This window comes from Zosterops lateralis (assembly GCF_965231275.1).
Source record: "Zosterops lateralis genome assembly, chromosome: 19".
Taxonomy (NCBI): Eukaryota; Metazoa; Chordata; class Aves; order Passeriformes; family Zosteropidae; genus Zosterops; species Zosterops lateralis.
The window spans coordinates 7,615,689-7,726,061 of NC_139779.1; the positions used below are offsets into that span (position 1 = coordinate 7,615,689).

Here is a 110,373-nt window from a genome sequence, read left to right on the forward strand (position 1 = left end):
TTATTGCAGGGAGGTGAGGGGTTCCATGCCAGCAATGCCTCTGCCCTGCTGAGTGCCCTGATCCCCAGTGGTGCCTGGCTCGTAGAGAGAGGCAGGGCCTGGGGCAGGGAGAGGAACCTGTCTCGCGAGGACAGGCTGTGTCCAGGGTGAGCCAGGCACCCCATGCCCTCCCTGCCAGCCTAAAGGTGGAAGATGGCACAGACCTGCAGGAATTTTCCCTTCCTGAAGAATTTCACAGGAATAGCTGCGCAAAAGGCCAGTGGCTTCAGTTTCAAAAGGATGCCAGTGCCAGGCCAGATGGGGTGGTGAGCAGGTGGAGGGACCCATCCTGGGAGCGACCCGTGGGGCTGTAGGCTGGCACCCACCCGGCCAGAGAGGCAGATTTTCCCCTGCCCCAGCCACCATCTCCTTGGGGACACCAGGAACATCACCAGGAGTGATCCTCAAGTCCAAGCTCCTCCTACCCCGGGCACAATCCTATGTGATGTCAATACACTTGTATGTGCAACAGACTATGCCCACCATAGGACAACTGATCTCTGTGCCCCGTGGCAGGTTCTGTGCCATGGGCAGGTGCAGTAGCCGGGGAAGATTGGGATTTTGGGGTCTGGTCCCCAAACAAGCAGGTGGAGCACAAGCAGTGTCCCCAGGCAGTGTCTCCGGGCAGTGTCCCAGTCACCTCCTGGCCTCTGGCTCTCTGCAGGTGTTTATGGTTACAAGCCAGCCCATGATGCAATGACACTGTGGCCAGGACTCAGGGATGCAGGCTGACATGTGTGACAATACCAGGGACCCTCACTGCAGCCTTGTCAACCCATCACCCTGCAGCTGGAGACTTGTGTGTCCTGCTGCCAGCCAGCCCCCCCTCCCCAGCCCTGGCCACAGGATCTCTGGGCCGTGACATCCCCATTCACACAGTAGTGACACAAAACAGGGAGGAGACACACGGCTCAGGGCATGACCTTAACCCCAGGATCCCTGGGAGCCTGAGGGACCAGCACAGGAATGGGGACCACATGCAGCTGTGGGACTCAGGGGATGGGGAAGGAGGACAGTGGTGTGTCCCAGCAGAATGGGTTAGAAGATGGGGGATGAGGAAGGACAATGTCCCCACCCACAGTATTTCATCTGGTGAGTGTGGTGGCAGCACCAGGAGCACCAGGGGCTGCTTTCAGCTCCTAACAGCACTGAGACATTTGTCCCCACCAGTGGAGACCTCTCACATCAAAGGGGAACCCGGATTAAGCTATGTCTCACCCTCAGCAGCCTTGTCCACCCCTGCAGACCCTTTCTAGGAGAATTAGGAGCCAGGTGAGCCCTGGCAGCAGCCTTTCACTCTGAACCCTACTGATGGCAGCAGCTGCAGATTCGAGCAGCTGCCTGAGAAAGGCAGCTGAAGGGTTGGAGCTCCCTCCCAGCTGGCTCAGCCACAGGAAGAACTGCTCATACACCCCCATCCTGGGCCATGGGGCCACCACGTGCCCCCCGAGGTGATCTTCAGTGCCCACCTCTGTTTCCTGGCAGCCCAACGATGGGCCAAGGAGGTTCCTTGTGCTGGGAGTAGGCTCTGAGGTGCTCCCAGACAACATCCTAAGCCAGCACAGGAGCCCTTTTACCCCCAGCCCTGCTTGCCCCCTGAAGTGAAGTTTCTTCCTCAGGATCCCCCATCCTGGGGCGAGTGCCGGCACCAGGTCCCTGCGCTCACAAACACACTCAGCCCTTTCTTCAGCCTCAGCCACAGGCTCGGTGCTGGCAGGAGGCTCCATGCTGCACAATGCACCTCCTTGTTCGCCTGGCCCAGGGCTGGCTTGTGGGGAATGGCAGGGAATCGCCTCTGTTTCCTGCTGGAGTTTTATTACATTCACCGTATAAATAAATAAATATGATCCAGAGGAGAAGGGGAGAAGCACAGGGCAGGCTGCAGCCAGGCAGAACACGGGCTGGGACTCAGCCCCACAGCACCAGGGCTGAGGGTACCCTGGGATGGAGTAGGAGATGCCCCATAGCAGCTGTCTCCTGGGTTGTTCATGCTCCCTGGTCCCTCATGCCTTTCCAAAGAGCAGCAAAATCCAGGAGGCAACTGCTTGGTCAGGTACTGTGGTCACCAGCCACAGTCCTCTTGACTGGAGGAGAAACCTTCTCCCAAGCAATTTGGGAAGAATAGGAGGCCCCTCAAGCCCTACCACTTCCTGATGAATTGCTGTGTCACAGTGAATGATGCCATGGGCCAAGAACCTCTGCACAGGTTCAGGCTTTTACAGAATCACAGTCTGGACACAGTCAAAGAATCCCCTGGGAAGAAGGAATATCCTTACAGAGCTGAGCCCCAGCCCACTGTATGCTGCAGGAGCATGAAGGGCTCTTGGAATCTGCTAGAAAATGTTTTATCACACCACTGACTTGGCCAACCTGCCCACTTGGTTGCGAAGACCAACCACATCTCCAGTACAACCTCAAGGCTCTGTCATCTGCCTCTTCCCCTGGGGGCCCCACAACCATGGAGGGTTTTCTCCAGGTCCTCACCTGCTGGCAGTGCCATTGGTGCTGTGGTTCTCCAGTTCCCTGGACCAGGAGGAAGAATCCTGGATTTTCCAGGGCTCTTGGGTTGGGTTGATGTCAGCTCCCCCAGCACAGCTGGGCCCAAGTGCAGGGAGAAGGCAGGAGCAGCCCCAACTGATGCTCTCCTGTCTGATACCTCTGAGTGAGCATTTCTTCTCCCAATTACTGGACAGAGTTATCAGTGCTGGGAAGACCCATATTGCATTTCTCCCTTTCTTCCCAGGCCTCAAACACCCAAATACCTTCTAGTAGGTCCCAGTCTATGGCAGGAAGTTGGAACAAGAGGATCTTTAAGGTCCCTTCCAATCCAAACTACTCTCTGATTCCATTGAAGCAGCCCATGTTCAGGCATCATTCTGATGCTTCCTACCCAAGGTTGGGTCACTCCTTGCTCTGGACAAACCATCTGGCACCAGTATCCTCCTCCCTGAGCTGGTTCCTCCTTGAGTACTACCTCTTCTTCTTGTCTCTATGTGGAGAACACTAGGAGATCCTCACCTCTCACCTGGCCAGAGGAGAAAGGAGAAAGTTCCTCAGACATGTATAGCCCGTTCACCAGAGAGCTGCTACAGTGCAACAATTCCATCCTCACCTTCCCTGGGCCCTCTGAAGAGGAGCTGCTGTGGATGAGCTGCAGGTCAAGGTCCTGAGTTCCCCAAAGCCTTATTTCTTAAAGAGCCTGATGTCCTGGCAGGGGCAGCTCAAAGAACACGGAACTTTGACAAGTTTAGGGCAAAGAATTTTCTGCTCTGCTGGACATGGGCCTCTCTGCCTCCCATCAACCACAGGGTTTGAGCTCATGTCCAAATGGGAGGTTACTGATAGGTCACTCTGCTCTTCATTGTCACCAGGTGGTCAGGTGAGCTCTGACACCCTTCAGGGATCAGGAAACCCCTTACCTGGCTGGCCCACACCCCCCCTGCCCCGCCCTCCCCAAACACTCCACTGGGAAGTTCAGACCTGATCCTTCGGGGAGATGGGATTTAGGCACAGGGAATCCAAACTAGCAAAGAACTACACCCCAGATGATCCAAGTGTGTTCCAGAAAAGCAAGGTGACCTCTTGCCATTCCCTGCAGCCCCACTCAGATTAGTCAGGGGCATGTCAACCCTCCCAGCTCCCTGAGGCACCCATCCCTTGAGGCAGCACTGGTGCAGGCAGGGAGCTGTATGGGTGCATTCCACCAGGGAAGGACTTTGTACTGAAGCAGCACCAGCGTGACCTACTTCTATCTCAAAAACACCCTAATATGCCAATATCTCTGAAAATATTAAAAAAAAAAAAAAGAAAATTTAACAAAGAAAGCAAGCAGCACCAGGGTGGGTAAGCCAGCTGCTCCTTTTCCAAAAAATATCTTCACAAGATGGGGCAGTGCCTTGTCAGGTCTATCATCATCATCACAGCACCAGGAGCTGAAAACAGCAGCTTGGAGTGGAAACCCTCAGGTATGTCAAAGAAAAACATGCTTCCCTGTTCGCTGGTTAATCCTGTTCTCCTTGAAGGGAAAAAAAATACAAAGCTCCTAGATTTATTCAGCCAAACTCAGCACTTTAGGGTTTTGCTGATGGTGTCTAAATATAGTTTGTGAGAAACAAATAATCTTTCAGGGATTTCTGCTACCTCCATCTCTCCAACCACCTTGTTTAAAGGTCAGTGGCTGTGGTGAGGGCTCACTGGCATCATTGGGCAGGAGCCTGGAGGTGAGGAAATGAGCTTTTTGGTGTTTCACCAAGGCTGTGAGCTGGGTCACCCATCCCTGGCTTCTTCCAGCAGTGCTGGGGCAGGCTCTGGGATGGCTCTATTCTGTCCCCATCCCCAACTCCAGCCTGTCCCTCTCCTGGCTCTGCTAATAGCACAAATCTCCCTGTCATGTGCTGGTAACTGGAGGAGATGGGGAGACTAAAAGCTGTTGATGGGGAAAGCAAAAACTGTTACTGGGGAGGCCAACAGCTAGAAGTGACATCCCTGGAAGTGTTCAAGGTCAGGTTGGATGGGGTTTGGAGCAACCTGGTTTAGTGGAAGGTGTCCCTGCCCATTGCAGGAAGTTGGAACTGGATCATCTTTAAAGTCCCATCCAACTCAAACCATTCTGTGATTCCATGATCTCATCCCAGGGCAGCACCAGACAACAGATCCCAGCTCTCTGAGTGCCCTGCTGAGCCTCTTCCCATGATGTTCAGCCTGCATGTTCCTGCTTTTGCCCTGGCCCAGGGTACCCTGAGTTACCTTTCCTCTCTCTCCATCCCTAATCCTGCCCTGTTCCATCTGAAAAGAGCCACAGGCAAGGGAATTGGTGCTGGCTAGCAGAGCTGAAGGTCCCACCAGCTCTACATACTCCCAAAATCCAGGGCTGGAATTTGCAGCAGAGCCTAGCCTGAGGGAACTGGCCCAAGAAAATGTCACATCCTATCACCTAGCTGTGGCTGCCTGAGGGTTGTGTTGGCAGCACTGAGGGCAGAACCCAGCTGCCCTCTTAGGTGAGTCTAACTGTCTCTGCATCCATCTCATGGCTCCCAGTAATACAGGTTTGCTGCAAACACCTCAAAAGTAGCAGTGAGGTGTCTGAGCGGGATTTGAGATACCTGCGTGTCACGAGGGATGGCTGTGGTGGTGGGAGGGAGCTGCAGCACTGCAGCAAGCCTGTGTCCAGCCCTGTGCTCCATGTTCTGGTGGGTCTCCTGATACCTCTGTAGCATTCCTATTTCATGTCAGCCCCAGGGGTGCCAGACCATCCCATGGGAGCTGAAGGCCAGGCAGCCTGTGGAGCTGCCCTGCTTCCCACCAAACTTGCGTCCCCAACCACCCTGAGCGGGGACACTTCCCAGATCCACTGGGCTTTGGTGTGTGCCATGTCCCTGCCATGAGCTCTGCCCTGGCAGGCATGTCACATCCCAAAGCGCCCAGCGGCCCCAGTCCCCTCCCATCCCACCACATTTTCCACCTTCACTGCAAATCTCCAGTGAAAGAAAATGTGAAGCCATGGAAAACCAAGCCCATCCCTGTCAGCCAGGCCACATTCCTCCTTCTCAGCCCCTTGACTCTCAGACCACAGGTTGTCCAGCTGCAGGATCTCCAGTGTCCCACCCTAGCTGGTTACCCACTCCCCATGTGCAGGACCTGGAGCACCTTGAGCTGAGTGGAGTCCGTTTTGGAGTGCACTGAAGGTGGAGCAGCCAGAGCTTCAAGGGTGAGAGTGCTGCTGGTGAAGTCCCAGTGGTTCCCCCATTCACCTTTCCCTGTGTTGCTCCAAGCCCAGGTCCTGCATCACCTCCAACCTTCCTAGCCCCACAGTTGGGACTGGTCCCTCCAGCATCTGACATATGAAGCCAGGGAGACACAACTGTCGTTCTCCTCTGGCTTCACCAAGGGAAGTAGAGCTGGGAATCACCATGTTCCTGACATTTCTACACTGAAACAACCACAGCCTTTCCCCCAGCATTTCTCATTCCTGACCCAGATTAGTATTCTACCCTCAGCTTTCAAACCTATGTGCAAGATCTGAAGTCTTCCTTTGCCTACATAACTCCAGAACCTTCTCTACTACCTTCTCCAGAATCAGCCCCCAGAACCTGTCAGGCACAGTTCCTGTCTGGCTTTACACAAGAGGATGCTCTGCACTGTGGGAGAGACAGGGGAGGCACCAGGATATACTGAACACAAAATGGGTATGGGGAGGGGTGGAGTAACTAGCAAAACCCTAGAGAAAACAGCTCAAATCTGATTTATTTTTTCCCAAAACCTGAAAAAGAAGTGCAGGATTATCAGGGAGCTCCCACTTTCCTGCCAATGTCAGGACAAGATGAGGGGGTGAGGATGCATAAGCTGGACTCCTCCCAAGAGTATCCTTATGTGGGAGCTCTGTCATCCTAGGGAGCTCCCTCAGGCCTTGCTCGGATGTGAATGCTTCTGTCAGCTCTGGAGCTACCGCTGTATCCTGAAACAAATGCTAATTGTTCCCAGTTAAGGACAGACCTTGGATACTTATCAGCACATGGTATCAGCCCTAACGATTTTCCCAGGATGGCTGGGAATACAGGCAGTGGAGTTAGGGAAGGCTCCTGCTGCTGGTGTCTGCCCCGAGAGGGAAGATTTGTGTCTATGCTGCTTTCAGGGAAAGGGAAAATGTGCTTTGGGCTCTCCTGGGCTTTCATAGCAGCTCCTTGAGGGATGCAGCAGAGGTGTGGGGGTCCCCAGGGACCCCACTGCCCCATAGCAGTAGTGCAAGAGCCAGCCCAGGAGACCCTTTTGCCCCACCCAATGTGCCCCCTACCTCCCTGCACTGTGATTGGCTGTCTTAGGGCATGCCAAAAGTATCTGGGGCCAGGGCTGGGATGACACAACCCCACAGGCAGCCCCAGCCTGGGATGTTCCCAGCTGGGCTGGACTGAGGACATCGAGTGAGGGCACCAGAGGCTGCATGGCCTTTCAAAACCACCCAAATATGGCAAACAACTGAACCCAGAGCTTGGCCGGGTTGTGGGTGCCCTTCAAGCAACTCAGAAAAGAGGGAAGTAGAGCTGTTTCTCCTGGATCCCAAAGGCTGAGCCAGGCTGGATGCTCTGCATGTGTTACCACCCTCACTGCTTCTGCAGCTCACAGATTTTCTCAAAGCTGGAGGAAAAAACCTTCTGGAAGCTGCAAAGTCATGAAGAGCAGCAACATAAGATGGCAATACCAGGGCTCAGTTGCATCCAATGCCCTCAAACCTACCCAAGAGAGAACAAGCTTCCAAAACCTGGCAGATGCTGGAAACACTTTCAGCACAGAATGGGGACACATGGGAATCCCTGTGGCTAGGTCCCAACTCTGCTAGAGGGGTTTGCACCTGGAAACACCAGCCAAGGGTGCTGGGAGCCCTTGGAAGCATCTGCTCTGCTTGGGGGGGATCCCCTTGGTGACCACAGTGGGGGGGAGGTGAGGTACCCCCAATCACCCTGTAAGACACAGCCACTTCCTCCATTACCCAGGCAGCACTGCCAGCACACTGGGGAAGAAAGGAATTTCTGTGTAAATCCCATTTACTGTCGGGTTTCTCACTTCCCACCCAGTAGACAATCCCAGCCCTCAGTGCAGTGCTGCATGAAGGGGTGGTTTAATGTATTTTTGGAAGGAGAGGAAAAAAAAAAAATCCCTCTCTGAAAAGAGCCTCTTTCAGCTAATAATGAAGTGAATATTATATTAAGAGTGAAAACATATTCAGGGGAATTTACAGAGGGAGACAGAAAACCTTTTCATAACACCCTGGCCACAAACACAACTGCCAATTAAACTGGCTTCACTCTCCAGTTGATGCCAACACAAACGAGGGGCCAGGAATGGAGCATGGAGCTGGCACGTTCCGTGCCCAGACAGGCTCGGCTGCATCTGGCAGCAGAGAGGGGTTTCTGCTTCCATGACTTTCAGAGCCAGCCACTGGAATAAAAAAAGTCTGAATCCCTTGTCATGACCTGGGGGAATGGGTGCCCAGTGAGGCGAGGGACTCCAGTGCCATTGGGGATCCTTGGTCCTTATCCCATCCAAGGACATCAGTGCCATGGGAGTTCCTGGTTACTGTCCCAACCCAGAAGAACAGGGTGCCCAGTGATTCAAGGGGCTCCATTACCCCAGGGAGTCCTCTGCCCCTATATGAATTCAGGGGATCTGGTACCATGGAGGCCCTTGGTCCCTGCCCACAGCCTACCCTCTGCCCTTGTCAGCAGCACAGGGATGGTGGCAGGAGCCTGAGCTCCCAAGTCCCTGGGATCAGCAGGACTGCTCCCAGACCAGGGGAGAGTACTGAGCACCCACCCAAGGCTGAGCTGATAGAACCAGCATCCCCATGCATGCCAGGAAGGTTTGGAGAGGTGCTGCATCTCCCACTGCAGCACCTCGTGCCTTGGAGGAAACTTGTGACCAGCCTGCATTGTAATAGGAGGTGCCACAACATGGAGCACCTTCCAGCATCTCTATTGCACATCTCCTGGATGTCTCAGCACAGGTTTAGCACAACAATCCCATATATTTTGGTTGCTTGCCAGCAGTCTCAGCTCACCCTTGTCCCTGGCAGAGTACAGCCCACACTGTGGGGGGTACAAAGACACCCACACTCTCCAGGGTTTCTGCACCAGCTGCCAGTGGAGGGAACAGGCATGGAGTGGGATCTCACTATTCTTATGTGCTCTTGGGGGTCAGTGGTGTACAGTGGAGAACATGATGGGAGATGCTCAGGTGACACATAGGGGTTGTGATTCATACTTCAAAGATGCTTTACTTTGCAGCCCAAAGAGCTGCTGGATTGATGGGTTGAGGGCGCATGACATTTCAGGCTTGGATAAACAGCCATGCCAGGAAAACTTCACCTGAGATCAGTTAATCCTGGAATCGAGCAAACCCAGCACAGCTGCAGAGCTGCAGGTTGACATTTGATAAACCCAAACTGGAAATACAAGACCACTGCTGAGCTGGGACCAAGCTTTGGAACAGCTTCTCCAGGGAACACACAGATGTTTGTCAAAATCTATTTCATGCAGAGGGGAAAGGGAGGCATTTTGGCCAAAATTAAAAATTGCAGTAGGAAACTTTTCTCCAATTTGACGTTTTTTGACTATCACCCCAAAAGTGTCATTCTGTGTAGAGGTTTTTGTCTCTTTTGCTCAAGGACTAGTATTTCTGCTTTAATGCCAAGTCAGGATCCAAACACACCTCTGATTTTGCCCAGAGGCTAAAAGATCGTATTATTTCCTTTAATAACAAAAAGAAGAGGAAAGAAGAGGAAAGAAAAAAGTAAAAAAGGAAAAAAAAAAAAGAAAAAAAGGGGGAAAAGAAGAAAGTAATTTTTGGCCATAATTTGGTAAAGAAACCATGGGAAGTCTGTCAATGTGCCTGTCAATGGACTCTGGATAAAATACAATTAACCGGTGTGGCTTGGGTGACAGGAAAGGGTAGCTGCTGTTCCTGAAGTGTGTGCCACTGGCAGCAGGACAGGAGTGGACCTTCCAGAGGCTTGGAAAGCTCTTCACTGTGCCACAGCAGCCACATCACTCCTACACTTCAGATTTAGCAGATGAAAGTCTTCCTCAATGGGCTTTGTCCCCACAGTTTGGGGTCCAGAAGATCCTGCCTTTCCAAGGTCATAGGTGGACAGGGACATGCCAACTTTCCACTCATGAATCCAGCTGCTATGGCCAGACCCAAGGGCTGGCAGGGAAGTGCAGCACGGCCCATGTCAGGGAACTCCAGGGAGGCACAGCTATCCCCTTCTGGAAAACTTGCCTTGTTTATATCTCCAGAACTATCTTATCCCTTAAAGCACAAAGTTCTCTGCTTCTTGTAGGGAAGAGGCCTCAACTCCCCATCAGTTACCATGAAACTTATGCACAGAAAGACAGATATCCAGATTTAAAGGCCATCAGAAAGGAGTCCTGAACACCGTTGGGAAGGAGGCATTGCCATCTAGTGTCGGGCTAGGAAAGGGCTCAGGAACACACGGGCCTTCCAGCAGGAGCTGAACTGGATAATCACAGTGGGTCCCTTCAGCTCAGGATATTCCATGCTTCTACAATTCTCCTCTTAGTGCCAGCCCAACCACTACTGACAGGGGGGACAGTTTTAGACCTCTCTGTGAAAGAGCAAGGCCAAGAAGATGGACAGACAAGGCCACCTGTGATGCATGGATGGCTGGGAAGCCCTGGCTGGTATGGCTGTGGAAGTCAGAATCATGGAGAGTCATGGTTTGGGCTGGGAGGGATCTTAAAGCTCATCTCGTTCCACATACTGCCATGGACAGGGACAACTTCCACTAGACCAGGGTGCTCTTAGCCCCACCCAACCTGGCCTTGGACCCTTCCAGGGATGGGGCAGCCACAGCTCCTCTGGGCAACCTGTGCCAGGGCCTCACCACGCTCACAGGGAAGAATTCCTTCCCAATATCCCATCTAACCCTGCCCTCTTGCAGTGGGAAGCCATGCCCCCTTGTCTTGTTGTCCCAGCCCCTCATCCAAAGTCCAGCTCCAGCTCTCCTGGAGTCTCTTTGCGCAGAGGCGCTCCTAGAGCCTTCTCCAGCCTGGCTCCAAAGCAGAGGGGCTCCAGCTTTTAGAACATCCTTGACTCTGCATTTATTCAATCCCAGACACAGCCCCATGTTCTGAGCACACAGAGTTCTGGAGTTTGCTCTAAAGCTGGTATTATTCAGCAAATTTAAATCTAGCATCAACATTCACAGGAATGTTCAGCCAAAACAAAGAGTATGACAACCTGTTGCCCACAAAAGGAGCCAGCTCTACGGACCCCATTCCAAATTCCAGCTCCTTTCATTAATCACTCTTGCATAATAAATTAGCACAAGTCCTGCCAGCTTTAATGCTCAAGTTTGTTTATTTCCTCAGAACAAAAGTATCAAGCATAATTTTTTAAGAACAACCTGTGTAAATAGAAAGCTTCATGGCATTCTCCTCCCACTTACAAATTCCCTGAAAGCAGCCTAGAATCTATCTGCAAGAGGCAGGATATCAGGAAAGTTTTCTTCAAACCTTGTGCATGGGAGAAGAGAAGGAATTTAGGCAGACCCCTTCCTCTCTCCAACAGCAGGACTTAATTGTTCTGGAAACTGCCTCAAAACATGGCAAGCAAACCAAACTTCATGTCTATAAACACGAAAGGAAAATCATGTGTATAAACACAGAACCTTCACTTCAGTCTCTCCAAGTAAGACAGTGCTCCTTTTCCCCAAAACTTGTATGTGATGCTGAGATCTCCATGTGCCTAGAGCTGGACAGCTGGAACAGTCCTAGGATGACAAAGTATCACAGTCAGTGTTTCCTCAGCATCACCTGTACAGTTTATTTAATTTCAGCTCTCAATCATCCATGCTTACCAGCATACACCTCCAGTGGCCCTGTAAGAAACACCTAGAATTCTATGGATTAGTACAAGTGTAACAAACACAGTGAAATCCCCTTAAAATCCATTCAACTTCCTCATGAAAGACTTGAAGAAAACAGAGTATTAAGTGACAAGAGCTAAAAACAAGCCAGCCCCCCTCCTGGAGCACTCCTTGGGCCACCTCCTTTCCTACACAGGGTCATCCATGCTTCCCATCACTTATGCTTTTCCACCCTGGTTCTGGGAAACTGAAGCCTGGATACTTACTCTGCCTTTGGGAGAAAGGTGAATCTTGTACGAGACCAAGGAAATCTCCTTAACCCAGATTACTATTGTTTCTCCCCATAGTTCCCTGCTCCCACTTCCTTCCTGTTGCAGGACAGGAGCACTGGAAGGTCTGGCCATCTGGTTGCTTCCCAGCAACGGATCACAGAGCATACCCGCCACTTTGGGTAGTCATTACCTCACCCATCACTCCCATTTGCAGTTGAGTCCCTGACAGTCTTGGAGCCCTGGCAAGGGGAATGACAATTTCCACATCCAGAAAACCTCTTTCTTTCATCTCAGCCTCCACCCATACCACCCCTTCTTTAGGGTAACCAGAAGGAAATCAGTGTCTTGGTGCAGCATCAGCTTGGTCTGGATAACAACCAGGACTGTTTTTAAGTGGTGATTCCTCCCTCTCCAGCTCTAAATTTCAAAGAGGAACCTCTCTGGTCACTGATCAAGACTTGGCTCACCTACCTCACCTTCTAATGGCTTCATTGAACTTGTTGCCAAAAGCTCACCTGCTCCTCCAGTGCCTCTCCCAGGTGGGCTTCCCCTCTGCTCCTGCAGAAGGAGCACCTTCCCCTCCCTAGTCTTCAGACAGATCCAGCACCTTCCCCTGTGTCTGGTGCAACAGGTCACACCCTGCTGTTCCTGATGTAGCTGCAAGTGGCTCCTCTCAAATACCACCACAGAAAAACTCATACTGGAAGCATTTCCCCAATTTGTGAGCACAAAAGGCACCAAAATACTGTTGGAACATAAGCCTTGTCCCTCTCTCATCCACAGGATTACCAGCAGAAGGAAAAATAAGATAAATGACAAACCAAGAAAATCCTTGGAAACCTTTCCCCAAAACAAGCCAGTATCTGTCTCCTACAGGAGCTCTGAGGATTAAAGGATCCCATCCAAAAGGTGCATGACCTGCCCACAGCTCAGGAATACCAGGAGCCCAAATGCATTTTTATACTCTTCCAGCATCCACATCCCACCACAGCTGGCCCAGCCAGCTCAGCTGCAGTGGCCATTTCAGCACAAATGTAAATCAAATTATTGGCAGCAAAATAGTGAAGTCTGTTCCTTAGAGGATATAGAGTTACAGGTTGCTAACCAGGAGGCAAAAAAAAAAAAAAAACAGGAACTGTGAGAGAAACAGCCTCTTTACAGAGTAAAAGAGAAGATGAAGCATCACATGATGCTCAAAATCCACACCTCATTCATTATACATCCTTGAAAGGCACAACACGATCACAAGATAACTGGGGCTTTGAGGAACATCAGGACTCATCTCCCTCTGCTGACCCTGGAGCAGTGGGATTGTCAGTCTGTGGGGTCAGAGCCACACAGAACCTATGACCACGGGCCATCCAGCCAGAAAACTGGGTTTGATTCAGCACAATGTGCCTCTTACAAAGGCTGCCCCAAATTTAAAGTTTGGGATAATAAAAGCACAAAAGAGTTGAGGAACACTCAAGACTGCCAGAAACACAGGAGTGAGACTTTCAGCCTACCACAACCCGGAATTTAGCGCAGTCACTGTTCATCCACACTCACCAAATCCCATGTTACAGCGCCATTTAATAGGCTCCCTTGTACTGCCAAACCTTCCAGAACTGAGGGTACAAGAGGTTCCTGATACACAAGATACCCACTGTCAGTCCAGGCTGGCAGCATTTTCCAGGAGAAGGGGGAAAGGAAGTCCATAAAGAAGGAAATGATTGAGGGACATTTCAGCTGATCTCCTATTTGAAAATGAATCAGAGACAGAAAGGCTTAAATCATTTCTCCAATTCACAGCAGAAAGTTCTATCAACCAGGAGAATGAAAGAAAGGCTTCAAATGGAAAAAAGAAATCCTTATCCTGGATGTGCTACAGAGTTCTGTGCATTGTTAAACTAAGGCATCCTTGCTCCTCCTAAAATACAACTGACTTCCACTCTGCTCCTTGTCAGTCTAATCCATCCCCACGCAGCAGTTCCTTGACATGTTCCCAACAGGAATACTTCAAAGCTGATCACTGGGTGTTCCCACCAGCTGTCAGCTGTGGTTTGGGGTGTCTAATTTGAAACAAGCCTACAGCTACTGAGGCTTCTTGGAAAGGAAAATAAAGGATCAGACCAAGAGGTTTCTGGTTTCGTGGCTGCTATTTAAAGTAATAAAGTCTTTATGTGCAGCTAATTAAAAAAAATATTCAAACTGAAATCCTAAAGCCATTTCAGGGAGTGTTTGATCAGTTTATCTCTTTCATTTACACCTAATGGCTCCACAATCAGAAGAGAAGGGGAGGGGAACCACATGGCCCTGCAGACACAGGAGCTGGATGGGGTTCAACACCAGTGCTGCTCCTGAATGGAGGAGAATGGCACACTCCAACCAAAACTCTTCTCCAAGATTTGTTTCCTTCACTAAAGCAGGTTGGCAGAAACTGAGCCACGAAACCTCGCAAGGCACATTCAGATTTCGAAGGTCACACCCAAGCCTGTTAGTCTCAGCTATTTTAACTCATCCTTTGAAACTACAAGGCTGATCATCAATTCACAGGGAGTAACACACCAGGTCATTTATAATCACTGTCACCTTTACTCTGCATTAAAGCCACAATTAACAGTTAATGCTTAACTAAGGCTTTATAACTTGTTTAAGCTGCTTTTTTGCATAAAAAGCTGCAGGTGCATCTTCCCCCTTTCCTGCCTCCATCTCGAGAAGGACTGTAGTGAAGCACCAAACACAGCAGATAAAGTTCCTGTCAAAACATGAGGAAATTGAAAAACTCAGAATCGTGCACTTAAACATTGTTCCTGCCAGTTCAGCCCTCACTGCCCCCATGCCCTGAGGCAGCAGCTCCCAGAGTGCTGCACTGGGATAACCCTCAGGGAAAAGAGTGCTTCTCAAGGCAAGTATCCAAGAAATCAGGTTGGTGGTGGCAGTCTGGAAAGTTTTCACATCTCAGAAAAGTGATCTCAAAGGATACTCAGAGAAATGCCATCTTCCTCCCTTATGGGAAACAGAACACCTCCACTTCCATGCTCAGATCTAAATGGGATTCACAACTGAGCATGGAGAAGAAAGGAAGGGAAGTTGTGACTCAGTAGCCAGAAGGATAAAGCACATCCTGCACCATGGTTCCACATCAGCCTGGGTGGGAAAGCAGATCTTACATGCACACATCAGCAAAGAGCCAAAACTGTAAACAGCAACTACCTTCGAAGTGCTCTTCTTCAGAGCCTGACCAGCCCCACAGGCACTGCCACTCCAGAGAAAAACCACTGCGACCAAGAGGGAACAATCTTGTGGACTTCACAAGAGGTTCCTGACAGGCTGCAGGACTCTGGATTGCTGAGATTAAATTCCAGCAGCACCAGGGTGCTCTCAGCAGCTGACAACATTATATTATTATGTGCTGGGCAATCCACTCTGACACCAGGAGAGGAAAAGCTATTTACAATGCCAGCCTGTCCTGATTCATCTGGGCATGAGGCACTGCCATCTCAGGGAGCTTTCTCTGAGCATGTGACATGCCTTAGGGAATAAATTCCCTAATTAGGGAATATGCTCTCTGTGGAAGTGGCTCTGCAGTCAGCCATGCCCTCCTCTTTTCTCTGTAAGTGCTCTTTAGGGATGTCCAGCTGTGAGGGCTTCAAGTGGCCACTTCAATGGTTGAGGTGGCTGTGGATGTATTCTCAGAGCATGGCAGCACACAAGCAGACACTGACCCTTCCCACATCCAAAGTTAGAGCCCCTTCACAGATGCCCAAATCCACAGAGGAAAATGGAAGGAACAGATATGTTGCTCCTCTTTTCTAGAGCCAAGCTACATGAACTTCAACTGCCATCTGAAGATTCGTGCTTACATACATTTTTTTCCTCGGGACTTTTTTTGTTGATCCAAATCAATTTGCCAAGATCTTCAGCTCTGCAAAAGATCCACAGTGAGTTCCAAGAGCTGCCTGTATGCCAGATAGAGAACTCTGTGGCAGGAGGAATTCTCCAGAGATTGGCCTGAATGCTGATGACATGCACTGCCCACCCCAAACCTAAAGTGATGGAAGTCAAGTCTGCTTAGATCTGGGATAAGACAAAAATACATAAAGCAAAAAGGAAGAACATAGCAGAGCTCTTTCCCAAGCACACCTTAAAAAAAAAAGAAAAAACAAACCCAAAAAAAACCCTTAAAACTGCACCCAGCCGAAGCAGCAAAACATCCTGTTCAGAGAGCAAGAGGTCTCCTAAGAGGAACAATTATGGGAAGGTTAAAGAAGTGATGAGCTCTTCAACACACACTTGTGACTCAGAAAGAACTTCACCCAGCAAGCTGGGGCTGAAACTGATCCTTGGAGTAGCTCCCAGTCCTTCAAGTGCTCAGATAGCCTCTATGACAATAATATTCAGCATTCTATGCAATCAACAGACCCTGATAAAGCAGGGCTTGTGCAAGAGGCATATTTAAGGCCATGTCTATCCTTACTGGAAGTAACTCTTGAGCTCTCCAAACCAACTCTCAGCAGTACCAAGACACTCCCTGCATTTGAAGCAAAAAGCCTTTCCAAAATCCCATTCCCTAAACATGGAGCACTTGTGGGGATTTCCTGGCGCTGACAGCCAAAACCCATCTGTTTGTGAAGTGCTCCTGCCACTGTGTCAGACACAGCCACTAGCGCCCAGGTGCTGTTCTGGTAGGGAGGCAGCCCCCTACTCCATCAGGTGCTCTGTGCTGCTGATGATGGAAAAGACACTCCAATATGGAACAGCTGAGGGAGCTGGGAAAGGGGCTCAGCCTGGAGAAAAGGAGGCTCAGGGGGGACTTTGTGGCTCTGCACAACTCCCGGGACAGGAGAGGACAGCTGGGTGGAGGTCAGGCTCTACTCCTAGGGAACAAGGGACAGGACAAGAGGGAAGTGCCTCAAGCTGTGCTAGGGAAGGTTTAATTTGGATATTCTGGAATTTTTTTTCACAGGATAGTTAGTTAGGCACTGACAGAGACTCTCCAGGGCAGCTGTAGAGTCTCCATCCCTGGGTGAGTTTAAGAGATGTGTGGATGTGACACTTGGGGACATGGGTTAGTGGTGGCCTTGGCAGTGCTGTGGGAACAGGTGGACTCTGTGATCTTGGAGGGCTTTTCCAACCTTAATGATTCTGTGATTCAGTGATTCCATGCACAAGTGAACAACGGTGAACAAGGCTTGGGAGCTCACAAGCAGATGAGTGTTTCTCAAAACCTTTCGATTGCACATAATCTTGTGGCTTCTAAGTCCTGGCCAGACCTCCCAGTCTGGGTAAAGCCAACCCTAGTGCATCCAGACCCATGTCCAGTGCGTCCACTGGGAAAGCATATCAGGGGTCCCTAAAATCAGGTGCTGCAGTAATTTTTTCAGTTTTCAGAAGAGATCAGAGACCAGGATCCTTCCAGAGAGGTATTACAGGTACTACTGCAAGTAGGGACTGCAGAAATCCTCAGAAAAAAAGCGCAACATGCCAGAAGAGGAGAGTGCTGGAGGGAAAAACAACCCCCCAAACGCAATAAGCTCATTAAGGCTTTTCTCTTTCCTCTGCTCAACAAAGAGAATGCTTAATTAAGTCCTCCTTCAAGCCTACCCCCTCATCCAGCAAGGATCAGCAGAAAGCAGAGATTTAACAATTTCCTCTGCAGCACGGGACACCTCAGTGGGACAGGAATTTGCATATTCTAAAGAAGGAGTGAATTGCTGGTTTCTGTTGTTGAGTCGCAGTAGGGAGGGACAAAATCAGCAGGAGGTACATTTCAGATCTGCTCAGGAATAAGGGAAAGCAGGAGGGGAAGGAGCAAGTTGCTGTTTATTCCAAGTCTTTCCCAAGGCATGATTGTGTTATGCACAGACTTCTCAGTTTATTTGCCAGTCTCTTGCAGCCTACTAGGTCAGTTCAACTGGCAACTGCTGCTGACTTTAAGCACAATTACAGTCACTTCTACCTGGTGACACAGCCACAGTTCTGCAGCCAATTCTCACCCATTAATGCTAACAGAAGTGGCAGAACTTGCTACTCATGGCAATCACCCCTGACCTCAAAGATACTGTTTCCTGTCATAAATTCAGCCTTATTTGTTTTCACTGGAACATCTCCCTGTATGTTCCCCACTCCTGGGACCACTTCTCCTGCGTACTGGAGAAGTGGTATCTCCTGAGCTGAGATACATATTAGAAACAAGCTTTCAACTCTGGCTCACTTACAATCAAAAATAAGAGCTCAGAGACCCATCCCCCTGGTCTATCATCAAGGGCCCTCTGCTAGAACCCAGACATTCCTAGGGAAGTTGTCCCCACTCCTCTTGATTTAGTTCTCTTATGAAGGACCACAGCAACACAACAATAGGATTTTTTTTTCTGATGGGTCTTTCAATCAAAACAGAACAAAAAGCTCCAAAAAGCCAGAGGACTCAGCCCACCCATCTACAGTTTAGGGGATACCAAGGAGGACTTCCAGCTCTGCACATCCCAAGAAACTAGGCTCTACATACCTGTACCACACCAAGTGAACAGGCAAATGAACCAAACCCTGAGCGGGGCCAGCTCAACACCCAAGGGATTTACAACGAACTGCAGCAGGATGGATTTAAAAAGGAGCTTGTGCTTCTAGGTCTCCCTCTGAGTGCTTCTGAACTCCCCCCAAGAAACACCACAAGCAGCCTTGCATTTCACCAAAGGGTAGATCTATTCTGACCTGAAATTCCACTGAAAAGGTAGGCAATATGTTGTGAGCAAGATGTTTGTGGCAATTAAAAGAACTGGGCTCTACAGTTGGCAGGGGATACAGAAATCACAGAATGGTTTGGATTGAAAACTACCTTAAAACCCATCAGTTTCACTCCCTGTCATGGACAGGAGCACTTTCCACTAGACCAGGATGCTCAGAGCCACATCCAGCCTGGCCTTGAACACTTCCAGAGATGGGGCAGCCCCTATTTTTCTGGGCAACGTGTGCCAGGTCCTCACCATGGCCACAGGAAAGAATTTCTTCCCTATATCTAATCAGAATCTTCCCTCTTTCTGCTTAGAGCCATTTCCCCTTGTCCTATCATTGCAAAATCCCTTGCAAAGATACTAGGCAGAAGGAAGATGCTCAGGTCTACCCAGGTTTGAGTGTAATCATACAAAACAGCCCTGGATTATTCAGTGCAGAGAAATGAACTTTGTTCCAGGAACACAGCAAGGTTCACCAAAGTCCCACCTGGGAAAGAGCTCTAAAGCAAGGGATGGATGCAGCAATGTTCAGGAGGGAAGAGATGCCACAACTACAGCTCTGAGCCCTTCATGAGCTGGATCACAGCTCAGCTCAGTGCTCCAAGTGCACTTGTCAGCTGGTATACAGGGAGGTTTTCTACAACTTTCGTGATTCCACTGGTCCATTAACCATGGACTGCAGACAGTATTCCCAGCCCATATCCTCACTCAGTGTCTAACAGAGAATAGATGAAGCTGGCCTGCCAAACTGCCCCAGTACAGCCTGTGCTCTCAACTTAACTGGTACAAAGCTGTTGGAAAACACTAAAGAATGTTCTGTCTCAATTCTGACCAATTCCCAGTGTCTTTGACAGAGAGCAGGAGCTCCTACTGGAACTGCTTTGCTCCTATCTGAATGCATAATGAAGTTTTAAAGCAGCAGACAAACCTTTAGCTCGCACAGGGCCCTGCAGGAACCTCCTCCAGCAAAGGTCTTCTTTTGCTATGAATGGACAGTAGATTTTTGTTCGAGTCACAGTGATTTATGTTCATCTGGGAGACCTAGCTTCCTTTTAATACGGCAACAAAAAATCAACTTCAAGGAAGCTTGGAAATATTTTTGACTGACAGCTATCTATCATCTGTATAAGTTGGGAGAACTCCACACACAGGAGTCAGCGGCTAAATTGATTGATAAGCAATTCAGCCCAGCCCTTAAGTTTGCCTACAGGAGAGATTTCTCCCTTTCCCTTTGTACTTCTCAGTCTCCTCTAACCAAAATCACTGGGTTACTTACACCAGATGTGTTGAAATCAGTATCTTCACAAGATGCTTTTTGGGAAACAAGAAGGCACACAACGTTCCCAGGACAGGACCTGTCTGATGTCCCAGCAGATCACCATAATCACCCTGACTCCCACCACAAACCAGGCCTAGCTCATCCCAGAGCACCACAAGAGCTTCCCACATCAGACACCACCAGGGATGAGACCCAAGGTCCTACAGGCATCCAAACTGCAAACTTCCTGAAATGCAGCAAGTGGAAAACCAGAGCCTCTTCCCAAGTTTAGAGCCACAGACTTTCTGCACAAGACTTCATCAGTCTTACATCCCCTTTCAGAGCTCCTTTCCTGAGGGCAGGCACCTGCTAACACACCTAGTAAGTCCCATCCCAAACCCAGGGCAAGATGACTTGTGCTCTGAGGCCACATTAGACCAGAGCACAGGGGCAGCAGGAAGGGTAAAGGAGAAGGCTGAAGTCCAGCCAGGAGAAGGCTGTATTCCTTTAGGAAGCAGTGTTCAACCCAACCTCTTCCTCAAATGCTGCCTCAGCTTCCTCGCAAGCACAAAGAGACAACTTTAAACACCAGAGCTGATGGAAAGGCTGCCAATATTCATTTTCTGCTAGCACAGAGGTACTTCCTGTATTGCAGGAGAGACAACAGCAGCAAATTGATGGCCCTGAGCTGGGGATGGTTCATGACAGAAGGATGTTGTCATTTTCCAGAACTCTTTCCCTAGGGTTTCCCCCAAAGCAAGAGACCAGCAAAGATTTTCACTCCTGATTGTACTCCCTGAAGACTTTGAGGAAAAAAAAGAATGATCAAAGAGCATTTGTGCATTTAGAAAATGCCAATTTTGCTAGTAGTTTGAAGGCTTTAAGGAGTCCAAAACATCTACTTGAAATTTTCTACCCAAACAGACTTCTTTTAATACTTAAAAAAACCCAGAAATAAAATATTTAGATTTTTGTGAAGTGAGGCATTCCAACAGCTCCAGAGAGAAACACCAGAGGGGGGAACGAAATCCAATTCTTAAGCTTAAGAGGAACTTTTTTCCTTTTCTTTTAATTGGCAGAGAAACAAGACTACAGAGCTATTTCAGCCCCTGGCTCTGACCAGGAATAGGTAGGATGAGCAGCACAGGTAACAACAAACCAAACCTACTCAAATGCTGGCAGTTTCAGGTCCCTGTCCCACACATGCTTTGCCGCACAGGAAAGATTCTCCAGGGTGATGAGGTAGCAGTATTCCCCCCCACCATCCCACCCTTCCTCTCCACACACTCCCAACACTTTCTACTTTGCCTCCAAAAGCCTCCTTCCTCCGCAGAAGAGAAGTATGTTCCCCACCTGAGACCACTACAGGCATGACAGGTTTTGGGAGAACTCAGCCTTTTTCAGAAGCTGGTTACCTTGATTTCTTCTCAGCCATAAGAATTGAGAGGGTCAAACATCTGGCAGCACATTTCTTTTTCCATTTCCATGTACTCCTTGTAGTATCTGCAAAGTAGAGCACAGGATGGCATCAGGGGCTGGAGACTGTTTATGCCACCCTCAGTGTCACAACCTGAAAATAATGTTATTTTTTTGGATATAAATAAATTAACATAATGGAAGAGCGTGTTGGCAGCAGACACACAACTCCTCCAAGCCCTTCCTTCTGCAATGTCAGGGAAAGAGAGCTGGAAATGTCATGCCTCATCCCCAGACCTGGAGTGTCTGCTCAGCCTGAGACTAATCAGACCATTTGCCTTCTATGAGACAGGTACTCTCTACACTAGTTTTGGAAGCACGGGACAGTGCAGAGGAACCCCACCTGTGTGCTGTGGGATACTTTTGTGCGTTCTTATGCAAATTCTTTTAGCACCCAGGAACACTGTCCGACTGCCGTACAGCAGGGTATCTACCATGGATATAGGATCTGGGCAGAGGATGGGCAGGAGACAGCAGGGATTTGTGTCTGGACTAAGTGGATGACAAGGCAGATGTTTCCTCCTCTGTTCTCTCTTCCTTAGCAGCATCACAGGATGGCAAAAGCTGTGCCGTCTGCTCCATTTGAACTTCACCAAGCACAGCATCCTCTGCTCTCTGTGCTCTCACCTCACTGGTAAGGAATCCGTGAGCTGCAGGGTGACTCAGTTTGGGAACACTATCCCAGGGGTAAGTGGCTGCCCATGAGTTTGGCTTTCCTGCATCTGTGCCATATAAAGCCAAAAGCAAAGGGTTTTGTGCAACACACTAGAAACCAGCCCCAGTGAGAGGCTGGCTCAGGCTTTCTCAACCGCAGCCCTCAGCACCTCTGGGGCCCAGAACCTCAGAGGGCATTAAATCCCAGTACAGCAAATCTCTCCTGGTAAGTGTCACCCAAAAGTTGCTGATAAAGGATGCCCACCTGTAGGTGGCATATTCCCACATCTATGACAGCAGGAAATTCAAGAGCCCCTTGACTGGAGGAACAGATTAATGCCACATAATGGAAGAATCCAAATTCATTCTGGTTTTGATGCAATGCAAGCCTTCCAATAAAATTCTCAGATCCAGCAGCAGAATTTGCACCAAATCCACCACAGCTGGTACCAGACACATTCTACATACCTCTCACCCTGGATTCTCCAGAGGATTTTGTTCTCCAGAGGATTTTGCCAAGAACCTGTTTCAGCCAGTAAACAGATGCATTCACAAAGCTTTGTTTTGGGACAGCAAAACAGCAAAAGGGATCTTGCTGATTACCACACAACATTGCATTTAACAAAATATAAATGTACTCAGTAAGGAAGTGAAAAGCCACTATGAACAAGATTTTGATTCATATTCCATTTCTGAAGCATTTTTCGGATCACACTATAAGTTCTCAGGCAAGGGCAGGCTGGCAACATTGCATATCTAACCAGAGCTAAGGCCTCATTAACAACACCCAGTAACACTTGCTTCATCTGTTTCACACTAAAAAAATTCCACTCTTTGTCACAGGCAGAAGACCACTCCAGCAGCACTGCCTCCGGCTCTGCGATCCAACATCAGAAAGACATAGAGCGGCTGGAGCGAGTCCAGAGGAGGCCATGGAGATACTCCAATGGCTGGAGCCCCTCTGCTCTGAAGACAGGCTGGGAGAGCAGGGGTGTTCGCTTGGAGAGGACTCCAGGAAGACCTCAGAACCCTTTCCTCTGACTAAAGGGGCTCCACGAGAGCTGTAGATGGACTTTGGACAAGAGGCAATAGCTTCCCACTGCCATAGGGCAGGGTTAGATGGGACATTGGGAAGAAATTGTTCCCTGTATGAGTGGTGAGGCCCTGGCACAGATTGCCCAGAGAAGCTCTGGCTGCCCCATCCCTGCAGTGTTAAAGGCCAGGTTAGACAGGGCATAGAGCACCCTGATGTGGTGAAAAGAGTCTTTGCCCACGACAGTGGAATGACCTTTAAGGTCCTTTCCAACCCAAACCATTCCGCCGTTAAAAACAAAAAATACAGCAGTTTTAACAGGCAGTGAAGCAGGAACTTCAGGACAACAGTGGTGCTCAATTCTGACACACACACACTCACTGAATGTGCTGCTCTCTACAGAGCTGGAATTGACAAAGGCAGAAATGCCTTGTTGCTTCCCGGCCACATGACCTCAACATCATTAGCAAGATTTCTCTTTTATCTACCAACATATTTCAAACAAATCTAAGTGAATACATGAGACTCCTAGAATCAGGCCTTCTAGCACTGTACTAGCTCTCAAGAGCAGCCAGACAGATCTAGTTTAGAACTCCCCGCCATTAGTAGAAATTTGGTAGCTCCATATCCCGTGAGAGATCAGGATGAATACCAGAGATTAATTTAAAATTTCCAGACCAGCAGCTAATATTGCCTTCAAGCTCTTCGTACTTCAGAAGTAACAGAATAAATTTGAAGACTTGGTGTTTTGACAGACTGTTAAAGACGACATGGATACACAGGACAGAACAGCCCTCCACCAACACATGCCCTAGCAGAAGGCACTCAGGCCACCAGATTGGCTTTTCCAGCAGCACCAACCACTCTTTTTAGATGTCACTGCTGCCTTTCTGCAAGTGCCTGGTAGTGACATACAGAAAAGAGTTGGTTTTCAAGGGCTGCTTTGTGAGCTCGGGAGCTGAGAACAACATCGCTCCTGCCTCAGTAAGCAGTGCCATGAGGACAGCACACACTTTTAGGAAAAAGCTAATACTTTTGGCAGTTTCAAAGGAAGAGCATCATGAGGGCACAGACAAGAATTAGTCATGTTTGGGTGGGGCTGGGGCATGACTAAAGCTGGCAGGATAGTCTTGTACTCAGCCTATGGGCAAAGGAAGAGTGCATCTTCAGGGCTGTTCATTTATTTTCTCCAAGATGGCAAGAAATTCACTTTTAATGAATATTAGTATTGTGTATTGAAGCACTTGCGGCGCAGAAAAGCTGATGAAATTAACCAATGTTAATTGCTAAAGGGAACAGGTTAAAGGGAATGAAAATCATACTTCTTGAGAGCATTAACAGCTGGAGCATCAGCCAACTGTATTTCACTGGATTTGAGGCATTTTAGTAGCCCCTACATCCCTGTCCTCACCTTGATCTGCTCACAAGTCAGGTAACACACATCCCACCAAAAAATATATGGAAAAGGTGGGTGTTCCCAACTCTTCACTTGCAGCTTCTGGGCCTGAAAACATTTCAAGCTGTTTTCTCCACATGCGTTTTCTCAAGTCACTTATTAACCCAACAGTTAGGGGGTTTGGGGTTTTTTGAACATTTTAAATATTTTGGAACGGGTATTACAGCCTGTCCAAATACTCTCTCTTCCCCAGGTATGGAAAAGAGGGCTCTCACCTTGCCAACTTCTTCAGCTCATTGTTGATATCACGGTTGAAGGGCTGGATGCACTGAGCTCTGGTCAGGAAATCCCGGGATTTGCTGTACTCCCTCATGAAAAGACAAGCCTGTCATGAAAAGAAGATAGATGCATCACAAGATAAATACAGACCCACTGCCCTTCTTCAGTCCTCCTGCAAAACCAAACATTCCTAAGACAGAGGAAAATAACTGTTTTCCTGGGAACAACCCAGGAAAAGCTCTGTGTGATACATTTCCAGAGAGCCAGACTTTCCAAAAGGGCAGATGCAGACAAACCACTTTGACTGCTGCAGCAGCCTAGAATCCAGAGATTCTCCTCGGTTTATTCTGGGCTCCCTCCACAGCCAAGCTGGGATGTCCCATGATGATTTATTTGCCCACCTGGCCACACCTGAACAGCGCTTTGGCATTTCCTTGGTCCATCTCCAAGGCTAACTCCCCGTATTTCAAAGCTCGATCGCCACATTCCAGTTTCAGGTAAGTGAGTGAAAGATTCAGGAACAGCAGCAGTTTGGAAGCACTGATCTGGCTCTGCTCTGCCTTACTGGAAGATCTGCGATCCAGAATGGAGAGCGCCTGAGAAGAGAGAGAAAACCAACCAGTGCACAACAAATCCATCATGGAAAGCAAGAAACCCATCTCATCCAACAGCTACACCCATGTTTCTGTTCACCTAGGAAACTTTAAAGTAGTAGCAATCAAAACTCTAAATACAAGGCATGGCATTCTCAGCATGACTAGTCATGCTGACCATATAACCACTGGTTTAGGAACTTACCATGGAAAGCAGCAGAATTTAAAAAAAAAAAAAAAGGACCCAGGACTCAGATTTTAAGGATAAATATGGAAATCTTACAGGGAAGAAGGCAAGTCAAATTACTTTTGTTTCAAAAATAGGAAGCAAAAGCAACTTTGAATCATCTCTACCTCTGAAAAAGAAGCAGATGCCAGTTTGAGAATAACTGAGCATTTACCCTGCCTAGAAGAGGAACTGAAGAGGCTCATCCTGGGAAAAGGGATCAGGGGGTACCTTCTCACTCTCTACAATTGCCAGATGGGAAGGTGCAGTCAGACAGGGTCAGGCTCTGCTCCCAAGAAGCTGGACAAGACAAAACAGCCTCAAGCTGCAGCACGGGAAATCCAAGTTGGATAGCGGTGAAAATTACTCACTGAAAGTGTTGTCCAGCTCTGGCACAGGCTGTCCAGGACAGTGGTGGAGTTCCCATCCCTGGAGGGATTTAACAGCCCTGTGGATGTGGCACTTGTGGACATGGGTTAGTGGTGGCCGTGGCAGTGCTGGGGAACAGTTGGACTTGGTGGCCTCAGAGGGCTTTTCCAACCAAAATGATTCTGTGACCATTTCTTCATTTACTACTGCTACTCACACAAAACCACATGTGCAAATTCTGTTCTGAAGTAACAAACTACACCGGGAAAATACCACAAAGTTATCTAATCTCTAACGTGTACCTGTTGTGGTAAGCTAAAATAATTCCTTCTTTCACAGCTTTCCAAAATCACAGCCCACATTTTCCTGGTGCCATACCCTCTTGTATCTGTCCTTGGCAATCTTGAAGCATTGCTTATAGAAGAAGTAGTTGCCAAACTCTCTCTCTGTGGCTGCCACTTTCAACAGCTTTTCTACAGGAAGTCTATCCCGCTGTTCCTGTGTGAAGAAATATCTGAATTTCAGCTCAAACTAAAGAAAACAGAGAGAGAACTCAGACAGGACAGTCCTGCACAGCTCCCTCCTATTCACAGAGCAGAAGCTAGGTCCTTAGCAAGGCCAAGCCACCATCAGGTGGTATCTCCCCAGCCAGGATGAAATGTGGCAGTGTTCTTGGGCTGATTATTCCTAGTGAAGAGGTCAGGAAGCTCCCCAGGCCCAAAAAGGGACTGAAAAAACGCAGGAATGTATCCTTAAAACCTGCCCAACTCTTTCAGCACACAGCTGAGTTAACACAAATGCAGCCGCTGGCACGAAGCTGCTTGAAAGGTTATGTTGCTCTAATTGCTCTCAGGCCAGTTCTGGGACAGCCTGACACTCCCAAAGACACTAACGAGCAAAACAAAACCCCCAACAACAATTTAAAAAATGTAAAAATGGAGGGACAGGTTTTTTTCTCGGTATGCAAGTTGGAACCAGCTTTTAGAGAGAGGTCAGTCAGCCAAAATGAGGGGGCAAGGGGCATGCAGGGAGTTCAGCAAGGGTGGTTTGCTCACAGGACTCTGGGGGAAAAAATTCCCTGTGCAGAAGCTGGAAGGAGACTGGAGGGCCTCCCCCATTGGCTTCTGCCTCCACTCACTCATCCACAACCACAGCCCAAAGCCTTTGACACGAAAATGTGAATTAACAATAGCACCATAACTCACCAGGGAGGAAAAAACAGGGAAGGAGCACTTGGGAGTGGAGCCAAGAGTTAGAGACAAAGGGTGGGGGCTGGCAGGGCACTGGGACACTGCAGACTGAAGAGGATTGTTACAGACAGCTCCTTACTGTTCCTTAAAGAAATTCCTGCAAGTTGGTGCCCTCTAGTGCAACCATGAGGTTTCTGGTAAAACTAAACAGAAATGGGAGCCACTCCACTGACTCCGTCCAGCACAGAGGAACAAAGAAAGGCAGATACCACCTTTTCCCTCTGCATGGGAGGGCAAACAGTGAGACATGGAGGGACACAAAGGGCAGGCATGTAGATCAGAGTAGAGCTGGAAGCCCAGGGATCGGATACTTGCACCCATTCAACCGAACACATGTAACACACAAACCACAGCAACTGAGACAGGACAATGATGGTTCACCCTCCAGATTTTAGTCTCAAGCCTTATTAAGGGAACTCACATGAGTCAACTCAAAGAACGCGTCGCACTCCTCTGAGTCTATGAAGTCCAGCAGCTCCACCTTGAAGAGGACCGTGGTGTTTGGGGGGATGGAGGGAGGACAGCCCCGCTGGCCGTAGGCATATTCTGGAGCGAGCAGGAACAGCGCAGCCTCTCCTTTGGTCATGGACAGCAGCCCGATCTCCAGCCCCCACAGTGTGATGTCTGTCATCAGGGGTAGGACAGGTGAGCTTCACCAACACCAACACCCTCACACACCAAACAATGGCTCCTTAAGCCTGAACGAAAAAATCCCTGGGAACTCGGTAACTGGAACAACCAGTTGCTCCAGAAGGGATTATCAGGGCAGCCTGCTGTGGGACTGAGCATGTGGTATTGCAAACCCAGAGTGGGATGATTAGGAACGGGCTTTAGAGATCATCCACTCCAAGCCCTTCCACTAGACCAGCATGCTCCAAGACCTGTCTAGCCTGGAAAAACATCATCTCCTCTCAAGAGATTTAAAACTACCTGAGGGCAAGTGGGAAACAACTCCCTACCACTCCCAGGCAGAGGTTAAGCAGTCCAGATTCCATCTCCCATGTGAACCAAGAAGATTTAGGACTCCATGAACATTAGAAGTTCCAAACAACCTAAAGACACCAAGCAGCACTTAAGCTGAAGTGCCTTAATACAACCCCAGTCCCAAAATGCCTTAATACAATCCCAAGCCCCAGGACAAAGTTCGTGGCTCAAACCTACCTTTTCCAAGTTTCATCAGCCTTGGATACTTGCTGTTCCCGTTTGAACAGAAGCGCTTATTCCAATTTCCCAGGTATCCAGAGTACTTCACTGTACAGCCCAAAGTGAGGAGCAGGAAGAAACAAAAAGCAAGAATTTGATTTCATAACCCATAACGGCAACATCAAGAGCATACCAGGAGTTGTAACCACCCAGTTATCCTGCTTTTCTTTTTCCATTCCACTACAGAACAGCAGAGGCAGTACAAATCCTTCTGTTTTACACCAAAAACCTGGTCACATCTAAGCAGCCAAGTGCTGTGTGTTTTAACATCATTCCCAGACAAAGCAGCTGCTTCACAGTCCTGAGTTATTTCAGAGATGTGATTTTGTGCTTTTAAGAATGGGAAACTTAAGCAAATTAAAATGCCCCAGTTATATGCAGAAATACTTAAAAAGAATTCGCTAGCCAAAAATTCTCCAGCCAAAGCTGGAGCTCTGGAAAGAGGAACAAGGGAGAATATGTACCACTACCCCAAGCTCTGCACCTGTAACTCCAGTTCTGCCTAAAAAAATATACTGTAACGGGCCTCTCTTGACAGAGCACCAGGGCCCTGCACTGCAGGAACTTCCAGCTTCAAACTTCTCTATGAGCACAGCTGGGCCCTACAAATCCTTGTTTCCTCAAGGTCAAGATGCCTTTTCATTTAATGTGTCAGCCACAAGAAGGCAACAATAATAAACAGGGTATACCCAGGGTATCCAAGGGTAAAATGATAAAGAGGGTATCTCAAATGTTAAAATACTCATAAGAAGAAGAGCCAGTCTCTGAAGCAGAGACACACCATGGTATAATATCAGCACTTTTGAGTCCTTGTTGTGGTCTTTGCCAGCCACCAGCACCTCAACATTACAGTCTTCAGGGATCTTTCCCAACAGACTGCCCTCTCTGTTTTTGTCGGCACCTGCCTCTGGTCCAGCCACACAGACCAAACCTCACACCAGGACAGAGGTGACAGAGGTGAGCACCAGATCCTCACTCCAGCCCACACTTCCAAGGATTTTTGCTTTCTTAGTCCTGCTGAACATAGACTAAACTAAACAATTCCTATTTAAAAGCTGTTCAGGAGATGGTTACTGGTGCCTGAACTATTTGTGAATTCAGGCACAACAGAGAGCCCTCAACCTGCCCCAGGCGGCAGGCCGACCTCAGGCAGCCTCACTGCAGGAGACACCAGCCCTGGCAAGTCTGCAAGGGAATGCAAGAATCGTGGAATGGTTTGGGTTGGAAGGGACCTTGAACATCATCCAGTTCAACCCCCTGCCCACGGGCAGGGATACCCTTCACTAGAGCAGGTTGCTCCAGCCTGGCCTTGAACATTTCCAGGAAGGGGGCAACCACAGCTTCCTTGGGCAACCTGTGCCAGAGAACTGGGACATCCCCAACAGGGGTGCCCGGCCCTGGCCACGGGACCTCGCACGGCCCGCAGGAGGCTCCGGAGGCCCCGGACCAGCTCTACCTGCCACGGAGGCGGATGGGGGCACGGCCTGACCGGTGCCAGGGCGCAGCTGCTCCTTGCGCACCCCTCCATCGCCGGTCAGGTCCTGCAGGGGTCGGAGAGACTCCGAGGCCAGAGACAAAGAGGGTGTCGAGGCCGGGGTCGGGGTCAGTGCCAGAGCCCCCGTGAGAGCCGAAGCGAGGTCCGGGTCCCGCCACCCGGCCCCGAGCTCCTCGTGGCCGGCCTCGCCCGCCATCATGGCCGCGCCTCACCCACCCCGCCGCGCCCGCCAACCAATCACGCCCCGAGCAGCGACCCCGTCCCAAGGAGCGGCTTTAGAGCCACGCGAGAATGGACACGCCCCTGCGCGGCTCTGGACCAATGGACGGCGAAACGTCACGGAGCGCCGCGGTGCATGCTGGGGGATGTAGTCCGTGGCGTGCACGGCCTCCGCGCTTTGTTAGAACAAAAATCCCGAATTGAACCGAACCAACCCAAAAACTCAAAAACCAAAACCAAACCCCACAAAAACATTAAAAAAAAAAAAACAAACCACAACAAAAATCACACGACTACAAAAACAAACAAACAAAAAACCAACCAACCAACCAAAAAAAAAACAACAAAAAACAACCACCCAAACCAAAACCCAATCAAACAAAAATCCAAACCAAAGGAAAAACAAAACCACACCCACCTCCAACCAACCAAAAAACCAAACAAAACTAAAAGCAAACCTGTCCCAAAAAACCACAAAATAAAACAAAAAACCAAAACCAACAACCACACAAACAAACAAACAAAACCCCATAAAAACTCAAACCAACCCACCAATCACAAACCACCACAGGCAAAAGTCAAACTGGTTTGGAACAAGTTTATAAGTTTGGCCTTCTTCAGGCACCTGAAATGCTATAAATGCAAAATGAATGAGAATATAAAATAAAAGCAGAAAGAACCTCCACATTCTTGGCCATTTTTGAGATCACCACAAAAGAACATAAACCCAAGTATTTTTATTCACAGAAGGTTATAGAAAAAAGGCAGGAAGGCAGGGGAAAAGGCAGGAAGGGATGTTCCCACAGCCTGTCCCCAGCCCTCCTTTGGAGAGAATGTGAAAAAAGAGGTTCACTTTTTGGTAAATTTTAAGAAATATGTTTAATAAAATAATTAAGACAATTAGGAGATAAAAAAAGCCAAGTACGGTCAGCCGGGTGACTCTGCACTCAGCCAAGTCCACCCCTTGCTATCTCAGAGACATCCTTTAAATACCCTTCTTATCACAATAGTTTATGAATATTAATATAATTCCATAAACTAGTTTCCATATTCCGGAACTGTTTTGCATGGTCCCTCTTTGGGTCCACCTTTTTAGAGCATTTGTGTTTTGTGGCTGTGTCTTTATTATCACCTCCAGCTTGGGCCTTGGTCCGTGCTTTCTGCAGGTGGTAGATGCTGATAGTTGGTGTATCAATAGCAGAGTCTTCTTTACATGTTCACTGGATGTTATTCTGACCAAACAGACAGTTTAAGCACACATTTACATCAACTACTACTACTATGCCTAATCTTCTTTTACTAATAGCAGAAATAAACTTATATCCTATATCCTTACTATGTTATTAATCATATAGCACACATCTTGCGAAAAGCCAATTTTATAATACACATTTATAACAAGAAGATGCTGCATTGTCTGCTTTGCCGTGTCTCGAAGACCTTCGTGTGAGGCTGGGTGAGAGCCCCAGGCTGATCCTTCTCTCACTGCGTTCCCAAAGTTGGACACTCCCCAGGGAAAAGCCAGGACTATCCCCAGCTCCCTGGGAGATGCTGAGAGGGAAGCCAGGGGATGGGATCATGATAGAATTCATATGAGGGATGCCCATAAGCCAAACACATCCATGAACCAGGAGTTATTATATGAGAAACTATATTTTTTCACAATCAGACAAAATAATTCCTTGTGCTTTGCCCCACACAGTAAGAGCAGTGTTTGGCTTCCTGGTTTTTTTTCCAAAAGCATAATAGGTTTTCACCAGACAACAAAAAACCCACTGGTTTAGCAAAACAACAACAACAACAAACAAAAACAAAAACAGAAAAAAAAAAGTAGTTAATAGCAAAGTTAACCTAGTTGATAACAATATCTTAAAGTCAAGTTGTCTTAAACTTATCTGATAGCAAAGTGGTTTGGTGAGAACATTCTCTCTGTTGCAGTGGGGATAAGGGAAGTCCCAGGGGGGATTTGAAGACCCTGGCTGCTGTGGGAGGCAAATACAGCCAGCTCTTCTCTTGCTCCTGCCCAGTGATGTGCTGTGCTGTGTGTGCCCACACGTGGCTCCAGGCAGCCCTTCCCAGGATGTGCAGGGACAGGACAGGGGGATAAGTGCCTGCCTGACTCTCCTTGGGAGCAGAAACATCCCAGAGGAACCGAGGCTGCAGGAGGGGAGTCACTGCAGCCCCCATCCTGAGGACGAGCCACCTTGTCTGACTGGTCCCATCAGCTTGACCGGGAGAAGCCGAGGAAAGTCCACTGGGTCCGTGCATTGGGAGAAGCGGAGCCAGAGAAATCCATGCAGGCCACCTCAGTGGCTGGGTATTATTTGGGTCTCTGGGAGGTGTTTTTCTGGGAGCACAGGGAGCACCTGAGGCTGGTGCACCTTCTGGTTGTGCTCCTGGGATATTTGGTGGACACTTGAGCTTCCCTTGGTTCACCTCACAGTAAAGTGTGACACCAGCCCAGCTCAGGTCACAGCCTTCCCTTTCCCTGAGGAAGTAACCGAGTCCCTGACTTCAGGTTTGTTTTCTTCAAGGCCACGTGTTTGACTTGCCCAGGAGTCTGGCAGTTCCGTCCCAACTGCGAACAACAGAGAAGACAGTGCTGCCTGAGCCGTAGGGCTTGGAAACACATTGCCCTGTGCTCCCTGGGGCTGATGGGAGAGGCTGGGATGTCAGCTCACAACTTTTGGGGCAGAGCATGGAACATGGAAACAAGTTTCAAGGGGGTGAGCTGTGCCTCAGCTTCCCAAATCCAGCCCCTGGTCTCCAAGATAAACATTTTTAATGTTTTCCTTCTGCTTCTTGCTTAGATATATCACTTGAGTGATGCCAGTCTTTCTGAGGATGCCCATGGGCTGAGATAAACCCAAAGAGATCTGTGGGAATTCATACAAAGACAAGACTAGGATTTTTCAGTGGAAAATGCCTCCTGGCTGTGTCTGAGCCCTGACACACAGGCAGGACTCCACTGCAGTCTGACATCCCTGACTGGGCCCAGGTGGGAACAGCTTGGGGGTGACTGTTGACACCTTGGGCAGACCCAGGACACATGGCCAGGTGTGGGACAGGTATAGCCACAAACCCATTATGGGTTAAAATCATCATCTCAGACTTTGTTTGGAGTTTTAAGGATAGGTTTGCAACTGTCTGTGCTGCTGATCTTGTCCTTGGAACAGGACTGATCTCCCACCCGTATTTCCCAGCCCAGATCTGTGTGGGAAGGTGGCAGGATGGCTCAGAAGATAAGCATCGACATGCTGGAAGAGCAGCTGCTCTGTCCCATCTGCCTGGAGGTGTTCAAGGAGCCACTGATGCTGGAGTGTGGTCACTTGTCCTGCCAGCCCTGTATCCTGTCCCTCCCCAGAGTGCTGCAGGGGAAGCTCCTGTGCCCCATGTGCTGCCAAGGAGTGGCCTGCAGTCCCCTGGCACCCAGCATTGTGCTGGCCCGTGTCATCAAGGTGCTGTGGAGCCAGAGCCAGGACAAAGCCCACCTCAGTCTTGGCCAATGCATCCCACAGATGCAGACATAGAATCATGGAATGCTTTGGCTTGGAAGGGACCTTAAAGACAATCTCATTCCACCCCCCTGTCATGGGTAGGGACACCTTACAGTAGACCAGATTGCTTCAAGCTCCAGCCAACCTGGCCTTGGACACTTCCAGGGATGGGGCAGCCACAGCTTCTCTGGGCAACCTGTACTAAGGCCTTTTCACCCTCAGAGGGAAAAATCTCTTCCATATATCTAACTTAAACTTCCCCTTTTCCAGTTTGAACACATTTCCCCTTGATCTATCTAATTCCTGATGAAAAGTCCTTCTCCAGCTTCCTTGTAGCCCCCTTCAGATACTGGAACATTCTCTTCTCCAGACTGAACAGCCTCAGCTCTCTTAGCTTGTCTCAGTTAAGGCTGTGGCAGAGTTGTCCTCCTGTAGAAACCGTGGTGCTGCACAACAAGCTCCATCAGTACAGAAGAGTCCTTTCCCTCTCCTCTGTTGGAGTCCAGGGCATCCCTCTGGGCACCCTGGAAAGTCACAGACCTCGGTAGAGAGGCCTGGGACCCAAGAAAGAGGGTCTGGGGTCTGTGCAGGGGGGTTTGCCTGGCACAGAGCCCAGGAAGACACAGTCTTTGATTTTGGTCCATGAGAAAAACATCTAACAGAGAGAAGAATTGCAAGTCACAAAGGTGTTACTGAGAGTAGTGTAGTTATCACTGTGCAGAAGATTTTGTCGTTTTGGATTTTTAGAATGTAGATGCAAAGGGACAAGATGGTGGTTTTAGGGCGGTGCCCTGGGTTCTTCTTCTTCTCCCTTGGCATCCATCTTCTGCAGTGACGTGGGCACAAAGTAGTTTCAGTGGACTGGATTAAAGTAGACATGACCCTGTTAGTGCAGGTGATAGACATTGGCACAGAATTGTAAATAATGGGTACGTAGTTATCTGTATAAGAGGTAGCGACCTCCCATCACAGGAGGAGTCACCTCGTGTCCAAGCTGCTGTGAACATCTTGACTGGACACTGAGAATTGTAAGATAAGAACTAATAAACAACGCGAGAAACCAAGAAAACCAAGACCTTGACACTCCTCATCATCCTCACACTGAACACCGAGCTCAGCACAGAACACAGAGACACAGAATCAGAGAGCAGACCCTAAATCCTTCAGAGGTCAAGAGGGAAAATCACTCCCTTCGTGCCCACACGAACCACCAGCCTTTGGAATCTCGGGCAAAGAAAAACAATTAAAACCCGAGACTCCTCTAAGGGCATAAAACGTCAGCCTTGACCTCAGCATCACCATCCCCAGTCTACCACACTGAAACACAGCTTACCTGCCAGGATGATCCTGTGGAAAGGTCTGTATGCCTGAAGAGAGTGAGCTATGAGTGTTCAGGGTCTCTGTGGCACATCCCTCCAGACAGATTATGAGGTGGATGGGCTGGTTGCTGGCTGACATAGGGATCTTCTCTCAGAGAACGCACAAAGCTGGAGCCAAGCGGGCAGCCATGGTGAGAGGCTGCTGAAGAGGGAAATGGGAGCACAAAAAGCAACTGAAGAGCTGTGTGCAGGCAGCAGGTCAGTCCTGGTCTTTCCAACTGCTCAGGGCTGTGAGCTGGCATGGGGGACTATGTGCTCAGTCTGCCAGGGAGGGACACTGCTCAGGGCCATGGGCACCTGAGGGGCTCAGCCACCCTGCACACAGCCCAGCAGTGGCTCCTGCAAACTGCAAAGGGTCACCAGGGACACAGTCCTTCGGCCTGTCACCAAAATGCACAACTAGACTGTGCCAGCAAGAGGCCGGGGAATAAAATACACCACCACCAAGGTAAATTATTGTTCCTGAATCTCCGCCAAACTGAGGCTCCTGAATGTGCCTTTCCACAGGTTCAATTACTGTAGAATCACGGAATATCCTGAGTTGGAACGGACCTACAAGGATCATCAAGTCCAACTCCTGGCCCTGCACAGACACCCCAATAGCCCCACCTTGTGCCTGAGAGCACTGTACAAATGCTGGAGCTCTGGCAGTCTGGGGCTGTGAGCATTCCCTGGGGAGCCTGTTCAGTGCCCCAGCACCTTCTGGGGGAAGAACCTTTTCCTGATACCAAACTAAACCTTTCCTGACAGTGACAGAGCTCCAGCCATTCCCTCAGATCCTGTCACTAGGATGAGATTCTTATATCCTTTGATTGTTCAGGCACAAGGTGACTGATCCCCAGCACCCATTGTTAACCCTTTTGACCCTGCAAAGCAGCTCTCGCCTGTCCCTGGATCCAGGTGTCCCCGGAGCTGATTGTGCTGGAGTGACTGATCCATCATACCAGACAGTTCTGGGACAGCTTCAAAGCCATATCCAGGTTGCTGGGATACTGCCTTATGATGGCTGTCCCGGGGTATCCTTTACCCTCCATATACAGCTCTGAGCTTCCTGGAGCAGATCCCTCTTTCCCAGAGCAGACTCCTGGGCTGGGCATCCTTTGCTCTGAGTGCAGCACGAACACTACCAAAGTCTGCAGCAAATCTCCACCAACCCATCACCCACAGGGTGTCACAGGGTCTAAAAAACGGTAGTAATGTCAGTGTGCTTCCACATGCAGGGACCGTATGGGGTGTCTGGGGCTGGTGACCAGGGTCACTGGGGTGACAGAAGTGGCTGGGATGGCCGGGCTAACCAGAATGGTCAGGGTGATGGGGTGGTCAGGGTGGCTGGGATCATCGGGATGAACAGGGTGACAGGGGTGACTGGTGTCACTGGGCTGGCCAAGGTCACTGGTGATGGGGTGGCCAGGATGATGGGGGTTGTTATAAATGTGTATTATAAAATTGGCTTTTCGCAAGATGTGTGCTATATGATTAATAACATAGTAAGGATATAGGATATAAGTTTATTTCTGCTATTAGTAAAAGAAAATTAGGCATAGTGGTAGTAGTTGATGTAAGGATGCTTAAACTGTTTGGTCAGGATAACATCCAGTGAACATGTAAAGAAGACTCTGCTATTGATACACCAACTATTAACATCTACCACCTAAAGAAAGCACAGACCCAGGTCCGAGCTGGAAGCGATAATAAAGACACAGCCACGAAACACACATGCTCTAACAAGGCGGACCCAAGGAGGGACCATGCAAAACTGTTCCTGGAATATGGAAACTAGTTTATGGAATTTTATGAATATTCATATATTGATATAACGGGAAGGGTATTTAATGAATGTCTCTGAGATAGCAAGGGGTGGACTGGGCTGAATGTCGAGTCACCCGGCTGGTCGTACTTGGCTTTTTTTATCTCCTAATTGTCTTAATTATTTTATTAAACATATTTCTTAAAATTTACCAAAAAGTGAACTTCGTTTTTCACAAGGGTGATGGGGGTGGCCGGGCCGGCCGGGGACACGCGGTTCCTCCCGCCGGCGCCGCCGCCCGGCCCAGCCCGGCCCGCCCGGTGCCCCGGGCCCGTCCCCGCCCCGCCCCGTCCCCGCCCAGCGCGGCCCGCCCCCCGTGGCCCGAGGCCCGGCAGGGTTTGTCTCCGGGCGCACATGGCGCTGTACAGCGCGGCGGCCGCGGTGCTGGCGGGGCTGGAGCGCGGCCAGGGCGGCCTCAAGAGCCTGGTGTACAACAGCGGGTTCCCGGTGCGGGCCGGGGGGCCGGGGCTGCGGGCGGGGGAGTCACCCGGGAGGGCGGGAGGAGCCCGGGGCCTGGCCGGGCCCGGCGGTGCTCACCGCTCTGCCCGTCCCGCAGCGTGTCCGGCAGCTCTACGCGCTGGTCTCCGAGACCCTCCGCTACGCCCCGGTGCTGGAGAAGCTGCTGGATGGGGCCGCGCTGCTGCAGGCCGAGAAGAAGCTGGAGCCGCAGCTGGCCAAGGTACGGCCGTCCGCGGGATTCCGGGGCGGCGGGGGCCTGGGGCCGGCGGGGCCTGGGCCGGTGTCCCGGGGCCGCGGGCCGGGCTCAGCTCGTCCCCTCCCGCAGGTCCTGGTGTATGACCTGCTCTTCGGGAAGGGGCTGAAGTGCGGGGGCCGGTGGAAGGCGCTGGCCCGGCGGCACCGGGCTCGGCTGGAGGCAGAGCTGGCCCGCATGAAGGTGCGGCACAGGGTGAGCTGCAACGAGGAGCTGCTGGCCCCGGAGAGGGCAGTAAGCGCCGCAGGTGAGCGGGCTCGGGCTGGGGGGCACCCTGTGCTGGGGGCAGTGCCGGGCTGTGTCTGACCTGTCCAGCCCCCGCAGCCTCTCAGGTCCCTCGCTATGTCCGGGTCAACACCCTGAAGACTTGTGTGGGCGACGTGATCGACTTCTTCAAGCGCCAGGGATATACCTACCTGGGCAAGGCAGCCAGGTATTTCTTTCTGCCATCTCACCTTTCCCAGAATGACAGCAAGTGGTGTGTGATGAGGTCTGGTGGGTCGAAGGGTTGCTGAACTTGGTGCTCAGAGTGGTTGGGATCCCCATTGCTCCCCACTCTTAGCTGCTGGTAGCACCCGTCTGGGTGCTGCCTAGAGCTGGTGAGGAGGTGTGGGATGAAGGGCTTTCTCAGCCTGGGCTCTCCTGAGAGCACCAGGATTAGGACTTTGTAGTCATGCTCCCTGTGTCTCATGGACAGTGTGGAGGAGCTCAAGACCCTCTCCGGGAAAAAATTCATGTCGGATCTGCATCTCCCGGAGCTGTTGGTTTTCCCTTCGCAGACAGACCTCCATGACAACCTGCTGTACACTTCAGGACACATAATTCTGCAGGACAAGGTGAGGGAACTGGGGAGCAGGAAGTTGCAGGGGCAGGAAAACTACTGACGGGGTGAACGGTGAGCTCCTTCCACAATCACTCAGCTTGCTGCAGCATTTTAAGTCTAAGCAAAAACTATGGGACTCTCCTAGTGCTTTGCTTCCATTGTTTGAAAGTTCAGGATGAAATCCTGGAGTATAAAACCCCTGTGGGAGCTGAGGACCAGCAGCTGTGAGGAGCAGGGGGCTGTGGGTTGGGCAAGGCTGTTGGAGTGTGGTGGTGGCCTTGGCCCTGTGTTAGGGTGGTCAATGTCATGATGCTGTGACCCAACAGCATCAGCCATGCCTGAAGAGGGGCCAGGTGTTTCTGCCCACTCCTCTGACAGCCTTTGGCCTCTTGCAGGCCAGCTGCCTCCCTGCCTTCCTCCTTGACCCTGTTGCTGGCTCCCATGTCATCGATGCCTGTGCTGCCCCTGGAAACAAGACAAGCCACCTGGCTGCCATCCTGAAGAACAAGGGGTGAGGGCAGGGGTGTGCAGGGGTGGAGGGAAGGGGGGAAGTGGCCCTGGACCCCTGTGCCCACAGAGAGCCTAAGGAGGTGGCAGGAGGAGCTGCAACCTGTCAGCTCAGGTGAGCTGGTGGCTCTGACAGTTCTGGGCCACTGGAGGGACCTGAGGGGACATGAAGTCACCTAGGGGTTCACTCCCAGCCCCTGGTCCTGCTCCATAACCCTGCCACAGGGGAGGCAGCTCTCAAGGTCTGCCTGCCCAGTATTTGAGTGTTTCTGGGGGCCAGGGGGTCTATTCACGGCTTCTCTTGGGTGCTGGGCTCTGCCTTCAGACAGATCTTTGCCTTTGATGCGGACCCCAAGCGCGTGGCCACCATGAGCACACTGCTGACACGGGCAGGGGTCACTGGCTGCCAGCTGGCCCAGCAGGACTTCCTGACTGTGGATCCCAGAGACCCCAGATACAGCAGGGTGACCCACATCCTTCTTGACCCATCCTGCAGTGGCTCAGGTAACGTGTGAGGCTCCAGCTGCTCACCTAGTGCCAGGCTGTGGGTGTGCAAACCCCAGGTGACAGCTTCTGTCCTGCAGGGATGGTGACTCGGGGGCCAGGGGAGGAGACGGCCCCGAGTGCTGAACGCTTGCAGGCACTGGCTGGCTTCCAGCGCCGGGTCCTCAGCCATGCCCTGAGCTTTCCAGCTCTCCAGCGCCTGGTCTATTCCACCTGCTCCCTACACCAGGAGGAGAACGAGGATGTGGTGCAGGCTGTGCTGCAGGAGTGGGGCTCGGCCTTCAGGTGGGTCTGGCTCAGTGAACCTGGAGGGCTGTAGGGCAGAGTTTGGTGCTGACCCCTTTTCCATGCCACAGGCTGGTGACTGCCTTCCCATCCTGGCCCTGCCGAGGACTCGCTGCCTTCTCTGGAGCAGAGAGCTGCCTCCGTGCTTCCCCTGCAGAGACCCTCACCCATGGCTTCTTTGTGGCTGTGCTGGAGCGGTGCAAGGAAGGGGCTGCTGTCCCCAGGTGAGAGGGGGCTGTGGGGGACTCCAGCTGCTTCTGGGGGGCACCATGGCCAAGGTCAATGCTCTGGGTACCCTGAGGAGGATGTGAGGGGATGCTGCTGTGGGAACAGGGGGAAGGAACTGTGGCACTGGCAAGTGTGGGTCAGGCTGTTTGGTCTTGCCCACAGCTCCCCGCCTGCAGCAGACAAGGAGAACCCACAGCCAGGAGAGAGAACAGAGCCAGGAGCGCCTCCCAAGAAGAGGAAAAAGAAAAAGCAGCAGATGAAAGAGTGAAACATTTTCTGGACAAACTCCTGCACAGCTGGGGGCTCCCCAGTATGTGGGGAACACATACTGGCCTGAACATAAGTCAAGCTGTGTGCCAGCTGCAGTCATTGTGAGAAAGAATTCTGTAACATGGGGAGCTGAGTGCCAACACTGGGACGCTGGTGCCAGGAAGGGGCAACTGCTCACCCAGGGTTGCCCCTTGCAGCCAGTCCTTGCTCCTGGTTTGCCCCCAAGGTAGTCCCCACTCTGCACCCTGCAGGGCTGGGGTCCTCCAGCTAGATTAAGGGTGGTTTATCATGTTCCCCTCCCCAAAATTCTAACCTCTAGCCTGATGTGGAGAAAAAGTGTTTCATTATAGGGATGAAGCAGATTAAAAGTTTCTCTCTTCACTGTCTTTTCCAGTGTATTTGTGCAGTCCTGCCCTGAAATTGCCACTGTTTACAGGAGAGGTAAAGTGTGGGGAAAAAGGTGAAATAATAATAATCCTATCCCTGCACCTCTCTTTGAATTGGGGGAGCAAAGGACATATGAACCAGAGGCTCACACACTTGAACCCCACCAGCACTACCCTGCTCTGGGAATCCCAGGATCAGGAATCACACACAGGCACAGACATGAACACAGTAATTTTATTTTAAACCAGGGACATAAGAAGCAAGGAAACAAAAATTGCACATTCACACTAAAATCCTTATCAGCCACACCAGGAATGATCCAACTCTTCTGTGAGTTAAAACCCAGTCTCCCCTCAGGTACAAGGGGCTCTCCCAAGCAGTGCCTGTGTGGCAGGGAAGGGATAGTCTTGCTCCTCACAGTGTGTGAGACTACGTGGGGCAGCCACCTGGGGGGCAGGACCAAGCTGGGGTGCCCTCAAGTTTGTCCTAGCTCATCCCCATTTTGTCAGAGCTGACCTGGTCAAACCCTGGCACCTTGACAATAGGGAACATGTGCTCTCCGGGCCCAGGACTCGAACTGGGGCACCCAGGGTCAGTCCTGGCACGCACTTGCTCTTTCCCATCTGCTTCTTCCAACCCCAAGAACACATTTTCCCAGCCTGGCTGATGTTGGCCCACTGCACCCTCAGCCATGCTGGTGGGTGATGGCCAGAACATTCCCACCAACACCTACAGGTCCTCTATATCCCCTTACTATGGGGCTGTGTCCCCTCTGTGCCACACAGAGTCCATCACCTGCCCTTTCTGCTGGGAGAGACGCCTTGACCCTGGCACTCAGCAACATAATGTGAGAGCTCCTACTCCTCACCCACAGAGAAATAATTAAAAAACTTTAAAAAACAAAAAAAGGTTTAGTCACATTCACATACATCACATTTAAAAGGAAGTGGGGGAAGCGTGGCAGAGCCTGCAGTATGCAGCTGCCTTTCCCAGCACAGTGCATTCCTGCAGGCGTAGCCAGGGTAGGAACAGCCAAACACTAACAGACAGATGCGGGGCAGGCAACTTCACTGAACCAAGCTTGAAGGAATTTGAAGGCAATTTAGCTTAAATATAAAAATAAATTTTTATTTTGTTAAAAAATGCTTAAATATTTGTGAGTTTTTTCCTTTTTTTTTTCTTTTTTTTTTTCTTTTTTTTTTTTTTAATTTAGACCTCAGCAAACACACACACTCACACGGCTCGGAGAGTAAAAACCTGGCAGCAAAGCATTCCTAGGAATGGAGTGCCCATCTCTCACCAGGGACAGGGCAGGGGGTGGCTCTGGCAGTCTCTTCTCACAAAAGGCAGGGAAGGGTGGGATCCCCACTCCTGGCTGGATGGGGACGGGGTAGCATCACAGTTCCTAGGAGCTAGTAAAACCCACTGCGGTGGAGATGAGCTGAAAATGAAAAACAACTTGGATTTGGGATGCAGGGAGAATGCATCTGCTCTGGACTCCTTCTGTTAGGAATTCCAGAGCCCCCTGAAGTGCAGAAGAGGTACTAGAAGAGAGGGAAAGGAAGGGGAGAGACTGCCACAGCTGGAACCCCCTGTCCTAGCTGCCTTTCAGTCACGACATGGAAGGAAACAACTCCCCAGTACGAGCAGCCACGCAGTGATGCTACTGTCAACACCCAATTAGCTGGGGCAAGTCTCCCCCCAAGGACTGGTGCCCCCCAAAAAAGAAACTCCAAACAGCAAATCCGGCATAACCAACATGCCGCCACGCACACAGTTCAGCTCTTCCTCCAAACTCGATTCAGTGAGCACAGGAACAGGAGCACAGATAAAGCAGAATGGGGGAGCAGGGTGGGGGCAGCCCACAACCCCACAGAGCAACGGAGATGGGAGAGGGGTGGGGGGACCCCAATCCTCACCCCGTGCCTCCAGCCCAGGTCCCAGGCTATGGCACATCCTCAGCTGGAGGTAGGAGGATATTAGGTCCCAGCGAGGGGTGTCACCCAACTGCACCTGTGGCAGTCACCTGTGGCACTGGAACAGCTAGGCTGGAACCCACTCTGGCTGCAGGCATGGGACCATGTTCACTAGGCCATGGGTGAACAATGGGAAAGATCTTGGGACCTGGTGAAGATGGTGTCTGACAGCAACTCGGAACCACAGCATGTTGCCAGCCAGGTTCTGAGTGGGACACGGCCTTTGGGCAGGCTAAGGGCTGGGGTGGGGCATGGGAACAGCTAGAAGAAGCATATGGGGAGAAATGAACACATTATTAACCAAGACAAAATAAATTGAGGGAAAGAACATTGCGGATATGTACAGAGATTTGTCCAGCTTTGGCTCTGGAACTGTTCAAGTAACAAGAGTTTGGTTTATCCTGTCCCAGCATGGTCTCCGGTGGGTGTTAGGGATGTGGCCTGGTCCCACCACAGGGACAGCTCCAGCCCAGAGCTCCGCACGTGTGGGCCAGCGGAGCCCAGCAGTTCTGGGGTTACTTTTTGCGCGTGTGCTGCCTCCGTGCCTGCAGCCGTTGGCGAGTGCCCATCTTGGATCCTGCCCCGATGGAGAAAGTGGGAGTGGATGAACCTGGAAGCAGAAAGGTTGCTCAGGTCTCTGTAGCTTTGGGGTCAGTGCGATCCTCACCCTGGGAGGAACGGAAGGCTCAGCATCCCCCAGAGTCGAGGCAGGTACCACTTGAGCCGTCTCCCAGAGCACACCTAGCCCTACCACTGTTCCCAGCTCAAGGGGTCACCAGGACCCATGAGCTCCCCAAGGCTAGAACACCAACTTCCTCCTTACCAAAGGAAGTGCCAACTCCTCCAAAGCTCGAGGCAGGAGTGCTGGGTGTCCTGAAGGAAATGGTGTTGTTTCCACTGCCCACGGCTCCAGGGACAGGTGTGCCCTGCCCAAAGGTGGGCACCGAAGCTCCTGGAAAGCAACAGGTCACTGTGAGCCAGGGTAGACAAAGGAGAAAAGCCTTTGGGAGCTGGTAGCACCCAGAGGAGGCACAGGATGCTCTCTGGGGGCTGAAGTACCACAATTCATTGCCCAGAACCAGCCACTGCTCCTGAAAAGCCCTTTTAATGCGAAAGTTACACTTTCTGGATAATCCCTGGTGTCTCCGAACAGCAGGGCTGCACAGAAGGATTTGCCAGGGAGGAACAAAGACCTTGGCCTTCCTAGATCAAGGAGTAGCTCTCTGTATGGGTTCCAGTTCCATGGGAACTGGGAATATCCAGTGAAGATCTGAAGTGTTAGGGGAAACCCTGAGGGCAAGCATGAAGTGATGGCAATTGCTGGCTGGCAGCATTCCAGCTTGCTAAGGCATTCCAGGTGGTTGTTAAGGACTCAGGCTCCTGCAAGACACTGGGAAGGGCAGAGCTGAGGAGTTGGTGCCTTCAGAGGGGCCAATGAGTAGAGTTTAGGGACACCCCTCCCCAGAGGGCTAGGATCCTTAAAGGGAGTGATGGGAGTGCCTTCCCTTTGTATGGTAATACTCTACATAGCAGGACTACTGGCCTCACCCAGGAGCCTGGCAAGGTCCATCAGGAATACTACTACCCAACCCTAGACGCTCAAGATGGCATGTCTCCCCCCATCCCATCCTGGAAATGTTCACCACCATGTTGGATAGGGCCCTGAGCAACCTGGTCTAGTGGAAGGTGTCTCTGCCCATGGCAGGAGGGTGGATCAACATGACCTTCCAACATGGTCCCTTCCAACATGGTCCTTTCCATGATGACTCACCTCCAAATGCAGGCTTGCTGTTGGGAGTGCTGGTCATGGTGAAGGCAAAGGGCGTGCTCTGGCCCTGCGCTCCCAGTGCACTCTGTGGCAGAGATGAGCCGAAGGGCGTTGCTGCTGGGGCTGCCCCACTTTGCCCAGCCCCAAAGCTGAAGGCCACAGCCGGGGACCCACTGCTGAGGCCTGGTGTACCCAACCCAAAGGCGCTGGTGGGCGGGCCCGGCTGGGTGGTGGCCCCAAAGGTGAATAGAGATGGGGTGGTGCCAAAGACAGTGGCACTGGTGGTGCTACTTGCGGTCTGAGTGGTGGCACCAAAGCTGGATGTGGTGGAGGTGGCTGTTCCAAAAGAGAACACCGAGGTGGTGGTCCCGAACGCTGCCTGGGTGGTGCTAGTACCAAAGGAGCCCTGAGCACTGGTTGTACCAAAGACTGACTGGGCACTACTGCCAAATGCTGGCTGAGCCACTGACTGTGCTGGGGGGGCTCCGAAACTGAACGAGGGGTTCAAGCTGATGGGGCCAGTAGCAGGCTTGCTGGCAGGCACCTGGCTCTCGGCAGCCCCAGTGCTGAAGGTGAGCTGGCTCCCAGTGTCGGGGTATGGTGGTGGTGGCTTTGCACTGGCTGAAAAGCTGCCAAAAGCTGAAACGGAGGAGCTGAACGTCAGTGGTGCTTGAGCTGTGGTGGCTGGGGCAGAGGAGGTCAGTGTAGTGCTCCCAAATATGCTAAAGCCCACGGTGGTGGCAGCAACTGTTGAATTCGAAGATACCTGGCCAAAGGCAGAGCCTCCAGGGACACTCGTGGTGGCAGTGACTGTGGCTGGAGGTGGCTTCCCAAACTGGAACACAGGCCCTGAGGTGGCAAAGCTGGTTTCTGTGCTGGGAGCTGAGCTGGCGAGGCCCCCGAACAGGAAGGGCTGTGCTGTGCTGGCGGAGGTGGTAGCAGTGACAGTCACACTGGGGGCAGGGCCAGTGGAAGCAGACGGGTTCAGTCCAAAGCTGAAAACAGGTTTAATGGTGGCATCTGTGGAGGAACTCTGGGTGGTGGCAGTTGTAGCTGCAGTGGTGAAGATGACACTGGGAAGACCAGTGAATCCTGCCAGAGTAGCTGTGGAGGCCGTTGGTGGCTCTGAGGCCGGCTGTGCCATGGGACTGAAGGTGAAAGGAGAGACTTTCACTGGAGATGAAGCTGCAGTGATGCTGCCAAAGATAGGCTTGAATATGGAGGATGTGGAGGACGTTGACGCAGGGCCTGAGCTTGCAGACACGGTGGTCGTTGTGGAAGTGACAGATGTGCAGGCTGCTGCATTCTCACTCTTTGGCACAGCACCAAAGATAGGCTTGAAGATGGGAGTCGTGGTGGGCACAGCAGTGGCTGTGGTGGGCACAGCAGTGGATGCAGCAGTGGCCATGGTAGGCACAGCAGTAGCCACAGGCACTGCTGGTTGGCTGGCTGGAGGGGTGCTCAGCATCCCAAACAGGATGCTTGGCTTTGGGAAGGAGGGAGGCTTGCTGGGGGTCTGGCCCAGCTCGGTGAACACAGGAGGGGCCAGGCTGCTGGGGGGTTGCACTGCCAGAGCAGCGGGAGCACTGGAGGCAGGTGTGCTCAAGACAGACACAGGCTTAGTGTCAGCAGAAATGGTAGGCAGAGAGCTTGACTCCAATGACACAGCAGGAGCAGGTGGCTGTGCAGCTGATGGAGGTGGTTGGGAGGCTGACACAGCTCCAGTGGAGTCTGGAAAGGGGAAAGAGCTTATTTACGGACAAGGGGCAGTTTCAGAAGCCCACCCTTCTGCCAGGTACCCACCCACTGTTGCAAAGGCTCCCATCACACCCAGTCCTCCACAGTTACCACAGCCTCCAGCAGAACCAGGGGCTCAACCCTGAAGCCCTGCCTGCTAGCTCTGCTGCCAGCAGAGCTTTTGAACAACAGACTTTGAACAACAACAGCTGAACAACAGCTGCCTCATGCAGAGGCAACAAGGAGTTCCTGCTGTACCTGCCCAACTCTGCTGGCATTCCACTGTGCCAATTCTTCTCCTCCTCACCTGGTGCTGTGGATACAGCCTGGCTGCTCTGCATCTTCTTCAGGCTGTCTAGGGGCGAGGAGCTAGCCAGGGTAGGAGCTGTGGAGGCAGGCATAGGCCCAGGGGAGGTCACACCAAACATCAGTGGCTTGGACACAGGCATCATCTCTGCAGTAGTGCTGGGGACTGCATCTAAGGGAAACAGCAAGATATCAGGAGCTACAATTGGCTGTGAGGAACAAACCCATAGCAGAGCTTCCCAGGAGGCAGGGGAACTGCACCTACAGCCCTGGACAACCTCACCCAACACCACAAGGCATGAGATCTTCTCAGCTAGAAGGCATCAAGAGCACCCCCAGACTGAGCGTGATCCCACCCCTCCACATTCCTGGCCCTTGCTTACCAGCTTTATCCTCCAAGACACTGTTGAACCACTGCAGCACTGCCTTCTTCTCTGCATCCAGGTCCTCTGAGGTGATGGAGTAGCCCAGCTGAGGCGGCGGGGGCTGCCAAGAGAGAGCAGCAGCAGCTTAGCTCCTTCCCAGGGAAGCAGGCAGAGCCTCTTTTGAAGGTGTGCTGGTGACTGGCTGTGGCGAGCCCTGTGAAGCAGGTGGTCCTACCGCAGCTACCGTGCAGCTCCAGTCCCCAACTCTGGTGGGCCCCTGGCGTGGCACTGAGGGCATGGCAGGCCTTTCCCAGGCCATTACCTGGTCCGGCAGCAGGCAGCACAACCACGCACAGCCCACCAGACACTGGGGCTGGGGAGAGCGTCACTTCCCACTCGGCCAAGGACGGGGCCTCCTTCCTGAGGGCAGGCAGGTCAGTGTGCCCCCAGCCCTGCAGAAATTGCAGTGAGCACATTCTATTGCCAGAGTGGGGCCAAAGGGGCTGAGAGACAGTGACGTACCAGCACCAGCTGGTCCCCATGGAGAGACGACAGCAATGGGATCTTTCGCTTGCGTGTCCCACTGCTCCCTGATGCTGACGGCGGGCTCAGGGAATTCCGCTTCTTCCACACCGGTGACTCCACCACTGTAGAAGACAAGTCAGACTGAACTCTGGGCTGGAGAAGTGTTTGGTTGTAGTGATGGGGCTGCCCCTTCTGATCCCATTCAGAGGGCAGGGCCAGGGGCACAGTTTGAAGCTGAGGACTAAGTTGTGATGCCCCGGAAAAGAAGCTTCACATCCAGGAGGTCCGTGACATGAGGCTGGTGGGGCTCTGTGGGGCAGTGGCTCCCTCCCAGCTCCATGGATGGTGCCTTCCAAAACCACATGCCACAGATGACACTGTATCATTGGGCATATCCGCCATGGGCACAGAGGATTTCCTCTCTGTTTTAGCTGAGGAAGCACTGGAATAAGCTCAGACTGGAATTTGGTAAGAGTGCTTCTTATGCCACAGCAGGTTGTGGATCAAGGCTGACACCTGACCCATGCTGGGTTGGGAGCTGGACTTCTCCCTTGCAAGCCAGCTCCCAGGCATCTGCTAGCACCGCAATAGTGCCAGCATCCTCTTATCACTTGGAAATCCCACTAGGGCCAACTATCACTGAGGCCAATGGAAGTGCCACTACTGCACATGCCAAGTTTCCACGTGACCCCTCAAGCCAGGGTCTCAGACCTCAGCTGCCTCCTGTCCTGCTCTCTTGCTTGCACTGGTGACCTGGGTACAGCATCGGGGCACAGCTATACTTACCCTTCTCTGTCTGTAGCTCCTTGTCTGATTTCACTGGGGTGGAAGTGCTGGAATGATGTGACTCCTCTTCCCTGTGTAAGCAGGAGGGACAGTTAGGGTCAACCCTGGGCTCAGCCCTGTTCCCAGGGAGCAGGATGAGACTGAAGAAGCTGAAGACTCACATGGGTATCCCTGGTGTGTTTATTTGCCTCCTGCAAACAGATCTCAGAACAAAAGCTTTGCCCAGCTCCAGGCAAAGGAGTTGCTTCCTGCTCCAGACTCAGCTTGGCTGAGCCTGTGCACCCTCCACAAGACGAGTCGGCCCCAGGACGACAGCTGGGGGTCTCAGATGGGAATCACTGCCCCTTGCAGGTTGTGCCTACCCAGTCGGTTTTGTCAGTTTTAGTTCTGACTAAACTAATAAGCTCAGGCTCCTCTGACTTTGGAAAGAGGAGAACACAGGCTGTGCTCCAAGGCAGGCACTAAAATATAGATCCCGGGATTTGACTTTGAGATGGCAAAAATCAGGACCTGTTTTTTCCCAATGATCCAGCAATCCATGCCATGCCAATGCCACCAAGCACCATCACTACTGCGGCAACCTGTGCCTTTAAATCTCTGATCTGGCTTGGGAGTGGGCTAGGGGTGATACAGCTTGGACATGCCACAGCATGACAAGGTGACACAAGTGGGTCTCTACATCATTATATCTAGGAGAGAGGCTTGGACTGCCCCAGCTCCAGTGGAAAGTGGGACTTGCATGCTAAGATGGCTGGGAAGGACTGTTCCCTTGCTGGCTGGCCATCAGCAAGCAGGCACTTGCCATGTGACTGGCTGATTACCTGGCTTTCTTGAGAGGCCACTCTGGTGTCTGAGGGCGGGAGGACGCTGGGCTGGACAGAGGGGACACGCTCACACCACTTCTCTTCCACAGCTGGAATGTAGAGAGATACCAGCAGTAACTTGGCATGGGTATAGAAGAGAGCTATCCTTCCTCCTCCCTGCTCACCCACACTAAGCCCCATTGCCCAGGGCCATGGCTGTTGAGCCCAATGAGCTCAGAGCTTCTCCTGCTTCATCACCACTTAAACTCCCCTCCACATTTTAGGGAGCACAAAGTCACCCCAAGCTGAATCCACATGAGGAACAAGCAGCCTCCAGGGCCTTTACAGCTCTGGCTGAGCACAGGGACGGAAGACACTGCTGGGCCCACTTTTGCCTTTGTGTGACACAGGCAAAGGCCACCCAACTGCTTTGGACACCTTCATGTGTCCAAAGCACATGAGCAGCAGAGGGCTGCTCTGGCAAGAGCTAGGACCTCCTTGCCAGGAGTTCAAAGCAGATGGATCTCAGTGCAAGGGTCAGACTCTCTGCAGCCCCAGCAAATCCCACCCTCCCCACTGCCTGAAGCAAACCTTTCCCCACACAGACAGTACCTCAGTGGCCATGGCTATATATCCCTGGCACATCTGCAAGCCCAGACAGGCCACAAGCAGAGCTCAATTGCAGGTGGGACCTGGGTCAGAGTGGGAACACACAGCTCCCAGCCCCTACACTGCTGACTCCAGCTGAAAAGGTGTAAGCACAGCAAAACCACTTTTTTTCTCCTAAACATGGATCTATCCAGTCTAGCACGCTGGCCAAGAAGGAGGAGAGAGAGGAAAACAGTCTTGCTCTTGGTTTGGTGTAAAAGCAGCAGTACAGCTCAGCCTGGGACTCTTCCAAAAACCAGATAATTGCTGCTTGGACCATGGCCTACAGCCCACTTGATTCCCAGGATGGCGAGACTGCCAGGCCGAGCACACTGGGTCCAGGCAGCCAGCCACACTAGTGTCTCCTCACGAGCCCAAAGCTGGGGTTACATGGGTGACCTCAAAAGAATGTCAAGCTACAGTGTCCCTACCTGTGTGAGGCCCCGGCTGGAGCTGTAGGAGCTGGCGATGGCATTGCGGATGGAGCTGGGGATCCCACCAGCGTAGGTGTTGTTGAGGGAGCTCATGGAGGAGGTGCGAGACCTCTTGTTGGAGCAGTCATCTGGGCAGTGTGAGATGAGGCCCCTCTTCAGAGAGCCTGGCCTGGAAGGGGATGAAGGTTTGATGACCACCATTCCTGCCCACCAGTCCTTTCCATGCAGGGCAGGTGAAGGAAGGCAATCCTGCTTAGAAACAACCCTCAGCAGCAGCACAGCTCTGCTGTCACAGGATGACAGACTGAAGGCACAACCACAGCTTCTCTTAGTCTGCCATGAAGCCAGGCTCTGCACGCAAAACCCAAGCTCCTTTTCCAGATCCCACAGACATTTGCTCCCTCCCATCCCAGGAGTTGTTTTTGGCCCACTGGGCACTTACTTGGGTATGAGAGAAGCAGGGGCACCATTGGCTATCAGTGGCTCAAATGCTGACTGCCCACTCCCACTGCTGTCGTGGCGCCTGTGGGAAGAGAGTGTGAAAGTCTATGACTGTGGAAGCCTCTTCCAGCCTGGGGAAAGGCAGGCTGAGCACCCAGAGACAGATCAAACCTTGCTTTTTTCCTGGCACCCAATACCCAGGACAGAGCTTTCCCCATCTACATCCTGCTGCTGATTTTCTCTCCCTGGGGGCTGTCCTCACTGACTCTCACCCCAAACACCAGAAGCTCCTCCAGCTGCCTGCTGGGCACAATAGTTTGGTTTTAAAAAAAATTTAAAATCTTTCCTTAAATCCATTACTCTAAGCCAAAATACTTAAAAAAATGAGCTGCTGAATCTTTCTGAACAGGCCTGAGCTCTGAAACTCCCACCTCTGACCTCTTCCTAACCACTGCCCTGGACAGTTCAAGTCAAAAAACTGAATTCCCCTTTTCACCATGATTTCGTGAGAATCTGAAGTGTTAAAACTTAAAAAAACCCCACAGACACCCTGCTGTAAAGTGGAGCTGGAGATGAGGACAGCCTGTCACTTGGCCAAGTGCTCCCCTCAAGACCAGAGCATGCTGACCCCAAAGAACAGGCAATCCCACACTCTCCAGCTGACACAGCTTCTCTCTGTCCACCAAGGACACAGAATTTTCTATCTACCAGCATTTCTCGTGATTGCCAGACATTTATGCCTTCAAAACTGGCTTTTATGGCAGAGCTGTGTATTAGCCTATTAAAAAAACAGTTTAAATGTCTGTGCACCCGTTCTGTTGTCATCCTGATTGGTTCTTGTGGGGCTCAGATCCAATGAGCTGAGCATTCAGAGATGGGAATTCAGTGCTGAAGGAAGATGGTGTGCCCCTGCTTTACCCTGCTCTGCTTCCTGGGCCACCTCCAGCAGCAGCCCCAGTACAGGACAATGCCCCAGGCACTGCCTAAGCAGCATCTCAGCTCCCCATCCCAGCTCAGATGGAAGAGCCTCCATGGACACAACTAGGAAGGATGAAGCAACTGTTGGTGCAAGTCTAGAAAAGAACTACAAATCTGGTTAAGGGGACTGGAGCACCTCTGCTATGGAAACATGCTGAAACAGCAGGGGCTGTTCAGCCAAAAGCAGAGAAGGTTGTGTGGAGATCCCAGCAGCCTTTCAGGATCTGAAGGAGCCTGCAAGAAAGCTGGAGAAGGACTGCATCAAGTAGTGCAGTGATAAGACATGGCAGAAAGGCTTCAAATCAAAAGCAGGGTAATTCAGGATGCTTATACAGAATAAATTCTTCCCTCTGAGGCCCTGGCACAGGCTGCCCAGAGAAGCTGTGGCTGCCTCATGCCTGGAAGTGTTCAAGACCTGGTTGGACAGGAGTTGGAGAAATCTAGTCTAATGAAGGGCGTCCCTGCCCATAACAGTGGGTGGCACTGGATGAGCTTTAAGGTTCCTTCCAACCCAAATCATCCTGTGATTCTAGGAAAAGCAAAAAGGTGAGATAGCAAGGCAGTGTTGTGGCTCGATAGCTGGAAAGGTTCTGGCAGACCATGGCTCTCAGGATTTACTCCTTGTCATTCCTAGGACACTGGCAAGAACATAGCACCCTCCCTCCTTCAAATGCAGGGATGGAAGTTACTGACCTTGAGTAACAAAAGTAGCAGACAGTGTCTCATTTACTCTCATTTCACCTCCTTCTGCAAGATCAGCTCACAAGAGAAGTGCTCGGAGCTCTCCAAGTGGAACACTTCCACCTGGGAATCCTGTCTCTCCCATTAGCCCAGGGCTGACGAAGGACAGAGCCCACAGCAGACACCAATGTTTCCCACCGTGCTTTCCCAATAAGGAGACAAACTCCCATAAGGAGACAAGTTGCTTCCCACCCAGGCTTCCCAAAACACATCCCAGCCAGGGAGGGGAACACACTGGACCCACACCTAAACCACATTCCTTTGACCACAACAGAGAACTCTGACATGCAGCACCAAGGGTCGTGCTTCCCATACTTCCTCTTCACAGCTCACTTCTTACAATACTTTTCCAGTCCTGACTCCACATCTCATGGGGCCTGGCATGCCCTGGGACACATCCCATTTGTCACCTCTGGAACAAGAATCCCATCTGTGACCTTCCCAACACACTGGATGCAACTTGAACTGCTCTCTTTTCACCTTCTTTTGCTCTCCTGGTCGTTCCCAAACGTCTGGTCCTCCTCCTCCTCTTCCTCCGCAGCTCTCTTCCTGCTCTCCCTGATGGCATTCAGCACAGTCTCCTTCGCACACGGGTCAGAGCTGCTGGTGGCCGGGAAGGCCAGAGGCGAGACCAGCTGCTCTAGACTGTGGAACAGAGCAGAGGGAGGTGTGACACAGGCTGGGATCCCTGGTCTGATTCCCCCACGGAAAGGAGGACGCAGCCCTTCCCGGGGGTTTGGCCAGCACCATCCTCCCAGCCCCACGGCAGCGCTCGGGATGGGATGCTGTCTCCCGGGCACACCAGGCCGGCTGAGGGCTCCCCGCGGTGTGTCCCGGTCTGCTCCGTACTCACGCCGGGGAGCGGGCGATGCCGACAGCCGGCGGGGCGATCCTCACGGTGACGGGGCTGCGGAGCGGGGCGGCACGGCGGGCCCACGGCGCCCCGCGAGGGGAGCCGCCCTCCCAGCGGGCGGCGGGCAGGCACAGCGGCACGGCCGGCCGGGCCTCGGGCAGCGGGTACCGGCGGCGAGGGGCCTGCGGCCGGCAGCGAGGAGCCCTACGGGACAGAGCGCGGTCAGCGCCTCCGACGAGGCCCGGCGCTTCCCCGCCCGCTCCATCCCCACCTTCCCCTTGCTTACCCGGGCTGGGGGCGGCGCGGCGCGGCCCTGGCGGCCGGGCCCCCGTTGGCGGCGGCTTTGCTGGGCGGGCGCGGCGCGAGCGGGCCGGGCCGCATGGCGCACCAGGCACCCGCCGCGCCCAGCGCCGCAGCGCCCAGCAGCGCGCCCCGAAGCAACAGCCAGGCCAAGGCGAGGGCCAGGGCGAGCGCCAGCGCGGCGGCCACGGCCAGCGCGACCCTCACGGCCCCATCCCGCCGCCCGCCCGGGCCCGCGCCCGCCATCGCCGCGCGCCCGCCGCTCCCGGCGTGCTCCGCGGGGCGGAGCGGGTGGGCGGGGCGGGGCTGAACGGCAGGGCGGGAGCTCCCCGAGCGGGCAGAGCTTTAGGGGGAGCGCGGCCGGCCCTCTCGGCACGTACTGCGGGACGGGGCTCAGGGGAGGACACGCCCGGCAAGGGCGGCTTTCTGCCTCAGCGCCACCGGCGCTGCCTTCATGGGGCCCCGTGTGTGGGCGGGGCTTAGCGGTGGGGCGGGGCGAGCGGTGACGGGGCGTGGCCTCCGGGGGCGGAGCTCCTGGGGCGGGGGGCGTTTCCCGCCGCGCTGTGTGGGCGGAGCTCCCGGGGCACGGCCGGCCCTCCCCGCGGGCTCCCGGCATGCTCTGCGCGGCTGGGCGGGGCGTCCCCGTCCCATACCCGTGACCTCTCAGGACATCCCCATTCTCTTTTCCCGTTCCCCGGCCAGGGTCTGCCCTCCTCGTCATCCATCTCCCCTGCCTCAAGCCATGTGCCTCTGTCCCCACCCCCATCCCTTCCCCACCACGTCTCCCCCACCCAGATTCCGATTTCCCCGTGCCTACTCGAATCCACAGTCCTGTTTACCACCCCAATTCCCATGTCCTCCCTCTCCCAGTCCCTGTGTTCCCATCCTGTTTCTAACAACCCCCCAACATCATTCCAGCCTCTGTGTCCTCCCCTCTGCCCCTCCCTATGTCCCTCTCCCCATGCTGTCCCCTACAGCCCCCCTACACCATTCCAGCCTGTCGCGGTCTCACTCCCTGTATCCTCACGTCCCCAGTCCCGACATCGTATCTGACCGCGTGTCCCACGTGCAGGAACCCGGGGGCAGAGCCCTGCCTCTCCCGTCACCACCGTGTCTAACCTGTCCGTCATCTCAACTGAAGGCTGCCATTGCCACCATCCCATTCTGAGGACAAGGCTGGGAACTGTGGGAAATTCTCTCTGACTGGCCGTGCCTTTAGGGTATCCAGGAGACATGGCTATCCCCTGTGGATTTCCCACCTCACTGCCAATCAGCCAGTCCTGCAGAGCAGGGACCATGGCAGGCAGGGACAATAGCAGGGAAAATAACAGGAACCATGGCAGGGACAGTGGCTGCTCTAACAGGGCTTTCCCAGGGGTCCAGGTCGCCCTGGCAGGGCTGGAGGACACTAGGTGCTGCCCAGGGTGGGTTAACCATGCTTAGGAGGGGACATGCCCCTGAGAGCCCGGTCTATGGACTCCATAGGCCACCCAGCAGCAGGACCCCCTGACACAATGGCTCTGCTGGGATGACCCGAGAGCACAGGATGATCTGCGTGGCCTCCTCACTGCAGCATCACCCCTCCAGGAAGGGAGGACAAAGCAACCCGTGCTCCTTGGGGCTGGGACCACATCCTGGTGCCCTCCCAGCTAAAAGAGGTGACATGCAGGGTTGGCCATAGGGACACGCAGGTGTAGGACAGTGGGGGCAAAGGCTGGAGGTCATCACCAGTACAACACCCAGGTCACCTTGACACCAAGTGATTTTAGAGGGGGCCACTAAGCATACTGATGAGGGCAGAGCCCAGGACTCCCTTGTGACACAGGTCCCCTGTGTCCTCCCCTCCCCCGCCAAGCTGTGAGGCTGGGCTGAAGGCTTTATTGAAAAATCCAAAGCAAACAACATGGTCATTATTATCATACAATGAAAACCCAAATCAACTCGCCCTGCAGCAGGGGGTGGCACACCCCCACCATCCTTGTCACCAGCTGCCATCACAGGGGACACCTGCCTATGCCTGGCAAGTGGACAAGTGGATTTGGCCAAGAACAGTGCCGCTGTCCTCAAGCCCCCACTGCCACTGTGACCCCCATGCTGCTCCCCGGCCCCAAGGCCTGAGGTAGTTGGGCATGCAGGCAAGACTCCCTCCCAAAAAAAGTGGGAAGGGTTTTGGGGCTCCCTATGTCCTGCAGGAACGAGGTGGTTGGTATTGCATCTGAGGGGAGCCAGCACTGGTTGAGGATGGGGAAGCAGCAGGACCCCCAGGAGGAGGTTAAGGTCCCTCTGGCAGGCTGGTACAAAGAGTGGGTGGCCTGGCAGCAGGGCTGGCAGGGGACACAGGAACAGTGGGTCCCTGCATGCTGGATGGCTGCGTGGAGGGGTGGCAGCTCTGAGGCCATGGTGGTGGCAGGTCCCACTGCTCCAGATGCCAGCTGGGTGCTGACAGGTGGGCATTGCTGGGAAAGCACACAGTGACAGCCCAGCCCCTTCCCAAAGGGAGAAAGGCCAAACCCTGCCCTCAGCACCCGAAGTGGAGGGACACTGGCCCCAGCAGGGCCACCAGCCAGACAGTGGGGGATGGGGACATCACTGCATGGTCTAACATCACTGTCTCCACTGCAGCAAAATGAGCTGGGGGGCCCGGACATGGCTGATGCCCCCTGCCCTCTGAGCCCCCTACTCAAGGCACAAAGGTTCCCTGGCTGGTTCCAGCCCCACGGCCACCCCTGCCCACAGCCACACTGGCCCTGGTCCCCCTGCACCCAAGAGGGTGGTGATGACACCAGGGTGGCACCAAAGTGAACAGGGACAGGGAGCAGCTTACTCTGGCTTTGGGATGCTCTGCTTTTGGAGCATCCTGACTTCCCCCCAGTCATCTGTGCTGCTGCCCTAGAGTCCCCCATCCCCAGGAGCTGGTGGCTTGTGCGGTGGCACTGTTGTGGCCAAAACTCGCACCCAGCACCTTGTGGAGGGTTTATTGCTGGCATGAACACAGTGAACTGTCAGGGCAGAGCAGCCCAGCTCAGGGGATGCCTGGGAGGCATTTTGGGGAGCTGGAATAAGGGGCAGGAGCTCATGGCAGCATCTCTCCTGCTGCTGCCCCTTTCCTAGCTGTTCCTGGCCCCTGTGTCACCAGCCAGGGTGTCCCATGGGAATACCACCTCTCAGCCTGCAGTAGCCAAAGGCACTCGGTGTCGCTGCCGAGGGGGAGCACACTTAGCACCAAGCCCAGCAGCACCCCGAAAGCTGTCCCCCACCCAGTGGGACCCTCTGGGCCTTCAGCATGCTATTTCCCGGGAGGGGTGGATGTCCATGTTGAGCCAGTGGCTGGATTAAGGCTGGAAAAGCAGTGAGAGGCAAGAGAAGCCTGACTGCTATCACACAGCCAGAGATGGCTCTAGGAGTTCCCGGAATCTGTGCAAAAACAAAACTAAAGGGTTAAAGACCCCCGTGTAGACACCTCCCCCCACCCCTAGCAGCTCTAATAAATACAGGTGTGGTTTGTGCCCTGGCCCTGGGGTCTCACTGGCAGCTCAGCTCTGGTGCTGGAGGCAGCTCCTGGGGGGACACAGGGGACCTGTGTTTCAGGGGGGTTTCTGCACCACTTCCTTGGGGATCTTCTCAACAGACTGCACCAAGTGAGGTTCCAGGGGTGTCCCCCGCGGGTTGCTTCTACCACGGGTGCTAATCTGCAGCTATAGGTGGGAAAACAGGGTCAGGGGGTGTGCTGTCCACCAGCATCCCTCTGCGACCATAGGTCTGCTCTAGCAGCACCTGAGCCCCCTGCCTGGGGGGATGATGCAGATCCCACATATTAAGGTCTTTCCTGTTAAGAGACTCCATAGGATTTGCCCATGTGTGCCAACTAGCCCCAGGATTATGCCAGCTGCAGCAAAACCTCCTCACTGCCATGGGTGGCAGGCAGGGCTTCTCCACCCTGCCTCACCTTTTCCAGGAACAGCTGCCAAGCTGGAGCAAGGCTGGCACCACTCACCGTCCTCCTCCCAGCCCTCTGCCACGCCAGCCAGCTCGTAGTGCTTCTTGCGCAGCTCCCCCAGCTTCTGCCGTTCCTTCTGCAGTTGGTTCTCCAGCTCCAGCACCCGCACCTGGGGACATGGCCCAGGACATGCACACCCTGGCACGGAGCTGGGTCAAGCACTCCCCTTTCACACCCATTATGCCCCCAATATCAAGCCCAAAGACCACAGAGGTGCATCCCTTGACTGCTTCAATGATGAGTGGACCTGGGGAAAAGATGAAGCTCAGGTGGGCATTGCTTGTGCAGGAAGGTGAAAAGCACAATGATCTGTGTGGGCATCCCAGGCAGGGGAATTCCCCAGAGCTGCCTGATGCCAGGCAGAGGTGGGTGCTGTGGGTAGCGCACAGGGGGCAGGGGTGGCCATGGGCTGCTCTGTCATGGTGGGAATAGCATTGGGGAGGGATTGAGGACCAAGTGCATGTGACTCCTGGGCAAACCCATCTGTTGCCTTCACACTGTGGGCTTTGCCTTTGCTTATACTGCCTGGTCGCAGCTGGACATGGTGACCCCAAATTTGATGCCCCACCCCAGGCAGCCCAAGAGAGACATGACTAAGTGTGTTTCCCAAAACATGTGAGAATCTCCTACCTGCGAGTCCATCTCCTGACGCTTGATCTGGGTGAGTGTCATGCTGGAGAAGTCCATGTTATCTGTGGAGAAACACACCACCAGCCCCTCTCAAGCTCTGCGTCCCCACTCAGACCCTCCGGCAGCTCCCATGCTGCACCATGGGATATGCAGGGAGGGAGGCAGGGGCAGCCATGGGCAGAGACCACAGGGGCACAGCCAACCAAGGGTGGTGAGGGCCAAGAGCAGATGTTTTGGGGCAGGTTTGTGCTCCAAGTATTAGGACCAGAGGAAACAGCCTCAAGTTGTGCCAGAGGAGGTTTAGGTTGGATAAAAAGGAAAATTTCTTCATGAAAGAGGTTGTTCAGCACTGGCAGAGGAGGCCCAGGGCATGGTGGAGTCACAATTCCTGGAGGGATTTAAAAGCCATGTAGATGTGGCACTTGGGGACATGGTTAGTGGTGAGGGAACAGTTAAACACAATTGTCTTAGAGAGCTTCTCCAACACCTTAGTGACTACATGATTCTAAGATCCTTGCAGCCCAAAGCTTACCTTTCTCCTCCACCTGAGACTTCCCAGCCTTGGTGGAGGCCACCACGCTGGCCGTGGCCTGGTTGACGCCCCGGGAAGCTTGTTGGAGCTTGCAGAGGTTGGCACTGTCTTTGTCTGCCTTCACCTGCCAGGACAGTAAGGAGGGAGTCACAACCCACCAGGCAAGCAGAAGACCAGCCCCACAATCTGGGGTGACCACATGGTGCCCCAGCATCACCCTGAACCATGGGCAGGGTAGCAGCCTTACTCCTACCTTGGAGGCTGCCACCAGCTGCGCAGTGCTGGCTGCAATCTCCCGGGAACAGACCATCAGCTCCTCAAATGTCCCCTTGCCTTGCACTACCAGGTCAGCAGCATCACTGCGTGAGAGCAGAGAGGACCTGGAGCATCGTCCCGCCACCCCTGTCCCCTCCACAAGGTGATAGCAGGACTCTGCCACCCTCTCACCACTCTGGTGACAGTGGCACTTACACCATGACAGTGGCACCCCAGCCCACTGCCTTGGAGGCAGAGATGAGACCCTCGGTCCAGCGTGAATTCTTGGCATAGAACTCCTTGGGGGATGCTGCACCCTGCCGTTGGTAAAGGCACAATTAGTTACTGGGCATCCCCAGACTCCTGCTCTGGGGGAAAAGGAAGTCAGGGTGCCATTCAGAATGTGTGTGGGAGGTGGGGACACACTGAACTTGGGGGTTGTGGGGTCCCTGTGTGGGAAGGGAGATCAGGGATCACCATGACACCCCAGGAACCATAACCAGGGTGAGCCCCTGGGGGTGGAAAGGAGCTCCTGGCAGCTGCTGGGGAAGTCCCAGTGGAACAAGGGTTGGAGCAGCATGTGCACAATTACCCAGCTGGACAAGCACCCCTGTCTTCATCCCTGTCCTCAGCCCTTCCAACATCTCTGCCTGACCCCTTGCCCCCACCCCCGTCCCAGCTCACCCGTCCACTCTCCACGATCTCTCTCTGGAGGTCCTTAGAGGCGAGGACCAGGATATGGATGGCCTGCATGAGGCCTGTGCAGGAGCCCAGGATCCTGTGAGACAAACACCACTGAGCCCCAACCATGGAGCAGCTGCCCTGCCTGCAGCACCTGTCCCCATCTTGGCTGCCTGGCTCTGCCCAGTGCTCTGATCACCACTCACCTCTCATTAACTTCCAGTTTGACTCCAGTGTCACCAGCCCGTGCCTTGCTCAGCATCTCCTGATTGAGGGGAGGCAGGCTGTACTGAGCCCAATGCGCCTCTCTGGCTTCTACAGTGGTCCCAGCAGGCCCCCAGCATAGTGCCTGTGGGTACCTCTCTGCTCATGGTGACCCTCACCTCAATACGGGCAGATGCTGTTTCGATGGCCATGGCCGTTGCTGCCATCTCCTTGTCCACTAGGTCACCCAGCTCCTCCTGCTTGACATCCAGACCCCTGGGACGCAGCTCCTGGGGATAGGAAAGGATGAAAGGGACTGTCCAAGAGCACTACAGTCCTTCTGGCAGTGACTGCCATGGCCTGATCCCATCCCACCAGCCCTCCTGGGCCACCCACCTCCCCAATGGCGGTGATCTGGCCCAGGCAGGCTGTCACCAGGCTGCAGTCAGCACTTGCCACCATCCCTGGGTCTTGCAGGGCGCTGAGGTAGCTCACAGCCTCACTGCCACACTGCTTGCACAGCTCCAGCAGACCTGCATGGGCAGCATGGAGGGCTGAGGGGGCCATACGTGGGGAGGAGATGCCTGGTTCCTACCCACCACAGCATCTTGCCTGTGCTGGCCTCTACCTGCCCTGGTTTCTGCCCACTTCAGCACCCTACTTGCCCCAGAATCCTGCCCGCTTATCCCCGCCTCCTGCCATGACCTCTGCACACCCTGGCCTCCACTCACCCCAGCATCCTCTTTGCCCTGGCCTACCCTGGTACCTTCCCACCTTGACATCTGCTCACCCCAGCCCCTGCTCACCCTGATCCCCTGCCCATCTTGACCCCTGCCCAGCCCGATCCCTAGCCCAGGCTGGCCCCCGCCCACCCAGCCCCTGGCCTGGGGCATCACTCACGGTCAGCAGGCTCCACAGGGGCCACATGGGAGGTCGCACTGCCCTGCAGGAGGGTGTTGCTGACCAGGTGGGCGAAGAGAGCCAGGCAGGGCAGCAGGGAGCTCACAGCTGTGGCAGGACAACAGGCATAGGCCTCAGCTTCCACCGTGCTGCCCACCTGCCCCGTGTGCCAGGGCGGCCCTTGTGCCCAGCACTGCCACCTCTCACCTGCACCATCTGAAAGGTACTTGCTGTGTGCATCCTGCAGTCGCTCTGCGCACTCAGAGGCTGCCAGTGTCTGGGACAGGAGGCAATCTGCAGGCAGACAGCAGGCAGGGCTCAGCCAGGACCACAGGGAGCAGGTAGGCTGGGGTAACATCAGGTTGGGGAGCAGCAGGGGCATCACCTGCTGAGCCGGTGCAGCTGACATGAGCAGGATCCTCCATGCGAGCCAAGGAGTCCTGCACCATACGCTTGGCCTCCTGCACAGTGCCTCGCACCAGGGACAGCTGCTCCTCAGCCAGGCGCTGTTGCAGCGCCTGCTCTGTGTTCTCCTGCTGGGCCAGAGCTGGGTTCAGAGCCCCTCCTGGGCCATCAGGCACTCCCTGCACCTGGCCCACCCAAACCCCTCTGGTCTGGCCAGAATGGGGATGGCAGGACCTTCATGGTACCTTGTCTTTCAGCTGGGTCTGCAGCATCTCCAGCTCTGCCCTGCTGCTCTTTTGCTCGTGGCTGAGCGTGTCCTGCAGCTGCTGCAGCTCAGCCTGCAGAGCTGCCATCTTGTCCCTGTTCTGCTCTGCTGCTTGGCTCAGCCTGTCCCTCTCCTGCTCCAGGTTGGCAATCCGAGTGCTCTGCTCTGCTCTTGCCTGGGGGGGTATGAAATGGCAGTTGGGGCTGTGTTGAGGGTTAACCCTCCAGTTTGGGGACTCATTCTTGATACAGGCTTGGGCCACCCCAACTGCCCCTGCTGGGTGCATCATGGCCCTCACAAGCACAGCTCCCCACACCAAGCAGCTCTGACAATCTTATCTGGTGACGACTGAGGCTCCTGGGGAGTCTTTTCACTTTTATCAGTGAAAATGCATTTTCATCACGACTGTCACCATCCTGATGGAGGAGTGGTGCTGCCTCTGCCACATCCCTATCCTGCTGCTGAGTCTGCCCACCTCATAGATGGGTGACTGCATTTTCCTGCCAGTTTCTGCCTCCTACAATAAGCCCAGGCACCCCTGCTGTCTTCCACAGCTCTGTCAGCACAGTATATCCTCTGGCACATCATGCAATGTAATGTCACACTGCTACCTGGGCTTACAGGAGGCAGAGCTGCTGACTGACCCTGTTCTTCCAGGCATTTTATTCCATGATCCCTGTTGCTGGAGCCCATTGCTCCACATACTATCACACTCAGGAGCATGAAACCCATCGGTGTGACATCAAACCCACCCAGATTTGACAAAGATGACAGGGAGCTAGTTTTGATGCCAGTGATGTCAAATAGTTAAGGCTGGCTACCCAGCCCGGAGGAGTGCTAAGGGTCCCCGTCATGTGCTCTCACCTGTGTGTTAGACTCCAGCGTGCCCTGGAGGACCTGCAGCTCCTGTCTGCTGGCTGCCAGCTCCCGCTTCAGTGTCTCCAGCACCTCTGCCTGCTCCTGAGACTGCAGCAAGGGGAAAGGTTGTCACCGGTGGTGCCTCATGGGGAGCCCCTCCTCATCTCTGGTGTGTTCCCTCATCCTGACTCACCTTCCTCTGTGCCTGCTCGCTCACCCGCTGGAAGGAATCCTCCAGCTCCTTCTTTTCCTGCTCCACATCCCCCTGGGCCTGCCTGGCCACTGTAATCTGCTTGGTCACCTCTGCATTCTGGCAGCATCAGAGAATGAGATGAGCAGCCCCTGGTGTCAGGGGGCACAGCTGGTAGAGGGGATGCTGGGGGGGGGGGGCGTTTGGGGAGCCCACCTTGCGCAGCAGGTCAGCGTGGTTCTGCACCAGCTCACTGTACTTCTCCTTCAGTTTGCTGTACCGCTGCTCGTTGGCCTGTGCTCGTCCTGCCACACACGCAAGGACACAGAGCTGAGCACCTGGGGACCCCCTGCCTGGGACTCACCGCCACCATATGCCAGTGCTGGCACTTCCTGCTCACTCTCAATTTCTGTCAGGCTCCGCTGAGCCTTCTCCGTGTCCTCCCGCTGCTTCTTCAGCTCCTCCAGCTCTGTGCGCAGGAACTCACTCTCGTCCTGTGCCTGCTGCTTCAGGTGCTGCTGTTCGGCCAGTTCAGCCTCCAGCTCGCTGGCACGGCCACGCAGCTGCACTGCACCCCGTGCGCTCTGCAGGGACGGGTGGGGGCTGATGGCGCTGTTCAGTGCTAGCCAGGACCATACAATGCCCACTGGCACCATCACACACCCACCAGTACTGTCCAGCAACGCCCTCATGGGTACCACTCTGCAGGCCCCCAGGTGCATCTGGGCAAAGCACAGGGATGCTGGGCAGCGGGGCTGAGCCCACCCCCCAACAGGGATACAGCCCCCTGGCACACCTGGGGACCCTTTGTATGAGAGATGCCACTGGGAAGAGGGCAGGACAGAGATGGGGTGACTGTCTTGTCCACCCCAGGGACACAGCCACCAGCCTATGCAACATTCCCAGTGGGTCTTATCCTGCCCACCTGGTTGTCACTCACCTCAGCCTTGAAGTTTTCCAGCTCTTCCTTCAGGGCTGTGATCTCCCTGTAAAGCTGCTCAATTAGCCGGTCCCTGGAGTAGGAGAGACATGGCACCCTCAGTGCCATCGGGACACAGCCTGGGAGGGGAGGTGTCCCCTATGTCACCATGGCTGCGATGCTGCTCCAGGCAGAGAGCCCCCGGTACAATCTTGGCGATCCCACAGCATTGCCATGATTGCTTACTTGTCATCCTTGCTCATCCCGTTCTGGTTGTTGAAGTTGAAGGGGTCACAGCTGAAGGAGCTGCCAAAGATGTCATCAAATTTGTTGTCAAACAGGCTCTGTGGGAAGAGCAGGACAGAGCTGGAGTGACCCCACCACCACTTGGTAGCTCTTGCCCCTCCATGTCCCATGTCACTGCCAAGCCAGCCTATGAGCTGCCTGGACACTGGGGCTGGTTCTCCTCCTGCTTCCAGGACACTGAATGTGATCAACTTGATGAACATGGAGCATCTATGGTCCATCCCCACCTAACTCCCAGAGGGAGAAGATCCCCAAAACCATGTCACTGCATGCTCCTTCCCCGCCCCGCTCAACGCCTGAGGACAATCCTTGGAGAGGAGGGTGAACACCTAAAGGTCTCCATGGCAATGCTCGAAGCCAAACCTCTCCTTGCTCATGATCAGAGGGCAGCACACCACTGAGCAGCACTGGGAGAATTCACCCTAGCAGCACCCCGACAGGACACCCAGCATGCAGATGGGACATCCAGCACCCAGACAGGGTGTCCAGCACTGACCCATCTCTCTCTTCAGTGACATTCCCCAGTTCCTGAGGCTATCCCCACTGTCTCAGCCCTCACTGCAGCATGGATTTGGATAAACAACCCTGGGCCCAGAGCCAGAGAGCCCCCACCATCCTCACCTGTGAGGCTGCATCCATCTCCACCAGGTCTGTGATGGGCTCGCTGTCAGGCGAGGATGCCTCGGCAGGGATCACCACCACAGGGCTGATGTGCTCTGACAGCGCAGAGGCACGCAGGAAATTGGGAGGGTTCTGGGGAGGGAGGGAAACAGGGCTGAGGGGAAGGACTGGCACTGCTGCTGGGCTGAAGGCACAGTTGGTTGAAATCCTGCCCTGGAGCTGAGCTGCCCATGCCTTGACCCATGAGAATGGAGCCAGGACCACAAGGATGGAGTCAGGGTGCAGAGGAATAGAATCAGAACCCAACAAGACGGAACCAGGACCCACAGGGATGGATCTCAGCAAGGGCTATGGATCAGTGAGAGAGGGGATCCCAGCTATCAGTCAGAGGGCAGCTCCATCCAGTCAGATGCCACCCAGTGAGGGATAAAAGAATGATCCTCAAGGTCAAAGAGCCCCATGCTGCCACCAGACCTAAGAAGCTGAGCAAGGCAACAAGAGGCTTTTTTGGGCCTTTTGCCAGTGCCCCCACTGTTGCCCCTGGGCACAGGGACAGGGAACATGGGGACTGCAGGATCTCACCTCTGGCAGCTGTGGGATCTGAATCAGCTGCTTGAAGTACTGCAGGTTGCTGGAGCGGTAGAAAAAGTCCTTGAGCCTGCAAGAGAATGGTTAGGTATGGCTCTTGTCAAACCTGGACAACCCCTTGCCGGGCTCCAGGTGATGTCACCTGGCCATTGTACTGCTCTGGAGGGGAAGGTGTTTTGTGCGGCCACCAAAGTCAGGGCAGGTCCTAAAAATCCTCCCACTGCTGAAGGGTTTATCCCATAAACCCCAGGCCTGATGGGCAGGGAGAAGGACCTGGAACTTGAGCAATCTGGTCTAGTGGAAGGTGTCCCTACCCATGGCAGGGGGCTGTACCTGATGACCTTCAAAGATCCTTCCAATCTAAACCACTTCCTGGCTACCCAAAGCTTTCAGGAGCAGGGGGGATTCCTGCCTAGAGCCAACACCCTCACCTTCAGTTCCTGCAGAAGCATCTTCCCCAGAAGCAGGGTACCTCCCTCCAGGACTTACAGTTCTGGGGAGGAGGGACAGTGTCCAGCCACACCACTCCTAGCTCCCACCTCTCCCAGTCACCTGAGCATCCCAGTCAGGATCTTGGCACTGTTGATCCCTGTCCCAAAGTTAGTCCCTGTGTGGTCAGAGCACAACCAGCCCTGCTTTTGCTCTTTGCAGTTTGTGACCTTGAATCAAGATGTCCCTCAGTACCATGACATCCTCCCCTGGCACCATGACATCCCCTGCCTGTTCTCAGTGGCCAGTTTCTGTTTTGGTTATTCTAAGAAATCACCTATCCGAGACCACAGCACATCCCTGCTGACTCATTTTTAACCTCAGTGCCTTGGGAGCACTCCCACTGCACCAGTGCTCTGGGTCTGGGCACTTACTTTCGGAACTGCTCCAGGAAGCGATCTCGGTGGCCCTGCAGTGTATCTGCCGGCAGACCTGGAAGAAACAGCAAGTAGAAATGTCAGCAGGTGTCTTCATGGATCAGGGAATGACCCATCAGCACAGCCTTGTGGAAATGGCACTTTCCCAGAGATGGCCACCCTCCTCTGGGGGTCTGAATACACCACGCAGTATCCTGCTGCAGGAGGGGACCACACCCCGCGCTCCCCAGGGCAGAGAGAAGCATGCACTGGTGGCTGCCACAATTTAGATCCTGAAGGATATGGGTTTTGCACCTCCTTGCCATGGCAACTCCCTTCACCCCCCAAAAGAAGTTGGGAAAGAGGTGGTGGTGGAACAGCCCTGGCTGAGCAGGGTGGTGGCCCCAGTGCCTCCCTGTGTGTCTCCCCCATCAAAGGCAGTGGTGCTGGGGACACTCACAGGAGTGGAGCTTGAAGAGCAGCTTGACAGTGTAGTCGTAGAGGTGGCTGCAGTCCAGGATCACCTGGATAAGTGGGGCCAGACGGCACTGCCCTGCTGCTGTCACTGACACCGAGCGTGACATGTCCAGGGAGCTGAACACTGCAGGGAAGGAGCACAGAATCAGATTCGGCAGCACTGGCAGTATCAGAGGGTGCCATACTATGTCTGCCAAATCCACAAATGTCATCCAGAGTAAGATACCTACTGGCCCTTGGGGACACAGCCTGCTGCCCTGCAGCAGGAGGGGAAATTTCCACCCAGGTCTCCCACTCAGGCCTGGGAACACTCCAGCCTGGCACTATAGCCCTCCAACCAGGAGCCCTAGCCATGTCCTGGACAGAGCTGACACGTGACCCCTGTGCTCTGCCTGTCACTGTTGTCCCACTGGCCACTGGAGTGTGCTGGGTGTGCCAGAGGGAAGATGCTTCAAAACCAGCTTGGAGCAGCTGAAGATTATCTCATTCCAACACCTTTCACTAGACCAGAGTGCTCCAAATTCTATCGAACCTGGTCTGGAACACTTCCAGGGATGGGGCAGCCACAGCTCCTCTGGGCACCCTGTGCCAGGGCCTCACTATCCTCACAACCAAGATTTTCTTCCCAATTTCCCACCTAGCCCCACATTCTGCAGTGGGAAGCCATCCCCCCTTGTTCTGTCACTCCAGGCTCTTGTCCAAAGTCCCTTTCTGGTGCTCTTGGAACCCCTTTAGGCACTGGAAGGAGCTTTAAGATCTTATTGGAGCCTTCTGTTCTCCAGCTGAACACCCCCAGCTCTCCCAGCCTCTGTCAAGAGCAGAGGGGCTTCAGCCCTCAAGATCATCTTTGTGGCCTCCTCTGGACTTGCTTCAGTAGCTTGCTGTGCTTGATGTGCTAGGACATCAGGCCTGAAGGCAGCTCTGCAGGTGGGCTCTTACCTAAATGGGGCAGAGGGGCAGAATCATCCCCTCACCTGCTGCCCACACTGGGGGATCAGCCCAGGGCATGGAGGGTTTTGGAGCACACATGGCTGGGGCATATTGAACTCCTCATCCTCCAGCATCCCCAAGTCCTTCCTGGCAGGGCTGCTCTCCATTCCTTCATCTTCCAGCCTGGATTGATACCAGGGGTTGCCCTGACCCAGGTGAAACATCTTCCACTTTGCCTTGTTGAATCATAGTTCAACAAGTGAAGTGCCCATAGAAGAGCTGAGCTGTGGTGCCCTCAGCCAACATCCCGTCAGAGCCTCCTCCAACTCGGATCAGCCCCGCAGAGGGGCTGGACTCCAGCAGATCTCTCACTCCACCATGTTTCAGAGTAATGCTGGGCTTTACCTGTCTGGAAGAGGTTCAGTTCACACTCCAGGTAGTCAAACATCTCCACCGTCAGCTGAAAACTAGGAAACAGGGTGGAGGATGGTTGGGAACTGTCCCCAAGGCCACCCATGAGGAAGTATCCTGTCCTTCCTTGGTCATGTGGCCAGTGGGGTTGGGAAGATCGCGCCACCCATCTGCACCCACTCCCTCCCTGAACTTTTCCCTGCCCCACACTCACAAGTTATTGACGTCGTTCTCCCCAGCCTCATCAAGCTGCCTGTCAGACATCTGCAGATTTCCAGGGAATCGGGGATTCTGTGAGGAAAGCAGGAGTCAGGAAAGGGTTCCAGAGTATCTCCTGGTCTGGCCACAGCTCTGAGAGCACCAGGGCTGTGATCCTGAAGCCTCAAAGTCAGCTCTTGGATGACCCAGGGGAGTAATGTGGGGGAAAAAGGAGGTAGTGCAGGGTCTCTGAACCCTTAGTGAGCACCACATCCCTAATCCACAGCATCTGTTCTCTTCCCAGCAAGAAAATAACCCTGATTCTCCCTGGACTGAGAAACCTGCCAAGCAGGGAGGAGACAGGGCTGCCAGCAGAGAGCTGGATGGGCTGGAGTGATATCTGCCCCAGGGGGTACCGGCCCTGGTATTTTGGGGAAAGTCACATCACACTTCAAAGACAGGGCGATGGCCACAGAAAACACCTCTTTCCAGCAGTTCTTCCCTGTTTCCCATCTAGGATAGCTGGAGGAGAAAGGGGTGTGTGTGTTTCCTACTACTTGTAGCCCACCAACTCTCAGCCTGGCCTAAGGGCCACCAGGAATTCTGCCACCCACAAAGCATTGGTCCTTGGGCCATTTTTGATGGCCACTGGCAGCTTTGTGAATGTTTCATGGAGGCAGCAGGATGGCCATGCTGGTCCCTTGCTGTCACCCCAGTGCCCACCCCTTACTACGGTCCTGGGGACAGGGACATGGGGTGCTTACCTTGGTGTGAAATTCCATCTTGGTTCTCAGCAGTTTGAGGTAGATGCTGCAGAGCTGACCATAGCCCTCACTCAAGTGGCCCTATGGGGACCCAAAACAACTGTTGAGATCCAGGGCAGGCTGTGGAAAAGCTTCTTCTACTGCAGAATGATTGACCTCTCCCTTCTCTCCCCAAAATCACAGCCAAACCCTCCTCGCTGGCACCTGGATGCAGGCTGGCTGTACTGAAGGGATTTGGTCAGACCTTCTCATTACCTTCTCCGCATGTTTCAATGCCATTTGACTGTCAGAGCCAAGTTTTTACTGGGTTTTGCCATAAAACAGGAAGGAGGCATTTGATTTTGGTGGAACACAGAATGCAACTGAAACTCAGCCCAGGCAGGTGATGACAGCCACAGGTCAGCCATGGCAGCACTCCACTTCCTGGGAGAGGGAATCTCCCAAGCCTACAGCCCTCCAGCTGGGCCAAGGCACCTCCAGGGTCTCCCCCCATGGCTGGCAGGGTTGATCACTTACCCACATCCTGCTCATGTCGCTCAGCTCATTCTTGTATCGCATGGAGTCTTTCAGGACCTGGAGGAATGATGGTGACAGTCAGTAGGCAGAGCACCAGGACACAGTGTTCCACACTTGAAACCAGGAACCAGGTGACAAATGGGAGGTCTTGATGCATTCCCGACCCATTTATTGCCACCACCAGCCCTGGGTGCCTCTGCTTCCGCAAATAGGATCCTTGCTGATGGCTCCTGCACCAACGCCATTGCCAGGCGCTGAGCAGTTTCCTGTGGCGCTGGCACTGCTGTTAGCACTGGGGTTCGAGGCACATGGGGCTTTGGGCAGGGCAGCACCAGGAGGGCTCTGGCACCCAGGACTGACCTGCAGGAGGGCATGACCCTTTGGGAGAGCTCCAGCACTGGTGTCCACATAGATTTAACCCCAGAAGAGCACCAGCTCCAGGCCCTACTAAGGACAAACCCCTAGGAGGCCAATGACCCTCTGTGAGGACTCCAGCCCCCACCCCAGGACTGACCCTGCAGAAGGACACTGACCCTCCAGCATCTTCCATCACCTGGTGCAGCCCTGCAGGGGAAACGATTTGGCCCCAAGCTGATCTTTGGGCACTCACATTGGAATGTCCATCCCGGAGGAGCTTGTGGAAGACATGGCAGAACTTCCAGCAGAGCACGGCATTGCCGGACAGCGGCAGCCGGTTCACCACTGACCAGAAGGTCTGTGCTCCCTTCTCATGGTGAGTGCCCAGGATGCATGGTGCTGGTGGTCAAGGAAGTCTCCCCTGCCCTTTGGTGATGGAGAATGGCTACCCAAAGACAGCTGCACCCACAGAGCCCAGGGGGGCCAGGTCACCACAGGAGCTAATGACGCCCAGCCCAGGCACATGCTGTCCCCAAAGTGGCACAAGCCACCCTCGCCCCGCCAGCCCTGCTCTGGGAGCACCAATGGCACATGCAAGGCTGGGGCTGCGCCTCCACTGAGCCTTCCCAGGTGCCTGGCTGGGATGCTGGGGATCCACTTTTGGTGGCAGTGTCCCAACCTGCTGTAGGCACCTTCCCCTCCTGCCTTCTCCTGGGATGGCAGTGCTAAGAGCACCAGCCTGGGCACCTAACAATATTCATAGGCTGTGACAGCAGAGACAGGGACCCTGTGCCATGCTGGAAAAATAGCCAATGTTGTTAATAGCCTCCAGCCTCCCCAGCACCCTGGGCACTTCTCACACACCCTCTTGATGCTTCCCCTTTTCCAGGCAGCCCTAGCCCTGCTCCCACACTCCTTATCCCATGGCCAGCTTTGAGAAGGATATTCCTGGCGTGTTTCTCCTTGACAGCCACTTCCTGCGCATTAATGGCCTTATTGATGCTGACAGTCTGCAAGAGAGAAATGATGGGGGGGTGAGATGGGAAAGGTTGAGGCTCCTTCATGGTCCCCCCCTTGCTCACTGAGACCCTCTGGCTCTGCAGTAGCTGGGTTCCATGCAGGTCCCCAATGTGCCAGCTGGATGCTGACCTTTCCTGGATGCCTTTCTGGGATGCAGTTGGCATCCATCAGGTTCAGCTAGTGCCAGGATTCATTTACTTAGGATAATAACAAAGCAATTAAAGCAGTGCCCACAAAGAGCCCTCTGCTGCCCTCAGAATGGTGGGACAGGCAGAAGGAAGGCAAATCCCTCCCCTGCCCTTGGATCGTGGGCAGCAGCTGGTGGCTCCTACCCCACTTTTGGGGGTGCTGAATGAGGAGGACAATTTGAGGGGGCACCAAAAATCAGGCAGTGGGGTGGCAAGACCACTGCCAGAGCTGCCTGGCAAGTTCCTGGCTGCTCCATGGATTAGAGGGATAGAAGTGGAATCCACAGGCAGGGCTTGCCATGCAGGTGTTGAGGACCTTGAGGAGTCCACATGGAGGAGCCTGGGCACAGCCAGGCACCATTTATCCTATGGAAGGCAGTGGCAACTGGAAGCATTTTCCAGACAGGATTTTTAACTCTACCCCATTTCTGATCCTTCATAGAGAGAGAAAGATGCCAGCTCAGGGTCATCCTCTTCCCAAGCTCCCACATCACCAAGTGCTTCCTTGGCACCTGCTCCGTGAACATCCCACTGCCAAGGGAAGGAAGCATCTGGCTCAGCACTGTCAGAAGTAGCTTATTACTGATATAAACAAATTAAAGCTGTGAGATTAACTTATATGCCTTTCTCACTACAATCCTTGCTGCAGCCCTGCTTCCTGATGCTCTCTGAAGTGGCCTCACATGGCTTCATCTCTATGGACCCTGGTGAGTCTGTGCTGAGCGGGGCTGGAGGGTGCCCTAAATGTGGTGAAGTACAACCCAAATTCCCCAGGAAGTCCCTCTGCCACCTGGAGTGGGAATGATGATGCCCTGAGGCATATGAGACCCCACCCACAGCTGCACCCCTAGCCCAGAGCCAAGCACTCCCTTAGCTGAAACGGTGTCCAGATGCCTCAACATGAGCCAGTTCTGCTGCAGTGATGTCACTGCTCTGTGGTGTTTGCAGCCCCATCCCTATCGGCTCTGAGTGGTGAGCATGCAGGTGAGCAGTAAGGACCATGGAGGTGTCATGGGAGGTTACCAGAGCAAGATGCAGGAGGCTCATTTTGAGGTGTCAGGGGACCTGAATTGCCAGCTGCAAGACACCCATCCCAGGCATGCAGGGCAGAACCTGGAACTCAGCTTGGTTTTTTAAGGAACACCAGCAGTGGAGAGACACAACCATCCCTTCCTGAGGGCGATGGAGGCAACAGGTTCCCAGCATACGAGGAAAAGAGTGAGAGTCACCTCTGTAGCTCTGCCTGTCCCAGCAGCCACAGCCCCTTGTCAGAAAAACCACAAAATTAAATTCAGCATTTAAAAAGTGCTTGGGAAGGTGCATCTGCCAGTCTGGAGAGGGATGCCCATGCCGTAGAGGCTCAGAGCAGGATGCCTGCATCCCAACAGCCGTGACATGTGCCATGGATCCAGCTCCAGGCAGCTTGTCCTCTCCAAAACCCCAGTCTCCAGCCCCAGAGCTCCCAGGACTGTCAGGACAGTTGTGATGAACCAGCTGGCACAGTGAGGAGTGCCAGGATCAGCATTTAAATGCACATTCGACCTCAGCATGGAGTCCTGAACCACAAGGAACAAGACAAATGCAAAGCCAGAACTGGGGAGCAGAAGCTTATAAGCCAGAGGCAGATGTAGGCAGCACTCTCTCAAAGCCGCTCCTGCTGTCCCCAAACGACCAGAACAGGGGCAGTCTCTGGAGGCAAGCAGTGCTGCATCCCTGGGAAAGCTAGAAATGGAAGTCCCAGTTTAACTGCTCTCTTGTGCCAGCTTTTCCCAGCAAAGCAAGGACACTTTTTTCCAACCAAGGAAGTCCCAGCGACCTCCCAGAGTGAGGAGACACAGTGAGAGGGTGACAGGGGCTGGCAGCCCCTGGTTCCAGGCAGGGACCAGCTGGAATTTCTATTCCCAAGTTTCTCAACTCCATTTGAAGCACATACATCTTTCTGGAAGGCAGAAAGGCTCCTGAAGAAAAGCTGGATCTCACTTTCCTGTACTTATGGACACTCCACTTTCAACACTGCATCCCTAGGAGTGCAAGGCAGGGGTCTCATCCTGGGAGCCAATTGGGACATGCCCAAATTGCAAATTAGTGTCTCTGGCAGCGCCCACATCAGCAAACTGGAGGAGTACAGAGCAGCAGCAGGAGACCAAGGCTGGAATTGTCACCTCCGGGGGACAAGCAGGGTCAGGGAGGGTGATTTGGCTGCAAAATTGGGTCAGAATGGAGGGAAATTTGGGGCTGCCTGGACAGCAAGTCCGGACCCCTTCCCCACAGAGGGTCTTTCACCCTGATTTAGAGATGCCACTTCCCACCAACATCCCATACCTGCAGTTGATGGAATTTTAATTTAATTATGAGCTTCCAACCTATGAGGGTGACTTCTGACCCACAAGGATACATCTGGGCAGCACTGCCGGGCCCACTCCAGTTTCATGAACAAGGGGCAGGGGACATCAGGGACATGGGGCAGCCCCACACCCCAACCTGCTGCTGGGACAGGAAACCCTGGAGTTTCCTCTTGTGCAACAGGCCAGGTGGGAAGCAGAAGAGTCCAGAGGGGTATATTGCATAAGGGCAGGTGTGAGGGTGACACTGCCATGCAGCCAGCCTGGCAGAGCCACAGGGATAGGATGTGGGACTGAGCTCAGTAGGGCAGGACCTGGGGCAGGGCTGTGCACGGGGCTCTGCCAGACTATGGAGTGGCTCCATGGGTGCTGCAAGGGCTGGGAAGGACATTGAGGCTGGGAAGGCTGCAAGCACTGTTAGCTGTCCAAGTGCCACTGGAGCAGGGTGAGGAAACCCCACCAGTGTGTGCATGGAAAAGCATAGGCCATTTAGGAGAGGAGCAGTCTGGGACTATCTATCTCTGAATAATGGGATTTTTCAAATCTTCTTTTCCTCCCTCTGCAACGCCAAGAAGACTCCCAGAAACCTGTGGAAGTTCTACTGCCCATGGCTTGACAGGTCACCATAGCTATGTCCCATGGAATTCCCAACCCCTGATCCAGCCCAGCTCTTCTCACAAGGACATCCCACAGTAAGGCAGAGCCGTCAACAGTTCTGCACTGGGGTGATGCATGGACCAGGTCTCATATCATCTCTACAGGCATGTGTTTGCAGGCTCTAGGCAGAGGAGTCCAAAACTGCATGGCTTGGGATAACAGAGGGTTTCTGAGCTCTGACACACACTTCCCTCTGCCACACACACCCTCACCCCCCACCAGTTCTCCCCAGATTACACTTTCACTCCCTGAATGCAAAATTTCCCATTTGGAGGCGAAGAGCCAAGCTTGGCTCAGGAGCAGCACAATGCCTTCCCGCTTTTTTTCATTTCCAAAAGGAAACAAGTGTTGATTAAAGACTCCATAGCTACTGCAAATTATCTGGAGAAACTGAGTAAGTTGCAGTGCAAATCCTCTTAGTAACACTCCCTCATTTCTCCTTAATTGCTTTCTATAAATGGAGAGCCGAGATGGAGTGTATTTCTGGAAAACCACTCACAAGCTCTGCAGACGCAGGAGCTTCGGAGAAGGAAGTGAGCAGGAAGACTTGACTACAAGCTCAGAAGAAAAATCCATGGGCTTAATTAAAATGCAAATCCCAGTAAAGCAAAGTTTGACTCAGGCCCTGGAGGTGTGCAGGACAAGGGAGGCAGGCAAGCTCCTCCAATGGCACATCTCTCTTGAAACATCACCCTCCTCCAGCAGCTAATGTCAAATCCCAGCCTTGATGGGGCTCAGGGAATGGTTTTGTTCAGCAAAATCCTGGAACAAAGCCAGCTGGATAACATCTGCTGTGGTCAATGTTCCCCTGAGGACTAGCAAAGGCTCCTGGGGACAGCTGGGGTGGCTGTGGTCCCCCCATGCTGGGCACCTGTGGCCTGACAGCAGGAGCAGGAAACAAACCTGGCTTTGTGCCTGCCAGCAGCCAGAGAGAAAGGGAGGCAGGAAGGCAAGAAACCAATGTTGGCAGGCCTGGGCAGCTACATGGGATGTAAAACGCAGGGATGTATTTCTAGGTATTGGACAGGAGGATGCTCAACCTATCTTTCTGCTCAGTCCCATAGGCTCCCTGGGAGAGGGGAGTCAGACATGTGGAAAATACCTTCCCAGGCTATTTGGCTGCATCTGCTGCTGAATCCGTGAATTCGGGAAGCAAGTGCTCCTCTCTTGGCTGGCTACATCCTGGAGCTGCTCTGGGGATGAAGTTCCTTGTCCAGGCTGTGTGAGCATATCCCAAAAGATGCTGCTGCTCTTCTCACCTCCTGCTCCCTCCAGATAAGAATCGTTCCCAAAAAGACACAAGTCTCAGATTTCCCACTGCTTGGGCCATAAAAACAACCATTTTCTGCAAACAAACGACATATTCCAGTGACAGAGAGCCCAAAACCTCACTGCATCCATCAGAGTCACTCCCAGTGGTGGTGACTTCCAATGTCTATCTCCAGGAGATGCTGATGCCACCAGCCCAGATGCCAGCAGGAGGAGGACCAAGGTGCCCAGAGACACCCCTGAACCCCAAGCACTACCAGTGTAGGTGTTTGGGGTCACCTTGTCCCACAGCCTGCACATGGAACACCCCAAAACAGAGTTATGGGGAAGATGGCAACAGGCTCTGTGAGCCATGCTGGACTCCAGTGCCATCACCGTGATGCTCTTCTTGGCAGTGATCTTGCTCTGGCATTGCTGCCTTCATGTCTGCTCTCCTGAGGACGGGAGGATGATGACTTCAGATCGATGACACCACCGGCCCCCTCCAGCACTCAGCAATGCCCGACAGAGGAGTGTTACAGAGCTCTTCCAGCAGAGGTGGGGTTTACACAGAAAAAAACACCTGGCCCAGGAAAAGGAGTGGTGGTATGAAGTTCAGAGGTCTCTGACCACAAGGAGACATGCGAGACTGGAAGCTGACACCCAGCTCCTGGCAGGCCTTTCCCTTGAGAGCCGTAGTGCTATTATCTCAGTAGGGAAACCAAAATAAAGTTGTAGGATGTCTATCATGTCCACTTGGGGCCTGCCTGGACAGCCCACTCCACCAGTGCCCAGCTCCTCCTGAGGGTAGCTCCTGAGGGTAGAGGTTGGGATCCACAGGAGGATGCACCCATGAGCTGTGTGTGCAAGGATTTGACCCACTGTTGGCTCTTCCAGAGCTTCCAGTGAAAATCCCAAGTTCCACACTATCAGTAGAGATGGGGTAGGATGAGACATTGTGATCCAATTGCTCCTCCACCTTCAAGGCAAAGGAAAGAAGGAAGGCAACCAGCCAACCAATCTGTGGTGAGTCCCAAGGGCTCCAGTGAGATACTCAACGCCAGTAGGGAAGAGCTGGAATGATCTCAGGAAGGGTTTGGCTCCCAGAAATAAGACTTCACCACAGTGAACACATCACTGCCCACCACAAGGAACCTGCACCTGGAATGCTGGGCAACTGGAATCCTCCAGCCATAAACAATTATGCAGTTTAATTTCTTGGACATGGAATTTTTAAATCCAGTTTAAGGAATGTGGACTTTTCCAATACACAGATAAACCTTAGGGGGAAAAAAGGATGGTAAGAAGCAATTTTGGGGACAACAGCTGACAAAGAGCAAGGCTACAAAATCCAGACCTCACAGAAACCAACTGGAGAAGTTGACACTGTAAAGTTCAGAGCCCAAGCTGCTGCTGCCCAGCACTTCTGACCCCAGAGCACAAGCAGAGCCCATGACAGGGGGCTGGATCCAGGGAGAGGCAGAAATCTAGGGAGAAACCCAAGATCCCAATCCCTCCATTAAAACACGCACATCTGCTCATTACTCTTCTCACTTAATTACTGTTCAGGGCACTCCATCAATCCTGCCCCATGTGCCCAGCTGGCTCAGCCATGGCCAGAGCCTTTCCCATGAGCTGCCCCGATAGCCAGGCTTTTAATTTTAAATAGGGATTTTATGCAAAGATAATCTCTTCCAGGAGTGGTGGTTTCTGTCTGGGGAGGGAGTGTGGCTGTGCCTGACAGGATCAGCAGTCCAGGAAGGTCTTCTATCACCTTCAAACATCCCTAAAACATTCCCAGTCATGCTGACCAGAGTCTTCTGCTTCCCAGCAGCTGCAAATATTTGGGCATTTTTTGGAACAGGAAGAGATAAAGGAGTGAGGACAGAGGATTTGGGGAGCAGATACAAGGAGCTCATCCAGATGTGCCTTTCTATGATCAGCTGCCATCCACAACCCACCTTTCTTGTGAAGCGTCACCCCAGCAGGAACACAGTGGTGCTTATTGCCCTAGCAGGATATTCCCAAATCAAGCTCAGATCTAGTGTTGGTGGAAATCGTTCTTTGCAATGCTTCTGGATGAACAGCGACTCCCGGGAGCAGGATGGGGCATCCCTCTCTCGTTATGCCCCCAGGATGTCTGTCTGGATCCTGCAATGGTGCCAAGAGCAGCCACAACCACACGGGCTCAATGCTGCATCTGAGGGGCCGGCTGGAGCACCGGGAAAAGCCAAATCCCTCTTCCCAGGTGAGCAGCGCAGGGGTGAACACGCTCCCTGTAGGAACAGTCCCTAAAAACCCACTTCGCACCTACAACTTGTTTCCATTCCTTCTACCTGGGCGAGGAGCAGTCCCCAGGGGCCGGAGGAGCTGTGACAGCGCTGGGCACGGGGACACAGGTGCACGGAGACACAGGTGTGTGGGGACAGGTGCCGGGGGTACATGGCACCCCGCACGCACGGGGACACGAGTGCTCGCGGGGACACGGTGCCCGCGGCACGGCCTGAGCCCGGCCAGCCGCCGGCTGGGGGCAGCCACCGGCACGGGCGTGTGGAGCGAACCCGCCCCGGCCGCGGCCGCACGGGGAGCTCCGCATCGCCACAGGGACGAGCCCGCGCACCGACCATCCCCGCTCCCTGCCGCGTTCCTCCGGGAATCGCCGCTACCGAGGGTAACGAGCTCCCCCGAGATGGAGTTTCCCCAGAAGCGACCCCTGATCCCAGGAATGAGCCCGGGGGATGGCCGTGGCCGCGCACTTACCACCTTGCCCAGCTCCATGGCGGGGGCTCGGGGCCCGGCTGCGGGCTCAGCGCGGCGCGGCCATGGCGGGGACCCCGCGGGGCGGCGGCGCTGGAAGGTTCTGCCGGGCAGCGGCGGCGGGGCGGGGACGGGAGCGGGGCCGGGCGAGGGGGGCTGAGGGGGCGCGCTCCCGCCGGGGGCGGCACGGCCGGGCTGAGGGGGGCTGAGGGGGCGCGCTCCCGCGGGGGGCGGCACAGCCGGGTGAGGGGCGCGGCCGCGGCGCTCGGCCCGAATAACAAAGGAGGCCTCGGGGGGCGGGCCCGGGGGGCGTCCCGCAGAACCGCCCGCCCACCCCCGCCCGCCGCGGGGCACCGGCACAGGGGAGGGGAGGGGAGGATGGTGGCCGGACCCCTCGGCGCAGGCGCTCCAGCTTTCCTGCCCTGCTTCATCCCTGACCCCGCTACTAGATGCCCGCTTCATGCCCCGCCCCACTGCCAGACCTGCTGCCCCATCTCATGCCTCCTGCCCCATTCTCTGCCCCATCCCTTGTACCACCGGCACCCTCCCGCTCCATCCCCTGCCCCACCGCCTGACCCCTCTGTTACCCCCTGTCGGGCTGCCTGTCCCTGTATCTGCTCCCTGGTGCATCCCCTGCCAGTCCCCCTGCTCCACCTCCTGCCCCACTCGTGCCCCATCTCTGTGCCCGGGAGTGGAGCTACACCAGCGGGTCTGTCTGGGACCTGCCCAGGGTTCCCTTGCTGCAGAGCCCAGTCGGCTGTTGGCACCTTAGTTCCAACAACAAAAGCAATTAAACCAGCACGGTAACAAGCCCCCGGCCCAAGCCCGTCCCGTAGGCAGGCAGGGCTTGATGACACCCATGACCACCCTGCCAAGGGACAGGAAAGCATCCAGACAGGAGGATTTTGGTTTTTCCCAGCTCCTCCTTGTGCTCAAGAAACGTTTTCTGATCGGAGGCACAAAAGAAACCCAAACAATTCTATCACTCAGTGAATCTCCTAAAAACAAACCCCACAGCACTGCTCTGGCCCTTGGCTTGCGGCAAGGAGACGGTTCAGAGACCGAAGAACAAAGTGCTGCTGCCGGGCCAGCCCAGCCAACACACTAATCCCCGGGGATTACTGCAGTCTAGTCAGGGCTCAGCCACTTACTCCAGGATGGTGAGTTGGCCTCTCTTAATGAGGTAACAAGATCCCACATCCCCGAGGGGACAGAGTGCTGCCACCCCTGCACTCTCCCAACACCCAGCTCTGCACCCAGCTCCAGTTCATCCCAGCCCTGGGGGAGCTTTTAGGGCCAAGTCCAGATTGTGTTTTCCTCAGGAGGCTGTCAAAAAGCCCCTGTGAGATCCCTGAGATGGACAGACAGATGGATGGAGCAGTGCTCAGCAGCACTGCTTGTCTCAGAGCACAGAGCTTACAGGTTTTTTGCTGGACTAAATGTGTTCTGCTAGACCAGATGGTTTCAAGCAGCAGCCAAATTCCTTCAGGAGCAGACTCTGCTGCTCTGAGCCTGGCAATGGGCATGGATGAATGCTCTGCAATCCGGGCAGGCACCTGCCCCTACTGGAAGGTACCTGCTCCTGTCACAGGTGCCATCACGGGGTTCATCCCCTCAATGAAACCTCTCAGCAAGTGACTCCAAGCGGTGTTCTCAGCATGAAAAGTGAGAGCTTTGATCCTTGCTGTGCAGCCCACCCCTCAGCATAATTAATTAATTCCCCCTTGGCTGCGTTTAGCATCACTCTGAACTCAGTGCCATGACTGCTACTGCCTGCCTGCTGTCCTACTTACGAGGACATCCTGGAGGTCCAGTCCAGAATTTCCAGGACATCATCTCCAGAGTCACCAAGAAGCCAAGCCACAGCTTCCAGAGGCCACAGTGCTGCAATTAGCACTTGGTCATCAAGTATTAATGGCTCATTTGCATGAAGAGATCCTAAGGCAGGTATGTAAAGAGCACAGCCAAAATAAGAGGACCTGAACTAAACCCACATGCACAGGATGGATGGGACTTTTTCTACAATGCCGGCTTCATGGAAAATAGCTTTTAAAATAACAAGCAGGATACATCCATTTTTTCATAGTTACTGGTGACATGCTGTAATGCCACTGGAACCCATGTGCAGCCATGCCAGATTGCCCACCCCTCAGTCACAGGCTTTGTGCTCCCAGCATCCCTACTCAATCCCCCAAATTAAAATCAGCTCATCATCCTCCTTATTTTTCCAAATCAAGTTTTCAGACCAGCTCCCCCCTGAACAAAGTGCTCAGCTCAGGGGGAAGGTATCCAGGTTCTCCTGCAGAGCCAGGGCATACAAGTATTTGAGGCCACAGCTGCAGTGTGGTTCCTCATGGCTGAGCTGCTCCAGCTGGCACACCCCAGAGTTTGGACACTCCCAGGAAGCACTTGGAGCAAAGGCAGAGAACTTCAAATCCACCTGGCTTCACAGCATGGGAGGGGAGCTTCAGCCAGGGGGCAAAAATCAGAGCCAAGGCAGCTCTGGAGGAGGAGAAAATCTGGAAAGTAACTTAAAAACAATTTTGGGAGGGTCCTCAGAGCAAAGGGAAACCCCAGTTCCAGAGGCCAGGAAAGCTGGAAGCACCGAGCAGGAATGACAGCACCCAACCAATCCAGGGCTCAAGAAAGTTTGGTGCAACCTATGGGTACAACCCCCACCACTTCAGGGATCCAATGCAGCGGAAAGAAAATGTCATGCTCTTCCCAGGGGAGTTCCTTGCTGTAGTTCACTGCATCACTGTGAGGACACAAGGGTGAAGAAGCATTCCTGGTTCCAGGTTGCTCTTGGGTTCTTCTCAGGGGCTCCCATGAAGGACAGGAGATACACAGAGTATCCCAGTCAGATGTGCAAACCCACACGCTTCATCCCAGGCTCCAGCAACCCTCTCTAAGGCTGCATCCTACCTCAACAACTTGGGATGCGCTTGCAGAGGCCCTAGCAAGCCTCTCCAGGTGGGATGGAGGGAATTAGGAGGGAATGCCCTGATGGGGCTGCTGCACAACTGCAGGGCATCACAGGCACTGCCTCCACTGAGGTAGGAAGGAGCCTTTTCCACAGGGAATAGGGCAAGCAGGGAAGGGCTGCTTCTCTGGAGAACTAGGCGGGGAGGCAGTCCTTGCTTCACCCTGTTCCCTGAGGGCCTTCATTCATCATCCTCTTGTCTGATCTGGAGAGGTGCAGATCCCTCCTCTCCCCCTGGCTGTACTGGATCTCCTTGGGTGCTTCACTCCCAAGTCCCTTTTCTCCACCCTGGAAGCACCCTCCACCCTCCTGTGGCTCCATGACTCTCCTGCCAGTTTCCAGGACAGTATGTGTGGTCTGAGTCAGGATCTATGAAAAAAGAACGGACATTCGGCATCTTCCCCCACCTGCTGCAGGCTCTGCAAGCAGCTTTTAAACTATTTCAGCAATCACCTCTCATTAAAATGATGGGAATTAAGGTAAAATGTCTCAGCAAGTGTGGCCTTTTGTCATTGCAGCCCAGAGAAGCTCCTTGGAAATGCTCTCAAGGCTTTGCCTTTTATTGCTTTTACATCTCTGCTTTCTGTTGGGGCAAATCTCCGCCTGAGCTAATGCTCAGGACAAGAGTGGGAAGCCCAGGCCAAGCTGCTCCAGGGAGCATTTACGTGCCTCTCAAAGGTCTCCTTCCCTCTTTTTTCCTCTCTTTATGTTCATTTTACCAGGTCTAAAAATACTCCACTAAAAACCCTCTTCTCCTGCAGCCGCCTCCCTCCTGGATGACTAATAATATCTGTTGCTCCTTCTTGATCTCTCTATATTTCCTGAGTCTTCCCCAAGGGAAGGAACCAAATCAGGGCTGTGCTCTCAACCAACTCTTTGGATTCGGACTCCTAAATTCATCTTCCTCGGAAAAAGGGATTTTTCCCCAGCTCCTCCAGTGCAGCAGCAGTTTAAACCCAGCTCACAATAAACTAATCCTGCTCCATGGCTTACACCTGCCCAATGCTGCTGAAGCATTGTTCTGATACGGGAACTCCAGGATCTCGGGATTTTCAGAGCTCTCAGGAGAATAGCAGGCTCACTGGGAAAACCACCAAGCACTTAGAAAACAATTTATTGTCTGTTTTTTCAGGTCTCAGTTCTTCCCAGCAGCTTTCCAGCCCTGTAGCACTCCCCTGGGGGGCGTGCTGAGGAGGCTGAGTTAGGCTGAGTTTGGTGTCTGGTCTTTGGAGCTGGATGAGCAGCACTGGCTGTGTGAGGAGCTTGCATTTTAGGAGCAGGGGGTGAATGCTGGGCACTGAGGGTGTTTGGGATAGTGGGACTTAGAGGAAAAACCCACCTTGCTGTCACCACATTAGTGGCAATGGCTTTTTTCCTCACTGAGTGGGATGTAAGAACACTGTAACAGGGATTGGCTCTCCTGCACTGCTTCATGTCTTTCCAAAACAGAGCCAAGACCTGCACCAGGCACCCTCCCCACTGCCAGCACGACATCATGGATTAGTCAGGATACAAGGATGGAACAGTACTGGCAGGAGCTGGAGGTGTGATGAGTTTCTCTGGACTCAGACAATGCAGTACAGCCAAATCCCTCAGGGCTGATCCCAACCTACTGTGATTTTCCAGAGATCCATTGATGAACAACCTTTGGAAACCCTCATGCTGACACTGGTAATGTAAAAAATGTCCCCAAATGGTCACAGTCCTGGTGAACCAGTCACTTCCAGCCCCAGCCCTGCACCTCCTGCATGGAGGGAGATTTAGAGGGTGTTTGGCTGCTCCAACACTTCTGGAAATCCCCCTGGCCAGCTAATGCCCAAATACCTTTGCAAATCTTGATTTAGGAAAAATATCTGCTTGGGAGCAGTGCTTAAAAAGCTCAAGGCCATTTTCAAATCCTTGTAATGCTGCAGTTTCCCCGACATGTGAAAGTGAGAGGAAAAAGCAGATCAGGCTAAAGCAGGCATGGGGCCAGGGCTGGCAGCTATGCCCAGGACTGTGCTGGCATGCAGCAGGCAGGAGCAGGCAGCCCAGGGGCTTTTTCAGCACGAAACTCACCCAGCTGCTCACCACGACTGGACGAGCACGGAAAGGAGGGAGGAGAGCAGCCCCTCCACATCACCCCAGGGAGCAGATCCACGAAGAGCTCCCAGGGCAGACCACATGATTCTCCATGTACAGAGGGGTGCAGGTGAAGCTGTTGCTAGCCCAGTGTGTGAGCAGGGAGCCGAGCTCCATTATCCCTCCTGCCTTTACAGGAAGCCACTTGGTTGAGTTGTCAATATAGAGATTTTCTTTAAAAAAAACAAACCAAAACAAACAAAACAAAAACCTAAAACAAACAAACCAACAAAACCCCCCCAAAAACCAACCAACCAAAAAAACAAAAACAAAACAATGGGTTCGTGGTGCCATTATTGATCATTTGGTATTTTTAGCTCCTTGTTCAATCCATCCCTGTTGGTGTTACAGCAATTGGACAGCCCTGTGGAACATGGCTCTGCAGGGCTGCTCCAAGGCTCTCTGGAGCTGCTCTGAGCAGAAGCTCAGAAAGCAGCAATACAATGCCAATGGAATTAAAAATGCAAGAGGGAAAGTGAGAGGTGGCATAAGCAGCATCCTCCCCCCTTACTGCTTCCAGCTCCTGCTAATGTTGCAAATAGACAGGTAGATAGATCCTCCCATCCAAACCAGAGGCAGATGAAACTCACATTTCCTACCTGCTGTGGAGGGCTGGGAACCCATAGAAAGGGTGAGACTGAGCTGAGTGGTGCCACTGATGGGCTGGAGGGAAGGGAGGGCATCCAGAGGGAGCTAGACAGGCTGGAGCAGTGGGTCCATGGGAGCCTCATGAGGTTCAGTCAGGGCAAGGGCAAGATCATGGACCTGGGCCAGGGCAATCCCCTAGACTAGGGAGGTCTGTAGAGACCCCAGAGGTCTGTGAGGATAAACACCCTCAGCATCTCTCTCCATCCATGGGGACATTTACCCCCACCAATGGCCCCCCAACGTTGTCTTCTCATCTCCACTTACAGGCCCTCTATATCCTGGATCCACCGACTCCACAGTGATTCAGTGTATTCTTACCATCACTGATTTCATAGATGGTGGATGGATGGATGGATGGATGGATGGATAGACAGATGGATGGACATGACCCTTTGGAGGACTGGAGGATTCTGACAGGTGACAAATGGAACAAGATGCAGCCATGTGTGCTCACAACCCAAAAAGCCAAGGGTCTTCCAAGACCCTCCTGGAGCTGCCTGCACCTCTGGGGTCCCAGCACACGACAATGATGTTAAACTGAACAAGGGTGGGGTCAGGTTAGACATGGGGAAGAAATGTTGGACCATGAGGGAGGTAACGGGCTGGCACAGGTGAATCATGGCAGTGGGATGTAAACCTGCACACTTAAGCTCTATGTGACAACTTGCTCATCATTGCAGATGACTCCTGGGTCCTCTGCGGCCCCATCCTTACATGCAGGTTATCTGGGAACCCTCCTAGGAACCCTAGGCTGGCTCTTCCTTTGGACACGCACAATGCTCTGCTGTGGTGTTTCTTCCTTCTTGCCTCATGCTGACACCATTGAGATGAGCCAATGCCCAGAAGAAGGAAACAGGGTCAGCAAAGGAAACAGCTGCTGTGGGAACTGGCTCATCCTGCCTCCCTCACTGCTCCCTGGATTCACAGGGACCAGAGCTCTGATATCACCCACCACCTTGCAAACCCCAAAGTTTACAGGGGTCAATGCCCCCAGCAGCTCTCCCCATCCATGGGGATGTTTACCCCCAGCCATGAGTACACTGAGCCCCCCATCAACACCCCCCAACTTTGTCCTCCTTTCTCTACTTGCAGCCCTTCCATGTCTAGATCAGTGTCACCAGTGACTCAGAAGATGGAAATCACAGAATCCCAGAAGGATTTGGGTTGGAAGGGACCTTAAAACCCATCTCACTCCACCCCCTGCCATGGGCAGGGACACCTTTCACTATCCCAAGTTGCTCCAACCCCCTTTCAACCTGGCCTTGGACACTTCTAGGGATTGGGCAGCCACAGCTACTCTAGGCAACCACCCTTGGAGGGAAGAATTCCTCCCTAATATTCAATCAAAACCTATTCTCATTTTGAAGCCATAAAACACATCTCTCACTCATTTCCTTTTAAAGTTGCCCTGTAGAGTTCATTAATGGAGAGCTGAAGCTTCACACAAAACACATTCAGCATCTGTCCTCAGGCACCTTCCTCCCTCCCCCAAAGCATAGTGAGGCCCTCATGAATCTCAAAACATCTGCCTGAGGTGATCCTTCAATTGTCCCATCAGAGGAATCACTTTAATTATCTGCTTTTGCTTGCCCCTTGAATTGAGACAGCAGAGCCTGGCAATGCCAAGTGTGAGGCCCAGCTCAGTGCTCAGCCCCTAATCACTTCCCAAGAGCTTCCCAAACCTTCTCCTGAGCTTTATATCCATGCGAACCCAGCCAGGGGAGCAGGAAGCTGTGTGGATGCTCCAGTACAGGCACACATACCTCCACCTCCCACAAGTTCCTAAATGTGAGCAGTTTTGTTACAGATGCATAGCAAATGGGGAACAAACTCGCCTGAAATGAAACCACTGGATGCAATAGGTTGGGAAATGCCACAGCACGTGTTTTCCCTGCACTAGACCATGTCCTGTGAGGCTACCCCCTGCCTGCAGCCCCCACAGCAGTGCTGGGGCTGTGGGGGGGGATGTGGGTGCTTTGCCTGCCTCTGGCTAATGGGCAGCAGCCGAGGTATTTATAGGAAATATGCAACATACTTCCAGCCTGGGGACAGTTTCCAGCCCTGAGCTTGTTCATATTTAAGTGCCGCGTGGTTGCAGGGGGAGGTCGGAGCAGAGCATGCAATGCTGGCTCCTCCCAGTGCTCCCACAGGTTTGGCTGTTTGCTTTGGCCCCAGAGGCCACTTCCCAGCTCTCTCCCCCACCCTGGCTACCGAGACCCCATCCAACTCCCCATGTCCCAATCAGCTGCTTCCCAGAAGGGCTCTGGAGCCATGGGCTCCAGACAGCTGCGGGTTTGCAGAGGGGCCAAGGGCTAGTCTCCCTCCCAGAAGACCCAGCGGGATCGGGGTGCCTAATTCAGTCCAAAGGGAAGATGTTGGAGCAAAGAGGTGTCCAAACGACAGATAAAAAATTATATGGTAAATTCCCTGCCTGGCATCCCCTTATATACACCAGTGCCAGGATGAAACCCTGTGGGTGAACCTTGAGGGCTGGAGCCCCTCTGCTCTAGAGCCAGACGGGGATACCTTGGGGTGTTTGCCTGGAAAAGGCTCTAGGGAGACCTTAGAGCCATTTACTCTGCCTAAAGGAGCTTCAAGAGAGCTGGAGAAGTACTTTGGACAAGGGCCTGGAGTGACAGGACATGGGGGAATGGCTTCCTACTGCCAGAGGGCAGTTAGATGGGATATTGGGAAGAAATTCTTCCCTGTGAGCATGGTGAGGCCCTGCCCCTTGTTGCCCACGGAAGCTGTGTCTGCCTCGTCCCTGGAAGTGTCCAAGGCTAGGGTGGGTAGAGCTTGGAGCACCTTGGTCTAGTGGAAGGTGTCCCTGCCCATGGCAGGGGGTGGAGTGAGATAGGCTTTAAGGTTCCTTTCAACCTAAACCATTTCAGGATTCTCTGGTATGCAAGTTCAAGCTTTCCTTGTGCACTTTTAACAGTCCCTGCTCCCGTGCCCAACACCCCTCCAGTGCTTGTGGCTGCTTCTGCCACAGGCAATGCTCCCACAACAGCTCCATAACTTTGCCTCCTGACTGAGAGCACCTGCACGCTGCCTGCTCCTTGGGTGTGAGAAGGGCCTAAGGAGGCAGCAGGGCTGGAGCAGAGATCTCTGCTGCGGCCAGGGTGGAGCCTGAAGTGGAAAAAACCTGGCATATAAAAGAAACTGTGTTTCATGTGTTATTGCTGCCTATCTGAGATGATCGAGGAGGGAATAGCAGGCACGATTCCATGCAAAGGCTGCAAAATCCATTCCTGGGATATACATATTTGGTTTCCCTCATTTTCTTTGTGTGGAAATAAACACCACTGGCAGGAGCACTGCCACCAAACCCTTGGGCTCACCCAGCCCAAGGAGAAAGGTTGCACTGTTGTGCTTTGGCCAGCCCCACTGCCGAGGCTGGAGAAGCCTAAGAGCATGAAACCCAGCTCTGGGTGTGGAAAACAATGCCTGTGCCTGCTGGAAGCATTGGGAAAACGGATGTGAGGCACTTGGAATAAGCACAGATGACAAGAAGCAGCTCCATCAGGAGCTTTCCTGGCAGCAGGGGATGTCCCCTGCATTGGGAGCCACTGGTTCCCCATGGCATGGGGGGCATCTCCAATGTGTAATTCCACAGTGGAATGGGCTGGGTGTGGAGGGCTGTGCCTGCCACTGTTCCCTACCTCCTCTGGGCCTACCAGCAGGATGATACATCTTCCACAGCAGGATGAAGGTGGGAAGAAGGGCGCCTGAAGGGCTCTGCACCCCAGGGATGCCCCTGCTGGAGTTCATCAGGGCAGAGGGAAAGGCAGCCCGAAGATTTCCATGTTGTTCCAGGAAAACAGGGTGTTTAATGTGGGAGGGAAATCTCTGCTCTCGAATGCAAATCACAACATGTGGAGCATACAAAATACCGTTGATGCTGGCAGAGGGCCATATGGGACACCCAAACACGAGGAATTTGCTCTGAGAGACACTAAACACACCTGATTTCCTTCTTTTCCAGCAATTCAGCGGCCATCAGCCACTGCCAGGCCAGCCCAGCCCAGCCCAGAGCACCCTGGTCCTCACACCCCCACCCAACTCCTCTGCCCCACCCTCAGCTCACCCTCCTGCCGGGGACAGGGTTGGATGGAGTGATACAGGGACAAGGCTCCTGGGACACAAAAGCCACGGGAATCAGAGTGGCCCCAGTGAAGGTGATGGATGGCCCAGCCAGGCACCAGCCCAAGGACCATGGGAGCTGCACCCAGTACTTCTGTGGAGAAAATCCTTCATGTTCCAATGATGTTCAGGGAATCAGGACTTTTTCTTTTTAAAATATTTTTGGATAAATAAAGAAAAATGTGCAAGAAATCTGCTGTATGATATTATCAGAAACAACCCAGCAAGCCCTCAGCACAGCTCAACCACCATGACCAGTTCCTCTGCTGTACCCTGGTGAGGCAGGGAAAAAAAACCACGTGGGGACAATTGGTGGGAATTTCCAAATGTTGCTTCCTTCTGGAAGAGCATATTGAACCTAAACACAGGACCAGGAACATCTGCAGGGGAGAAGCAAACATCCAGGTCCTGAAACACCCAGGCTGTGGGACCAGCTGGGGATTGCTGTGGAAGGAGCTGAGCACCATCCTTACCCTCCGAGGCTGGGAAAGAAGGAAACACCCATGGAAAGAAGAAGCAGAAGGCCTCACTATGGCTACACACCCTGTTCATAAGATGCTTGCTATTTCCCCAAGCAGAAATCACAGCACTTCTGCTGCAGCTGGAAAGAAAGAATCCCTTGCAGGTGCTAGGACTGGGTACCAAAATTTGCTTCTTATCCAATGAAAAGGCCTGACAGACTTCACCCCTCTGATAGGGGTGAAGTGTTCCCACTATGTGAAAAATTTCTTTTCCCTGCAGATGGGAAGAGAAGTTGGATAGCAACTGCTCCCAGAGTTAGTGAATGCTGCAGAAAAGGAGGGAAAAGGGTTAAAATTATAAAAGATCTAGCAGGGACACTGGCTAATTGTAATTTCCATGTGATGGCTGATTAGAAGAAAGATTGGTTCTGATCTGATCCCAGAATTACTTTTCCCTGGCATGTCCCTTTCCCAGCTCACAGAGATGCGGGTGCACACAAATGGCACTCTGGAGGCTGACAGACAAGGGGCAGCAGGGACCCAAAGTGGTTCTGTGCTAAAAAAACTCTCAGAGGCAAAACTGCAGCTAGGGTACGCCCCATAGTGGTATCCAAGTATTAAGGGATTAATGGAAAAGTCTAGATGTGACACAGTTAATTATACCCTGCTCCTATGGGACAGAGAAGCTGGCCCCAGGATGCTGTGGATGCTGTGCCAGGGCAGCTCTGTCCACATGCCCCTGCCCCAGCATAGCACCACAGCCAAAATCACAGATAATAATGGGCTGGAAACCACAGGTATTGTCTAACAATTTCTCCTCTTTCCTTTGCTCTGGTTTACTTGTGTCCCTGCTACTTCCCCACAGGCAGAAATTTTAATCAGAAATATTATCCAGAATATTGCTGGATATTTAGTCTGAGCTGTTTGCTCACCACTCAGAAGCTTTGGCTGGTACCAGATTGTTCCTCCACTCCCCAGACATTACTAATTCCTAGGGAGTTCTCCTGCCAAACCAGCTGTGTTGAGGGGTGAAATTTGGGGGTTACAGAAAACACAGGCAGGGCTGACAGACCCTATTTGCCAGGAAAATCATCCCAAGGGGGCTCAGTGGCTGGTATGAGGGCACTGGAAATAAGGCAAACAAGAAAAAAGACCCAATGTAAATGGAAAAAATGTGGATGGTTCCCAGTTCCTTGCCTGCGGCACTAGGACTCTTCAAATTTGGACATTTCAGCTAAAAAAATAAAAAATCTGGAATGCAGGAGCAGAGAGCAGCCCTATTTCTAGCTGCGACTCCTCCCTGTGTGCTTGGCCTCCAAGACGACTCAGATACTCAAGGCACTTCTTCCTGAGCTATAAAAAGAGCTGGAGTGGGACTGCAAGAGCCAGAAGACAAACAAGGGAGTAGTTTGCCCTCCTGTCGAGGACATGGGTAAAGTCAGGAGATGGTCTTGCTCAACCCACCTTTTGAGGTGCCCCTTGAGAAAGGAGAGTTGTGGGGCATGGTGAAAATTCCAGGCTGGATTCCACTGACAAAAATGTTGTCTGTGGCATGTCCCAAGGCACCCCACCATGTCCCATCCCCACTGTGTGAGGAGAAGGTCTAGGACTGGCCCCATCCATCACCTCAACACAATTCTGGGTTCCTTGTACTTGAGGAGGGTCAAAGGTACCATGGTGATCAGGGACCACAAGATGGAAGGAGCTCCACCAAAACAAAGCTTCCCTTTCCCCAGGCTGCTGAAAGGGTTAACAGCCTCACTCGACAGCAGCTCCATGAATCCCAGCTGGACTGGATGGACTATGCAAGTTCCAGGTGACCATAAGATTCAGCAAGCTCAGGAATACCCACCCACCTTTGCCCTCTCCAGACAAGTATTTACTTCTGCAGAAACAGCCAAACCTTGCAGACCGTTTGGAACATTTCATTCCCATTTGTGAAGTGGACAAAACATTCCTGGCTGGAAAAACACCACCAGGTCACTGACTGGGAATGGTGCCACCAAGAGAGATGAGTTCTTCAATGGTTTCACTGACTTAGTGCAGAAGAAGCATCTCTTCTGGCATAGCCATTCCCAGACTAAAATGACTTCTTCAACACCCAGAAAGTCAAAGTCTTCCTCTGCCACTACTTCAGCATTCCCTTAAGACCTCAGAAAATCTCCTCACACCACCAACTGGTGCTGCAGAACTTTCCTCCTGAGCAGTTCCAAGGGTTGTAGAGCTGGACTGGGTGGTCCATATGGAGCAAGCTGAAGTCGGCACACTTGGTAACCATGGTTCAGGAGGAGAGGGAGAACAGATGGGACAAGAGGGCATTGCCTCAAGCTGAACCAGGTGAGGTTCAGGTTGGACATCAGAAGGAATTTCTTCATGGAAAGCTTTGTCCAACATTGGAAAGAGCTCCCCAGAGAAGTGGTGGAGTCCCCATCCCTGGAGGTGTCTAAGGGATGACTGGACATGGCATGCAGAGCTCTGGGCCAGGTGACAAGGTGGTAAATCAGCACAGGCTGATTGGACCAGTCACAGGACTCAGTGACCTTGGAAGTGTTTTCCAATCCAAAGGATTCTGTGATGCCCATGGATCAGCACGGTGAGGGCCAGCACCAGTGTGACTGGCTGCCAAGCCCACGAAGATGCCAGAGTGCTGATCCATGATTTATTCAGTGGGATGCAGAGGTTGCATCTAGTTCATTTAGAGATGGGACACAGAAATTGTGGATGAACTGTGACTTCACCAGGATCAGGCTGAGGATGAGGGTCATATCTGGCTTGTGCAGAAGATGGCAATTTTTCTGTTCAACAGAGCCCTCCTGTGCCCAGGTGCCTGATCCTGGAGAAAGATGTCCCTGCATGTCAATCCCCATAGCAGAGGATGGGGACCAGATGATCTTTAAAGGTCCTCCAGCCTAACCCCAATGTTTTAAAACAGTCTCTCAGCACATGGAGCTGCCTTTTGTGAAGGCAGCTCCATGAGAAGTCGCTTCTCTTGCCAGGGCCAGGTTGGAGACTTGCTGCTTATTGTTACCATTTGCCTCTTTTACAACTGTGGAATGTCAGTCCCTGCTTTGGTGGGACACTTCTCCAGCTTGCCAAGCCTCACACCAATGGAGAGCATTTCCTACGAGTTGGTTGTGGTCTAAGATTGGTTGCGGTTGATGTCGTGCTATGAGGATGGGCTCAACTGTATCTCCTGCAGAACTGGACCCTTGCATTGGCTTCCAACAACACCTTCAGGCCCACACAGGGTGTCAGTCCCCACCATGGGCTGGGCTGGGTATGTCCACCAGCTTTGTTCTGGAGCCTGTGCCCACCATAGTGCTCAGTACTCACTCACCAATCCCCTCCTGCCCCTTGGTTGTGCCAGTTTGGTGCTTCAACAAAAAGGTGCCTTTGTTCCCACCAGTGCAGAAAGTACCAGTTCAGTGGATGGGAACACTGTGGACTGAGGAATCAGGCAGCTCCAGAGTTGCTCTAGATGTACTCAGCTCATAGGGAAGTTGCCAGGTTGGTTTGATGGTTTGACCATGAAACTCAGGTTCAAGGGGACCTGGGGTTGCCCAAATGTGCCATACTTGTCTTGAGGTGAAGAAGACCCTTTGTTGCTTGACAGTAGAGCAAACTAATACAACTTTGCTGAGCTGTGGCTACTTTATTCCAAGACTTCCATAAGTTTAGATGCTATTTTTATCTAGTCTGACTGGTAGCCAGCTTTATATGATGACAATAAATCCCACTTTAACACCATCAGTCTGTGCCCTTCTCGGGTGGGTGTTTAGTTCTGTTGTGCCAAGTGCTTGCCATGCAGGAAAGAGGAAACTTCTATCAGAGTAAAGGATCCTTTGGGAGAAGTCGCTTCTCTTGCCAGGGCCAGGTTGGAGACTTGCTGTTTATTGTTACCATTTGTCTCTTTTACTGGAATAAAAGACGGATGTGAGCAGCTCAGCAGTCTAAAGAGAGCCTGTGGCATCATGCTTTATCTGAATTAGCAGATGCTGGTTGGAAAATAGTTTTTTCCAGTCATTATGTTCACGCGGAAGTGAAAAAGAATACAGGTAAGTGCAAATTGTGTTGCAAGGTGCTTGGGCCAGAACCTCAGGGAAACCCAGGAATTCTGGGTCTCTTCTTCTCCTAAGAGCCCAGAAAAGAGGGGTTGGCATCAGTGGGGAGACCTCAGCAGTCATGGCCCACTGGGACTCCTAAACAGCAAAAGGGAAGCTTGAACTCACATAGCACAGAATAGCATTGGACTGGTTTGGGTTGAAAAGGACAGTAAAGATCACCCAGTTCTACCCCCTGCCATGGGCAGGGACACCTTCTACTAGAAGACCAGGTTGCTGCAAGCCTCATCCAGCCTGGCCTTGGACACTTCCAGGGATGGGACAGACACAGCTTCTCTGGGCAACCAGTACCAGCGCCTCACCACCCTCACATCCAGGAATTCTTCCCAGCATCCCATATCTATCCACTCTCTGTCAATCTGAAGCCATTCCCCCTTATCTTGTCACTCCAGCTCCTTCTCCAGTGTCCATCTCCAGCCCTCCTGGAGCCCCTTTAGGCCCTGGAGGGGCTCTAACATCTCCCCAGAGCCTTCTCTTCTCCAGGCAAACACCCTCAGGTGTTTCAGCCTGTCTCCAGAGCAGAAGAGCTCCAGGCCCCAGCACATCTTTGTGGCCTCCTCTGGACTCATTCCAACAGCTCCGCTTTAATTCCTGGAATTGTTGAAAGCCAGGCTGGACAGGGCTTGAAGCAACCTGGTCTAGTGGAAAGTGTACTTGCCCATGGCAGGAACTGGAACAAGCTCACCTTTAAAATTGCCTTCCAACCCAACTCTCTTTCTTGCTGAGTCCATAATAAACTAATCAGTGTCTGTGTATGCCTTTGAGAAAATAATTCACCTTTCTACTGTGGACTGGGATCATTTACCCCACCCTGTGATTGGCCCGGAACAGCACATAATGTATAATTAGTCCAGCCGTGGGCCGGACTCACACATCCGGGCTAGAACACTGGCTGTGCTGCCTGTTTCTGCTGTCACCCAGGGAACAGGCTGTCCCCAGGAAGTTTTCTTATTTGGTGACTGTGCAAAATAAATCAGCCAAGCTGGTGGCAGGGAGGAGGGCCAGGATCCAGCCCTTTGTCCAGCCCTCATGCTGCTGTATAACCCCTGCTCCTGACCCTCTGTCCCAGGTTCAGAGGGTACAGAGACAGCAGTGGGTGACGGGATGAGGATGGGCACAGAATCCAGGTACTGGGGCTTGTGCTGCAATGCCATGTGCCAGATAGTGCTGGAGCAGGTGATGGGATGAGGATGGGCACAGAATCCAGGTGCTGGAGCTCACTCTGCAGTGTCATGTGCCGGAACAGCGCTGGAGCAGGCAATGCTCATCCTGGCTGCATGTCACGTACATGGGATGCAATGGGCTGCAATGGGCACCTTCTCCCCATCCTTGGATTCTCAATCTTTCAGCCAAAATTGTCCCTCCTGCAGCTCCAACCCCTGTCCAGAGGTTTTTTCTTCTGGAAAAGCAAAGCTGGGATGAGTCACCCCCTCCTCATGACAGATGCCCACATCCCATATGCCTCTCCCCATGTTTTTGTTGGACTTGGGTCACAGCCAGTGGCAGCAGAAGTGACCACACTCAGTCCAGAGTGCTGTCATTGGGAATTTAGTAAAAACACTGCCTTCCTGGCTGTTTTTCCTCAGCTCTGCAGATGGATGGAGTTAAACTGGATAAATTTCAGAGGGCAAGAAACCCCCTGCACCCCTCAGCACATCCTTGGTGGGGAACTACATGCTGAGTGAGAGGGAAAGGGGTTTTGGGGGCAGCAACATCCCCCAGCATCCCTGTCTTCCCACTCAGCCTCTGGTATAATTCAGGGCAAGGTTCCCCCTTGTCCCTTGGTGGTCCAAATCCCATGTTTTCCCAGCTACAGAAGCTCCTGAACTTGGTGGCAGTACCTTCAGCACCAAATGTATTCATCCTCCTGAAGCTTAGCTGCTCCTGGAGTCCATTCCCACATTAAAAAACTCAGATATTTCTGTATCTAAAATAGATACTTCTATATCTAAAAAATCTCCTAAACCCCTCCATCCCTGTGTGCACTAATGAGAAAAGCAGCCCCATATCTGGTACAAGACAAACTATTTTCTTTCCCTGGGGATGGAAATAAGTTTCTAAGAGGGACTCTTTGAAAAGAGACGAGATGACTCATTACTTCAGTGCTGAAGCTGCATTCAATCCCCAGCACCTCTAGTTCCCAGTAAAAGCCAGAAGACCAAAAGCACAGGGGTTCACACAGCACAAAACCCAGGAGCTCCTTTTCCTGGAGATGAAAGGGACATGAATTAATCCCTTGTATCACCTACTCCCCCAGGATGGGCTCAGCTGCTGTCAGACCCTTGCTCCTCACAGCCAGGAGCTATTTTTTCCTGTTCTTGCTAGTGTCAATATGTTTCTTTAAATATCTTTTCAGAGAGGCTGTATATATATAGCCCCACTCTGGTGCTTTGAAAGGAGCCTCATTTCCTGTTTAAGAACTGAAGTTCTTGGCAAAGCTGCTGGTGGCTGCAGCATCTGAACCACAAAAATTGTTTTTTTTCAGTAGTAAATGGTATTTCCTTTGCGACTGCGAGTTGGATCGAGCTGGGTCTGGTCTGAAGCCAGCTGGGTTGCTGTGTCTGGTAGATACAAGACTATATTCCCAATTATAAAAATGATGGGAGAAAATTATTAATTACATTAATGGGGTGTGATGGTGGCCCAGAGGTGGGACAGCCATTGCAGCGACAGGATGGGCACAAAGCTGCTTTTAACCTGCATTTGGCTGTGGAAGAGTTGGGTTCACATATCAAAAGAAATTTATTAACTGACACTGAGTGAGGAAAAAAAAATCCATTTCATTTGCATCTGATACTTTTTCTTTTGCACCATCTCTCTGCACCTGGTTTTGGAGAAGGCTCCTCCAGCAGCAAGGTAGGAAGCAAAACAGCTTTGCAGCACCTGAGAGATGGCTCATGGATACTAAGGACATTAAAACCTTCCTGAGGAGAGGTGGCATCTGCTGCATTCAGAGTTCTGCATCTCCCTGACATGAAAATGCCACACCTTCCCAGTGGGATACCTGTAGCAGGAGGGTCTGACATCCCCAGCACTACCCTGGGGACTCTGATGGCAGGAGTGGAGATGCAGCCAGGTCAGCAATCACCTTCTGCCGGAAATATGTCTTTGCAAGGTAATTTCTGAGCCATAAATTGCTTTTATTGCTGCACACAGTCCTAAGAATCCCGTGTGTAAATGTGCCAGAGGTAGGGGTGGCTGTGGGCAGCTCAAGTGGTCCCTATTTCCCTTTGCTACTCTCTGCATTTTCCAGAAAAAAATCTGCAGCCAAAAAACCTAAAATGCAAGTTTTTTAGATTTTCTGCAGGAATTTTAAAGAAGTGTCCCCTCCCAACCCTCACCCTTGTCGGGATAGATTACCCTTGGAATTGCTCCAATGGCACAGGGACTATGCAGCCACATCTACTGGCATAAAGCCCCAGCAGCCAGGAGCTCTGGGAAACAAACATGGAATTTCTGTAGCTCCTCCACAGCCCCATGCACTGTCTCCACTTCATGTCCTCAACTCTGGGACACAGCACGAACTCAGGACAGGGCAGTCTGCAGTGGTATGGGACATGATGGCTCATGATGGAGCACAGCCAGGCACTGGAGCAATGCTCAGGACTGGAGACACAAGAGAGTTATTTGGTGACTTTGCAGCCCAGGAGATGACAACACACCACCCAACATGCTACTTCCCTTCCACCCAAAACCCACAGGGCAGGGACAAGGACTGAGGCTCAGGGCATGTCTTGCTGCAACTTCAAGCTCACTTCCCCTGGTTTTGATGTCAGAGCATTTTTGCCCCTCTCTAGTGATGGGTTTACAAAAAGAAGGTACAGGATGGTGCAGGAATAGCTGAGCTGTGTCAGAAGGAGATCTTTGCACACTTCCAGCCTTCCAAGAGTGAGCTGCTGCTTTGCTTGGGGTCAGGCACCACCTCTGGGAGTCTGCAGTTGCACCTGCACTGATGCCCTGCTGGCCACATCCCTGCTGGGAATGAAGGGAAATATCCTATGGCAGTCTTAAACATGAGTGAAGGAGCAGGAGACCCTGGGACAGCCCCCCTGGAGCATCATCCCTGCCCCACTGAAGTCCTGTGTCCTTCCAATTCCATTTTCACCCTCAACACTTTGGCTCATCCAATTGTTGAACACCCAGTCTTTGCCAACCAGCCAAACACAGAAGGAATTTCACTCTTTGGCTCCATCATGGCACAAGAATGTCTGCTGTGGAAAGAGTATGGAAAGAGTAAGAAGGAGGGAAGGAGGAAAGGATCAAAGGAGGGAAGATCCCAAGTACCAACCTAAACAAAGAACACCTTCCCTGCAGAAGGAAGGACATGCCCAGGACATGCCCCTTAATCCAACCAGGAGAACTTGGAGGGGATGCAAACATCAGACACCAGGTGAAATACAAACATTTATCTTAAGATATGTCAGGCTTTTCACTTTGGGGTTTTTTTTCTCTTCCCTTGGTGATCTTTGCTGTGCCCAAAGATTTGTCTTGAGATTGAGGTTGTAAGTGTTGAATCACCATGTGAAAGACCAGCAAAGGGGGAACACTCATTGCAACACTCAATACTCCCATGGCAGGGCTGCACCCAGCTCATGCCAATGGCAGCAGAACTGCAGGATTTGGTGTTCCTATTGCTCAACTTCCTATGAAAATTATCAGCATTGACAGGAAAGGAAAAGAGGAGCCAAGAAGAGCTTGGCTGTGTCTTTTTCTCCCTGAGCTGTTCTGAGCTGTTCTTGCCCAACAAGCAGCAAGGACAGCATGGAAAGAACACTATGCCTGGCCATGTCCTCAGGTTTCCCACATTTGCATTCCCAGGAAAATCGAGACACTTGAACAACTGTGGGAGCAGAAGAGAGGCCACCAGGAAATTTATTCCTGTTTGTCTTGAAGCCAACAGATGGATGTTGTCAGGACAGAGTCCTTGTGCAATGTAATTACCACCATGGAAGTGTCCCACTACCATGGAAGCTTTCCACCACCAGAATATCCTACCATCATAAGAGCATCCCACCACCATGGAACCATTCCATCACCAGTTTACCACCACCACAGAAACATTTCATCACCACAGGAGCATCCCAACACCAGACCTCCCCACTACTCGGGTGTCCCACCACCACAGCTTCGTAGGGTGCTCTTGTTCTTCCAAACTGAGCTCAGATCATGGAAGTTGGGTGCTGTCAACCCAAGCAGGTGATTCTCAGGCTCCCCAAAGGCCCATTTGGACACACTTTCTGCCTGTTTTGGACTCTTAATAGGTTTTGTGATGCATGTGCTGCTGCCCTGAGACAGAGAGGATTGGAGGGGAGGGAAGGAGTCTGTACATGCCAAAACACAGGAAAATTTTTCATTTTAAAGCCATTTAACAGATGAAACTTTTCTTAAAAGAAGTCATTTTCAAAAAGAAAAAAACCCAAACCCACAAAGTTCTCTAAAAACAACCTCAGAAAGAAGAAGTTGGACAAAAACTGTATGACCAAGACCTAAGGGGTGCCTGGCAAGTTCTCTAAACTGGAGAGAGAGAATTATGAAAAAAAAAAAAGAAAGAAAAAAAAAAGACTGAGAAAGGGAATTGCATGGAGCTAATGGAGCTGAAGCACAGAAGGAAAAGCCAGACAGGGCCATGCTGTTTCATTAATCTGTTAATCAGATGAGGAAGATTAAATCCAGGTTGTAGCGATGTGGGGAGCAGGTGCTGCTCCACTGCCCCTCTCCACTCAGCCCTTCCCAGGAAACTGTGAGTCTCAGGGGGAGCCTGTGAGAACTCCAGGCTCATGAGGCTGTTGCTGACACAAGGAGCCAGAAGGTTCCAGGAGCAAACCAGTTCCACTCCTACCTTTAGTAGTATGAATAAATAATTGATGTCTGAGGTAACCTGAGCAGGAAGGTGAGCAGAGACCTGCACATGATCCTGCATCTAACTTCACACCTGGTGGGTTTTCTTCACACAAAACCCCTTCAGACCTGATCCTTGGTGTTTATTTCCACCCCTAAGCCGTCTCCCATGCATTGTTCCTACTCTGGGTTCACCCAAGTCTGCTCCCACTGGTCTCAATTCAACCCTCGCTTTGGCCTCAGCAGGAAGACCTACTGCTTCCTCTCCTGCAGCAGGTCTGGACAGCTCTGCTTCACTGGTACTTTCCATCACTGGACATGGAGCAGGGCCAAGCTGTCCCCAGCTCCCTCTGCTGCCATCCCTCCCCCTTCACCCTTCCCATGCCTCGTCCAGGCATATCCCCAGCTGCTCCACGCACATTCTTTTTCCCAAATCACCAGCTTTTCCCACCAAAGCACCCCTGCTGCCCCTCCAGCTTGGCTGCCACTTTTCCTCTGTGCAGGACATCAATCCATCACCTAAAACCTGAGTGAAGGGCCCCATCCAGATACTCTGGATGCTACTGAGGAGCAAATTCTACTTTTCAACATATCGGTGCCTCTTTCCAGGAGCCACCCACAGGGACAGACTCTGTCCCCTGCCCTGTCCACACCTGGTGTCCCTGACTTAGGAACAGAACCCAGCGGGATGACTGACTCCAGTGGCCAAAGAACCACTCCGTGTGCCCTCCAGCCAGTGGAGATACAGGCTGTGTGTGCCCAGGGTGGTTCCAGGGACGGGGTGGCACTGTCCTGGGCACGATGCCCGGCTGTGGCTGGGTCTGGAGACCCGGCAGCTCAGGCCAGCAGGTGAATGTTCCCTGGCCCCACTGGTGAGAAGGCCAGGCCGAATAGCCACTGCTGGGCTGGAGCACCCCGGGTGCCCCTGGACCCTGATGTCTCCGGGCGTTCCTCCAGCACCAGCCCCTCCCCATCCCTGTCCACCTCCAGGGTGGGTGGGGCCAGCCCCGTCCCGTCCCGTCCCGTCCCGTGGATCTCCACCGGCCCGGTGCAGCCCCGCCCGCCTGGGCCGGCCGCGCCCACCCGACCCCTCCCTGCCGGGCAGCTCGAGCTGTCCCCGGCCCCGTCCCCGGCTCGCCTGGCCTGACTCTGCCCACTCAAATAATTCTGGCCCACTGTGGATAACCCCGCTGGCTCGGCACAGCCGCACTACCCTGTACCTGCACTCCCTGTACCTGTCGGGCCGTCCCCACAGGACCCCGCCCCGGCCTCGGCCCGCCCCTTCATCCGGCACCTTCCCTTCCTCGCCGCTAGCATCCCCCGCCCCGCCCTGTCCTGTCCCGCCCGCACCTGGACGCGCTCGAAGCTCTCCCGCTCCGCCTCCAGGCCGCCGCCGCCCGCCCGCCGGCTGAGCACCTTGGGCAGCGGGTTGGAGACCCCCTTCATGGTGCTGCTCACGCGGTCCATGGCCGCCCCGGGCCCGCCGCCGCCCCGCTCCCGCCGCCCCGCGCGGCGCCGCCGCCCCACGGCCCCGCGCCATTGGCCCGCCCACCTGCCACTCGCGGCGGGGCACGCCCCGCGGGCACCACCCTGCCACCCGCGACTCCGCCCGCTGGCCCGTCTTCTCGCTCTCATTGGTTCCTGGCACAGCCACTGCGGACGAGCGGCGTGGGAGGTCCAGCCCCTACGTGAAAACCGCCAAGCTCATTGGTTCGGTTAGACGTCAGTCAAAACTAGCTGCCGCCCCTAACAGTCTCCTGCCCTCTGCCCCGCCTGAAGAGACCGCGCCCTTAGCACCGCCCACCCAAGCGCTGTGGCCACGCCTTCATGCCGATCCCTGCTGTCATTGGCCCATGCCCCTGCCGCTCACACTTCGGTGTCCCGCCCCGCCCCTCAGCGGTGGGGGGCACGGCGCCCCCTGGCGGCGGTGCGGCTGCCGCTGTGCCGGGCCCGCGGGGGGCTCGGGCCGCGCCGGGGCCTGGCTGGGAGGGGCTCGGCTGTGAACGGGGCCGGGGGGAGCCGGGAGGCCTCTGTCGAACGGCTCCGAGCCGCGGCTGAACCATCCGGGTCCGCAGGCCGCGGCGGTCCTTACAGGCTGTCCGTGCGCCCTGCGAGGCTGCGGCCCCTCAGCCGAACCCGGAGTGTGGCCACAGAGGGGACACGGCACCGCTGCCCCCGCCGTGCTGCCCGTCCTAGGCCCAGCCCGGCCCCTCTCGGGGCTAAGCCCCCTCATCAGGCAGTGCTTGGCGCACCGTGTGGTTCGGGGCTCCTCAGCCCTGCCTGGGGCCGCGGGCGGGGAGGCGGCTCCACCGTCGGTCAGCGCCAGCAGGAGCCCTGGCAGCCTTCGGAAGGGTTGTGTGGGGCTTCTCCTTTGTGGGATCCAGGCTGTGAGGGACAGCTCTGGAGGGGAGTGCTGCAGGAACAGCCGGCAGAGCCCAGAAAGAAGGGCGTAGCATTGGCAGAGCGTCAAAATGTGGTTACAGATGTCTGAAAAGAGGGGAGGGCTGGGAGAAGGATTTTGCTTCCCCTGAGCAGCTGGACTGTGCTTTAGCATAACCTTATCTGAACCTGTGTCTCTGGTCCCTTCACTGTGATCAGAGGTTTGTGTAGGGTTAGATTGGATATCGGGAAGGAATTATGGGCTGTTAAGGGTGGTTGAAGCCTTGGCACAGGTTGCCCAGAGAAGCTGTGGCTGCCCCATCCCTGAAAGTTATCCAGGACACAGGGGCTTGGAGCAACCTGGTCTAGTGGAAGGTGTCCCTGCCCATGGCAGGGGGTGGAGCAGGATTGTTGGAAATTATAACACTTCTAAAATTTTAAACTGACTTTAATCAGGGGGTTTGTTCATCTTTGAGCAGGGGGAAGGGAATGGAAGTTTCTTTTCAAGAGACAGTTCCCTAGGCAAGGCCTGATGAGCTTAACATCTCAATGGACTAGGAGCTGCCAGAGGATGCACAAAAGATAAGCGACCACAGCAGCTGAACATCCTTCCTGGTGTGTTGGAGACACCTGGTCTGGGAAATGAATGAGAACTTGAGAGAACTTGAGAGAAGAGGACTTGATTAGCATCGAAGGTGAGGGGATCAATAACCAATAGGAAACCAAATACTAAGAACTGTGTAACTTGGGACCAATAAACCTTGAACCAATTAATTTCTCTGGGTTTTGAGTGTATTAAGTATGGGAAAATCTAGAAAAGAGATATGTGTGATGGAATGATTTTCTTTGCACAACCCAGGCAATGTCTGGATGAAATGACTTCTGTTGCACATCCTGGCCAGAATAAAGTAATGCTTGAGTTCTCTAACACTAAAAATTGTTGGAGAGGTTTTATTTTTCCTGCTGTTTCAGTGACAGGATGAGCTTTAAGGTTTCTTCCAACCCAAACCATTCTGCGGTTCTCTCAGCTTGGTGAATTGCTGATTCCTGTAAATTTGACCAGGAATACCATCCTATTCCAGAGGTGAATTTCTCACTTGGAACATTTCTGCAATATTGGGAGAAATTACTTTTTTTATGAAGGGACTGAAAACTGAATCCCCAGATATGGCAAATGGGCCATGCCAGCTGGGTTCCTGCATTTTTAAAAGCAGACCATAACAAATCAGTGCCTTTGCTTCAGGTGGGGAGGAACTGTGCAAAACACTGCTGGGGTGATGGGGCAGTCTGGGATCAGCTGTTTAGGATGTGGGCTGGCAGGAGCTCTTGTATAAGCAATTTTCCCAGCATAACTCTCTTTTGTGTCTTTTCAGCTGAAATAATTGCCACACAAGGACCTCCTGGAGCTACCCAGCACAGTGTGTGACAAGCTGTTTACATCACAGGCCTTCCTAGTCCCTGTGCATGGATATCATATCCCAGCTGATGGGAAATGGCCTGCCCAGAGCAGTGAGGCCATTCCTCCCACTGTGGCTTGTCTCAAGCCTGTCTGCATTCTCCTTAATGTACTTTCTGGAAACCTGTCTCCTTCCTTAGGGCTGCTCTCAGGGGAGGTTTAATGGGTTTGATTTATCCACTATTACAGCGAGGTGATTAATAATTGAAGAAATTACATCATTGCTGAATAGAGATGGAGGAAAGGAAGAGCAAAGGAGGGCACTGGACAAGGACAGTGATCTGGACCTCTCCCACCCTCCACCTCACCTGGAACATTCTGCTCCTGGAGCCCATGGCAAGGGCCCACAAGGCTGAGGCCCAATGTAACTGCTCCCTCCTACTGAAGAGCAGAATCACAGTCTCTTCTTCCATAGCTAGGGCTCAGTGTGCACTTCAGGACCTGGACAGGAGCAGAGGAAGGTGCTTGGATGTGGGACAGAACCGTCTGTCTACTGGCTGCTCCTGCCTCCCCCAGGAAGGGGCTGTAACAGGATGGAACTGGGATCCAGACAATAGGCTGCTGGTCAGACCACCCTGGGCTAGCCCAGTCCATGCAGCATCTCTGCTGGAATGTGCTGTGGGGCTCTGCAGGGATTTGAGGGGCTCCTTTCCAGTGGGAGAGAGTACCTTGTTTTCAGGTAGTTGAGAGGGGAAAGCACAAAGCTGTTCCTGTGGAGCATCTGTTCCTCTGTCTCAGGTTCCATGGGGAGATGATGGGGAAGGACTGCAAATGAACAGGGTGGAGGTAGAGCAGGTTGGGCATTGCTCTTCCTCCCCAGCAGGTCCTTTTTAGAAGCCATGGCTGGGGTTTACCTGCTCTCACAGTGCTCTGTCCTCACTCCTATCCAAGAGGCTGGACTGAAGGGTGATGGCAGAGCCCCTCATGGGGGTGTCTGGCCTGTGTGGGGACAGACATTGTCTGGACATGGAGAGGACAATGTATGCTCTCTTTTTTCCTGCTCAGCAGTATGTGGCATCCATCAAGTGCTGCTCAAGCCAGGCAGGTGGGACTGAAGCTTGTCCTTCCCCTGTTGCAGGGCTTTGTAGGGCCGTTCCCTCTTCCTGCTCCATGCCCAGTGGCTCCTGTCCACAGGACCCTAAAAGGGGTCTGCTCCCATTCTGTCAGGACACCCTTAACCCAAAGGGGAAGGAAAAGTGGCAGGAGAGGGGCCAGAAGGGACTACAGGGGCTATGGGCCCTTCCCAGAGCTTAGGGATGTTCTTTTTGCAGGGGCTGGGACCTAGAGTCTGTTTTTCCAATGCCCTCCCCAGCCAGAGCTGGAGAGTCCCAGGGTGCTGCTGCAATACTCATTATCCTCCCATGGCCTGGCCTGGGCTCAGGGAGAGCACAGATCCCCCTTGTTTCAGCAGGAAAACAGAATCACAGAGCTCCACAGTCCTTCCTCTGTTATCCCGCTGCCTGTGCTGGAGTGGGCTGGCACAGGACTCTGTGCTAAGATCCTGCTCTTTTTCCCTTGGAGGTGGGAAAAACGGATCCCAAATGGAGCCCCTTCAGTAGTCCCTTTACACATTCCAAGGCATACCATCCTGATCCCACCTAAGCAGATAAGCTGTTCCTGGGGCCGCATCTCAAAAGGGCAGTGGCCATGTCAAGCCTTCCATAAACCCAATCTTGCAGGCCCAGATGCAGTCCTGCCCTGGTGATGGGGTAATTTGCTCAGACTCTGGGATAAAAAAACCTCCTGAGTCGAAGTGCCTACCTGAGAGGGCAGGGTAGTGGTCCAGACCAGCAGGAGGGTCCTTGGGGGGCAAAGATTGTGCCAGGAGGAGCAGGCATGGGACCACGGGGAGGATTTTCATCTTTTCATCCCATGTTTTGAATGCTTTGGACAAAGAGATGCTGCTGCTGAGTCTTTGCTTGTGCTCCCAAAGAGACCCTGGGCTGCTATGTGGGGGAGGGACAGCCCTGGTGCAGGACCTGGGAGATCATTGGAGGCAGAGCAGTCTGGGACTGGGAGAGGGTCTTGGAGAGAACTGCTTGACTGGGGCACTTGAGGTCCATGGTGCCCTCACCTCTGTCCTGTCTAGGTCTCCTATTTGCCCAGATGTTACAAGGAGGGCTGTAACCCCCAAACAACATCTGCTATGTTTTCTGCACGGAAGCCTCAGCAACTGCCTTGACTTGCCCAAGAATTCAAATGCAAAGCTGAAGAGGCTTCCAGATGGATCTACAGAAGAAGACCTGAACTCCACATGGACACTGGGCTACAGGGGCAGCTGCCTAGGTGAGAAACGGGCTTATGAGCAGGACCTGGAGGTGGAAAGTGTTTTTGCCACTTGCTGGAGAGCATCTCCTTGGCATGGCCAGTAGGTCTAGCTGTAGCACTCCACCAAGCCCAGGTCTCTTCCATGGCAAACCTGTTTTCACAGAATCAATTGGTTGTAAAAGACCTCTGAGATCATCAAGTCCAACCTATGACTGATCACCACCATGTCAATTAGACCATGGTGGACACAAAGTGGACACTTAGGGACACTAAGTGTCACATCAAGTTTTAAATACCTCCAGGGATGGTGACTCCACCACCTCCCTGAGCAGCCCATTCCAATGGCTGATCACCCCTTCTGTGAAGAAATTCTTCCTAATTCTTCCTTTATTTCTGTGTTGGGAACTTTGGTTGCCAGAGTGGGATCACTGAGGAAAGGATTTCTATGTAAGACTTAGGGTGCGCAATGCAGTGTTGGAAGAGCACAAGGCCCTGCAGCAGGGGATTGGCATAGATCTGGAGAGCAAGTATGTCCCTGTCTTCCCTTTATGATACAGGAAACATTCTGCCTCTCTACAGCTCCTTGGCAGGAAGATGGAGCCAGGTGGGGGTCAGACTGCTCCTAGGGAACAAGTGATAGGACAAGGGAAAATGGCCTCAAGTTGAAACAAAGGAGGCTCAGGTTGGATATTAAGGAAAATTTCTTCACTGAAAGAGTGATCAAGCATTGGAACAGGCTGCCCAGGGCAGTGGTAGAGGGATTTAACAGAAATAGAGGTGTGATGCTTAGGGCCATGGTTAGTGGTGGCCTTTGGCAGTGCTGTACTCAATGATGTTAGATGTCTTTTCCAACTTGAATGACTCCATGATTTCTATGATTTCCATGATTCAGCATCCACCAGTGCTCTTGTCAAATGTTGTTTTCAGGATTCCTGCAACTCCATGGCCTGATTTGCAGATGTCCCCTGTACCTCCAGCTGAGAACAACAGGCGGCAGAGTGTGCAAGGACAATGCAGCTGTCACCCTGGTGCTCGGCAGCCTCAGTCCTGCCCATCTCAAACCCAACACCAAATGGTTTTGTTTTCCTTTTTGTGAACTGTGGCTAAAGCTGTCATGCTGTGCTGCAGCTGCTGGACATGCCCTGCTCAGCTCCAGGCCAGTGGCTACTCAGTACTGAGTGCATTGTTGGGGAGATAAAGGTGTTGTGGCAGAAGCATCATTTGGCTGTCCTGGGAAGTACCATCACATTTCTGTGAGGGCCACATCCCAACATAGCATCCAGCCACCTCGTCCTCTTTAGACTCTTGGTCCCAAAGTGAAGCTTTTATAAGTGCCCCAAATTTGTCTTGGAAAATTGCATGGATTGCAGCAATGTATTTCTGCTTTGCTGTGTGCTTAGAAACTGTTGAAGTCTTTCCACTGACCAAAAATATTTATCAAAAATATTTATCTGGAGGCATATCCTGGTGTATAGATTTCAGTCCAGGGATTTCAATGCAATTTCACAAGCTACTCTGTAGCCCTGTTGGACCAGTTGCTCTGGGGAATCAAAGATGGACAGTCGGAGAGGATGTAGACTAAGGATCCATCTACGTCAGCCTTGATACCTCCAGATGTGTCCATAGCAGACCCCTCAAAGAGACAGATCAATATTTGTACTGCACCCTGGAGTGCACTCTCAGCCCCCAACCATTCCAATTTCCCAAACCTTCTCAAGCTTATCGCTCTGAAATCCAAGCTGAGACTCGAGGAAATTTCCTTGTGCTCACCATGTCCCTTGGCAAGGAGCTCCTTATGTGAAGAGTTGCCTCCCTCTCTTCCTTTTGAACCTGCCTCTTGGCTGCTCCATTGAATAATATGTGGTTCCTGCTCTGGGACAGGCAGTGACTATTTGCTTTGTCCCTCTTTCTAGGCCACTTACCATCTTGCAGACTTCAATTCCCATGTGGAAAGTCTCAATTCTTCTTGAAAACATTTCTTATCTGAGATCTTGCTTGGAGCTGCACCACCCTGGGATCTCCGGCCCCAGTAATTTTCTTTCTGTTTCCAACTGATTTGCTCACAGTTAAACCTAGTTTCCCACATTAGTGATCTGGCAGCTCCCAGGAGCACTGTAATAAAGTGATCCCCCAGACATGACTCCAATCCAGGAAGTGGTGTGGTGGAGCAGGCTATCCTCAGGGCTGAGCAGAGGTTTTCTCCCACATCCCAAAACTGTCCTGGTGATGGATGCAAAGATACTTTGTGTGGTTTCTATCTATAGCTGAAGCACACCATAAGGCAGAGGTTTTACAGACTCCATAAATAGCCACTATTTAGGATGTATAATATGGAGGAGGTTTTAGAAATCAAAATATTTAGAGGTTTGCATTATTTGTCTTGGCAGGAAGGAACAGCCAAGACTGAAATACAGAATCTTTAAGGAAGGAACAAAGTTGAGGAAAACAGTGAATAGGGGAAATAACAGAGGTGTCGAAACCTCCAAGAATTCCTTTTGGTTGAATGGAAGCAGGAAATACGGTATGGTGTATCCAAAAGGAGGGAGAATTCATTGACAGTGTTGAGGCACATTTATATTCCTGCTATAAAATGCTGTTTTTCAAAACAAATCTTGACATTTGGATCAAACCTGTAGTTGAATGTTGCAGAACATCCAGAACACTTAACTAAAGCTTCTCTGAGCTGGGCTGTGTTTGTGTGAACCATCAGCGAGGAGAGTCCAGCTCATTCCCCAGTCTGTTCTCCTCCTCTCAGTTTTATTCTGGTCCCTATGTGGAGATGTGTCAGAGCAGTGTATGGTTGGTCTGACTGGGAATTTGTGCAAGTTTGTTTCTGAATGTGCTGGTAGAAATGGAAGAAGCAGGGGATGGAAGGAGTAGATGTTGGTGACACCTGATCTTGGAGGACTTTTCCAACATTAATTATTCTGTGATTCTGTGACTCACACTGAGCAGTTTATTAACACTGCTCAGAGAAGACTGAGACAGGTTTAGAGGTTGCCACTGATAATAATTGACTGCAAAAATGTTGGAGTCTCCTGACCTTCCTTCCCACTTCAGCTATATATATATTATTTTCTTGGGAAAAGGTAAAGTTACAGTTGATATAATTTACAGTTTAGGTAGAGTTTGATTGACTTTAGTTATTAGCATATGTGGAGGTGAGAAAAGTAATATGTATTTCTGAGTTAAGCAAAGTTCAGCTTTTGATTTCCATCTAGATCATTCCTTTGGCTTAGTTCCCATTAGCTGCATTGTTTTTCATGGATCCTATCCACAAAACTGCTGTGTCACTCTGTCTTTTGTTTTATATTTGCTTTGATTTCAACAGAGAATTACTGCAGTGCCTCCTCTATGCTGCTCCATCCTTTGTTCCATGTCACCATTGGAATGGCACACCAAGTTCCATGAGCATTCCTGCTCCTAAGGTGTGCAGGCAGTTTGTCCCTGTCCTTGCACTCCCATCTTGCTGAGCTTTGGGTTTCAGTCTCCTCACACCTTCCTTGTCCCACTGCGTGCAGTGTGGATCCATGGTGATGATAGGACCTCATGCCCTTGGAGGTACCAGGTTTCATCCCAGTATCTCAATGGGCTCTGGAACATATGACAAGGCAAGCCATGGAGCAGGAAGGATCCCAGAGGAATCCTAAGCTCTTCAGCTGTTCAGAGCAGGGTATTCTGAGTCTTCTTCTCAAGTAAAACCTCAGCCTTGATTCTGGCTGTTTCAACTGACTCTCACTCTGGAAGTTTAACCCTTTAGCAGGAGCTAGGATGAAAGCAAGCCAGTCCATGGGGAAAGAGCTTCAGAGAAGGGAATGGATGTGCCAAGGCTGAGCTGGGGACTGGGCTGTGATGGCAGCAGAGAATCCATGGGCTGTTATGGAGCCTGCCCACCTGCTGTGGGATGGGGCAGGTATGTCCCTACTAAGGAGATGTCTTCCCAAAAACCCAGCAACATGCCCTGTGCTCCCAGGGCTCTGTGGGAAGACCCTCCTCAGCTGTCCACTCCCCAGGCTTGTAGGTGCATCTCCCTTGCACCTGGTCTCCCCCAGGTCAGTTTGGCTCATGCTTAGTAACAGAGTGTTGTAGTGAGAGAAAAAGCTTTGTGTAAAACAAACCCCAACATGGTGGCTAATGACTCTGGCTCACTTTTTCATGGAGTTCAGTCTCCTGAGATACGCTGATTATCTATCACATGCCCTGGAGCACTTGGGAGCCCCAGGCCTCTAATCCGCTCTTCCAGAGAATATCTTCATTTCCCTTTGATTTCCTCTTCTGGGTTCCTACAAGGAACCTCACTTTGGGTGGGGGATTCTGTTTTGTGATCATCCTCCTCCACAGAGGAACAACACCCCTTTTGTGGCTTTCCTATTGCAGCTGTGGTTGTCCAGCACCCAGACACATTTCCTAGCACCATGGAGATCTCACTCTTCCTCCACTCTCCTCAGGTTTTGTCCACGAAAAAAGGTTTTTCTGCCTGGAAAACAGCAGAGCCCTTCTGGAGCTCTGGGATGTAACATTTCCAAAAGTTTTTTTGACAGTGCAGAGACACCATTCCCATCCCAAGCAACATGTGCTAAATCGGCCAGTCTTTTCTGTGTGTGTGTGTGTGTGTGTGTGTGTGGCAGCTGGGACAATGACAGAGGAGTATCAGGAGGGTGCTAATGCTACACTGCTGGAGCCAAATAACCATCTTTGTCAGCTTTGCTGTGCTAACACGGTCATGAGCTCCTAAAGTTCGCTATATGCGTTAATGGCTGATTCCCATGTCCATGAAGAACTGAATACTATTTTAGTTGTCACTGGTATTTAGGAAGCTGTGATGTAGCAGAACCAGTTCCCTAAAGACTTGTTGCAAGGGATGCTCAAGGACAGAAGAGGAGCCCAGGTCTGGAATGGCACCATGCTCCACCATCTGCTCTGCACATTTATGCACTGATAGCCTTCAGGGTCCCACGGAAGAAGCCCCCTTTGCAAGTGCGACCTAGCATGGCTGGGTGGGAACATGGGTGGTCAGCCTGACTCTCAGACTTTCCCTGTTCCACTTGCTGTGGCAGAGGTGAGATCTCCTGTTTGTCCATGATGCAGATGTTCTGGGAAACACAAGTGCGTGACAACCCTGGTTGTCCTCCATCCACTGCTGTGACTTCTAAGCAAGAGGTCCACCTACTGATCTTCTGAATCACTCATTCTGGGTTTTCTGCAGAATCATTAGGTCAGGGGAAATGAAATGACAGGTCATATCCTGTTCTCTGTCCTCTCATGGTATCTTATCACCCATGGTATCATACCCTGTGCCATGTCAGGACACTGCTCTCATTGGGGCTCTGGACTGTTTCCTCTGCAGGGCTGTGTGGTATCCTTGACACTGCACTTTTTCCATTGTGTCATGGCTTTCAGCAATGTTTCCATCATGTTGCAATCTTGGTCGCTGTCTCCCTATATAAAGAGGGCTGAACCCAGAGATCCCACACCAGGTACAGCAAGGGACACTGCAACAGTCCAGCCTCACTCCTACAATTCATCTCTACCCAACAGGACATGAAGACCTTCATAGCAGCCCTCTCTGTACTTTTTGTGGTTGTCTTCTGCTACCAGGCCACCTCTTCTCCAAGTGAGTCCAATCTCCTTTCCAAGGAGCTCTCTCCTCTCTGTCTGCTGTATAAAGTCTAGTAATGCTTGGCAGCTCTCTCTTAGCAGCATCTACTATAGGAAAGGCCTGTCTTACCTTGGCTCCCTGGGGGAAAAGTGGCTGTGGTGGGAGCTAACTGTGGGATCAGCACTTCCTCCAGTGGGGATCTTCTCATCTTCTGACCCTACTTCTGCCCACTGGCACTTTTCCCGGTCTGGTGTAAATCAGAAAACTTCTCTTCCAGTGAATACCAACGTTTTTCGTCCCTGCTGTCCTGGATACGTCACCAGACCATTGCCCTTGAACCATGTGGTAAAGTATGAGCACACGGGCAGCCACTGCTCCTCACCAGCTGTGATGTGAGTAGATCTCCTGCCTTGCTTTTGGGGACCCTGCTTGTCCTGACAATATCAGGAAACCCCACATCATACCTCATCCTGACATGGAAAAGCACTGGGCAGGGCTTTCCCATGTGAGGAGAACAGCCTGGGAACATATCACAGGGCAATCCCACATTCCAGGCAGCCAGTTTGTGGACCTTCCTATTAGATTTGAGCCAAAAGAGCTTTTGCTGGTCACCCCCCTCACCCCAGATAGTGGGACCCAGCCAGGATGGTATCCCAGATGTAGAATGCTGGGGACAAAGTGGGTTAAGTGGCAGGGAGCAGGGCACCTGTAAGGACATAGAGCCACTCCCACTCTATTTCCTTAGGGCTGTTTCGCAGCCTGTGGAGGTGTCTGGTGGGCTTCACTGGTGTCTTGGGGCAAGTTGTCTCACTATTCTCTCTGTCATCCTTTCCCTCTCCTCTCCTCACTGGATTTCCTTTTTCCAGTTTTACCACCATCAAGTTCAAGCTGGTCTGTGCCAACCCTGATGACAAGTGGGTCCAGGACATAATGAATCAATTAAAGGACAATGAGCACAGTGGATGAGCAATACCTTGTTCTCTCCAAGCATCACTTCTGCAAGGACCTGCTCTCATGGACACCTCTGAGATGTATTCCATTTTCTCATTGCCTGGGAATTTCGCAGGGTATTCAACTCAGTGCTTAGCTCTTTTACTGAAGGTTGTGCAAAGGCAGTCTTAATTGATTTGACATTTTTCAGTGAAACTTTTCATTCTCCTTTGTACTGAATATGTTGAAGTTATTTTTGTATAATAAAAGAGAGCAAAACTTGCAACTTCTCCCAGCGGTTCTTGGGACAGAGACTGGGGTGCATAGCAGTGGCTGGGAGGGGGTCAGGGCTGGCACTCGAGGGTGTGTGGGTGATGGGGGACACCTGGCTGTCCCCCGGCCCCTCTGTGCAGGTATGGGAGAGCACTTCTCGTCCTGCCTGTCCCTCCTGCC

At 52.8% G+C, this 110,373-nt stretch overlaps 4 protein-coding genes across 7 annotated transcripts; 1 reads left to right on the forward strand and 3 right to left on the reverse strand.

Annotated features, from left to right (window-relative positions):
• Nucleotides 1-10,965: 10,965 nt before the first annotated feature.
• Nucleotides 10,966-30,469, reverse strand: FKBP6 (FKBP prolyl isomerase family member 6 (inactive)). Its single transcript, XM_083874983.1, has 8 exons — nucleotides 29,595-30,469; nucleotides 28,097-28,186; nucleotides 27,357-27,559; nucleotides 26,064-26,183; nucleotides 24,899-25,093; nucleotides 24,494-24,603; nucleotides 21,075-21,162; nucleotides 10,966-11,323 (listed from the first exon to the last, which is right to left on the reverse strand). The coding sequence occupies exons 1-7, from the start codon at nucleotides 29,830-29,832 to the stop codon at nucleotides 21,087-21,089; spliced, it is 1,032 nt and encodes a 343-aa protein (XP_083731109.1). The 5' UTR covers nucleotides 29,833-30,469; the 3' UTR covers nucleotides 10,966-11,323; nucleotides 21,075-21,086.
• Nucleotides 30,470-36,873: 6,404 nt separating this feature from the next.
• On the forward strand, nucleotides 36,874-40,250 carry NSUN5 (NOP2/Sun RNA methyltransferase 5). The gene is made up of 10 exons (XM_083874964.1): nucleotides 36,874-36,982; nucleotides 37,092-37,214; nucleotides 37,320-37,494; nucleotides 37,572-37,680; nucleotides 37,945-38,083; nucleotides 38,466-38,581; nucleotides 38,903-39,081; nucleotides 39,162-39,366; nucleotides 39,438-39,590; nucleotides 39,757-40,250. The coding sequence occupies exons 1-10, from the start codon at nucleotides 36,890-36,892 to the stop codon at nucleotides 39,860-39,862; spliced, it is 1,398 nt and encodes a 465-aa protein (XP_083731090.1). The 5' UTR covers nucleotides 36,874-36,889; the 3' UTR covers nucleotides 39,863-40,250.
• A 1,556-nt stretch (nucleotides 40,251-41,806) lies between these two features.
• Nucleotides 41,807-53,167, reverse strand: POM121 (POM121 transmembrane nucleoporin). The gene is made up of 13 exons (XM_083874965.1): nucleotides 52,899-53,167; nucleotides 52,613-52,816; nucleotides 52,240-52,404; nucleotides 50,042-50,122; nucleotides 49,597-49,768; nucleotides 48,536-48,627; nucleotides 47,715-47,785; nucleotides 46,926-47,050; nucleotides 46,422-46,524; nucleotides 46,040-46,210; nucleotides 43,999-45,726; nucleotides 43,051-43,179; nucleotides 41,807-42,837 (listed from the first exon to the last, which is right to left on the reverse strand). The coding sequence occupies exons 1-13, from the start codon at nucleotides 53,156-53,158 to the stop codon at nucleotides 42,743-42,745; spliced, it is 3,396 nt and encodes a 1,131-aa protein (XP_083731091.1). The 5' UTR covers nucleotides 53,159-53,167; the 3' UTR covers nucleotides 41,807-42,742.
• Nucleotides 53,168-54,781: 1,614 nt separating this feature from the next.
• HIP1 (huntingtin interacting protein 1) lies at nucleotides 54,782-98,777 on the reverse strand. 4 transcript variants are annotated; one of them, XM_083875042.1, is made up of 31 exons: nucleotides 98,639-98,777; nucleotides 69,708-69,771; nucleotides 69,015-69,157; nucleotides 68,405-68,461; nucleotides 67,889-67,969; nucleotides 67,141-67,217; nucleotides 66,921-66,982; nucleotides 65,569-65,709; nucleotides 65,127-65,184; nucleotides 64,258-64,333; nucleotides 63,676-63,807; nucleotides 62,995-63,092; nucleotides 62,770-62,842; nucleotides 62,230-62,413; nucleotides 62,046-62,134; nucleotides 61,833-61,949; nucleotides 61,646-61,747; nucleotides 60,762-60,956; nucleotides 60,497-60,644; nucleotides 60,319-60,405; nucleotides 60,112-60,219; nucleotides 59,608-59,744; nucleotides 59,391-59,501; nucleotides 59,214-59,272; nucleotides 59,011-59,104; nucleotides 58,543-58,643; nucleotides 58,325-58,430; nucleotides 58,072-58,195; nucleotides 57,540-57,601; nucleotides 56,907-57,018; nucleotides 54,782-56,607 (listed from the first exon to the last, which is right to left on the reverse strand). In XM_083875042.1, the coding sequence occupies exons 1-31, from the start codon at nucleotides 98,753-98,755 to the stop codon at nucleotides 56,597-56,599; spliced, it is 3,126 nt and encodes a 1,041-aa protein (XP_083731168.1). In that variant the 5' UTR covers nucleotides 98,756-98,777; the 3' UTR covers nucleotides 54,782-56,596. The 4 variants fall into 4 exon arrangements, with proteins under 4 accessions (XP_083731168.1, XP_083731167.1, XP_083731169.1 ...); XM_083875041.1 differs by having other exon boundaries at nucleotides 54,782-57,018; XM_083875043.1 differs by lacking the exon at nucleotides 98,639-98,777 and adding an exon at nucleotides 76,977-77,030 and having other exon boundaries at nucleotides 54,782-57,018.
• Nucleotides 98,778-110,373: the final 11,596 nt, after the last annotated feature.

What these genes read in the sequence shown, in the direction of transcription:
- HIP1 (XM_083875041.1), bottom strand. Translation starts at nt 98,755, where the DNA reads ATGGACCGCGTGAGCAGCACCATGAAGGGGGTCTCCAACCCGCTGCCC. An exon ending in GCTCTTCAAGCTCCACTCCT is followed by an intron (nt 65,185 to 65,568) that starts GTGAGTGTCCCC and finishes TGTTTCTTCCAG; the next exon opens with GTCTGCCGGCAGATACACTG. An exon ending in GCGAGCAGGCACAGAGGAAG is followed by an intron (nt 61,748 to 61,832) that starts GTGAGTCAGGAT and finishes CCCTTGCTGCAG; the next exon opens with TCTCAGGAGCAGGCAGAGGT.
- NSUN5 (XM_083874964.1), top strand. Translation starts at nt 36,890, where the DNA reads ATGGCGCTGTACAGCGCGGCGGCCGCGGTGCTGGCGGGGCTGGAGCGC. An exon ending in GAGGGCAGTAAGCGCCGCAG is followed by an intron (nt 37,495 to 37,571) that starts GTGAGCGGGCTC and finishes CAGCCCCCGCAG; the next exon opens with CCTCTCAGGTCCCTCGCTAT. An exon ending in CCCATCCTGCAGTGGCTCAG is followed by an intron (nt 39,082 to 39,161) that starts GTAACGTGTGAG and finishes TCTGTCCTGCAG; the next exon opens with GGATGGTGACTCGGGGGCCA.
- POM121 (XM_083874965.1), bottom strand. Translation starts at nt 53,158, where the DNA reads ATGGCGGGCGCGGGCCCGGGCGGGCGGCGGGATGGGGCCGTGAGGGTC. An exon ending in GGCATCGCCCGCTCCCCGGC is followed by an intron (nt 52,405 to 52,612) that starts GTGAGTACGGAG and finishes TCTGTTCCACAG; the next exon opens with TCTAGAGCAGCTGGTCTCGC. An exon ending in GGCTGTATCCACAGCACCAG is followed by an intron (nt 45,727 to 46,039) that starts GTGAGGAGGAGA and finishes TCCCCTTTCCAG; the next exon opens with ACTCCACTGGAGCTGTGTCA.
- FKBP6 (XM_083874983.1), bottom strand. Translation starts at nt 29,832, where the DNA reads ATGATGGCGGGCGAGGCCGGCCACGAGGAGCTCGGGGCCGGGTGGCGG. An exon ending in CGTTCTTTGAGTTGACTCAT is followed by an intron (nt 26,184 to 27,356) that starts GTGAGTTCCCTT and finishes TTCTTCACACAG; the next exon opens with GAACAGCGGGATAGACTTCC. An exon ending in CCAAGGACAGATACAAGAGG is followed by an intron (nt 25,094 to 26,063) that starts GTATGGCACCAG and finishes CTCTCTTCTCAG; the next exon opens with GCGCTCTCCATTCTGGATCG.